The sequence below is a fragment of the Ictidomys tridecemlineatus genome, chromosome 1 (assembly GCF_052094955.1).
Source record: "Ictidomys tridecemlineatus isolate mIctTri1 chromosome 1, mIctTri1.hap1, whole genome shotgun sequence".
NCBI lineage: Eukaryota > Metazoa > Chordata > Mammalia > Rodentia > Sciuridae > Ictidomys > Ictidomys tridecemlineatus.
The window spans coordinates 149,508,994-149,653,172 of NC_135477.1; the positions used below are offsets into that span (position 1 = coordinate 149,508,994).

The 144,179-nt window shown below is 43.2% G+C and overlaps 1 protein-coding gene and 2 long non-coding RNA genes across 7 annotated transcripts; 2 read left to right on the forward strand and 1 right to left on the reverse strand.

Annotated features, from left to right (window-relative positions):
• The first annotated feature begins 7,750 nt into the window (after positions 1-7,750).
• Macroh2a1 (macroH2A.1 histone) lies at positions 7,751-78,517 on the forward strand. 5 transcript variants are annotated; one of them, XM_078048993.1, is made up of 9 exons: positions 7,751-7,965; positions 18,555-18,759; positions 41,170-41,276; positions 41,695-41,892; positions 53,649-53,759; positions 62,622-62,712; positions 67,216-67,305; positions 69,605-69,779; positions 77,755-78,517. In XM_078048993.1, the coding sequence occupies exons 2-9, from the start codon at positions 18,588-18,590 to the stop codon at positions 77,918-77,920; spliced, it is 1,110 nt and encodes a 369-aa protein (XP_077905119.1). In that variant the 5' UTR covers positions 7,751-7,965; positions 18,555-18,587; the 3' UTR covers positions 77,921-78,517. The 5 variants fall into 5 exon arrangements, with proteins under 5 accessions (XP_077905119.1, XP_077905122.1, XP_077905116.1 ...); XM_078048996.1 differs by having other exon boundaries at positions 53,652-53,759; XM_078048990.1 differs by lacking the exon at positions 62,622-62,712 and adding an exon at positions 60,785-60,884 and having other exon boundaries at positions 7,752-7,965.
• Positions 78,233-96,722, reverse strand: LOC144377561 (uncharacterized). Its single transcript, XR_013438552.1, has 2 exons — positions 87,768-96,722; positions 78,233-87,669 (listed from the first exon to the last, which is right to left on the reverse strand). It is a non-coding gene; the product is annotated as an uncharacterized LOC144377561 (long non-coding RNA).
• A 35,765-nt stretch (positions 96,723-132,487) lies between these two features.
• LOC144377568 (uncharacterized) lies at positions 132,488-140,476 on the forward strand. Its single transcript, XR_013438562.1, has 3 exons — positions 132,488-132,884; positions 137,010-137,203; positions 140,212-140,476. It is a non-coding gene; the product is annotated as an uncharacterized LOC144377568 (long non-coding RNA).
• The last annotated feature ends 3,703 nt before the right edge of the window (positions 140,477-144,179 follow it).

Consider the following 144,179-nt stretch of genomic DNA (forward strand, 5'->3'; position numbering starts at 1 on the left):
TATGAAAAGATATTTCATTGTCATGTATGCAAACGCAAACTAAAACCAAAAGACATACTACAAACCTATTAAAATAACCAAAATCTAAAACACTGACATTTGCCAGTGTCAAGAATGTGCATCAACAGGAAGTCTCATTCTTTGCTAGTAAGAATGCAAAACAGTACAGCTGCTTTAGAAGACAATTTGACAGTTTATTATAAATTAGACTTACCCTTACCATATAATCCAGCAATTCTGCTCCTTGGTATTTCCCCCAAAGAATTGAAAACTTACATCCACACAAAAACTTGCAAACAAATGTTTGCTTGTTTGTTTATTTGCAGTACTGGGGATTGAACCCAAGGACACTCTACCACTGAGCTACTTCCCCAGCCCCTTTCATATTTTATTTTTTAATTAAAAATTTTTGTAGTTATAGACGGACAGAGTGCCTTTATTTTATTTGTTTTTATATGATGCTAAGGATCCAACCCAATGCCTCACACTTGCTAGGCAAGCGTTCTGCCACTGAACTACAGTCCCAGCCTTTTTCATATTTTGAGATAGGATCACACTAAATTGCCCAGGCTGGTCTTGAAACTGCAATCTCTTGCCTCAGCTTCCTTAATTGCTGTGATTACAGGAGCCCTGATTTCTTTTAGTGGGTGATAGTTTAAAACCAAGATCAAGAGCTAGTTATATGTATTGCTACAAGTGTATTTCTCTTTTTGGCCCTTTCAGCAAACAGAGTTAAGAAACTCTACTGTGTATACACTCATGTGTGTACATTTATATGTTATGTATATGTTTGCATGTATATATAAACACATATCCACATACACACGTAGATGTTTATATATATACCTATTGTAGAAATCATGAGTCTACAATATTACCTTTAAAATTCATCTCTAGATAGTACTTGCTGGCCTTCCTCCATTCTATATTTTCAGGTCCCTTCTTCCACAGTGATAAACCTGGTTCCCAATAACAGCAATGCCCTTACTCATTTGCTGAAATCTGTAATGCATCTAAAATTATTCAAAATTGATTAATCCATACTGCTACAAAAAACCCAAATCAATAAAAATCATTTAAGATTTGTTGGTAATTCATCTCTGACCTTCATTCCTGTTACAGGTTGAAAGTACCAAATGCTGGATTGATAAATTGCTTGGATTTTTCTTCTCTCCTCTTCAATGGATTATGATATTTATTTGAAAGACAATTAGGTTCATTGGTTTTTAGTTCAGTTTTCAATTTGGGAACTTTCTCCTCACCCTGTTATAGATGCAGTTTTAGTTACTGAATATGGGAAACACGAATGTACCTCCCAATGTGAAAAGTATGCAAAAACTATACTCAGGGGTATGTCACTTTCTCTTGTGTTTTTCTGATTCTCATTCCTTCCCGGTAACTATCATCTTCAATGTTTTATGGTTTGTTCCTCTTGTATTTTAGGCAGGTGTGTGTATGTTTTCTTACCTTTCTTTCTTACACAAAACATGACACACCATATAAGCTCATTTGTTCTTTGTTCTTTTCACTTATCAATATCTCTGATGTGGGATTCACTCCACATCAATTTTTAGCAAACTCTATCATCCCCACAACACATAGTATTCATTTTGTCTATTCTTCATAGTTTATCCAACCAATTTCCTATTTTGTGTATTTAAGTAGTTGCCAATATTTTGAAAATATTTTAAAAATTCAATATTTTACAATTATGAATAATGAGACATTGAATAATCTCATGCATATGTATCTTCAGGATAAATTCTAGAAGCTTATTTACTTGATTTAGGGTAAATGCAAAGATAGTTTTATTAAATGTTGTCAAGTTTCTCTCCACAGAGTTGAAGACGTCCATATTCTTACCAATAATGTATGAAAGACAGAGAGTGCCTGTTTCTTACACATTTGCCAATAGGTGTAATTTCAAGCTTTTGAACTTTCACCATTCTGGTAACTGAGAAATGGTTTCTAGGTGTGGTTTTATTTGCAGTTCTCCTATGACTGAAGTTCAACAGCTTTTCATATTTTAAGTTCCATATCATGTCTCTTCCTGTTAATTGTTCTTGTGTTTTGTGAATCTTTCAATAACATTTTAAAATCTTTTCCTCTCAGTTTTCAAAAACCTTTTTTTACCATATGTTACAGACTTCTTTGAACTGAATTCTGTCTCCCCAAAATTAATTGTTGAAACTCTAACTCCCAATGTGATTATATTTGGAAATGGGGCCTTTATCAGGAAATTAGGTTTAAATGAAATAATGAGGGTGGGGTCCTAATAGGTAGGATTAGTGTCCTTGCAAGAATAGACAGCAGAGGGCACTCTTGCTCCCCTCACTTGCACACCGGTGGAGGACAAAGCAGCAGTTTACAAACCCAGAGGAAAGTCCAGACCAGAAACTGAATCCCGTGGGACCTGATCTTGGGCTGTCCAGCTTTCAAAACTGTGAGAAAATTAATTTCTATTGTTTCTATGCACAAGTTATGATATTTTGTTATGGTAGCCAAGGCAGAATAAAAGAGGGACATAACTTTTATCTGAGGTATATTTTGCACATATTTTTTTCTAGTTTATCATTTTGACTTTTGATTTTCCTTTTCCATGTAAAAATTTTGTTTTTGTTTTTAATGTAGTCAAGGGAGGAATATTATAATAATCTTTTCAGATAATTGGAAATATCGTTCTGATTCCATACCAAAGCCTGACAAGTGCCCAGTTCTTAAAGGTTAGCAGTTATGTAGAATCTAAAAACAGGTCATTAAATTTTCATACTCTGTGACATTAAATCCATTGGTATAGCTGGGAGTGGTTGGCACACATCTGTAATCCTAGTTACTTTAGAGGCAGATACAGGAGAATCATAAATTCAAGGCCAGCCTGGCCAACTTAGTGATACCTTGATTGAAAATAAAATAAAAGGGGTGGGGATATGGCTCAGTGGCAGAATACTTGCCTAGTATTGCTCAAGACTGTTGTGGGTTCAGTCTACAGTATCAAAAGAAGGAGGAAAAATCCATTGGTCTATCTTGCACTTTGAGTGATCTTTTACCTTTGCGTGATTTTGTGAAAACACATTCATCATATGGAAGTTATGTAGAACTTCCAAATGTTGACAGACTTAAATAACGCCAAAAATCATCTTAGATAATATCATCACCTGTCTCATCAGAAATGTGTTTAGGTATTGGGAACTAGTTAAGTTCATGGTGGAAGACACAAGCTTTAACATTTTAAAATGTTGTTTCATTAAGAGCACTCTTAATTCTTAAGTGAAGCTAAGTGTATGCATATGGAGGGGAGGGGTGGAAAAATCTTGACTGCTAATACACAGTTTGGGGACACTTCCTTGATTCTGCTAAGGTGCCAGCAGTTTACCTACTAGTGCTTTTGTATCATCAGTACAAACACCAACACAGTGAAAAAGGCAAATACTGCTTTCATATTTTTATGAAAGTGGTTTCATAATAATAAGAAAGTGCTCTGTGGACCAGTGAGTAGCACTGCTCTAAGGGTAGCCAGAGTCCTTTAACCCGAGCTCTAACCTCAGGGGGAAAAACATTTCAGTCAATCGAGGTCTTTACACGTGAATAGAGGTGACGAAGCCCCTCTCCCTCCTTCCCACCTGCACCCTGCAGGCCCCTTTGTTATTTCTCCTCAAGGCTAAGTAGTCACTTGCACTTCTTTTAAAGCAGGGCATTCAACTGCTTAACAAACATAGGAGGGGGTGGAAACTGCAGAAAATCAGTGACAGTGTCAGATGTTGCCGCCAGTTGCAGATCAAAGAAAAAGAAACTCTCTGGAGTCATCTGGGAAAGAATAGAGGGACTTGCTGCCTGAGAAGCCAAACATATCTGTTCTGTGGAATGGGGCAGTTTGTTAAGGGGACAGAGCCTGGTGAGAGAGAAATCCTAGAGGTTTGCCCGCAGCTTTTCTCCAGTGACCCTGCATTCTCCCTACACACAGGCACGCACACATGCTCGCACCTGCCTGTGTTCTCCTCTTAGTTTGATAAGCACTCATCGAAAGTTTAGCAACTCACTGGGGACTCCCTGCCTTCCACACACGAGGTCAAGAGAAACCAAGGAAATGGGTGACATCTCCAAGGTTTAACTCTCAAATCATGGAAGGTCTGAATACTCAGGGTTGGGCAGGAGTTGGTGGGGAAACCAGGAAAGTTTAGCCCTGCCCATGAGCCCAAATCATCCTGACATCATGGAGGGCCATTTGGTCCCCTGTATCAGAGCCTTTTAATGGCAATCTCTGATCCAGTAATCCTCCTAAGAACTTATCCTTAAGAGCCAGCCAGATGTGCACAGAAGGTGTCCCTGAGGATGTCTTTATAATGGATTTGAAAACAGTCTGGGAGGAGGAGAGGAGATAGGCAGGAGGAAGAGGCAATAAGAAGTTGTTTAAATAAATGGTGATCCAGCTCTGGGGATGCTGCTTGCAAACCAGGAATGGTTTCCAAAACATGGTCTGTGGACCCCCAGAGGTCACTGAAACCCCTTCCAGGGGTTTGTGAAGTCAAATTATTCTCGTAAGACCACCAAGACATTATTTGACTTTTCACCATTGGTCTTTATTTACATGAATGATGCAAAAGCAACAGAGTAAAATGCTGGTGACTTGGCACAAGTCAGCATTATCATCAGACTGTATTAATAAATAGTACTTTATTTTCAAGCACTCAGGGGAAAAACCAGTTTCAAAATGTTCTTGATGAAGCAATAAAAAGTATTAATTTAAAAAAATCTTTGACACTTCAGGACCCATTGTAAAATATTTTATGTGACCAAGTGGGAAACACTTCTACAATCCAACTAGGACAGGTGACCTGAGGAAAAGCACTGGTATCACTGAATTGTGAGCTGCCTTTCACAGAACACATTTTCTTTTCTTACTCTTCTTTTTTCTATCCAAGGGATTGAATCCAGGGGCACTTTACCACTGAGCTACATCCCCAGTCCTTTTTATTTTTAAATTTGAGACAAAATCTAGCTAAATTGATGAGGCTGGCCTCAAACTTTTGATCCTCCTGCCTCAACCTCCAGAGTTGTTGGGATTACAGGTATAACAGAACACCATTATTACCTGATACAAAGACTGACAGTAGGGCAAAACACTGCTTTTGTGAGCCCAAAAGTACTTTTGCCTTCATGGACTCCATCCTCTGTAAGAAGATGGAATATTATATTTTATGACTGTATTGGTTTAAAGACAAATATATTAATTATATATAAAATATTTTCTTCAGGGGCTGGGGATGTGGCTCAAGCGGCAGCGCACTAGCCTGGCATGTGTGCGGCCCGGGTTCGATCCTCAGCGCCACATACAAACAAAGATATGTCCGCTGAAAACTAAAAAATAAATAAATAAATATTTTTTTTTTAAAAATATTTTCTTCAGTTAAAAAGAAGTAACCTTCATTTTCTTCTAATTTTAAAAGAAATCAAGGCTTTTCCATGGTCTCATAAAATCCTATGGACCTCTGCATTATTCCTAAGGGAAAAGTTGGGCCTGGTTGACAAACTATGGTTGTTCAGACTTGAGGTGTGTCTGAACTTCAGGGCTTCATTCTCCACGAGGCACATTTTTAATATGTGATATTAATATTAGTGTATTTGTATTTATGCTAATGCAGGTTTTTTTTTTAAATAAAGGAGCCTGTGGAGGCAAAATTGCTTGCAGCCCACAAAAGTCTTCATGAAGTCCTGGGTACCTGTAAACATTTTCTTGAAAATGAATGAGTCTCTCACTTGAAGGAAAATCTCTGTGACATTGTTGCCAATAACAAATTTAAGCTTTTGAGCAAAAATTATGATTTTGGGAAGCTTGTGTCTGCCACCGAATTTGAAAACTTCCCAAGACTTAAAAACCTTCAGATGAGAGCAGCAACAATATTAATGAATGTGGCTTTCCAATCTTGTACAATGAACTGTGTTCGTGTTTGGAAGGCTCACAAAACTCAATAAACCTATATTTTCCAAATGACCTATGCATGACATTTCTAAATCATGCATAGTTAAATGGTCCATTCACGACATAAGAAAGATCAATGGATTTGAATGTAACCGAGTTTAAGAAATTCACTGATTGGTTTCACTCTCTAAATTGTGATTAACCTTTAAGAAATTATTCTTGAATTTTGATGTAGAACCTTGCAGAACTGAGGGTGATTGCCCAAGGAGTCTTGGCTCTGTCCTTTCCCTGGCACCACTTTCTTGGGGGAATCCTCACATACCCTTGATGCTTGTTTTCAAGCATCATCATTTCTCCAGCTTCATCTGTTCTTTTCTCTTCCCTCCTTCCACTCCAACCTCACACCCTCTGTGCCTTAATGATTTTGGACAAGCTCCTGCCTCGTCTTTGCGCTTGCTGTTCTAGTGCTTGGAACACTTCTTTCCAAGATAACCATGAAGGGATTGCGATTCTTTCAGGATTTTTGCTAGAATGTTATCTTCTCAGGAAAGCTGTCTCTTAAACTTAAAATCTGGCTCCTATTCCACACTCCTTATCACCCTCCCCTGCCTTGTTTTTCTCCACAGTATTGACGCCATATGACACGTCATCTCCTTTTCTATTGCCTTTCTTCTTCCGCTAGACTGCAACTTCAGGAGGGCAGGAATTTTTACCTGTTCAGTCCACTCTTTCATTTCCAGCATCCAAACTCGTGCATGGCACAAAGTATGCCCTGAGTATTTAATTGATTGCAGGAATGGTACATATTGCACACTGGTTTGCAAACTAGTAAAGCTTCAGAATGAGAGAAAGAGTTTACAACTGCTGCTATTCCAGTGAAGCCTGAGGGCTGGGTCGAGCCTTCAATTACCTCCCAAATCCCCAGAAACAGCATATTAAACTTCACAGCAACTCTTAAGATTGCTATTCTTATTTATATTTAGTTCGCCGCCAGGTAGAGAGGTGGCTTCCCTCTCCATATTTTGGAGGGAGATAAATCTACGGAAGGCCCCTATTGAAGCACCAGGCATGGGACACTAATGCTTTGAGGGGCAAAATCTAATTTAGGTATAGGTGGAAGCTCTCTGTGCGATCCCTCCTCTTTCTGCTACTCTACAGTTTTTTTTAAAAATGCGTGTGATAAAGATTCACTGTTTATATTAATGAATCCCAACTTGGAACCAATAGCCAAAGTTGGCTGAGTTGAAGTAGCTAACTCCTTCCACCCGAGTAAGTGAGCTTGACTTTGAAGAACCCCAGAGGAGCCGGGAGGCAGGTGCAGTAGTTATTTTAGGGCAGACAGACTAGGGTTTGAGGATGGCTTATATCTTAAGGCAGTGGAGGTTTGAGATCCGGGAAATTTGAATTGATTGGGGAAGAAAAAGTGATCGCTGATAACAACTGCGCCCCTCCGCCCCCGTCCCGGGTTGATGGGAAGGTTACTAGGTTGAGGCGGCTTAAGACTCGGGATGGGGGCCAGGCACATAGTAGGCGCTTACTCCAGATGCAAAGGTTGAAATATGCTCCGGAGAAGCGCCTCTCTGGGGGCCTGACCCTTTCCAAGTCCTTACAAGGGCTTAGCTCCTCGAGCTCATCGTTCGAACCTTGCGTCCTTCGTGTGGACAGGACGCCTGGGGGCCGAGTCAGCCGCCGGGACCTGGGTGCAGCAGGGGACAGACCCGCTGACGTCCAGGGAGCCGAGCTCTGGACTGGGGTCAAGGCCGGGGCGCCGGGTGGCGCGGGGAGGGGTGGCCGGACGCGCGGGGACGGGATGGGATGTGACGAGCGGCGCGCTGTGCATTGTGGGAATCCCGGGGCCGCGGCGACTGGTTCCAGTTCACTCGGCAGCGGAGCCGGGCGGAGGGGGCGAGCGCGGGGCGCGCGGGCGGGAAGCGAGGAGGCGAGCGAGCGGGCGGGCCAGCGAGGAGTGCGGAGAGAAAAGGCGCGAGCGGCCGAGAGGGCTCAGGCCGGACACCCAGCTGCTGCCGCCGCCGCCGCCGAGCCGCCCCGTAAGTGCCGCGCGGGCCCCTCGCCACGCGCCGGGTCCCCGCCGCTCGGGTCGGGAAGCCGCGCACCTTCCAGCCGGGGTGCCTAGGAGCGGCCCGGCCTGGCGCGCAGCGGGGCGGCGCTCGGCTGGGCTTGGCTGCTGGGCTCCGTGCGGCCCACGCCAGGCCTCGCGCCGCCAGTCGCCCGCCCAGGCCCTGCCCGGGCCGCGGGAGTCCAGTCCCTTTGGTTTTGTTAAGAAAGGAAACCCGGAAACCAACTTCTCCTCGAAAGGCGTCCTCTCTCTGTTCCTGGGCGCTTTTGTGGGAAGGCAGACAGTTGAGGCCCCTCCCCTGGCGACCCTGTCTGGGCTCCGCGCGGGCTGGGCCCGAGGACGCAGGAGGCCTGGTGGCGCTGGCTGGCTGGTCAGCCTGGGCCCGGGGTCCCGGGAGCTGTTGTGTGAGGAGTTGTACTTGGTCTGGCGCCCGCCGGCCCGCGAGTTGCCGGCCCAGGCACAATAAGTCGGGACCGAGCCCCAGGGGGCCTGGTGTAGCGGGCTGGCTCTGTATCTTTCCGCTTGGAGGCTGCAGCGGGGGTTGGGGGATACTCGCGGGAATGAAGCCAAGCCTGGGGCGGGGGCAGGGGGCTGTCCAGGGGTGTGTTGGAGAGGGGCCACGGGAACCCCCGCTGCTCGGAATGGACCTTTTGTTTGCTTTGGGGTCGGGAGGTTTTTTGTTTTTGTTTTAAAGGTAATTCGGGGAAGGCTGTAGACTGCCCGAGTGGAGAAGACCAGCAGGGAAGAGACTCTCTGGGGGTGGGGTGGAGAGTGAGTGCGCAAGATGCTGCTGGCTTGCTGGTGGCTGTATCACCTGACAACAGGTGTGAGAGATGGTGCGCCCCACCCCCGCTCCTACAGGGACCACGGATCACTCAAATTGCTGGTCAGGAGATGACTTGAAATGCTCTTTTAGATAAGATGTTAGGGAAGATGATGCCGAATTTGAAACCGAACGACTTCTGTACAAACAGCTGAGACAGACTTTGAATTCAACAATTACAATTACCACGGAGTCCTTGTAAGATTTTAATGATCCAATAAACAGCACAGAAGACTAGACAATTAGAAGTGCCCTCTTGCTGACTTCCCTCTTTCCTAACACCTTTGTGGTTTGAGGTTTTTTCCGTTGTGGGGAAGTGTTTTGTTCTGGGGCTCCTGGCTCCAGGGAGTAGGAGTTTTAAACAATTTTAGGTTTGAGTGGAAGACTCAAGTGGTAAATTAGGTAGAACCCACCTGTCACCTACTGTAGACCACCTTTAGGGTCCTGGTCTGCTGCCAGATTCATTATCACTTGAAATGGAAGTCTCCTGCTCCCAACTGGAATTTATAAGCTTTGTATACAGTTGACCAAAGTTGGGCAGCAGCATCTCAGTTTTGTACAAGACACTCCGATAGGGATGACTATGTTTTAAACCTTTTTTTCCCCTTAAAAATAGCAAGAAAATTCTTAAGACTTAAAATTATTGACCCTTTTAATTTTACAAGGAGAAATTAGAGCCCTCCTGGTCTCTGTCCCTTTGGGTCACTTTGTTGTTCTTGTTAGTGCTCATCCCTAAATGAGGCATAAAGGGGATGTAAGTGGAAATCATTTGAGGCAGGGCTTAATTTAGGATGAATTCTTGAATTTTGAGAATTGTCTAGGACACTTCATATGTGACATTCTAATACACAACTTGGTCACTGACTGGAGTTTTAACAAATGGACCAGGCAGAGGAAGTGGTGTAGCTCAGTCTGCCATTTCTTCTGGTCCTGGAGACAGTATGACTTCCATCCCCATCAGTAGGCTTTGGAGTACATGTGTTTTGGGACTTGCCTCTAATATTTTCAGAGCTAATCATACGCCAACTCACAGATTTATTAAAATAAATAAAAGCACAAAGTGAAAACCCCTCAATGAAAAACCCAGCAAGAAGTCTATATGGTGTTCATGAGAATTGCAACAACTCCAAGGGTTTGAAACGGGCTTTTCAGAGACCCATTCCTGGAACATGGACTGGGAAGGGGTAGGAGGACACAGGGCCCATACCTGACTTAGAGTCCTCCTCCCATTCTATAGGTTTAGAAGGATGCTGGGTCCTGCTTTGGTCCCAAAGAGTTCTATGACTTGTTTGAATGGGTCAGGACTGCCTGACAGGTATCTTGCAGTCTTTCAACAAACCCTTTTCCTGAGAATCAGTATTGATTCAGGGAATGGGGGCACAGCCATAAACAAGAAATGCCCAGGCAGGTCCTACCCTTGAGAATTGACCTTAGGTAAAGACAGGCAAGTGGCTCTTAGGAGGTCAGTGTGAGATGCTAGTGTAGCCCTCCGGAGGAACAGTTACCTAGTTAGGAATGAGCCTTTATCTGGCATGGAAAAGTCAAGTAGGAATTGACTGGGTAAAGAAGGGTAGATAGGGTCAGGTGGTTGAGGCTTGGGGAACCACATGAACAGATCTCAGAAGAAAATAAGAGAAGGGTGTAGGTAACTGCCAGAGGCTTAGTACAACTGAAGCCTTGAGTCAGGTGAGCGTAGTCATACAGGATCCTGATCAGAACAAGACTTTATTCCAAGTATCAGTAAGGAACCACTGAAGGGTTCTGAGCAGGAGAGGGATGTGATCAGGTGTTCTTTTATTCTTGCTGGGAATACTTCCTCTGTTCAGCAAATGCTGAGTGGCTTGCAGATGCTAAGTTTGACCAAGGTCCCACCCTCTGAAGCTCACATTTTAACTTTTTTCTTGATGGCCTTCCCCTGGAATGGTTGTCATCTTAGAGTTTGGCACAACCTTCAAAAGGGGAAGAGACAAGTTGCATTGTGAAGCAGGCAGAGTATAACTTGCCATTGAGTAGTGCCAGTCTCTTTGGTGCAGCTCAGAAAGTCACCATAGAGTAGGCTTGCAGAAATGAAATTTTAGTCCCCAACTGCTTCCTGCAAATTGCTTCCTCCTTGTGGTGAATGACACTTATGTTTGGGTTTTGCTTTTTCCCGCTACTGAACCTTGACACACATGCTAGAACAAAATGCATGATTTAGGATTTATTTACTATCTCAGTGTTCTGTCTCTTCTGTTTGCAATTCCTCCCATTCACTGAGAGTAGACTGTCGATTCTTTAATTGTCTGGCTCATTTTATGAGTTAGTGTTTAATGAATAAAGAGAGATGTTTTTTCCTGATTGGCTGGTATTACAAGAAAGATCTCTGTTGCAAGCCAATCAGAGTGCAGCTTGTGAACCCAGGGCTGTGAGTGATGGTTGTATAGTATGTACACATGCCTCTGGGGACATAGCAGCAGTGCCACTGTTAATCATTTGATATAGTGGGAGTAAACAAAATAGAATACTGTAAACAGGATTGGTGTCCTCCCCTTCAGAATCAAGTGACAGAGGTGTTCTTTCATGATTGGAGTTGATGGGAAATTGACAAGTGCACGTGGATACTGGAGCATTTATCCAGCTGCAGGGAATGGATGGGATAGTTCCCCCTTGAAAACAGTGATTTCAGTATAAATGACTCAGAATCTCCATACTGGGGGCTAGAGCTAGGACTCTCTGCTGCAGCTACCCAGGAGTTGCAATCAATATTTCACTAAAGATCAATATACATGTGTTCATTGCTTAAATAATAAGAAACGTCAATAATAAGAAACTTCACAATTGATCATTCCAGTAGTTTCCTGAGTGCCCTGATTATTTAAGGGCTTTCTCTGCTGCACTTTTAGCAGGAGTCAGTGTCTTACAGGTGTGAGGAAGGTAAGTATTTTCCTCTAGTTTTTGTGACTGAGCCTGTCTAGTGGCAAGAGGAGTGGTTGCTGAAGCCTTAGAATTGTCAGAATTGTAAGCCTCTGTCTGATTCATGTCCCAGCTCTCAAGGCATTGGAGTGTTCCCTTCTTGGAAATCCCTGAGGTGGTTCCACAAACTCCCTGACTTTTAAGAGTGGGCTCCCACAGTGATTTGACCAAGTTTGTGGTCCCAGAGAAGGTTCCCAACTGCTGTCCCACTGGCCACAATTCTGAATCCTTGGCCTTTGGAAATGCTGCCCTCTTTGTTAAGGGAACCTCATCTACTCTGTGCTGACTAATCAACTATAGTCCCGCCTGCACTGGAATGCTTACCAGGTAGCAGGCAGGGTGGCAGGTGCTGGACGATAGTTGTGAGCAGACTGTATTGGTTCATGTCACCAAGACTTCAATGATGATACAGTATACCTGTGCTAAGGATGGGGCCATTGGCTTGAGGATTTATATATAAAATTGGATGCAGAGTAGCAGTCAGGTTGGAAGGAAAGACTAGAAAGTACCTTTACAGAATACTTTACATAAAATGGAGAAGAAAGAATATACTAAAGACGAGGGGTAAGCAGAGAGAGATTATAAGGCATTTTAAGCTGGGCTTGGGAGCATCAGCAGATATGTCCACTGGGAAAACTGGAAGTGTTTAACCTAGGGAGCTCTGGTTGCTAAGCTACTCCAGAGCAAGCTGAATAGACTGAAGGATAGAGGTGAGAGTGAAGGTGATTTGTATGGAATAAATAGTAGGAGCATATAGTAGGACTTACATGGCATCTTCATGCTTCTCTCATACCACTCCCAGTAGTAGAGGGCTTCTTGTTCTAAAGTCCATCCTGTCCATGGAATCCTTAATTTGCCCTGTTCTATGAGGGCAGACCACATTTTCCCAGGCACATCTCAGTTGTTGAGGAGCTAGTGACCAGACTAGCTTCTTATTCAAGTCTGGCTCATCTCTCCATATAGCCCCTTTAACAGTTTATTTTCAGGTAAGCATTGAGTTTATACAAACAAGGTTTACTTTTATTGTGATTAATTCATAGTTGGAGAAATTTCAATGTATAGTAGTTTGTTTTTTGTTAGTATGACAAAATGTCTGAGGCAGGCCAATTTATAAAGAAACCAAGTTATTTTGGCTTATGTTTTTGGAGGTGTAAGGTTAAGGGCCCACATTTAGTGATAGCCTTCTTGCTGGCAGAGTCCTGGGGTAGTGTAGAGCATCACATAGCATGAGACAGGTAGTGCACCTATGTATGTGTGTCTCTTCTAATCTCTTTCCTTCTAATAAAGCTAACAGGATTCAACCATGGGGATTCTATCCTAATGATCTTACTTAATACTAGTCATTTTCCCCAAGGTTCCACCTCGAAACACTATAGTTGGATTAGGTTATCATCCTGTCACTCTTCAGAAGTGTTGGGGGGTAAATATCAACACATGAAGCCTTTGCGGGGACTCAAACCATGTCTAAACCATAGCACTGAGATCCCTTCAGGATCAGCCTCAAGATCTTCATGTCTGAGGCTGATAACAGCAAAAGGTCAGTCAAGCTAATGTACAGCAATGACTGGCCGCAGGCTATCCCTGTCTTGAAAACATTCATGGCCCTCAACAGGTTGACTGAGTAAAGTGACATTTTTGTCAGTTTGACTAAATAGTATAATTGTATTGTGAGCAATTTCGGTGCTCTGTCAAGAGGCTGAGTGCTTAGCAAGCCACTTTGTCTATCATGTAGGACTGTCTGTTCTTCAGATCAGACTGTTGCAGACATGGGTCAAATAGGGATCGGCAAGTTTGACTGATCACTTAGACCCTAGCTTCAGAGTCAGATTTCAAACTGGTTTATCATGTGACACAGAGATGAACCATCATCCCTGACCTTTTTTTTTTTTCTTTTTTTCTGAGCAAATAGTTAGAATCTATTTCCCAGTCTCTCTTGGAATTAGATGTAGCCACTGGGTATGGTGGCACATACCTATAATTCCAGCAACTCAGAGGCTAAGACAGGAGGATCCCAAGTTAAAGGCCAGTTTCAGCAATTTAGGGAGACCCTATCTCAAAAATAAAAAGGGCTTGGGATGTAGCTCAGTGGTAGTGCACCCCTAGGTTCAATCTCCACCATGTAACCAAGTTCTAGTTGATGAATGATTGTCAGTAGTGGTATGCTCCACTTTCCAACGTGGTCCTTAAAAACCTCCGTGTATTATCCTCCATGGTATTTTCCTTGGATTAGGCATTGAGATGTCAGAGTCAGAAGATGGAAGGGGTTTGGACTCACAAATCATTATGTGCAGGAGATGATGCACTAAGCAATCAAGGAAATCATTTTTTGAATTGTACTAGTTAGCATTCTGTTGCTATAATGAAAAATGTGAGCTAGTAACTTTACAAAGAAAAGAAGTTTGTTTAGCTTGGAGCTATAATTAAATAAACTTCTTTGTAAAGGTCATAGTCCTGGCATCATCATGGCAGATGGCATCACAGTGGTAGGAACACATACAAGAGGGGGAAATTATGGTGATTAAGAAGCCAGAGAGTGGTTCAGGGAAGGTGCCAGCAGTAACCTTCCACCAGGCCCCACCTCTTAAAGGTCCTACCACCTTATAACGTCATCACACTAGAGACCCAGCTTTTCATCACATTAATCTTTAGGAACAAACCACATCCCAAGGGTACCAGGATTTTTCATGAGTAAGTAATAAATTATAGGGATTTATTTGTTAAAGCAACCCTGCAATACATTTACCAGTACAAATGTCCAACACCCGTTCTTTGAGAGTGGCCTTTTTTCTTCTGATACACACTGTGTTGTTTTGTTAACTGCTGAGTACCTGCTCAGTGAGGTAGTATTAGACCCCTTTCAAACATGTTCTGGCTAATTCTCCCACTAAGGCTTTGAGGTCTTCACTATCATCATCTCTACTGGATAGATGAAAAAATTGATCTAGAGAGGTTAAGTCCCATTTTCAAGGCCCCATGGCCATTAAGTGTCAGAGCCATGACTAGAATTGGGTCAGTCTGGCTTTCACCTTCTAGTTATCAATCATGCTCAAGAGTCATTTCCCTCATAGCTATTCTGTCCTCACATTGGTATTGTGCCAGAGCAGTCCCTACCTCCAGAGACCTCTGAAGAGCAGAGTGGATCTGGCCCACTCATAAGTTGATCTGGAGACTGCACAGCTGTGGGGTGATTTTTCCAGAGGGTGTTTTACAAACCACCGCATGCTGCTGCATGTCATGAGGCTGCAGAGCTTAGTCAGAATTCTTTCATAGCTTGGAGAACTATAGTTAGAAGTGCAGAAAGAACACGGGAAAGGGGAAGAACAGAATCTCTGTAAGAATCTCGTGGGCCCGGATAAAGTTTTGATGTTGCTAATTGGACAGAAGCCTGACTCAAGATGAGATGTGAAGGTGTTCTGCTAGCAGTGTGGCACTGGAAAAACCATGATGACCTAAGAGAGTTCAGTAGAGTTAAGGAGGCAGGCACACATGTCAGGATATATGCTATGGGAACATAAATCAGGCAGTGACCATATCTAAGAAACCCCCATGGCAGATAGGGAATATGAGCAGTTTGACAAGAGGACAAAGGGTGTTCCAGGCAGGAGGACCATGTTCAGAGACACCCTTTATGTAGCATGACAATCTCAGGAAATCAAGGGGTGGCTGAACATGTGCAGGAGTGCCAGGAAGCAGTGCTGTAGCAATAGTTAAAGGGTGTTATTTATGGCAGGCTTGGAACTTAGGGTGATAGGGAGCCATCAGAGTGGGCAGAGGTGCCTCTGTTGTCTGTGGTAAAAGTCTGATGATAGGAGAATAATGAGTGGTAAGGAAGCTGAAGGAGGGCAGGGAGGGGAATGAGAGTGAGGAGGCTGAGGTTCTGCACATGGCTTGGACAGAGCTTGGCATTGCACTTGGTGGTGGCCATTGGCACTTGGGTACAATGGGGCACGCAGGAAAGGATGACTTATGCTTGAGTGGCTTGGTATATGATAATGCCACTGATGAGGCCAAAAGACACAGAGGAATTCAAGGGGTCTAGGGGACTGATAAATGGACCCTTGATATAGGCTGTCACAATGCAATTCTGGTGTCCAGCAGCCAGGTGTGCACTGGCCTGGAGACTAGGAATCACTAGCATGTTGGCATAGAGCCCCTTGGCTATAGTCAGAGGAGGGAAACACAAAGAGCATCACTCTTAAGAAGTAAGTATGAGCAGTACCTGCCAGATGTGGGGCTAATGGCTTCTCTCTGGAGAACACTGTCAACTTCCTGCAGAGGCAGCCCTAGACACACCCTACAGGTCTGCTTGAGCATAGATGAGTCTGCTCCAGTCGCAAAGGGACTAAGCTGCCAGTAATCATCCCTGACCACAGGCCTCCTCTACTGAAGGAGTGGAAGCCTCCAGATTAGCTTTTAGTCCAAAGATGTTTGGTTTTTGGTCTGTGAATGTGCTTTTTGTAGTAAAGGCAGACAGTGCCAGGAAACCAGTGACAACTCTTCCTAAAACACAGGCACATGCATACTATTCCTGCTTAAGAGGGAGCACAGGACCTGTTTGCAAGAGATGTCTTAAAACAGTGCATTACCACAGGAAATGGGATCAGAAAGGGAGAGAAAAAGGAAATTGCATGGTAATGGAGGGAGACCCTCATTGTTATACAAAATTACATATAAGAGGTTGTGAGGGGAATGGGAAAATAAACAAGGAGAGAAATGAATTATAGTAGGTGGGGTAGAGAGAGAAGATGGGAGGGGAGAGGAGGGGGGATAGTAGAGGATAGGAAAGGTAGCAGAATACAATGTTACTAATAGGGCATTATGTAAAAATGTGGATGTGTAACTGATGTGATTCTGCAATCTGTATTTGGGATAAAATTGGGAGTTCATAACCAACTTGGTTCTAATGTATGAAATATGATAGGTCAAGAGCTTTGTAATGTTTTGAACAACCAATAAAAAAATTTAAAAAAAAAGATGCACAAAACAACTACAAAAAAGAAAAAAGAAAAGAAATGGGATCAGTTAATTGTTTCAGAAAAACTTTGATCCTCTGGGTCTCTGTCTAGTATTATGATTCCTTAACATTTGTGGTGCCCTGACAAGGCACAATACAAGTCTCTCTCATCATAGGGGCCTAAGTCACCTAACCCCTGCAGAGGGGCCTGGTGATACAGCAGCCCAGAGGGTCCAGGAGTTCTTCTGTCAGATGACTTGAGATGCTCTCAGGGTCATAGAGCTGTTAGGTGTGAACCTGGTGGTCCCCAGTGTAAGGAGGAGTGTGAGAGTAACAAGGACTCCTAGTCCCGTGGCATCTAGACTGTTGGAACTGGAGGGGTTCACACACCATAGAGCCTGACCTGTTTCTCAGTACTGGAGAGACCTGTCCATTTGGTTCAGTGGGTTGAACATGATGTTCCATAGGACAGGCATCAAGGAGATTCCAGAACAAGCTGAGATTCCTCACATCCCCTTTCCCAGCACCCTGAATTGGCCCTTTGAACTACTTATGATAATCATATAAATGACTAGGGTTTCTTATTGTCTCTTTCCCCACCAGCTCAGGAGGGCAGGGATCACCTCTGCCTGGCATAGTTCCTGAAGTGCACACCAGTGAACAGAAGGCTTTGAGTTAGCATGTGCTACCCCGGAGATATAGTCAAGGAAGCCTTCCACCAGCTTGCAGCCTGATGGGAGATAGGGACATGCACACCGTTGTTGTGGCCTGAAGCCCATGGAACCTTGAGGGTAGAGTAGCCAAACCCTAGCACTCACCGAAGAACTCAGAAGTGATAGATGGAGGGCCAGGAGCAAATACAAAGGATAAAGGCAATCATGGTAAAACAGTTTCTACAAATGCAGGGGAGATGAAGAAGAAGGCAGGTGTCTGGGAGAATCCCCCTGTGGCTCACTGTGTCCAAGGTTGGAATACAAGTGGTGCAAGGTAAAGCTTGGCAGATGTGTCAGGCCTGCATGGTGGACAGAGGTCTTGATTTTATCTTGGGACTTGTGGTATCCCTGGCACACTTTGGAACTGGGACCAGGACATATTCTTATGTGTGTGCGGATTGCCTTGGCCATGGAGTAGAAGGTAGATTGGAATGAGTGGGGTAGCTCTTTGAAGGAGATGTCTGCTACCACTTGATTAACATAGTGATAAGCTGGATGCAGTCATGTTGGAGGGTTGAAGAGGGCATCTTGTAGACTGCGGAGGGGGGGCATTGGGTTGAGATAGCCCCCTTTCCTCAGTGTACCCAAAGTGCTCCAAGGGCCTTTTATCCCAACCTGGCTGTATACAATACTAAATTCTATACACTGCTTTTGCCTGTCTTGGATCAGGATAGTAATATAAAGATAATGCTTTCATCACAAAACCCAGATTTTTGGCTTTACATCTCCATTCTAGTTGCAAGTAACACTCTTCTTTTTACTACAAATTTATTAGCCCCATCTCAAGTGTTATGACGATGCAACTTTTAAAAAGTATGTAGAACATAAACAAGAAATTTCATTTTCTCTTACATCATGAGGCATAAAGCAAGGCACTTAAGAGCAGTCACTGTTAGGATAACTGTTAAATGAATGTGACCAATAAAATTGATGTGCTAAGCTGAGCCTTTCTCTTCTTGGAGATCAAACTGCTCCAGCAGAGTGTGTAAACTGGGCTTAGAGAGTTTAGCAGCTGCAGGTGGTATATGGCCAGGCCTGTGCCTGTCAGAGGACCAGAGTGTACCTGGAAGAAAGGGGCTGTGATGTGATCCTGATTGGGTGTGCTCTTACCTTCACAGTGTGCTTGCTGATCCGCTTCCAGGGCCACTGCCATGTCGAGCCGTGGTGGGAAGAAGAAGTCCACCAAGACCTCCAGGTCCGCCAAGGCAGGCGTCATCTTTCCTGTGGGGCGGATGCTGCGGTACATCAAGAAAGGCCACCCCAAGTACAGGATTGGAGTGGGGGCACCCGTGTACATGGCTGCCGTCTTGGAATACCTGACAGGTGAGTGTGCCAAGTCAACCATGGACACTTGGGCTCAGATAAGGCAGTTCTTATAAGTCTGCCAAGGACTGATAGGACTTTTTTCTGTTTCTTTTATTTTGAAGCTTTTCAAACCTACAGAAAAGTTACAAAAATAGTATGACAACCATTATCATCTAGATTTTTCAGTTGTTAATAATTTTTCCCATTTGCTTTATGTCTCCTCAAGTATGTGTGTGTGCATGCGTATGCTCACAGATGCCTCTGTTACTTATTTTTGGCTGTTACATAGTCCAATTTGAAAATACTTGGTTGCCACAATAACACCCTTTATGATTTTGTTTGTTTCCCTCTCCTGATCAGCATCCATTTCAGGATTATCCATTGCATCTGGCATTCAGGTTTGGCCAGCCTATACTAATCTTGAACAATTCTCCAGGTTTTTCCATTCTTAAAATGGAAGGTTTAAAATCTTGACATTTTTGGAGATTCCAGGCCAATTGTTTTGCAGAATGTCCTTCCATCTGGGCTGGTCTCATGATTAGAGCAGGTGTCACTCTCGAAGGAGATGAGTCCTTTCCTGTGTATCACACCTGATATGGGTTTGTGCTGTCAGTGGTGATGTTCAGCTTGCTCACCCAGCTAAGTTGCACTTCTGCACATCTCATATCACAGTTTTCACCTAGTGGCTTTAGCATTCCTTGATGATCTTCACTGAATCTGTTATTACTGCAGTAGTATGAAACAGCGACTTTTACAGTTCTTTCATTTCCGTACTTCATTAGGGTAGCATTCTTCTGTAAGTAAGAGTTTTCCCTATTCCCTTCTCTTCTTTTTATTTTTTGTGCTACCAGTGTTAGATCATCATTTAATTTAGTGGGTTATACCCCATTCATGTTACTATTCCTTTTAATGCTCTAATTATCTCAAATTTGATCAACCTGATTCTTATGTCCTTTTGCTGTATCTCCATTGGTTTCTGTACATTTCCTTGCTGTCCAACACAATAAGACGTTCAATCTCACCCTGGATTTCCTTGCCCCAGTTCTGAAATCAGCCATCTCTCCAAGGGATCCTTGGTCTTTTTTCAGATATAATCTTATTTGTGTTTTCATAAAAATTGAGGGGTGCTACCCTAGTTTTAGGAAGGTGAAAATCAGGCCTCTAAAGCATGAAAGGACTTGCCTATAACACAACATTTAAGAAGTTGAGAAGGGCCCCAGATCCTGCTGCCCTTCTGTAATGTTTTTACCACTTATTTCTCGATACATGAGCAGGTAGGTTGCACCATGCCAAGAAGCAGCAGGCTTGATTCTTTGCAGAGTCTTCTGAAAGAGGAGATTCAGTAAGACAGTTGGCTCTCCCAAAGTGGCACAGCCAGGCAGCAAATGAGCTGGATGGCTTTCTGCTTTCCCAGGTTTCAATATGGCAAGGCCAAGGGTTTCCCTGAAGCAAACTCAGTCATGAGGAAGGTAAAGTTCTTGTGTTCACCTAGGCATGAAAAGTAATGGTTGTGCTCTGTTTACAAGGTGTTTGCACATATTCTGGGACTTTTGCCTTTCTACTTGGCAGAGACTTATAGGTGGGGAACCTGATAGCGTGAGCTAGGCATGATTCTTTTCATTACATGGATGAGGAAACAGAGGCTGAGAATTTAGGTGACACACCCAGGAAAGTTTTGTATAGCATTGACAATCAGCCAGAGTCCTGAGGAGGGATCATTCTAGTTCTTGCATAGCAGTTTATATGCTATATGACAAAGGTTGAGTCACTTAACCTCTCTGGGCCCTATTTTCCTTACAACTCAGATGGAGACAACTGTCCCTACCCCCACCACTTCCAGGCTGCTGTGAGAGCCAAAGGAGCTTTGTCTGAGCACAATGGAAAAGCTTCTGTGCTATACAAACCCAGACTCTGGCTTTTGGCTTCTGAATGTCATAATGACCTTGCCTCTTGGATGTTCTCAGACACTATCTTCAGGTGAAGTACGATATCAGTTTCATTTCTTCCTCTAGCATTCTCTGTTTTCTTGGCAGAGTGTGATGGGAAAGTACTATCATTCCATCATATCTCAGACTACTTGTGCTCCTCAGAATAATCTGTATGGTTCCCATGGCTGTGCCTAGCTGGTTCTGAATCTGACCCTGCTGCTCATGAAGTCAAGGTCAGAGGATCTTTACTCCTGGGAGGCTGGAGACCTTGTCTTTTGTCCTGCTTTTGTCCCTGGCCCAGCTATCATGGTGTGTGATAGTGATCATAAAGGATAGTGGGAATAGTCAGGGCAGCCCATCACTGTGGCTGGGAAAGTAACTCAAAGTTGTTCCTTCTCTACCATCAGCCTCATCAACTCATGCATATCGAAGAGTGATATACATATTTTGCATTGTATAAAGTCCTAGCAGGGCTATAGTTGGCTGAATCTGAGCCATTTCTTCTGCCTGCACACAACATTGATTCATTGGCATGACCACTGCCCAGTGCCTGCTCCCCACATGGAGTCTGGCCCTAGTGACTTCAGAAGAATGTTCTGAGTAGTTAGTGCTGTGCTGTTACTCCTGTGGCCATTGTGTTCTCTCTGCTAATGGTATAAGAACTGACCTTTGGGGCTGTGTCTGGTGCACACACACCCAGAGCAGTGCTGTACACCATGCTAACTGCTCTTGGATGGTGACAACCCTCAGCCCATTGGGTTGGGATGTGGGAACAAAGGGGCACTTGGGAGTTCTTGGCATCTGCCTACTCTGAACTTTGGTTTGGGTGCCTGAGTGAGAAGAAGAGGTAGACCTAGGTCTCTTTCTACACTGCTCTTTGCTCTTGTTGCACTGAAGACCTTTTATCACTCATGTCCACATTTAATGAGCACCTGCTGTCTACCAGGCTCTGTGCAAAGTCCTGCATGAGAGCACAGGAATGATCAGGGCAGAGTGGGCTCTGCTTCTTCTAGTCTAGTCTGGGAGAAACCAGCCAATTCAGACAATTACATTGTCACAAGCACTATGAGGGAGGGGGTGAACATAAACAGGCCAAAGGAGGACCCAGTGATCCAGGGACCTGGAGAGGAGCTGGCCAGGGAAAGCTTCTCTGAGGGGGAGAGATCAGCTGAGTCCTGGGGAGGGATAGTCCAACCAGCCCTACAAGGGCTTGAAGAGGAGCTCTGCCATTCATTTGACACATCTCCTTTGTGTCAACTCCTTCCCAGAGTGTGAGGAAGCTACAGAAAGGGAGAGGCTGGAGGACTATCCCCTCAGCAGCTTGGGGTCTAGTCAAGGATGTGGCCCAAACTTCATGGTCTAACACAAGGCAAACAGCTGGGGGAAGTCCCACCATTCAGCAGGTTCTCACCAAAGGCTGTGATATGTCTGACATAGACAAGCACCTGATCCATCCCATACCCTCAGCGAACTTCCTGTCTGAGTCAGATCCAAGTAAGAAAAAGGCTGTAATGAGACAGAACCACTTATGCTTTGAGGCAGGAAAAGGGACTGAGTGGGGTTTGCAAATCCTAGAGGACCCTTGTTACCAGCAATGCCCTGCTTGTTGTCACCTGAAGACCCTATGAAAGTATTGTTTTCTCATCCATATGGCCAAGCCTCTTATAGGTGGTGCAAATAATTGCAGGCATGGTGATGGGGGTGGGCCACACGGATGCCCATTTGAAGTAGCTTGGCTGGCCTCCTGACTTCATAGGTCTCTAGTGCAGAGACCAGGAGGGGTCTAGGTGCTCAGGGGTTGCTAGTAGGACTGCTGAGTTGCAGGGCCCACCTTCTGAAGCACTGAGCTGACATTTCCTTGGTGACCAGCTCGGGATACTTGGGACTCTGCCAAATTCTAGAGCTGGGAAGTTAAGAAGGTAAATCTTGGTGTCAGACTTGCCATTTCTTTCTTGTGCCTTGGGCAAGCCACTTACAGCTGTGTGCTTTGGTTTGATCATCAGTAAAATGAGGATCCCTATCATTGCCTCTGAGAGTTGTTATGAGGCTGAAGAAGGAGCTGCATGTGTGGTTCTTTTTATTGCCCGTACCTGCGTGTGCTCACAAGTTGGTTAAAGTGAAGAAGAGGAGGGGATCCCCAGTAATCCTGTCTGACTATAGGGTGCCCCCTCTAAGGGGTGGTGACAGGAACTGTCACTGCTCATCAGGACCTGTTGTCCTTCCAGCTGCTCCAAACTTACCAGGCCTTCCCAGACACTGATAGATATCTTGGCAGCTTCAGGCCTGCTCCCTGAGTTATTTCAAGTAGCCACGGGATCTTCCTTCTAAAGCCTGTTATTACCCAACACCTCAAAATGCCCTATTTTGCTAGACTCTTCTGTCTGATGCAACAGGCTCCTTCTGTCCAGAGTTCCTGGCTCATTCGTGGAAACCACTAAGGATTTTCCAGGTTATCCAGGAGCTAAGCATGGTCCTATTACACAACAGCTGAGGCCAAACCAGCCAAGGAATAGTTGACTTGGTGGCCAGAGCCATGAGAACCCTGTTATAAGGACCCCTGTGAAGAGCACATTCTTCATGGAAATATTCTTCCTTATCCTTCTCAAGTATGGAGGGATATGAAGCCTTGCAACTTGAAGCTGGCTTCTGTTTCTTCTCTTGGTTGCAGAGTCCATTAATCTGCCATACTTAAAGGAAGGCAGCATTTGGAACAAACTTGAGTCTAACAACCAGACAACTCCTTCCCCAGATCTCTGTGCATCTAGCTTCAAGCCCTGCCTGACCCTTTCCAGAGCTCTTCCTGAAGATTGTGATACTGTCTCTTGGGCTCCTCAGTGTCCTGGGACTGTCTGTCCTTGCTCTGTTTTGCCCCTTGACCTAGATGACCATAGAATCACCACCTTTTGGGTGCTATGAGACCTGGCAATGCATCTGAAACATTTAACCAGCATTCATAGTGAACACTAAATAAAGGACAGATAAAAACAAGTGTGATTATGCAGGAAACTGGGGCAGTCAGGGACAGACTCTGCCCAGCCACCATCTTTGCACGCATTCTACCACTGATCTACAGCTTTTAAATTTTATTTTGAGATAGTATCATACTAAATTGCCCAGGCTCTTCTTGAACTTGAAATTCTGCCTCAATCTCCCAAGTAGCTGGGGATTATAGGTGTGTGCCATTCGCCACAGCTCTGTGGAACTTTTAGGTTAATGGTGTTTTAAGGGAACCTGACTCTACTTAAGTCCAAGAACACCTTGCAGCCTCTCCTCTGAACCTAGCACAGTGCTGGGGTGTAGGAAACATGTCAAAAAAACATGTGATATGACTTTTCCCCTCCTCCTGAATTTTCATTGATGATGGGGTGTTTAATGACATGTAAGTGGCATTTTACCAAAAAATATGGTCCTATGACTGAAATCAGGGCATGACCTAGATTCATTCTCCCTCTTTGGAGATGGATAAATGAAAAACTTTGTTGAGTTCCTTCATAAAGGAACTTGGTTTAATTTGGGACCACTGAGTAAAACAACCTTCTATACTGTAAGACTTTTCAGAGTCTCTTACATCCAGGTGTCATTGTGAATCTTCAGGAAAGGAAATGTGAGATGTAGTTGTTCCCAAGTTTTTACCACTAAAGTCTTTCAAGGAATAACAATAAAAATATTTTGCATAACAGAGTATACACTGCTTGCTGGCTAAGCCCATGAGATGGCACTATTAAGAGTGAAGAATCAAAATAAAAAGTCATCTTAAAGAAGGAGCTTAGGTCTGGTTTGTTGTGCTATTGAGGTACCAGGCTGGACTAATAGCTAGCACTATCTAGCTTCCGTTTCTATACTGAGCTCAGCACATAGCTAGTGCTGGAACATGTAAGTGAGGAAGTCACTTTGGGAAGCCATTCACTTATTATTCTGAGTTGAGTCACTCATGTGCTAGCTTGGGGACCTCTGCTAGACTCTGAGACTCAAGACAAGAGTCCTTACTCTCAGGGAGCTTGCCCTGGAAGGAAAAACCTTTTAACCAGACCACAAGAAAATGGGCCTGGTTCCTTTATAATGAAATTCTTTTTCTTGTTTGTCCAGAAACCCTTCTACATAGATGATCACACATCTTATTCTACCAACTTAACCTCCTAGTGATTTAAGCTTGTTTGTAAAAGTCAAATCCACCTGCAGAGGACTTCTGACATTTAGCAGGATGGAAAGCATTACTTCTAGCTCCCAAGACTAGTATCACTAGTATCATGCATAGACCCTCCCTAGGTGACCACTGCTTAGATCAGAGCTAAGCTCTGGTCTGTTTAAAATCTAGTATATTTTTAATTAAAGAAAATGAGACTAGAATATATGTTCTTTTCTGTCTTGCTTGGATTTAGTCTATAAAATGATGATGACATCTAAATTTACATATTCCTAATCCTCCATGTTTTAAACCTTGGTCTTTTCTCTTGTATCTCTTCTCAATGACCAGAATCTCTACATTCCTCTGACAAGTACCCAGCATCCTCTAATAGTGGATGCTACAAATGTGAAGCTACCTTAGATTCATGGCTAACTATTGTGAAGTTTCAGGGCCAGCTCCTGATCTGGAGAAGAAGCAAGGTCACAGGGGTGATGTTTTGGCCACTTTATAGGCTGAATGAGGTTTAGTCCTCAGGCCTGGTTGCATCCTGCAATAGAATCCCAAGGAAACGGGGTAGTTATTAGAAATACACCTGGCCATCTTGTTTTAGCTAACAAAATGATCATCCTCATTCCATGTTGCAACTTGTTTGATTTCTAATCTCTAACTCAGATCAGATTTGCCTGTCTTGGGTATTAGTCCTGGGAACCACACCTCTTTCCCACTCCCATCTCTCAGAAGTGAAGCAGAGAGAACCCTTTCCTGTCAGCTGCACATCCTGTTACACAGGTACTCATTTCAGCCAGGTCATCACACTTGGTACTTCTGATGTGGGAAAGAATAAACCTTATAAGCTTAGAAGATTGGGGTAGGCAGGGCCTGTAGTTGACTGAAAATCAGTCTCAAGCCTCTTTACTGCTTTGTATCTGGGATACCCAAAGTGTGTCCTGGACTTACCCAAGTAAACATAGAGCAGGAGGAAGAGGACAGTCAGGTTCAGATCTTAGTGCTCTATGGCCCCACATCCCTTGCTTATTTGCATGACTGTACCTACCTTAGACTGACACTTCAGGTAAAGACCCAGCTAGTGCTTGATGGAACCTTCTGGGGTATTGATGCTGCTCTAGGGTTCATGCTACTGTGTTAATTGTGTTCTACAGAGCCTTTTATGAGCCTCGTTTTCTTTAATTAAAAATATACACATAAACAGAAAATGAAGAAGAACTTTAAGGAGCCAGGAGGTTGCAACTAGAATAAAGCTGGAGACCCTGAAATTCAAACTTCAGGGTGCTGGATACCTTGTGTGTACAGACTGCATTTGAATGCATGGTCCCGTTTCTGGTTATGTGAGTAATTTGTGTTTGAAATTTAAGAAGCTAAAACTCACTCAATCCTACTACCCAGAGGTAGCAGCTGGCACTGCATGCCTTTTATGTGTATATGTATAAAAGTGATAGATGTTAGTCTAATTATTTGTTTTTATTAACATATATTATTGATGATTTTATTTGATAACCAATCACAGAGACTCATATATAATAATATGAGTTTCATCACAGAGACTCATATATAATCTTATAAAGCCACTTGTGAAATGATTAAGGAGGTGCTTCCACATCAGCCCTCCTTCAGTCTCCTGAGGGAAAGATGACTCCAGGGTAGACATTCAGGGAGAACTTGAAGAAGACTCAATTCCTCACTATGTGCCTTTGGTGCTTGTCACCATGTGTGTACATCATTATGTGCCTTAAGATGTGGTATCCTGTGGCCAGCACGTTAACAGACCCAAGTGGGTCAGGCCTAGAGCCTGGGAGTCACCAAGTCAGGGATGTCCCCCAGTTCTTCACTGCCTTACACAAGATGTGGATGTACAGTGTGGCTTGAGGATGTGCTTCTTCCAGGGCACATGAATCTACTGTAGAGCTCAAAAACTAAGTTTTCATGTAGTCCTTCATTTAGTCCTTCTAAAAAGTCCATGAAATTGTCCAGGAGAATACAAATGTGACCTGGGCCTACTCCATGAAATAATGGTCTCATTTTTCTCTTCTCTCCTAGGTCTAGGTGTTGGACTACAACACTTGGATTGGAGAGAGGAAAGGCCTCAGTGCTTCTTTTTTGCAGATATTTCTTCCAGTCTGTGGCTTGTCTTCTCATTCCCTTTACAGTGTTTTCACAGGGTAGAAAATTTTAATTTCAATGAAGTCCAGCCTGAAAAGTATTTCTTTCAGGAATGAGCCTTTGGTAATGATCATCACCAAACCCAACCAAGGTCATCTAAATTTTTCTCCTGTATCATTTCCAGGAGATTTACAGTCTCACACACTATATTTAGGTCTATAATTCATTTGTTAATTAATTTTCACAAGGATGTAAGGCGAAATTTATATAGATTATTTTTTCCTTTTTTTTTTTAACATGTGGATGTTCAGATGTCTAGCACCATTCTTGAAAAAAATCTCATTGCTTTTTTCTTATTTTTTTTGGTACTGGGGATTAAATCTAGGGGCACTCAAAAACTGAGCCACATCCCTAGCCCATTTTTATTGTTTTATTTTGAGATAGGGTCTTGCTAAGTTGCTCAGGTCCTTGCTAAGTCGCTGAGGCTGACTTTGAACTTGTGATCCTCTTGCCTTAGCCTCCTGAGCCATTGGGATTACAGATGTTGCCAATGTATCCTGCCCCTCATTCATATTAACTAGAAATCTTTAATGATCAAGGAGTCTCACTGTTCTCTCATGATATCCCTTTGAAGGGCAATATGCAGTTTTTATTTGTGCCATCAGGATCCACAGAGAGGTAGACAAGTTCCATGTTAAGTGTACTGTATTTGTTTGAGCCAACAGACAAGCTCACAACACCACTAAATCTGGTTCTGGTTTTAGATAATGAAAAGGTGCAACCAAAACTAAATGTGAGTTTTTTCATCTGGGATCACTGTACTTTTGATTGAGGTGTATCTCTTAGAATTTCATTTAGTAAGCATCTTTGTGGTAAATATTCTCAAGTTGTTTTTGAACATGTCTTTATCTCATCTATGAAATTTTCAGCCATTATTTATTTAACAAAATCTATTCTAATTTCTTTTTGGAACATAAATTAAGCATATATTAGTTTTTTTATCTTCCATATCTATTAATCTCGTCCATATTGTTTATTCATGTCTTTCTGGATTACTTTCTGGATAATTGTTTCTGATCTGTCTTCTAGAACTATCTTCCAGTTTGCTAATTTTCTCTTCAACTATGTCTAATTTACTGTTAATTTGGTCACTAAATTTTAATTTTCAGTAATTATATTTTAATTTCTATAATTTTATTGGATCTCTTCTGGATTTGATTGTCTTTATATAATCTTTTCACTTTGAGTTATCTTTTTTTAAAATAAAATTTTAAAATAAATTTCACATAGTTATTTTACATGCTGTTAAGAATGTAAGTCTTTATGAGTCTATTTCTGCTATATTTTGAGTCATTCTTAGGAAAGCCTGACCCTCCTCAAGGTTATAAAAGAATGTCTTTATGCTTTTGCCTAGTATTTTTAAAGGTTTCATTTGTCATATTTTTCCTTTGAACCTTTCTTAAATATGGTGTGAGATACAGATCAAGTTATTTTTATCCCATATGCTTACCTAGTTATCCCAGCACAATTAATTGAATATCCCATCTTTTCCCTGGTGATCTGAGATGCTACCTTTATCAGACACAGAATTACTAAATATAATTAGGGCTATTTCAGGACATCCTTTTCTGCCTTGTTGATCTTTCTGTCTTATTATAAAATACTTTGTTTCTCATACATACTAGGTCTTTCATGTTTTTTCTCATACATACTAGCTCTTTTGTTGATTTTATTTTCTTTAATAATTAATAATACCCATGGCAAATTTCACATGATAATAAAGGGTCTGCAATAGACTTCCATCACCCTCCTAGCTCCTTCATGTGCCCATTTCTCTTCCCAGGATTTTCTTGTATATGGTATACATCTTTTGAAGAATATTCTTTTTTTTCCTTTTTTTATTTCAAAATAAATCTTGAAAATGAAATGCCAAAAAATAGGAGGGTAATGGGTGCGTGTAGTGTGCAGAGGTTGATGACTTATTTACATTTGGACCAATGTAAATGTTGGGAGGATCTGAAAGTCTTTGATCTCACCCTAACCCCCCTCAACCTGCTCAGTTCCCCAGTCAAACTCAAGTCTCCACTTGGGTTTGGGAGACTGCACCTGCCTGCTTTCTGGGTCTGTCCAGGGCTTTCCTCTGGATGGTAGCTTTTTAGTTCATGCCACCTGTAGTGGATCCTGCTATTCTAATACATGAAAGCAGGCCAGTGCCTTGGAGAACACCCTGCACCTCCATCCCTCATCACTGCCTGACCATTGCAATGCTCAGCTCAGTCTTCAGCAGTCTATCTGGAGTGACCTACTTAGGAAAGACCTACCATTCCCTGAGCAAGGGTAGAGTGCCAAGCTGGGTGCTAGGGGTTGAAAGGAACATTGTTGACTTCCATGGATGTGTATTGAGTGCCTATATGTGCCAGTCATGTCAGAGGTCATGTCAGGGACTTGAGGGTGGAGACTGTGCTCCCTGCACCCCACCCTTGCCTTTGTTCAGCTCCCAGCACAAGGCCTGGCATTTTACAGCTGCAGGAAAAATAGTTATTTTATTGAAGGATGAGAAAACCAGTTAGCAGGAGGAGGAAATAATTAATAATGTAAGATGCAGGGAGCTGATGAGAGCTAAACTACTCCCTTGGATGTTTAAATGAAGAATAAGTAGGATTAACAGGCAAGCACAGTAGACCACATCTGTCTAAGGAGGGTCATGGGGCAGTGTAGCTATTGTTGGCAAACAGGAGGGCTTTAGAAGCATTGCAGGGACTTCTCTGTCTCTCTGTACCCTAAAGTCACCACATATGTCTCAGTTCTACTTTGAAAAGCAGAAGTGGCCAGAAGCTGAAAAGCAGCCCACCTGGTTAAAGATTACAATGTTCTGGCAAGGATGCTACCCATACCCCAGGGTGCCTCTGTACGTGGCTTCCAAAAGAACTACTTACTGAGAGAAGGAAGTGGGTCAGAATTCTGCATCTATCTTCTCTCCCAATGTCTCCCTGCTAAAATATCAGCAACTGATGGAACACATTTACAGTCCTCTTGTTTTCTTTCCCTGACTAGAGGGCTGTATGTCTAGTCAACCCAGAATAAAATAGCATGAAAGCAAAAAGCCACTCCTCAGAGCTATAAATAAGTTGTAACAAGAAGGTAAACCCAAAGGGTATTAATCACAGTCTGCCTTCTTCTGTCTGTCTGTCTCTTCCTGTCACCCCTTCCAGTTCCGTTTGCCAGAAGATGACATAAATCCTCCTTGGATTTGTTTGGCTGCCTGGTTCAGCTACTGTTCTGACCCCTGCCCCACCCCTTTCTTCCTTCTTGTCCCATCCCAGCCCCTTTTCAGGCAAGTGTATCTTTTGTTTTATGGCTGGCAAGCATGGGTTCCCTGGTATCCAGAGCTGCTTCCTTTATAGGTGGTGCCTCACAATGAGGTGTCCTCTGTGTTAGCGTTGTGTTGTGACCAAAATACCCAACAAGAACAACTTAGAGGTCAAAAAGTTAATTGTAACTCATGGTTTTAGAGATTCAGTCCATAGTTAGCTCTGGGCTGGAGGTGAGACCATCATGGTGGAAGGGCATGATGAGGGAAAGCTGCTCAGCTCATGGCAGAGGCACTAGGGACAAAATATAATTCCCAGAGCCATGCCCCTAGTGACCTGCCTACTCCTGCCATGCCCCACCTGTCTAGTTACTACCCATTAATCCATTTGATGGATTAGTCCATTAATTAAGTTACAGCTCTCATAATCTGATCATTTCACCTCTGAACATTGCTATATTGTCTCACACATGAGCTTTTGGGGGATACCTCATATCCAAACCACAACATCCTCTCATGGGTGTGCATGATACCATTCCCATTTATCTACAGAGGATCTCTCCGGGTCTTTAAAAATGTTGGTTCTCTTCATTTCAGGCCCACAGAGGTGGGGAAACGGTTTGGAAAGCTAGGGCTCTGGAAATGGCTAATTATTGACTTTTCTTGCTATCAATATCCTGATTAATGCTCCTTATAGGAATTGATAGCTGAGTCAGTCTTTGGTTAACATTTATCTATTGCCTCTTTCAATCTTGATATTGACTGCTAAGAGTCAATATCTGCTGCTCATTCAGAAAACGAAGGCATTTTCCTGGAGCAGCATCATTTTTCTTGTCCCCTTACCCCATCCCTCAGCAGTATCTATTTCAGAGGCAGAGACAGTGGCTTGTAATTGTTTTGGGGGTGAAGAGAAAGTGCTTTTGAGTTCTAGGTGATGACAGCAGTTTAAGTTCTAACATCTGCCAAATGCCGAGCACATAACCACGTGCCAGACACTGCTTTATGTTGAGCAGCTCACTGAATCCTCAAACCACCATTTTGCTTATGAGGAAACAGAGAGTTTATGGAACTTCTCTAAACTCACTCACCACAGTGCCCCATCTCCAGAAGAACAGTTTCTACAGGCTGTCTGTGTGTTAACTGCCACTATGCAGTTCATCTTAAAGCAGCCAGTGGATACCTCATGAGGACTAGTGTGTGCCTAGTCCCCCAGGCATGGCTCCTGTCCTCTATGAAGCTGCAGCCTAAGGGAATAGACTTGGAGGCAGTCATAGGCAGCTTTCAGAGCATATGGTATGTGCCTTCAAAGGCTGGAAACATTCCTGTGGCCTGATGTGAGCAGGGAGGACAGGGTCTTGTGAGATGGGGCAGGGATAAGGAAAATGAGAACATGCAGGAGGAAATGGGTATGAGCAAGGATGGGGGTTCCTTGGAGTTTTGTGTGCTGGGCTACAGAGAAGGGACAGTGAAAGTGGAAGAGGTGCTGGCAGTAAGTAACAGCTACAGAACAAGTAAGGTACCAAGGGAAAGCACTAGCCTGACCAGGGCAACACAAGGAGCCCCAGAGGCCTCAGAGAGGACTCTGCCCAAGCAGGTATGCAGAGGTTGTACTGCTCTGGTGCTGGGGAAGGACTAGAGGGCAAGAAGCTTTTTGGTCAGTGTCCTTTCACTAGAGAAGGGGATGTGTGGAGTCCTGCTGACAGAGCTTAGGCAAGTGCTTAAACAGTGCTGGCCCTTAGCCTCTGGAATCTACAGGTAGGCGGGACAGAGAGTGATCTTGTAAAGATGTACCCCAGAACTGTAATTGCTCTTGGAGTTCTTATTTCTAGGACACACTAATTGTTCTAGAAACCACTATGAAAAGCAACCTGAAAAAATTTCCTGCACTCAGAACCCTTTTTTGTGAGAAGCCAGATAAGCAGTCTGGACCTGAATGTTCAAGGCCTGTGACATTCTAGTAGCAAAGGCCAGTTGGGGCAGCACAGAGTAGAGCTGCCTGCTACTTCCCATTTACTCTGTTTTTCAGTTTTAATTTGGAAATGAAAATGCAGATGATAAACCCTAATAGTTCAAAAAAGCATAGAGCACAGTTCTCCCTCTGGCCTAGTCCCTGCTTCCATTCCCTGTTGCCATGATGCCTGGGTGAGAGCATAGACCCCTACCTCAAATGACAGTCTATGGAATGTACCCTCCCGGTCCACTCCTTGTTTTCCCCTCTTAAAAGTCCATCTGGGAAATAGTACCATGACAAGGTTCTTAAATGAATTTCCTCTTTACATTATACTCTTCCAATCATTTCATTTCAGCACCATCTCTGATTGTTCACCCCATCCTGAGATGAATTAAGAACAAATGGCTGTGGTTTTTCATATTAAAACAAACATACACATTAACCATTTCCTTGTACGTTAATTTAGAGTCCTTGAAAGCAGTGTTTGGTGGTGCAGAAGGCCCTACCCAGCTGCCAGCCAGGCCAGGGGTTAGAACAGGTTTGGGGGCCTTTCTCAGGCAGCTCCCTCCACCCCCTTCCCGCCTCAGGCCTGAACTTCTGCTGCCTCAGCAGAAGGCTCTGGTCCTTTTTCTCCTATTGGGGTCAGACAAAAGACCCAGACCCTATCCCAAGGCAGAGACTGCCTGTGGGGCCGCTCTGGGTGCTGTGTTCCATCAAGGCAGGTCTGGCAGCACTGAGGTTAATCAAGTTCAAGTGCATTTTTTAAACATATGTAAACTGTTAAGTGTAACAGCAAAGAATAAACTATCGGGGGAGGAAACACCAGGTTTTTTTGTTGCTTTTCTCCTCTTTTGCCTCTTACATACATCCCTCCATCCAGTTATTTAGGTAGAGGAAATAGGGCTAAGGGGGAAGTATTGTTTTCTTTCCCTAGTAATCAAGTCTGCTGCACTTTTTATTTTGTAATAGTATAGTTGTAGCCTCAGTAAAAATAGCTTGTATTTATCAGTTTTCAATTCAATGGTAACTCATTAAACCTCACAAGCCTGAGAGGTAACCTCAAACCCTACTTTATAGAATGGGAAACAGAGCCTTGTCTCACAGCAAAGTGCAGGAGCTGGGTCATCAACCCAGTGCTGACAGCTAACCGCAGCTCTAAGCAGTGTGCATGCTTGCTGCCTCCACTGCAGACAGGCAAGCCTGCCTGATGGGGAGCTCTTCAGGCATAGGGCTGGGTTGATGGGTTAGAGCAAGGTAATATTTGCCAGCAATCACAATATGCCCATCTTGTTAATGTGTATGGTATAAAATGTCTTTTTTGTTTATTGTTAAACATGGAAGACAGCATCCTCTAGAACTTACTTTAGAAATTCCCAAGTTAAGCTGTGTTTCTGGCTTATTGGAAAACTGTGGGAAGGTGGGAGACTGGACCAGATGCTGCCTCTGAGATCCTTGACTCTTAGACTTGACAGCAAGGAAAAAGCTTGTCAGACTCTGAACCATCTCTGGTGAAGTAGAAGAGTGGTTCATGAACAAAATACTTTGTATTTGATAAAGGAAATATTTTCTTTCATCACTGCCATAAGCTTTACTTTCTCTGTAGAATGCTTAATTCTTTTGAAGCCCCTGGGATAGGCAGATTGGGGAACTTCACTGTGGCCTAGAGTTTGGTTGATAGTTCTGCAGTGTCATTCCCTGTCACCCTGTGGAAAGGTGGGGGTGATTCTGAGCTGCAAACACTTGGGGTCAACTAGGGAATTAAAGAGGCTGTGGTGTGGTCAGGATGCAGGAAGCTCTTAACAGACGCCCTGCCATTGGGGTTGATTGGGTTAAGGTCTTCAGAAATGGTGTAAAATAGCTCTGAACCCAGTGAACTGCTGATGGAAGGATGGGAGATTTGAAAGAAATACAACAAACAGATTCCTTATCGTGTTTCTGGCTTTGTAGCAAATATCTCTTTTCACCTTGGGATTACATGAACATTGGCTTTCTTTGATTTCTGGTTGTTCTTTTCAATCTTTCCTTTGTTAGATGAGATGCTTCAAACAGGTCTGTAAAATCCCAGAATCTTTCCTGTTGCAAGGTTTGTGTTTGGAATTTGGCGAAGCTTCTGCTCATCACCTGTTAGCTGTTAGAAGTCTAATGCTATAAACCATGACTTCATCTCCCTAAAGGAAGATAGGAGAAATGCTTCCATACAACAGATATAGTTTAGTTAAAGCCTGGGGGTGCGGGGGTGGTATGTGGGAGAGAAAGACCCTAAGCTTTAAGTCTTGGGGTGAACTTGGAAAGTAGACCTGTCAAAAGTATTCATGTTAGGCAGCTGGTATATAGTTGAAAGGGCTGCCAAATCCTGCCATTATCCAGGACAATGGGAATCTTGTCAAGTTGCCTTAAACCAATCATGTTCAATGAGGCTGGGGAGCTTTGGGCCTGGGGGTGCCTCTACAGTGCTTGCTGCTCTCAGGAGAGACAACGTTGCCCTGCTGGCCCCCACCACCACAGATGGTGAGCCAGCTGCTTACTCATTGTTAGACACCGGGTCTGGCCAGGAGTGGGAGCCAGTACACCCTGGGGTGTCCTGCAAATCAGATACTACAACAAACAAAAAACACCTTAAAAGAATAACTAATGAGTTGGCCAGTATTGCTCATCATTCCACTTGTCCCTTTTGTGGCATTTATAATTGGGAAACTTCCCACACTCAGAATCCTCTCCAGAGCTGACCCAAGAATACTGGACCCCAGAGCAGTCCACTTCTGATCACTGGCAACAAAATTAAACTGTTGCTGGCCTCACAGACTTGGCTCCAGGGGCTGGAAAGCATAGTAAAGGCTTCTGCTTCTCCTTCTAATTGCTCTTTTCCAGTTCCCTGGATATTTCTGACAGATTCCATTTGTTTTGGTTACAGCCTCCAGGGCTGTGGCTCCTGAAAATCCCACCTAGGGAGGGTCCAAGGGTTGAGTTCTGGAAACTGTGGAGAAAAGGATTTTTACTTGTAGATCTGGTATTTTCCTGGTTCTCTTTCTCAGAATCATTTTTCTCTTAGATTAGCCAGAGACAAAAAATTAGAGACTCACAAAACCTTCCAAAATGTGAAATGAACTAAATGCACAAACCCCTACTATGTAGGAAGGTGAGGGTTCCATTGAGGTTGGGACAAAGAGAGCAGGTTCTGGTCTAGCCTAGAGGATGGCCCGCTTGCTAGTGGGGGCTGTGGGCCCATCCCAGGAGAATAGGGTACAGTGGCAGGAATCACCATGCAGCTCTGGGACCTTCATGACTTAGCTTTCCATGTCACATACAAAGCAGAGAATCACTAACTGGGAGGAAGACTTCATCAGGATCTCTCCTTTGGTGGCATGTGCCCTGCCCCAATTCCTTGAAAGTATATCACCCTTTCTGCCCCTCCATCCCATGAACATGTGCATACCCTGGATAGCAGATGGAAGCTATTTCATCTTGTTGAGTTGCTGGCACTTTGTATCTCTCCTTATCCTCTGCAGCAGGCAGCCCTCTCTTAGCCAGGAAAGACCTTTATGATTGCCATTTCTAAAACTGGGCTAAGGATGAAAGGGTGGCTATTACTGATACTCAGCAAGGGGTGAGTTTGTGCTGCGGGTTCCCACTTTTGTTAGCAATCAGGATGTGTCTTCCATCTTTCTTGGCCATTGTAAAAATGCCCAGGCCCTTTGCCTGCTTAGTGCAGGGGTAGGGTGGAGCGTGGAACACGCTTCTAGTAAAAGGTGTGTCTTCATCTTGTATGTCCCTTGATGCTGGTGTTACTGTGGTTACTATCCATCTGGAAAAAATGCAAGAGTAAACAGAAGATTAAGTGCCTGCTCAGCTAGCTGGGTTGTGACTCTGTGCCCCTCTCTGTTACTCTTACTGGACAGAGCTCCTGTCTCTGCTTGCAGAGCTGAGGGCTCACTCTTTGGCAGTAGGGGGCTGGGGGCTGAAACAACCATCTTGGGGTTTTGCAGGAAGGAAGAAGTCCTGGACTCCCACGCTCCTTGTAAAGGAGGTGGTGGAATGTGACCCTTGCCCTGCACTTTCCAAGGAGCTGAGATGCTCCCTGTCCCTCACTCCATATGCCCCTTCATTGCTCATTGCGACTCCCAGATGGATTTAGTTTGGTATTCGTACTCCAAACTAAAGTAGCAACATGTGAGTACAGTTCTGGACATTTCCTCAGTGGAGAATCTGAGAATATTGAACTTGTAGCCACAAAGTAAGATCCTAGGATAAAAGGCCTGTGGAGGCTGGGGAGTATGTCCTCTGGCTCCTGGGGAGTTCATCTGTGACTCCTTGGTCCTGGGGTTCCTTTTGGGTCACTCCATTGCTTGCTTTCTTTGTTTCACACATGCCTACCCCACTCAAATCCAGGGATCCCACACATACTCAGGCTCTTCCCCAGCCCCACACCATTTAGGTCTTTTGATCCATCATTTTCCTTGCACAAGAGAATGAGGGCAGCTCTGCAGAAAATGAAAAGACCACATCCCTCCCCTCCCCAACCACCAACGACCACTTGAGTCCCATCTTGCAGAGGGTCTTCCGCTAACATGCTGGGCAGGAAGTGGAAAAGGCTACTTCCACTTTCTTGAGAAGCTGCTTTCAAATGATTTTCTTGCCACAGAATCGGTCTTAGTAAAACAGGTCACTCTGGTGGTCATATTCACTCTTTCTCTCTTTTTAATGAGGGACAGGTAAGACTTTTTTTTTTTTTTTTTTTTACACATGATGGTCATCAAATTAAACTCCTGCATATTCTGGCTCTGGAATCTCATGGCCTTGTGTTTCCCTGTGGCCTCAAAAAGTAGAGGTATGCTGCGGGAGGGGAGGATGCTGTAGACACCAGGAAGCCAACAAAGTGGTTACAGCTCCATGGTGTCAGATGCCCCTCCAAGACCTTGCTGCATTGGATTCCAGCACAGGGATCACTGTGACTGGTTGTCCTTCCTGCTCTCTTACTCCTGGAGGCTGTGCTCTTATGGTGTTCAGACATCAGCTTTGGCTTCCTTTTGGGCTTTTTGCCCTTGATGGAGATGGACCTGTCTGCTGGGCATCAGGACACATTACCATGATAGATTATCAGAAAGCTTCATTTAAACTGGCAAACTCAACTGTACTAAGGCTGTAGGGGAACAGCCCTATGAGACTGACAGGTAAAGGTGGCTCCCCACCCCACCAATTATTGCATTTAAGTACTGGCCAGCTTCCCTGCCTGGCACTCATGACTCTTGCAACATGACTGAAGCCCAGGGAAGGGAGGGACCCTGTGGTACTTCTGTAGCAAGGTATATGCAGCTCTGCAAGTGATCTCCCTGTTGACCTGGGAACATTGAAAACACAGGGGCCTTGGTACCTCTGTGTCCCTCTCTTTAAGCACAAGGCTGTGTGTCTCAGTGTGGTATTTTTTAAACAAATGAATTCCTGGATTTAGCAGGGAAATGTGCTGTTCCAAGTATGACTGTTTTTTTTTCCCCTGGCCTGTAGGAAGGTGCTCATGAGTAGCCAGGTAGCTTTTCAGCTTTACACACAAGTAGCAGTGTTTCATGTGGGGTTCAGCTGCCGCCGTTAGTACCTCTTAAAAATGTATATACCATGTAATACTGTAAATTTCAAACACACGATTTTTGTGCACCTAGCATTTTGTCCCTAATTATATCATAATGATTCCAAGTACTGACTTTGCTGCAGAGATCCAGTGTTTACAACACAACTAGAACATTAGAAATTCTTACCTACAGGCAAGAGGTCAGGCTTGAGGTTGGCCCAGAGAGTACTCTGGCAGGACATCAGAGACAAGGCCTTGGCAGGGGCAGAATCACAGAAGTAGGCACTGTAAGATACATTCTGGAACAGTCTGCATACCTCATTAAGAAAATAAGGAGGTGAGGATGAGATTGACAGGTTACCAAGAGAACCATATTGCAAAGGAGAAAAAGCATTTTGTCAGAGTGCACATCCTACTTCCACCATTCTTAGTGCCATGGAAGACATGTCCCATTCTGTCAGACTCCTCCAAGGGCACCAGCTGTGGGTCAGGCTCAGAGCCTTCTAATTTTATCTTTTCCCTCATGTTTTTTATTCTAAAAATTTCAAATATACAGAATGCTGAAAGAGTATTCTTTTTTATTTTTATTTATATTATTTTAAATTGACAAATAATCATATATATTTGTAAAGTTAAATGTGCTGTTTTGATACACATACATTGTGGAATGAGTAAATCAAGCTAATTAACATATCTATCACCTCATGTGCCTATTTCTTGGTGTTAAGAACATTCACAATCTATTCTTTTAGCAACTCTGAAATATACATTATTATTAAGTCTTGTCACCATTCTGTGCTAAAACTTAATAATTTCTAACTGAAACTTTGTACCCTTTTACCAACATTTCCCCTTTCGACTTTCTTCCTCCTCCAGCCTCTGATGACCACTTTCTACACTGAGTTCAGCTTTTTTAGATTACATACATTAGAGAGATCATGCAGTATGTATCTTTCTCTACCTGGCTTGTTTCACTTAAACATTTCTCTTAGTGTCCAGTTAAGTCCAGCGTCATCATAGCTGGACATTTGTTATTTTAAATGACAGGATTTCCTTGAAAGAGGAGTGCTCTTATCAGATACTTTGATTTGACAACTGTTAACATTTTGCCACATTTGCTTTACTCTATAGACAGACATCAAGGTGCAGCAGGCCTAAATGCTTCAGTATGAATTTCTTAAGAACAAGGATATTCTCCACAGAATGGCAATACCAATCTTACCCTTAGGAAAATCAGTTCCCAGGTATCTGATATCCAGTCCATATTCAAACCTCAAGGGTGTCCAGAATGACTTTTGGAGGATCCCATCAAGGAGTGACACATTATATTTGGTTGTTATATCTCTTTAGCCTTTTCAAAATCTACAACATCCCACCATTTTTTTCATATTGCTATGACATTGACTTTGTAAAGTCCAATCATATCCTACTTTTGAATCCAAGTGTACAGGTGTTCAATTTTTAAAAATTAATTTGTTTTAATTAGGTATATATGAGAGCAGAATACATTTTAATTCATTGTACACAGTTGTAGCACAACTTTTCATTTCTCTGGTTGTACACAATGTAGTGTCAGTCTTACATGTACCTAGGGTAATGATGTTCATCTCATTCTACCATCTTTCCTGCCCCCATGCCCCCTCTCACAATCTCCTTTTCCTTTGTCCCATCAAAGCTCCTTCATTTTTCCCATGTTCCCCCCCATTATGGATCAGCCTTTGGTTTTTTGGGGATTGGCTTACTTTGCTTAGCATGATATTCTCAAACTCCATTCATTTACCTGCAAATGCCATAATTTTATTCTCTTTTAATGCGGAGTCATATTCCATTGTGTATTTATACACATAGTTTCTTTATCCATTCATCTATTGAAGGGCATCTATGTTGCTTTCACAGTTTAGCTATTGTAAATTGAGCTGCTATAACACAAGGATGTGGCTACATTACTATAGTATGCTAATTTTAAGTCCTTTGGGTACAGACCAAGGAGTGGAATAGCTGGGTCAAGTGGTGGTTTCATTTCAAGTTTTCTAAGGAATCTCTAAGATTTGGGCCTACCTTTTCCTCTATATTTGGGCCTACCTTTTCCTCTATACTGCTTTCTAGAGTGGTTGTACCAATTTGCAGTCCAACCAGCAATGTGTGAGTGTGCCTTCCCCCCCATCCTCGCCAACATTTATTGTTGTCTGTATTCTTAATAACTGCCATTCTTAGTGGTGTGAGGTGAAATCTTACAACAATTTCGATTTGCAATTCTCTAATTACTAGAAATGGTGAACATTATTTTTATACATTTGTGGATCGAATGTATATCTTCTGAGAAGTATCTGTTCAGCTCCTTAACTCATTTATTGATTAGGTTATTTATTTATTTATTTTTTGGTGTTAAGTTTTTTGAGTTCTTTATATATCCTAGAGATTAGTGTTCTATCTGATGTGTGTGTGTGTGTGTGTGGCAAAAATTTTCTCCCCAAATGTAGGTTCTCTTCACCTCATTGATTTTTTCTTTTGCTGAGTCCATCCCATTTATTAATTCTTGATTTCATTTCTTGTGCTTTAGGAGTCTTGTTAAGGAAGTCAGGGCCTAATATGATCTAGTGAAGATTTGGGCCTATCTTTTCCTCTAATAGGTACAGGGTCTTTGGTCTAATTCCTAGGTCGTTGATCCACTTTTGGGTTGAGTTTTGTGCATGGTGAGAGATCGGAGTTTATTTTCATTTGGCCGCATATGGATTTTCAGTTCTCTCAGCACCTTTTGTTGAAGAGGCTATCTTTTTTCCAATGTATGTTTTTGTTGCCTTTTTCTAGTATGAGATAACTGTATTTATGTGGGTTTGTCTATGTGACCTTAAACTATACTACAAAGCTATAGTAACCAAAACATCATTGGCACCAAAATAGACATGTAGACCAATGATACAGAATAGAAGACATGGGTATTCAATTTTTATTCAAGCAACAGAGATTTCACAAGTCCACACAGTATCAAGACTCCCCTTCCTCCTTGGTCCCTGTGTTACTAGAGACATGGGAGCTGTGAACTCTTAGGGGCTACTGTGCTGCCTCAATGGGGTTGGCTTTGCCTGTGACCTAAGTGCCCACTGCTTGCAGCCTTTTCTAGGAAATGGGAGCTAGAGCTAGGTTCAGATCCCAGCCCTACCACTCGCTCAGTGATCTGCAGCTGGTCTTTTCTTTCCTCTCAGCCTCAGTTCCTTCATTCCAAAACAAACAGAGTGGTTCCACAGGGCCTCCTAGGTCTCAGCTTGCCACTAAACATTTCCTAGACTGTACCAAAAGCATTGTCAGGAAGATCTACCTGTAGTTTCTCACCTCAGGGCAACTATTTTCCCCTGTTTCCATGCTGTGGATGGGGATGAGGACACACACAGACCTCTGATGCTCTAATATGATCACATACTCTTTTCTGCTCCTCAGCGGAGATCTTGGAACTGGCTGGCAATGCAGCAAGAGACAACAAGAAGGGACGGGTCACACCCCGGCACATCCTGCTGGCTGTGGCCAACGACGAAGAGCTAAATCAGGTATGAGGCTCTCCCTTCCACCCCAGACACTAAGCATATAGTCCAGGAGAGAGCAGTCCATCAGAGAGGCTGTAGTGGTTGGCTGGCTAGCAAAGCTGCAGATGGCATTTTAGACTGTGAGCAACTTGCCTGCTGTCTCTGGTAGTTTTTCCTCAAGGCCGTACTGGAAGTTTTGGGTAAAATAAGGTATTTGGCTCTCCCTGGAGAAAGAATATGATCTGAAGTCCATTTGATTAAGAGACTCTGAGGACTTGATCTCTGTATAGTAGGCCTGAGTTCTGTCAGTGTCCTCATAGGGGCCATGGAGGCAAGAGCTGTACCAGCCAAAAGCAAGAGGACACATGGGCAGGGCTGACTTCTTGAAGGTCAGAATCATGGCGGTCTGGCTCACCATCTGCTACTTTGGTTTTCCTGCAAGCTGCTAAAAGGAGTCACCATAGCCAGTGGCGGGGTGTTACCGAACATCCACCCTGAGTTGCTAGCAAAGAAGCGAGGATCCAAAGGAAAGTTGGAAGCCATCATCACCCCACCCCCAGCCAAAAAGGCCAAGTCTCCATCCCAGAAGAAGCCTGTGTCTAAGAAGGCAGGAGGCAAGAAAGGGGCCCGGAAATCCAAGGTATGTGATCTGACAGGTCATGTAGGATGGAGTAGGATGATGCACAGGTAAATGGGGCCCTAAGGAGGTCAACCCTTCAGGGGCTACTAAGGGAGGAACATGTAGGAGCTGTTTAGACAGGCCTAGCCAGCTCAGGTAGCCAGTCATGAGGGTCTCCCAGAGCCTGGACACAGTTGCCCTGTGGGCAAGCCGGATGGGATGGGATTTCAGGGAGTGGTCGGGGGCAGTGACAACCCTAGGCTGGAAGTACTGTATGCCTAGTGAAATGCACATGCACATGGAAAGGGGCTTCCCTGTGCTAGGAGATGGCCTGCTGCCAGTCCTGCTCAGGGACCAGACTGCCCTTGTGCCCTGATGCTCATTTGCAAGACATTCATTCTTTTGCCATAGCTATATGTCTGTCTTTGGGCATGCTCTGGCAGGGGTGGTCCGGAACTTCTCCTTTCAGGATGGGCGCTTCTATCAAGGAGGAAAAAAGATGCATTAGCCAGACACTTTCTGCCTGACCTAACTTGGGTGTGAGGTGCTCATCTTTTTGTGTTGAGGGAAACCCTATCACTAGGATGACCAGTACCATTTTGGATGGGCAAGGACCCTACATCCTAAACAGAACCCTCACATCATGGGGTGCAGTACTCTGCTCTCCTGTCTGAATGTCAGCTAGAACATGCATTCTTAAATGTTGTCACAACCTCTGGGGCCAACAAACAAGGGATCGTGCAACTCGGAGCTGACGTCCCTTGAGGTGCCTCTGAGGAATTTTCCTTCTGGCCTTCAGATGGACCAGAAGGAAGTTACCTCTGGCAGAAGGTGGCCCCTCTATCTTGTCAGACCCAGTAAGAAGTCCTGGAAGGGCCTTGTGGTATCCAAAGATATGGCATTGGGCAGTTGTTCCTCCACAAGCCCAGACCCTCTCCCCAGGGTGGAATAGTGAGGATACCTTCCAAAGATAGGCTTCAGTGGTCACCTAGTAAGTCTGCCAGCTCCTAGCCTGCAGCTTGTCCTCTTCTTGGAGCCCAGCTTTTATCCCAAAGGAGAACATCTCTAATCTTCTCCTATCTGTTTACACTATTTTGAGGCTTCCATTATTTGAGGTGGAATAGGCTGTATTCCTTGTACACCCTCCAGGTACAAAAAACATTCCTGAAAATGAAATTTACCTCTTGGCAAATCACCATTCACGCCAGGCCCAGAGTCTCTCCCTGTTCTTGCAGAGAGAAACTTAATATTGAAAACAGCCCATGCATTCCACCTGGTTCACAAGTCCTGGAGGAGGCTGGGGCGGCCAGGTAGGGACTTCACAGAATGTTCTATTACATTCCTGCTAACTATAAAATTAGCAGATCGAACTGTTCCTTTCCCCCTTACAACATTTGTAGTTGAGAGGGTGGCAGGGCAGGGAAGGTGGGGCACAGTGCTGTGCAACCTTCTTAAATGTTCAGAAAGACACAGAGGCGTCAAATCCATTATCTCTTGAAAGCAGGACCCAGGTGCCTGGATGCCCACAGCACAGGGCCCTGGCACTGGGTCTTTGAGTAGAACGGGAAAAGCCATGGCCCTGGCACTGGGTCTTAGAGTAGAACGGGAAAAGCCATGTCTTGGGCCTCGTCCTTATTGTAGCTGTGTCTTGAGCCAGTGCTCTTCTTTGAATGTAACACGCTGCTGTGAGAGTTGAGCATGTCTGTGGGACACCAGCATCTGCCAACAAACTAGGGCTGAACCTTGTTCCCTTGTGACTCTAGCCTTCTAGTAGATTTGGCCCAGTGACTTTCTGAACTTTCCAATTTACCAGGAATTCTTTCTCTTTAAGGGTGTGTATGTGAGTGTGTGTATGTGTGTGTGTGTGTGTGTGTGTGTGTGTGTGTGTGTGTGTGTGTGTCCTTAGCTGCTAGTAGCTATATTTGGAGTCAGCGTTTCTAATAACCATATGCCAATAATCACTCAAACACTCAACTTTTCCCTTGATTACAAAAGCAGGAAGTCTGTGATGGTGGTCTGTTTTTCTTCCACACAATAAAACACATTGTCTGCTTACTTACAGTATTTGGCTAACATTAAACCCTGGGGGGAGCTGAAATTGGAACCGTGAACAGCTAATTTTCAAAACATTTATTTAATGTAAATTGTGGTATCAGCTCCCAGAAACAGCAGAGAACCCTGCATTTCCAGGTTTAAGTGGATCATTCTGAAAATAACCTTTCCAGGGAAACACAGAGAAAGCCTTAGTAACATGCTAAAGCACTTGTAGTGAAAGGAGTCGGTATTTTTCAAGTGTCAACACTCAAATTCCAAATCATAATTTTCCCCCCAATTCTATGTAATTTGAAGGTTTTGAAAATCTTCAATTGTGGCAGCTGAGTCAGCTATAGTGGAACAGAGAAGGGAACAAACCCCATGGGAACTGTGAGTCCAAAACCCTGGCTGTGCCCCAGGGTCCCCCTCCTTGAGTGGCCTCAGGCAAGTCTCTTCCCCTCTTTGTGCCTCAGTTACATCTACCCTATAAAATGATAGGCTCTACTCTGTCCTTACACTTCAGTGGCTCTATGCATATTACCCAGTGTGTTTTTGCATAGGTAATATATATGCGTGTTTGGATAGTACACAAGTTTGCGGTAAAAAAAAATTGCACTGCCATCATAGTCTCTGAAGTGAGCTTTTATTTATTCATTCAGGAAGTATAAATAAATATATGCATGTGAAAGAATATAGATTTGCAAATACCTTCACATCCTACCTGTTCTTAATGGTTAAGAATTGACACGATGGAGTCAGCCACCTGGCTTTATATTTGAGTTCTGCTGAGTGATCTTGGCAAGTTACTAAACTTCCCTGTCATTCAGTTTCCTCATCTAGAGCTATAACACAGGGTGATTGTGAGGCTTAACCCATTAAGTCCCAAGTTTTTAATTCTGTGACTATTTCAAATATGTATTAAAATAGGTTGGACATCATCAGCTGAAGCTTATTATAGAATTTATTATTGATAATAATAGTAATAAAGTCATTGATAATAGTAATGAATATTTCACCTGTTAGTTTTCTTTAAAGAATAGAATTCTAAAAACAAATTTATCATAAATTTACTACAAATGGTAATGTTCAATTTAAGTTTTTATAGGTGTCCCATATATGGGACATGATGGTTTAAGAGAGAATTCACAACCAGGCATGGTGGCACCTGCCTGTAAATCCCAGTGACTTGGGAGGCTAAAGCAGTAGGATCACAAGTTCAAGGCTACCCTTAGCAAATTAGCAAGGCTCTAAGCAACTTAGTGAGACTCTTGTCTCAAAATAAAACATAAAAAGGGATAGGCATATGGCTAAGTGGTACTGGATTCAATGTCCAGTACAAAAAAATGAATTAAAAAAGAGAATTCACATAAAATACCAACAGCTGTGTCTAGCACACTGGTAGCTGCTGCTGCCCTTACCTTGGCAGTTCCTCCACATCTCTGCACATAGAGCCTTTCATAGGATACCTGTAGTTACTTCCATAATATGTGAAACCCATGTAACCAGTCCTCCAATAATGGACTTTGAGATAGTTTTTAGTATTTATTCTGACAGTGCCACAGTGACCATCACCAGAGGTGGAGCTCTGTGTTCACATGCAAGTATATCTATGAGATGAAGTAAACTTGTTAACACAGCGTGTGAGTATTTTTTTTAACCTTGATGGCTGTTATGCACTGCAGAGCATTTTAACTCCATTAAGAATTTTTAAAGCTGCCTTATTCTTTGACATTTGATATCAAGTTTCTCAAAGGAGAAAGAATTCTCGTTTGATTAGTATATTTTGCATCTATGCATGCTAGTTACTACCTCAATTGAGGAAGGGCAGCAGTGAACACAATGTTCTTGCCCTCCCCAGTACTCAGTGAGGGGAGCAGGTACAGTATAGAAGGTAGGATAGAGTAAGTGCTGTGACAGAGAGACACGATGGCATAGGCAGTGTTATATTACATAAGTGGTCGGGGGAGGCTAATCTTCTAAAGTAACACTTGAGCTGAGACCTGACAGTAAAGTATTGGATTATTCAGGTGCCTCAGAGTAGAGGGCTCCTGTGCACCCAGCATCCCATGAAGTGGGAGGGAACCTTGAAGGGAAAAGACAGGATTACTTTGCCAAGCAGACAGGCTGCAGAAGGAATGGTTGGTTTGTTCTCTGTACCACTTTACTGCTTGCTATCTTGGCCACTTGTTTAATCAGCAGTTCTCCAGCCTTAGTTCACTTGGAAAACCTGATTATTCTATGAATAGGTAAGCTATAATTTTGAGCATAATTGAAAATAATTTTTACAGATAAACAAATACTCAAATACACTCATACGTTCTTCCTTACACATACACACACACACAGACACACACAGTACACTAATTAGTGTAACAATTTCGTGAAATTAGAAGAATTTAAAACAAAAATGATGGAATGATGTTAAACACCCTTTTATAAACAGCACTAAATATATAGTTACTACTCTAAGATTAGATTAATAAAGAGGTATATAAAATAATTATTAAAGATACCTAAAATAATTCAGAAACAATCATCTAAAAGTACAAACTATAATGGGAAAACAGGGGTTAACTTAGAATTGAGAAAATGTTTCTGAGTCTCTTAGTAAGAATCTCTCAGACTCAGTGTCCTTGAATTAGAATACTTAGTACTCTTAAGATGTCAGTTCTCCCCCAAATTATCTATGGATTCAACACAATCCCATTGAAAATCCAAGCATGATTTTTTTTTTTAGAAATTAAGAAGTTGATTCTAAAATTTATATGGGAATACAAAAGACCTAGAATAACCAAATCAATTTATAAAAGGAAAACAAAGTTGGAGATTTAATAATACCTGAATTCAGGATTTATTAAAAACTATAGTGATCAAAATAATGTGGTATTAGCATGATGGTATTAACATCTCTGATGAAGAATCTCAGACTTAGGGAAGGTGGACAATTTCACAAGGTCATACAACTACCAGAGTCTGGATTCAAACGTACAACTTGAGTTTGTCCCATGCCCCGTGGGCCACTTCCTTAGCAGAAGACCCCATTCTGGTAATGGGGACTAGAAAGCCTTCCACAACAGGGCAAGTGGGGGCAACAATTTTAATCATTGCTGAAAACCACCAGGATCATGGCATTACCCTTAGAACCTGGCTTGTATCCAGGTAGGGAAAGCTTAAATGCCTCAGTTTCCACTGAGCCAGCTCCAACTGCCGTGGCCTAAAGTCCTATCTAAATTCCCATATCCTGTGGGATATGATAGCGTACCCCTGTGATCCCAGGCTAAGGCAGAGGATTGCAAGTTCAAGGCTAGCCTCAGCAACTTAACAAGACCTTGTCTTAAAAAAAAAAAAAAAAAAAGGCTGGGGATGTGGCTCTGTGGTTAAATGCCCCTGAGTTCAATCCCTGGTACCAAAAAAAAAAAAAAAAAAATTAAGAGGGAAATTCATCGCCTGGAGGTGATTCCTCAAAAAAAGAAAAAACCAACAAATAAATGAGTTCACACTTCATCTCAAAGCCCTAGAAAAGGAAGAGCAAAACAACAGCAAATGTAGCAGAAGGCAAGAAATAATTAAAATCAGAGCGGAAATCAACAAAATGGAAACAAAAGAAACTATTGAAAAAATTGACAAAACTAAAAGTTGGTTCTTCAAAAAAATAAATAAGATTGACAGACCCTTAGCCATGCTAATGAAGAGAAGAAGAGAGAGAACTCAAATTACTAACATACGGGATGAAAAAGGCAACATCACAACAGATACTACAGAAATACAGAAGATAATTAGGAATTATTTTGAAAACCTATATTCCAATAAAATAGAAGATAGTGAAGACATTGATAAATTTCTTAAGTCATATGATTTGCCCAGACTGAGTCAGGAGGATACACACAATTTGAACAGACCAGTATCAATGGATGAAATAGAAGAAGCAATCAAAAGACTACCAACCAAGAAAAGCCCAGGTCCGGATGGGTATACAGCGGAGTTTTACAAAACCTTTAAAGAAGAATTAATACCAATACTTTTCAAGTTATTTCAGGAAATAGAAAAAGAGGGAGCTCTTCCAAATTCATTCTATGAGGCCAACATCACCCTGATTCTGAAACCAAAGACACCTCAAAGAAAGAAAACTACAGACCAATATCTCTAATGAACCTAGATGCAAAAATCTTCAATAAAATTCTGGCGAATCGGATACCAAAACACATCAAAAAAATTGTGCACCATGATCAAGTAGGATTCATCCCTGGGATGCAAGGATGGTTCAATATACGGAAATCAATAAATGTTATTCACCACATCAATAGACTTAAAGATAAGAACCATATGATCATCTCGATAGACACAGAAAAAGCATTTGACAAAGTATAGCATCCCTTTATGTTCAAAACATTAGAAAAACTAGGGATAACAGGAACTTACCTAAACATTGTAAAAGCTATCTATGCTAAGCCTCAGGCTAGCATCATTCTGAATGGAGAAAAATTGAAGGCATTCCCTCTAAAATCTGGAACAAGACAGGGATGCCCTGTATCACCACTTCTATTCAATATAGTTCTCGAAACACTGGCCAGAGCAATTAGACGAAAGAAATTAAAGGCATGAAAATAGGAAAAGAAGAACTTAAATTATCACTATTTTCGGGCGACATGATTCTATACCTAGAAGACCCAAAAGGGTCTACAAAAAAACTACTAGAACTAATAAATGAATTCAGCAAAGTGGCAGGATATAAAAAACACACATATATCAAAGGCATTTCTGTATATCAGCGACAAAACTTCTGAAATGGAAATGAGGAAAAACACCCCATTCACAATATCCTCAAAAAAAATAAAATAAAATACTTGGGAATCAACCTAACAAAAGAGGTGAAAGATTTATACAATGAAAACTACAGAACCCTAAAGAGAGAAATAGAAGAAGATCTTAGAAGAGGGAAAAATATACCCTGTTCATGGATAGGCAGAACTAACATCATCAAAATGGCGATATTACCAAAAGTTCTCTATAGGTTTAATGCAATGCCAATCAAAATCTATTTCTTGTAGAAATAGATAAAGCAATCATGAAATTCATATGGAAAAATAAAAGACCCAGAATAGCAAAAGCAAGTCTAAGCAGGAAGTGTGAATCAGGTGGCATAGCGATACCAGATTTCAAACTATACTACAGAGCAATAGTAACAAAAACAGCATGGTATGGTACCAAAACAGGCAGGTGGACCAATGGTACAGAATAGAGGACACAGAGACTAATCCACAAAGTTACAACTATCTTGTATTTGATAAAGGGGCTAAAAGCATGCAATGGAGGAAGAATAGCATCTTCAACAAATGGTGCTGGGAAAACTGGAAATCCATATGCAACAAAATGAAACTGAATCCCTTTCTCTCGCCATGCACAAAAGTTAACTCAAAATGGATCAAGGAACTTGATATCAAATCAGAGATGCTGCATCTGATAGAAGAAAAAGTTGGCTCTGATCTATATATTGTGAGGTCGGGCTCCAAATTCCTTAATAGGACACCCATTGCACAAGAGTTAATAACAAGAATCAAAAAATGGGACTTACTTAAACTAAAAAGTTTTTTCTCAGCAAGAGAAACAATAAGAGAGGTAAATAGGGAGCCTACATCCTGGGAACAAATTTTTACTCCTCACACTTCAGATAGAGCCCTAATATCCAGAGTATACAAAGAACTCAAAAAATTAAACAATAAGATAACAAATAACCCAATCAACATATGGGCCAAGGACCTGAACAGACACTTCTCAGAGGAGGACATACAATCAATCAACAAGTACATGAAAAAATGCTCACCATCTCTAGCAGTCAGAGAAATGCAAATCAAAACCACCCTAAGATACCATCTCACTCCAGTAAGATTGGCAGCCATTATGAAGTCAAACAACAACAAGTGCTGGCGATGATGTGGGGAAAAGGGTACTCTTGTACATTGCTGGTGGGACTCCAAATTGGTGTGGCCAATTTGGAAAGCAGTATGGAGATTCCTGGGAAAGTTGGGAATGGAACCACCATTTGACCCAGCTATTGCCCTTCTTGGACTATTCCCTGAAGACCTTAAAAGATCGTACTATAGGGATACTGCCACATCGATGTTCATAGCAGTACAATTCACAATAGCTAGACTGTAGAACCAACCCAGATGCCCTTCAATAGATGAATGGATAAAAAAAAAGTGGCATTTATACACAATGGAGTATTACACAACACTAAAAAATGACAAAAAATGGAATTTGCAGGGAAATGGATGGCACTAGAACAGATTATGCTAAGTGAAGCTAGCCAATCCCTAAAAAACAAATGCCAAATGTCTTCTTTGATATAATGAGAGCAACTAAGAACAGAGCAGGGAGGAAGAGCAGGAGGAAAAGATTAACATTGAACAGAGATGAGGTGGGAGGGAAAGGAAGAGAAAAGGGAAATTTGCATGGAAATGGAAGGAGACTCTCATTGTTATATAAAATTACATATAAGAGGTTGTGAGGGGAATGGGAAAAAAAAACAAGGAGAGAAATGAATTACAGTAGATGGGGTAGAGAGAGAAGATGGGAGGGGAGGGGAGGGGGGATAGTAGAGGATAGGAAAGGTAGCAGAATACAACAGTTACTAATATGGCATTATGTAAAAATGTGGATGTGTAACCAATGTGATTCTGCAATCTGTATTTGGGGTAAAAATGGGAGTTCATAACCCACTTGAATCTAATGTATGAAATATGTTATGTCAAGAGCTTTGTAATGTTTTGAACAACCAATAAAACAATAAATAAATTTTTTAAAAAAGATCCCTGTAGCCTTGGGTAGAAGCACTAATTCTTATACTATCTGTTTATCCTCCAGTGGGAACATCTTTGTTCTATTCCTGTATATTTATTGAGCACCTTCTGAATGCATAGTGTTGTGCTGGGTAGAAGAGAGCAGTGGTTTTCAAGCCTTACCTACCTTCTAAAAGAATTTGAAATATCTTTTTTTAAAATTTTATTTTTATTGTTGTAGATGGACAGAATGCCTTTATCTTATTTGTTATTTTTATGTGGTGCTAAGGATCGAACCCAATGCCTCACACATGCTAGGCAAGCACTCTGCCACTGAGCTACAGCCCCAGCCCCAGAATTTGAAATATCTTTGTATCATACAAATTTATAATTTGACAGCTTTACTTTTCATAATGAATTTAAGTAGCTGTAAAGAATATCATTTTGATTTTTTAAAAATATTAATGTTTAAAAATTGTTTCATCTCTTTTTTAAATATCCAGTAGAGCTGGGCAGGATAGCACAAGCTTGTAATTCTAGCAACATGGGAGGCTGAGGCAGGGGGATCACAAGTTGAGGTCAACCTCAGCAATTTAGTGAGACACTGTCTCAGAAAAAGGAGGAGGCTTGCTGGACATGTAGCAATAAAAAAATGTGTATATATGCATGTGTGTACACACACACACAGGAATCCAGATATTCTGATTTGAAACACCATCTGTTTTAAAAGTATGCAAAGAAGCTCTTTTATAATAGTTAGAAATTTTACATTATTTCTTTTTAAACTTATTTCCCTTTCACTTAACCCTCAAAATTTCATTTTAATCTAACATACTTTGTACTTATACTATTCTGTTGATATCTGCAACAAAATGATTTTTAAAATTTATTTTGAAAAATATTTTGGCCTTTTATAAAAGCACTAAATGGTACAAATTCTACAAGATTAGATAGCTGATGCCTTTATTAATAATGTACATTTGATCAAACCAACAGTGCATTACTAATGTCAATAACTATTAGGGAAAAAATAAAATTTTATTAGAAAAGCATTATGGGATGGATGGATATAGATTTTTCTCTCCAGTTTAGTTTAAGTATCCAAAGATGAATATTACCTTTTGCTAGAATAAGACAAAGTATGGGCATCCTATTTTTGTATATTTATAGATGTAAGTGCATGGAAAATCTTGTTCAGTAAGATAAGTCAATGCGAACAGAGTTTTGTGATAGTACAGAGGACCAAGTGATGTTGCTGTTTCTGATATATGCCAACAGCCACATAGTAATCTCTTATCCATTGGTTTTAATAAACATTTTATTTTAGAATAGTTTTAGATTTACAAAAGGGTTACAAAGATAGTACAGAGTCCTTGCATGTCCCTCACTGTTAACAGCAGTTTCCCTATTGTAAATATCTTACACTACCGTGGTACACGTTGTCTTGACAAAGCAGCTGACTTTGGCACAGTACTATTAAGTAAGCTGCATCAGTCTGTTTTTCCATGGTCTCTCAGCTGTTAACTCAATTAGGTATTTCTTCTGTTTTGTTGAAAATGTGGAATTAAAAACACCTGACTTTGAAAGGGTTTGTTAGCCAGCCAGTTCCCATATTTCTGGATAAAATATTTTTTCTTCTTTATATCAAAGACTTGAAACTTCAGATTGAGTTCATTTAATTTATGGAATATAAGTCAATAACCTAATTGCCAAAGTAGTCCTTATTATTAAACACACCAGCAAAATTAGGTGTTATTTTTCAATGTAAGTGAAACTTAATATGACATTAATGAATTTGAATCCTGAACATGCAAATAGCTAGGCCACAGTGCCTCCCTTAGGTTATTGCCCATGCTCATCCTATTTCTTAGCCTTGCTTTTCTTCCTTTGTTTCCACTGGGCCATACCTTGGGAGTAAAGTACCTTTTGATAGTGATTAGGGGAAGGTTAAAGGGAAAGTATCTAAACAAAACTTGCCATTATTCCCACTATCCTTATGCTACAATATATCTGAATGCTAAAATTCCCAAATGAACCAAATATTCATTTATATCACAGGTTCATTCTTAACAGAAATATGAAAAAGCATGTGTCTTGACCTCCAGAATAGTGTGTTCTTTTGGTGGTTACTCTGGGAAGTGGGAAGAGGGTGGTTATGAAGGAACCCAGTGTGTCACCTCAGCCCCAGGTGTAGAACCTTCGTAGGGCAGATTATGTGTAAGAGAAAACACCTTAGGAAGATGATCCTCTGCAGATTGGTTTATTTAAAATTATGGAAAGCATATGCCCCTTGGAAGGCCCTCCAGAACTCCAGTGCACACATACTTCACTCTGAATGGTGCTGGGGAAGAGGCCCAGAGCATGCCAAGGCCCATGGCACTGTGAGCAGGATACCAACAGCCCCATGTGCATCCTTCTTTACAGCTGGGCTTTATGAAGGAAAGTAGAAGAGTCCTGCCTTCTTGGGTGGGAAGGTTCAAGCCTGTGGTCCTTGGGATGCTTGTTAAGGACTTTGGGGACTAGAGACCTAAAATAGTTTATTTTCTTCTTAAACTTGAATGGTGCAGATATCTAGAAAGGAAAGAAATTTGAGGAGATGTTGACTTGGTCAACATCTTAATTTTTGACAATGGTTCTCTTTATAAACTATCACAATAGAGTGAAGTTTTGCCTTTAAGTTGCTTCTTAATGGAACTCTGGGCCCTCAAAATAAGTGTGCAGTCCTCCTGTGGGAAATGCTGAGAGTTGATTGTGGTTTAGTTTCCTGTCTTCTCCAAAATGTTATGGGCAAGGCCTCTGAGCTGCATTCCCATTAAAAAAAGCCCAGACTTAGGCTGGGATTGTAGCTCAATGGCAGAGCACTTATCCAGCATGCAAGAGAGGGGAAAAAAAGAACCTGAAGAAAAATTCAGACTTGTTGGTCGTGTTCCTTTGGCTCTCATTCTGACTCTTCGTTTGTGCAAGAAGAAGCAGGGAGAAGTCAGCAAGGCAGCCAGTGCTGACAGCACGACAGAGGGCACGCCGGCCGACGGCTTCACCATCCTCTCTACCAAGAGCCTCTTCCTTGGCCAGAAGGTAGGTAGCTGCGCTTCAGCCTGCTCCAGGGCCCCAGGGAAAGGCTGGGGTGTCCCCAGGCTGCTCCAGGACCCATGGGTGGACAGAGCTTCAGGGGACTTTGGGAGTGGCCCAGGGAGGGCTGAGGACTGAGAGAGGACCACAAACCTGGGGTGGGGGACTCTGGCTGGTAGGGATGGGGAGACTGTGGTAAAGACGGTGGGAATCTGCCAGTTGGTATCAGACCCTTGGACTTAGCCTGGGGAAGGAGCTGCTTTTGTGGGATAACTGGTCACCAGACAGTTATGGGTGGTGCAAAGGGAAGGATCTGGCAGGCAGCCTCCTCATTCTCATGGATGCTGAGGGTAGATCTGATCCTGGGAGGGGACTTTTTTCAGAGGTACTAATTGGGCACTCGGGGCTTCTTCACTGAACCACCAGACGATTCTTCAAGCCAATTGTTTGTCTGTTTTAACCGTGGGCAATATATTTTCAGCTGCCCCAGTGATGCAACTTTGCAAGGACGCCATGGTTTTGTAAAAGATAATTCACTTTTATTGAAAATAAAAATGATGCAAAGGCTTTTAAGACCTGAAAATGAGAGTACATTAATATTTCTCTATTAGCACCAAAAAAAAGAGGGTGGGGAGAAAGAGAATTAAGCTTTGCTTAATTTTTTTTCATTCTTCATTCAAAAATTAAAGGACTGAATTTGACCTTCCATGTAAATTTGTTTGGTACTAAGGTGGTAACAACATGGTTCAGAAGCTGCATCATTTTTAGATCCTCACTGTCGATTTTCTTTAGCATCCCAGTGACACGGTTCTCTTGCTCACATCATTGCAAGTTCTCCCCCCAGCCCTTCCCTCTTCCTGTCACTAATTGCACTCAGTCTCTCATGATGCAATTCCTGTGGTGGACTCTGTGTTCCAGAATCTAACCATTGCTGTTTACATTTTATAACCATTATCTGTATTTCATATGCATTTTTCAAAAGAAAAAAAAAGCAGTTTTAGTTGTCATCTTAAGGTCTGAGGCTTTAAAAGTTTTTGTTTAAAATACATGTACTTTTCATTTAAAAATTTTCAACTCAGCAGTGCAGGCAACCACCTGGGTTTACTTTCACACCCTTTAACCTGTCCTTTGGGGAATGTATTGAAAGTTAATGTGACCTGTCATCCAAATTGCTTCAGTTGAAAATAACATGTGAAAACTTCCTGCTATTCAGAATTAGTGTGTTCTAGATCCCAAACATAGATGATTAGCCAGGGCTCCCAAACCTACTAAGCAGGTACCACATTATTGCCCCACCCTGTCCTTGGACTCTAGGTCCCTGGCCTCTTTCTTCCATGTTCTTGCTTCCTCCTGCTGACCAACCTCAGATCAGAGCTCAGACCCCCCTTGCTGGATGAGCTCACATAGTTCCAGAATAGTATCACAGAACAATACAAATGCCCACGTATAAACAGAGAAGCCTTTCTTGTTGTGTTGCTCTTCAGAAAAGAATGGGATCTGATCTGTGTCCGCTGCCTGGAGCCCTGCCTGGTAAAGGCTGTAGACACCTTGCTGGCTCCCATCACAGAGTTGGGCACAAGTCTGCTCCTGGCAGCTCTCCTCCCTTTTGGGTACTCTTCCTAACAGGCCTCAGGGCAAGCACCACAGCAATAAAAAAGTGCAGATCTGGCTGATACTGACTCTTAGTGCTAGGAAGAAGGACCAAAAAAATCATAGAAAAGTCTCAATACTCCGTAATTTAGACATATTGCCTAATGAGGAGAATGAAAGCACTGGGCTGGATAGTGAAACTAAAGGGCCTGTTAGATGTCTTGGCTTTTGGTGAGGTTTGGTTGAGCTGGAGCCCGCTGTAAAATGGTCACCAGTAAGAGAAGGGGCTGATGCTGACAGCCTTCTGTCGCATCTCACATGCTTTGTTCTGTTAGCTACCATGAAACTATCCTTCTGGTTAAATGTGCTTACAACATAATGAGCTAAAATTCATGCACCCAGGAAGAAGTGCCCTGAATATCCAGCAGGGCAGGCACCTGTTAGCAGGGCAAGCTGCATCTTCCCAAGTGTTGCTTCTCAGAATAAAGCAGCTTATCAAGTCAGCCTGGGCACCAGTGTTAGAAACTAAGATGCCATTGTCCTTTCTGGAAACTTATACTCTTGCAGCATGAAATGGAGTGAGATTTATATTTCAGAACATTATTTTTTTTTATTTTGGCAGGGGTGGGTACTAGGAATTGAACCCCTATGCCCATGCTAGGCATACATCCCCTATGCCCATGCTAGGCATACATCCCCAGCCTTCAGAGCATTATTCTGAAGCAGTACTCTCAGGCCCTTTATTGGCTATTACTGTCAGGTGAAAATCATTGCATGTGGTATAAAAGGGGCAAGAGTCATTAAACTAACTCATATAAAATTTTACACAAAGCACATTGCAAATGTTATTATTACAGACATGAGTTTTGATTTGGATTTTAGTAAATGTTTCAAAAGGATACTGTAGAATGATGACTGTACGGTACCCTGTGTTCTATGAATCTTATTTTTCCATCTGTGACAATGAAATCAGTGCTTTAATATTGCAAGCAAACTGAAGTGGAGAAAGGTGATATTGTGCTTGCTCCAGCCCTGTAAGTCAGAGTTGCTAAGCTACTCACAGGAGGAAATGGCCCAGGGCTTAGGAGCAGGGACCTAATTGTTGTTGTTAATGATGTATTTCACATACTGAAGACTCTGGAGTGATTGCCCTCATTAATCTATGATTTTACCCAATGTTCACACACGTTGTTGAATTGTTTTAAAAAAGAAAACGGTGCTATGCATCTGAATCCACTAAGTGTTTTTGCTTCGTGGTTCAACTGAGATTTGCAGCCTTTTTTCAGAGGTTTTAAAACCTGATGGTTTTATTGCTGAAAAACACTTCCAATGTGTCTACCTATAAATCTGTGTCAGTGGTAGTAAATGATTTAGGTTTCTTGGTAGAGTCAGTATTATTTGAAGCAGTTGGGAAGGCAGTCTAAGGAGGGTGTGTGAGTCTCCCTACCTCTCAAATGATCAGGATCATGGCTTCAGCACTGGAAGCCATTAAAGGCCAGTGATATGGGGGCCCAAGGACTTCTTCCCCTTTATCATGCCCACTTCTTCTGGTGTTGAAAAGCTGTATGGAAAGAGGGAGCTCTGAGGCAGCAGTGAGTGAGAAGGAGCCCTTCACCCTTTTCCACCACTCTGCAGATGACCAACTTGTGAGGCCTACTAGGGAACCATAGAGTGGCTCAGGGGCAGGCCTCCTAGAACCTGCTCAAGTTTTATGGTTCCTCACTCATTCCCCATCTCTGCCCCCTGCCCACCATGTGGACCCCAGGAAAAGCACAGTTCTCTTGAGAAATCTAGAAGTAATTCCATGGAAGATACCTACTTCCCATTCCCTTTAGTGGAAGTGGACATTGGGGACAAAAAAGAATTGCATTTTTTAGGGGGCTAGCACGGACACATGAGAGCAGCCAGGCTTCCTTCCTTGCCCATTATGAGGGACACCAAAATTTGACAGTTGTAGCTAGATCCAGCATGTTATTTAGCTTATCATTAACAATCACTTTTATTTCCTAAAATTGAATTTGTGACCAGATTATATTTTTTTAAAAAAGATTTTACTATTTCCTGTAACCAAATAGGTCAGGTCAATGAAGGCTGTGTGTCCTTCTACAGCTGCAGCCCACCTGCTTCTTTTCTGTCATTAGTGATAGACTGCCTCCTGGCCTGCCCTATGTAGTAGGTGCCAGCCTCCCATCCAGGTGAACCAGGTTGGCTGGGAGCCACCAAGAGCCCCATTTCATCTCAGAATTATATCTGAGGATGTTTCGTGTTCAGTGCTAATATGACTATAGCCACCCTAGGAAAAACTTGGGTACAGCAGGCATCACAGACTGGCTACAGCAGAGCCACTGAGGTTAGGATGATCAGACTTCTACCATGGGAGGGATCTTGAAGCTAATTGGGCTCAGTTTCTTTCTCCCAACTCTACAGCCAAGGGGATGCCCTTCTGTTCTGTAGTTGGCAATACCCCGTGGTTGTTCTCTCCAGTGGCCAACAATCTTCACAGCTGTTTTAAATCCCCCATGCTGTGGTTTAAAACTTAGTTTCTCATTTTTTCCAACGATAGGACAAAGTAACCACCTTATTAAAATTCTGAAATTGTTCATGATCCTCCTCCTTCTTGGCAAATGAAACTGTTCTTGGGAATTCCCACAGTTGCCCAGAAGTTTGATTTGTGACCCACAAGTACCCATCCTCTGCATGTACTTCATATGTCTACATGCTTTGACTGACAGGAGGCCTCCCATGGCTGGGGTGTCTTGGCCCCACTACGCGTATTTATGTGTAACCAGCTGGACTGTGGAGTCTTTTCCAGACTTGTGCATACATGGTCCATTTTCCCCCAGGCTTGGGGTTTTCTTCCTGTCTAGGGAAACTACTGTCTTTTTTTATGATCATCTCACTATTGGCCTCTTTCCACTGTCCAGCCTGCCCAAGCTGATTACCCATTTGTCTTTCCAAAGTGTCTGAACCAATTTGTCTTCTTCCCTTCCCATCCCAAGCACACAATTTCAAGTCCAGAGGATTTTTTAAAATTTCATATTCACATATATTTTACACCAGTAGAACTATTTTGTGGCTCAACCCCATAACCTGAAAACTTCTGCTGAGCCCTGACACAAAGTAGAGCACCGTTAGACAATCTCAGCTCTAGCCTCATCCTCAGATGTGGGTGAGAGAGCAAAACAGCACTTGGTTGGCTGGGAGTTCCCAGTGCTGAGCAGTAGTGGACCTGAGCTACCGTGGTCCATGCTTCTAGGAGCAGGCTGCTCTGGTCAGAAGAGAATGTGAGTCCAGAGAAAGCTGGGATTTCTACAGGGAACTGAGTTAGGCTTACAGCTGTTCCCTCACTTCAGCAAAGTCAGTCTGCACAGTTTCCCAGAAACTCCTTTACCCTGGACAGAGACTGATTTTTCCCTAGGACAATCAGAGGAAGGCTCCTGAGGTCCCTTGCTGGCTAGATGAATCAGAGACCATAAAAGTAGCTGCTTTTCCAATGAGGCATAGCTGAATATAAATCCAGAAGCATCTATACAAATTGAAAATGATCGTGTGAATTTTAAGGATGTGTGGTTGTTTTTTAACAAAAAGAAATCTTTCAGGTATATACTTAAAAGTCTAACCATCCATGCCGTGCCAAGTGTTTCTTTCCTTTTTTTCTCCTTTGCTTCCCTCACTCACCATCCTGTATTTTCACACAGTGTAAGATGTTTTAATTTTTAATATTTTTGGTAGGGCAGGGATTAGTTTGAGTCTTTATAAACTACATTTGCTAGGACTTAAATTCAATACTAAATAACATAGTAAAGCCTACCACCTTATTCTAAATCCTGAGGGCTCACTTGCCTTACCCTGATGCTCCAACCCTGCCACTCATACCCCTTCTCCTTGAGGGCAATGGTCAGGCCTGGCCCTATGCTAATTATCTCTTTTCTGTGCTTCTGTCTGGCACCATAGCCTTGAGCTGCTGAGATCCCCCTTAGGCCTCCTCCAGATTCAGGGATATAAGTATCCCCTAAATCAGCCTGTGGTACTGAGCACAGGAGCAACAGCCCAGAAAGTCCAATGGAGAAAATTAGTCTCTCTTCTAAGTTTTTAACTTAAAATGAGGGCCACCACCCTGTGACAGGGCATACATGGGGTCCTTCCTTAACTGTGTAACCAAATTTATTTGTACAGCTGCTTTCTTCTAAAGAATAACTTTTAGTAAGCAGTTCCCTTTTTTGAGAATCTGGCTCCTTCTAAGAATCAAATGTGGTTTTATATTTCTCATGCTTATAGCATGTCAAGTTTTTTTGTTTTCTTTTCTTTTTAACAAAATGCTTGACCCTGGAAATTGAGCAGCTCAGAGCTCAGTTACCAAGAGCCTCTTTGCCCAGAGTCTGTACAGCCTCTTATCCGAGTGAGCACCAGGACCAGAGCTCCTGCTCCACTGGGCCCCACAGGCCACAGTCCCTCTCCCAGCCTGGTTAATGGTAGGTTTGAGTACCAGCTCCTCTGTGGGCTGCTTAGGTGTTGCACTTTTTTGTAGCTGTTAGGACTTTACATCATTGAAGAAACTTTATTAAAGGACAGAGGGCAGGCACATGCAAACTTACTACAGATACTTGCATCTGAAGAAAAGGAAGGGAGGAGTAGGGCCAGGACAGCCAAATCCACAACTCACTCCTCTCTTATTCAATGGCTCAGGGTTGCCTTGGCAACAGAACAGCAGTGTAGAAGACAGTCGGGGTCTTCAGAAAGAGCCAGATGACTGGTCAGCCTCAAGGAAACTGCTCATAAGCCATAAACTAGGGACTCTAACCTGACCAACAAGGTGAAACTATTAGGACATTTGCTGCTGGAGCACTGCTGATTTCTTCCTGGGTTCCACCAGAACTTCAGCATTACATGACTAATAAAATTAAGTCATTAAACAACAGACTTCTTGTTCCTTGTCACCCCTGAGCAGGGGAGGGGAACCACAGTGATGGGACAGCCTTAAAGACCCATAGCCACTTGGAAGACAATGGCAAAGCTACTAGGGGCGTAACCAAGCCAGTTACTACTCCCTTTCACACTGCCCTAGTGCCCAGGGGCGAGGACAGTCACAGGTGCCACCTGGCACTAAGCACTCTGATTCTGGGTCCTGACAGCTGCTGTACTTTGGTCCCTAGGTCACAAGTTCCTCTAAAGAGAGCCAATCCCCCCAATACCTTGTGCTTCCCTTCTGACCTAGGCGTCACCCCACAGCTGTGAGCGCTCTGCCTAGCTTGCTTCCTTTCAGCACCCCAAGCAACATTGGAGTCTTCCGATTGAAATGGATAATGTTAGCCAGCACCTCCCTATTTCCCTCCATGCCCAGTGCACTGTGAGTGTTCACTGCTATCACCTGTGTCCAGGGCTCACTTCTCTGCGACTTGCAGGCTCTCCTGTTATTTTCCACCTCATGCTTTTCTTTTCAGCTGAACCTTATTCACAGTGAAATCAGTAATTTAGCCGGCTTTGAGGTGGAGGCCATAATCAATCCTACCAATGCTGACATTGACCTTAAAGATGACCTAGGTAATTGGGGATGGGGTTCGGCACCACCAGCTGTCAGATGAAAAGTTATGGAACCCAGAATTTAGACTTTCATCCACCCAGACTCCAGAATGGTCAAGGCAAATTTTCAAATCCTTGATTGACCTTCAAGTACAGACCTTAAATATTACTTCAAGCTGTTCCAAATGGAAATGGTCTGATGTATTTCTTTGAGTGTGATTGGCCACATTCCCCTCAATTGCAATGTTTATCATCTAAATTCTCTTCCATAATGATCAAACTGACTGCTGGTTACTTGGGGGGGATTTTTAAATACGTGGTTTTTTTTTGTTTGTTTGTTTATTTTCTTTTTTCCTTTTCTTTTTTAAACTGAACAGTCTCAGGTAACTACAAAATGATAGTTTCTCCATTTAAGCCTTGATGAGCAATGATACTCAAAGCTTGAAAAGGAAGACATGCTACATTAGTGTGCCACTGAGCTGTCTTTCATTTACAAGCAGATTGGCTTGTCCCAAATTTACCACCTACTGACACTTCTCCCACTTTTTCTATAGTGAAAATACTGAATGGCTAAATGCCCCTTAATGAATTATTTGGCCAAGACAATGATATGAAATAGAAGGGCAGCATCTCTTTGAATGTGTTCCTGTGAAGGAAACTGCCTCAGGGCCATGGTATCTCCTGCTCAGAAGGGCAGAGAGTTTAGGGCAAGCACAGAGGTACTCCTCAGGTGTCCTGTGTCTGTTTCATCTTTTCATATAAGGAATTGTCAACTTAGGGCACTAAAGCCGCTTGTCCCCTTAGGGGTAGAGAGCCTCCCCAGGCTATGCAGATATCCACGGAGACATTGTCATTCTAACACTGACTACAGTGTATTTTGTGTTCCTTTAGCTCCCAGCTGTGGCCACTTTTGTAAGATGGCAGATGCCTTGCTAGGAGAGTTGCTTATTACGCAGCCTGGGCCCACTCCACACAAACCAAACTGAAGTCATAGGCTTCAGTGGGCTGAGGATGTGGGGACTGAGACTTAAAATGTCCTTCTTGAACTGTTTTTCCAACTGCCTCACACAATACTTTAAAAAAGCCACAAGCTAAAAAATAAAAAATGCAAAGATAATATTCAAAGTACATTTCATATGAAAATATATGAAAATAAGATTTACTGGAATAAGAGACAGGCCTGTAAAAGTATTTCTACCCATTGAGGGAATGAAGGCAATCCTGAACACACATCTGTACTGTTTTCAGGTTTTTGAGAGCTTCCCCTTGAAGGCAGACAAAATGGTGAATGCCACAAGAATGAACATTAAAGCCTGCAAGTTGACTACTGCAGACTAAATGGAGAAACTTGTTGTTTTGGTTGGCCTGATGGTCCACATTTTTTTTTTTTTAAAGCAGATGCCATGTTTTAGTAGCCTTCTCAGTGGGGTGCCAGTGTTACAGGTTTTTGCGAAGTGAAATGGGGCATTTGTTGTTTTAATTTCTTTTAACCTTTGGAAATGATCTCATGTGTGTTTCTCTTTTTTTGGACTTGTCATTCAAATGTTTAATTTAAACATGTCACATTTGATATTCCTCCTCCTCCTCCTGTCCTTACCCCCATCCACATGTGCGCACACTGCGTGGACTGATTGCCCCCTGGGCTCATATGTTGGAATCGACCAGGTAGGACAGCCCTGCCATTGGGGCATTAGTAAATGTGCCTGTGCGTGGGTCTCGGTCCAACACAGTTGATCTACATTTGTTTACCTGTTATAGTTGCAAGTTGTACAGGCTGACATTGCCTCGATCGACAGTGATGCTGTCGTTCACCCGACAAACACTGACTTCTACATCGGTGGTGAAGTAGGTAATGCCTAGCCGGGTGCTGCCGAGTGTGTGTGTGCATGGTCAGTCGGCCGCCGCAGACAGCTTGATCCTTTGACAGCTATGCAGGGCTGCATTCATTTCACACTTCCAGCTGTCCTGACCTTCCCAAGGCCTCCCGTCCCTGGGTTGTGAACCAGAGAAATACAGCTAGCTGTCAGCCAGGGTGTATCATGCAGCTCACCAGTGGGCACTTCTGGTTTGTAAACTGGCTCAGCAGCATCATTTCTTCCCTTACTTCCTGAGGCACAGCTTTGTTGGAGACTGGGTTCATAGAGATCTTAGGGAGGATATGGTGAGATGGGCCGCATGCTTCTAAGACCACTTCTGTGCCCTGTAAAGAGTAGACAAGGGGTATGAAAACCACCTCACTTATGATGAGAAGTCCCTAGACAGCTATTCTAGATCCAGAAGGCACCTTCCTCTCCTCTGGCAGCTGGCAACCCAATGTAGGTTTCCTCCCTGCATGCTCACTAGCTAAGTGTGGCCAAGGCAGAGAGCACTGAGGAGGCACAACCTGTGGCACTGGATTCACAATGTGGGCATCAAGGCCCCTCTCCAATAATGCTGAAGGGCTTATGTAATGAAGCATCCGATGGTAATCCCAAAATTAATTTCTAGCTAGGAGTAACTTGAATCCTAGCCCTAACATCTTCTGGTTATTATGGGGCCCAGGAAAGCCACTTAACTCCTGGATACCTCAGTTTCCATAACTGGTAATAATAAGAATTACATGAACTGTAGGCAAAGTGCCTTTACTGGTGTCTGTCTTGTGACTGGTGCTTGCTGTATGGTCTCCCTCTGATTGCAGATGTGATTTATATATACATTTGCTGGGTCTGAGAACAGCATTCTCAGTATTCAAATACAGCTTCCAAAGAGAACAGTGACATTCCTGACAAGTGCCAAGTACAGTCATTATGACAGATGAGGAACTTAGGACTTTGCTGAGTCCTGGACACTAGATATACAATAGCACAGCACCCTGTGGCTGCCCAGTTATATTCAGTGTCACTAGCAGAGGAGCCATTCAATCTTACCCGGACCACAGGATTTAGGCTCTTTTCTGTCCTGAGCATTTTGGACTTCAGACATGGATGGAAAGACAAACTGGATGAGAAAGTCGGGATTTACCATCTGTGCCAAGGCCAAAGTGAAATCAGACTGTAGGCAATTAAAATAAACTCTGTTTTCATAAGATTTTAGAGGAATTTAATAGCTCTTAAGACAGGGAGCTTAAGAGAAAGATGCTTCTTTTCTTAACCAAATGAAAACTTGATCAGAGGGAAGTATTTATATGGAGGAAAATAAATAAATGAACAGCAAAGGGCTAGTCCTTTTTTTAGCTGGGGGGAACGAAGGCCAGGGTTCATTCTGCCATCCAGAGCATTTGATAATGAAAATTATGAAGCTCCCTGGGCAAGAGGATCTCATCCAGGCCCAAGGAGAGGAGAAAATTGGTCAACTTGCTGTGGCCCACCAAAGGCTATGTTCAGCAGGATTATTCAGGCCTGGGGGAGAGCTGGAGGCTTTGAGACAGGGTAGCACCCAGCTAGGACACAGGCCCCTAAAAAAGCCCAGTCCTTTCTGAGCTGTCAGTGGGGCTGGATTAACAATGTTGCTAATGCTTTATTTACCTCTGTCATGCTTGCCCAGCCACCAGTATCATAGGGTCAGGAAGTAACCTGGGCCCAAGGTCAAGCCCCATATTCCTCACTGACACTGTCCCAGCTAGGACAAACCTCAGAAGGAATAAACCCTGCCAGGGCTGGAACCCAGTCTTCCAAAGCCCACCTCTGTGCTTGCTGTGCCTGCCAACCCAGTCCAAACTAGAACTGACCCCAGATGTCTCGTATAATCCCAAAACAACCATCAACCAGATTCATACATGGCCTCAATTGGTTCCAGCTCCCACCTTGATGTGTGAGAGGGGAAAAGAGGAAGCTAGGGAAGCAACCACTCCACTTCTCATTTTCGGTGTGAATTCCTGAGTCCCGAGACTGCTGGAAGAAGGAATTCGAGTGCAGGAATGCTTAGCCCCAGTGATTAACTTTTACCCATCAAAAGTTCTTTCTAACAGTGAAATAGACCACAGGCTTAGCCTGACATTTGCCCAAGCCTAAATTTTCGCTTAGGCTGTTTTGAACACTGATACTTATGCCTGCTTTCTAAGCATGAAATAATGTTCTTGTTCTCATGGGAGTAACACATGTTTATGCTTGGGGGCAAATAAGCCAATTGCTTTATGATTAACCCTGAAGTTAAGCCTAAAAAGCAAGAGTCTTACATTAAGAGTGTTGACAATATGGTTGAAAATGGGCCTGTTTCTTGTTAAAAAGTACACGTGTGTCTACATGAACATGTGCATACATATGTGTGTGTAGGAGTCAAGTCCTGACTGGGTTGATTGCCTGCAATCTAGGGTTCAGTTTTTTTAAGTTCGGGAAATGCATTAAGTGTATTTTAACTTGCAATTTCACTTCTAATTAAAGCAATATTTAATTATAAGTAAAAATTTTAAAGTAAACACTCTTCCTAAGATATAACACCTTTAATTAAAAATCAGCCCATTTTCTTAGGAAATATTTTGTACTTTAGAAAGTCTTCATGAATACAGTGCTGATCTTGTTTTATTTTCCAAATTTCCCAGTTCTTACAAAAGGGTAGATATGATAGAGAATGAGAACCTTAAATAATCCAGCCTGTGGCATATTTGTCACCCATCTCCCCAAGCTTGAGAATAGGCTAAAGGGGAAAACTAGTATTGGGATCCAGCTGATTTGCACTCCTGTATTGGGGTCTCACAAGTAAGCTGGGCCCAAGGTCAAGTCCCACATCCCTCACTGACCCTGTCCCAGCTAGGACAAACCTCAGAAGGAATAAAGCCTGCCCAGGCTAGAACCCAGTCTTCCAAAGTATCTGCTTCCTGATGGGTGGAGTTTGGGCCAGGAGGCCCAGAACCTACTCCCTCAGGCACATGGCTCATTCAGCTGCTTTATTACAGACATGCAGCAGCAGGTGACAGTCTCTGGATGTGACATTGTGACACCTGCCATGTAAAGCTTCTGCCATGTAAAGCTTCTGCTGCTTTTCAGGACAAAGAGATAAGAGCAGTCTGAGCTAATGATAAGTGACACAGGATCCAAAGTTTATTCCTTTGGAAACCTAGCCCTCAGATCACCAAGAGTCTCCCACAGGCAGGGGGCTGCTAGTCATGCTCATTCTCACACCCCTGACTTCCTGCAGCAGGGCGACAACAGGTTCAGTTCCCGCCATCATCCCTGGTTCTGTCTTATTTGTGACAGTGCCCTGGCTGTTTGCTTTTCTTTCCAGACATTTCCTGGGGTTGATTCACCTTTGCAGAACAAGCCTATGGATGAGGCAGGTTTTGCTAAAATAAATAGACTTAATCCATCATTACCCAGTGAATCCAAAGAGAGCTGGGGCTGGTGCATTCTGATATACTTTGACCCTCCTTACCAGAATCACACCAGATACACCTTGAATTTTCCAAGACATATGGTGAATCTTAAGGGGAGTATATTATCCTCATGTGAGGAAAAGTACTTTAAAATGTGCAAAACTAAGGAAACAGAGCTTAAGGAAGAATCAGACCCCATTCTGGCCAAACTTTAAAGGGTGATATTGTCACTAATTTTGCTGCTTTTTAGCCCACGTGAGATGTTAACCCAAAGTTCTTATAGGTGTTGGTGACCTGGTTTGAGAACTTGACTTTCATAGATGTAAATGATCACTTAGCAAGCACCCCGATACTTAAAAGCACCATATTTTGTTGTTTCAAATTTGATCTTGAGCAGTTAGCCTTCTTTTCAAACTTTTATACAACCCAGTTCATCTTTAAGCTCTGTTTCTGATGTTACCCTCCTTTCCCTAAAATGATTCTGAATCGTTAGTGTAATTAAGAAAATACTGTCTGAGGCCTTTTTTTTTTATTCACATATTACACCAAAGCTGCAAAATAGAAACTAAGCATGCAATGTTAGTCCAAAGGAGGCCAAATATGAACACTTTTTCTGGGCCTCCTGCCAAGAAGAGAGGTGGCTGCTCGATAGGGGCATGGTCTCCTCCTTCACAGACCTCCTTATTTGGGGCTTCTCCCCAGAGACATAGAAGAAAACCTAGGGCAGGCAGCCGCCTTGGAAGTCGGTGCCAACTGGGCTCTGTGCCCATGTAAAACATGCAGAACAGGCATCTTTACACCTCTGGCAGCATCACTGAGGCAGATCCAAATAAGGGGCAGGAGAGATGTGAGTAGAGGCCGCAGTGCCAGGGTGGTAACTGGCCCATGATAAATCCCTTCTAAATTTCACTTTCCTGACTGAGTCAACGCATAGTTCCTGTTTTGCAGCCTTATGGAAATTTAGCTGGTCAGATCATTTAAAGTACATAATCACCTGACATGCTAAGTGTCTATGTGTGCTGCAGGCACAGGATGGCACTCTGATCCCACCCTGTCCTTGTCTAGGAAACACGCTGGAGAAGAAGGGTGGCAAGGAGTTTGTGGAAGCTGTTTTGGAACTTCGGAAAAAGAACGGGCCCTTGGAAGTAGCTGGAGGTGAGGTGGGGAAGCTGTTGCGCTCATTTGGGTGTGTCACATGCTATGTTGGGGAGATGACTTGGAGTTCAGAGGTGAGTGACAGTGCAAATATATCTCCCGGGGTGAGGGCCCTATAAGGTTTACCACTTAGAGATTTATCACATGCAAATTGTCAAGGAGCTTAAGGTTTGTGAAACTCACCTTTGCAATTAAAAAAAAAAGTTAATAGCTCTTATAAGCTTGGCATCAAATTTTAAGAAATTATAGAAACTGAGTTTGGCAAATCTACAAACTGGGAATTCTAGACAGTGATAATGAACCATCTGCAACAATTGCTGGTAGCAGATGCAAATTAATAATTTTCACCCAACCACCTGTGTTTTTAGTGGGAAACATAGAAATACATATTTCTAATTTGCCATTCCTGATGGGAGAGGAAATAAAATGACTTTGAGCCTGACATGGGCAAAAACATTGCTTAAATCTAGAGGCAGAGTGCTTCTCACAGCTGCACGCCTGAATTTTAGAATTTTAGGTGATCAGTCGGGCATGCAGGACAGTGGCCTCCTGAGTCCATGCACTTTGGACTCCAATTTTCTTTTCTTATTCCATGATCCCCAGGACCCATTCTATCAGTAAATCCTGCTTCTCTTTTTAAAGTGAATCTTAACTCAATATGGACATCAGTAATTACTACATGATGTCCACACAGGCTCTCTGTCAGCTGGCCAACCAGGCCTTGGCCCTCTCTCCCCAGTGACTGCACATGACCCCCATCCTGGGCTAGTCTCGAGGCCTAATCTGAGTGAAGGAGCAGCATTCCCTTTGCTGACCTGAGTCTCACCTTTGCTCTGCCATTTCTGATCTGCATATAAGAGGCATGACAGGCAGAGCAGTAACTTTAAGTTATTGTTGCACCAAAGTTCCATGTTGCACAAGGAAGTGCACACACAGCATTAGCTACCCAGCCACAAGCTGCTGGTCTTTCCCCTTCCCAGGCCCTGCCAGTATCAGCCCATAGACTTCCCCCGCCCCAGTGCTCCTGTTTGAGCCCCACTTGTGGCCCTCCACATTTGCCCCCACACACAGAGAGCCACAGCTGAGGCAAATACATTAGATTTAGCATGGTTCAAGATAATTTTACTTAATAATAATACATTTCGTTCTTGTATATAAGAGCTGTTTTAGAAAATATTATAAAAATTATAAAGAAGAAAACAAAATATACTCCTGCTCCACTGCCTGGAGATAATCTGTTAGCATGTTTCTTTCCAGCCATCCATGCATAATTTAGCAGTGACTTCAAATATGGACAAATCAGTGAGTTAAGCCTCCTAATCATAAGTTTCTGTAGGTAGCAATGCTGCCCCGTTTGTGAAACCAGTCAGCAAGCTGAACCAAGACTCACACCCAGACCCCACTTTTGTTAGTTTAGAGCTATTTCTACAGTACAGTGCAATGCTATCCACAGATCACTTCTCCTGTGTCTCCTAGTGCTACAGTCTTAACCCATATCCCTTGGACAATGCTGACAGGTATTCCTCAAAGTGAGTTTTGGACATACCAAACATATATACATATCAAACCAAGAGGTTTGGGTATTTACTGTAGCAGTGGGTTAGAGACATTAGCACACAGAACCTGTCAGACATGCTGGCTCTGGAGCCACCTTCTTTATGGAGCATGTTATGGATGGGAAAAAGGAACAGGCTCATCGCTGCTCCTGTATATGGTAGATGTGAGTCCCTAGATCTAACAAGGGAAAGGTGGATCTCTGAGGAGATGAGTACTTGGAGATGGGCTCCTCTTCCAGGCACAGAAAAAGTTGCATCTTAGCGCCCTTATTATGGTCTGCCACAAGTAGGCAGGATCAGTCATGCATGAAGGATGGCCACAGAGAGGGGATCATGTTGCTTATCACTCTCTCTTAGCAGGCTTGTCTTGAATGGTGTCTGGAAGACGTAGAGATAAATCATAGTCATTGCAAAATTCTGACACATTGGGTTGCATTAGATGGATAGGGCCCAGACATCCTGCATACTTCTTAGGCAGTGCTCACTACAGTCTGGGCTAAAACTGGAGGGCACACATCCAGTGCTAGCTTTCTAGGGGTGGGTTTTGCTTGACCACCCCCAAATGAGGAGACCAAGGGATAAGCAGTTTCCAGCTTGTGCTGATGCTAGAATTGCCACCCCACAGACAGCTGCCTTCCTCTGTGGACACAGGCCAGCAGAGGCCTGGGGAATGCATGCTTTAAGTGAGAGAGCGGGCCTGTGTTTGGCATCTTGTGATGTGCACTCTGTCTTGTCCCCTCCAGCTGCTGTCAGTGCAGGCCATGGCCTGCCTGCCAAGTTTGTGATCCACTGTAATAGTCCAGTCTGGGGTGCAGACAAGTGTGAAGAACTTCTGGAAAAAACCGTGAAAAACTGCTTGGCCCTGGCTGATGATAAGAAGCTGAAATCTATTGCATTTCCATCTATTGGCAGCGGCAGGTATGGGCACTCTTGTCATCATGTCAGTCATGGCTGTATTTCTCTGTGACACCTAATTGTGACCCTGTCATTGTGGACAAGGCCTCTTGAGGCTGCTTCAGACCTTGCCTTGGTCAAGGAGACCAGAGCATGAGCAAGGGAAGAATGCCAATGTTAATCAATAGCAAGGGCAACTGAGCAGTCACAGAGAGACAGGCCCCCAGGACACTATGAAACTTGAATTATGATAGCAAATGTCATCACAGAGGTGATTAAGGTGGAGAGGATGGGAGGTGTGGACATAGGAGTACTAAGATTGTGATCTTCTTATAATAAGTAGGTTAAAAGCAATAATTCTGCCCCCAAGCCACCACAGCCTTGGGCAAAGCCCTTTATCTCTGTTCTTTTATTCCCAAAGCCCCTTCCTCTCCTGTCCTGCTGCTCTAGGTGATGCAATGACCCGCTCTGCTCCACCTCCCAGCCTTCAAGTTATCCCCAAGTCGACTCGCCAAGGCCTATAGAAGCAGCATGATTGCTCCCGAGACAACCCAGAGGGCCACCACTGGAGGAGTTTAGTCTTTAGCAGCTAAGATGCAGATAGGCCTCAGCTGCACCCCCACAGCCTCCCTGGCCACATACCCCCAAACCAACAAGTAGCCTCTCGGTTTTCTGACAGGGCAGTGTTGCACTGTGACTTGGGGGCCAGGCCTGGAATTGGCCACTCACCAGCTGATTCACAGCATATAAATGAACCCCCACTCTGAAAACAGGTGTAATTAGTAATCACCCCCTTCCCCAACCCCACTCCATGTAACGTCTCAGGGTGTTCAGAAAGCTGAAGGAGTTTTTAGAGGGAGAGTGCTTCAAGAAACCTGCTGTGACACAGGGTCCATGGTCAGTCAGGAGAATGCCGCCTCTGAAATTGGGGCCCATGGCCCCTCATAGCTCTAGCATCTTCCCTGCCAGGGTTCTGAGACACTGGATCTGGAAGGCTCAGGATCTGAATTGGGCCCTGAAACCCAAGGAAAGTTCTTAAAGAGGCTGCAGCTGTTAGACTCTGGGTCCAGCAGGGGCCAGGCCTAGACTTCACGTCAGCAGTGGTATAGTTCAAGTGGACTACCTACCTGCCGCTGTGCCCAGGGCATCCCACCCAGGCTCCCAAGCCTTCTCGAGTTTCTGCCTTTCTATCCCTCCCAGAACCCAAGGAAGGCAGAGCCACGGGGCAGCAGCACTGACATCCCTGAACCCCGGGCTGCACTGTCCTTCCAGGCAGGCCCAGACCCAGGGCCTTTGTGTCGAAAGCTACCCTTTTCTCCGCACACACAAGGGCAAAGTGGAGTTTTCTCCTTTCCATTTGGAAAGGCCCCATAATTTTGCCAGCACTGAGGTCCAGTGCTTCAAGTGACAGAGACAACACTCACTGAATGGACTTTCTGTCACATTACTTAGACATTATACCTCAGACAGGCACTGCCACCACCACCCCAGGACTTTCTGTGGCCCAGGTAGTCACACCAGATGTCAAGACCTACCAGATGACACCGCCAAGGAGAGGACACTAGGTTATCCCTGACCCTGTTCCTCGGGAGCCTTGCACTGCACTCTCCAGCAAGGGCAGCACAGCAGGATGTGGCCTCCGAGCCACCCTCAGGCTCACCTCTCCTGCTCTGGCGCTGCAGCTCTGGGCACCGTGGGCCTGGTGCACCAGGGCTTCTTTGAGTTAGGTCCCTATGACCTCCGCTCTGCTCAAGTGCATGTCTCCTCAGGCCTCTTGGCTGAAGGAGGCTGGAGACAACAGCTCCATGGTGTGTGGATGGGGCGCCAGGAGGGTTCCTGAGCAGAAGACAAGCAAATGCACCTGCGCCCATGCATGCACACAGGCACACTCCACACCCAGCTACACCTCCAGAAGTGCTCGGTGGAGGGCTGCCGACTCCACTCGCTTTCCTACTGTTTGGACAGCCATCTTTATTTTCAGTGACTGTACATCATTCTAGTCCCTTTTTTTTTTTTTACCAAAAGCATACATGAAACATCTTTTAAAAAGTCAATACCGTGTAAATACACATTGAAATCAAAGGCTAGCAGAGTTAAAATATCTAAAAGCCCTTTTGATTGGCTCTAAGAGCACCTGGCAAAGACAAGAATCCTTCATAATTTGGTCAGCAAGCACTCAGCAGCTCAACTTTCCCTTGAGTGATGGAGCTGTATTATAGGTGCCAAGGCCAGTCCCAAAGTGGATTCAAAACCATCTTTCTTTTAAATGGTTTAAATGGTTTCTGGGTCAGAGCTTGAGTAACCATACTCCTTGCTCCTCCCACCTTCTCATTCCCCCATTTCTTACAGAAGGCTTTTTTTTTTTTTTTTTGACAGGCAGGGTAGGGGTTGCCAGCATGGTACTGTGTAACCTTTGGTAAATGAATCAACCTCTCTGTTTCTGGCCTGCCTTAACCTCAAGTCAGGCCATAGGGATTACCTTTCCTCACAGATGGTTCTGTGGCTCAGTTAATTAGTGCCTCGGATGCACTTTGATCTACCCTGATGAAAGGTGCTTCCGAAGAGCAAGGCAATAGGAGCCTTTATTGGCGGTAATAATTTCACGCTCTTTCATATGGCTATTGGGAAATTTTTAATTGAAGCATAAAAGTAATTCCCATAAAAGAGCATCTGTTATTACAAACTTATTTACATTTTTCATGGAGTAAAAAGTTTTTAAAAATAATCAATCTAAAGCTTTTAAGAGGGCGGAATGCCAAAGGCAGCACACGTGTGGGGCTCCCTGAGCCACATCTGTCAGGCAGACCTTGCTGCAGCCTGGGAGACAGCTGCCCTCCTTTTCATGAGGAAAGAATGGGATTACACCAGAGCCGGCAGTAAATCAGGGGGGTTCCAAGGGAAATAAGACGGCTCGTCTGTGGCATCCAGTGTCTCTGGAACAAAAGTCACGTTGGAACTAAAACAATAGAAATACAAACATGGTCAAGAGCCAGGGTCACTGTTTCTTGTGGAGGCCATCAGCCTCCAGCTCCTCAGCCTCAATGGAGGCAAATGTGCAACTCTGGCCTAAGCCATTTTAATCACAATACCAGTGGACAGCCCTGCATCTCAGCTGTTTGACCTTAGGAGGTAACCCTTGCTGAGCGCACGTAGGGAAGGGCCAGTTTGGGGGCTCTGATTAAACTTTCCCTAGATTTATAGCTTAAAAGGAAAGCTCCCTTTGTGTTTTTCAACCTACAATTTATGAGGATTCACAGAGCCCCTGGCACTTGGTAAAGCCTTTAGCTATAGTGTCACACAGCAGCCCCAAGAGGCGACATGTCACTATGTCCATTTAAAGGCAAAGTACCTGAAGCTTAGCTAAATAACTCCCTTGAGGTCACCCAGCTTGAGGACCATGCCGAGCCAGGTTCTGCGGGAGACCGCTGGCTCCAAGGCCTACGCCCTAGACAACCCTGGGTGCCCTGTCTGCAGGCTCTGCGTGATTCCACCTCCCCATGACCTGGCCTTCAGCCTCCTTGCCCCTCATCTTTGACTTTAATGAGAAAGGATAGAAACCAATGCCAAGCCTCTGAGCTGGCAGAAATTCCCCATCAGCTGATCTGGGAGCCCAGGTGAGAAATGGTAGAGGCCATCCTTGAGCTGCCTGAATACAGAGGACCCATCAGCCCTTCTGGACACCACTGCTGTCAGTTGATGACTCACCTGGTCTTCACCTCAGGGTTGGGGAAATTCATACAGTCAGGCCATCACTGAGTTCAGAGCTGGGAGGAAAGTAAAGACCAGAAGCAGCAGCAGCGCAGAACAGAACCTGTTCTAGCAGCAGTGATCCACACGTAGGGTGACAGCGAGGCTTCCAAGACCTCCAGCCCTTCCCATCTCCCCAGATAGCCAAGATGATCAGACTGGGTTGGCCCAGCAGGAAGACAGTCTGCCTCTGCCCTACCCAGCATCAAGGGCCAACTCCCATCTGTCCCTCCAGGACATCTGCTTGGAGCCTTTTTCCCTGGAGGTGAGATCTCAACAGGGTGCTAGCGATGCTCCACACTGGGAGAGAGCTTAACAGAGCAAGCGGAGCTTGAATCCTCCTGGGGTGCAGCCCTTATGAACCCAGCATCCCTGCACATCCAAGTAGGACAGGGGTCCTGTGTGTGCCCCAACCACTGCTGAGCAGGCTGAGCCAGGACTACACCAGACTCCGACAGCCTGGGATCCCCTGGCACCAGCCTAGGGAAACAGGGGCTAGGACTCTCAGCAAAGGCTGTTCCAGAAACAACTGGAATGATGCCAGGGGACACTCAGACATGGCTCTAGGAGCTGGGGGAGGGGTAGTCAAGGCCAAGCCCTGCGTTCTGGAAGTGCATGCCATGAGCACAGGGCAGGGCTATAGAGAGGAGCATACATACGGGTGGGACTGGTGGTGGCCCCAGCATGCTCCTCCCCATGGTGTATAACCAGTTGAGGAAACTGATGCTTAGAGAAGATCACTCCCAGCCTGAGGGCAGCTGGGTCAAACCCAGTCTGACTCTGGAGCAGAAGCCCTTCATGTTCACCTGCTCTGTGGCATCCCATCTCTTCTGAAGGGCAAACAGTCCCCAGGGCAGGTGACTGTCACAGAGGCAGTTGGCCTGAGCCGAGGAGGTAGACCTGGCCAAGCAGGAGTAGCCCTGTTTAAAAGGATATGTGACCTGCAAGGGAACCCAGCTAGCCAAGGAGCCAAAGATGAGAGAAGCTAGGAGGCAGGCTGCTCCCAGAAGGGGCTCAGTGGGGCGGCACTGCACCAGGAAGCCTGTGATGTACTGTGCTGTGACAGGCCACCAACCAGGCCCGCAGCCCTCCAAGAAGACAGGGCATTGCAGGTTGAAGGGCTTCTCTCTGGGGGCCTGAGGTCAACGTTGTTAGCACAGGGTGATTACAATGGCAAAAAGATACCCTGTCACAAGGCCTGGGGTGGAAGGCAGTTTTCCACTGGGTGAGCCTTAGAGAGGATCCCCAGAGACCACTAGCTTCTAGATGAGGACTGCACCTCCCTGGTAAGTGAACATATCAGCTTCTTCCATACTCCATGTTCTCCATTTCATGGGACAGAGACCAGGCCCCAGCACACACGGGCACTCAGATCCATGGTGGCACCAGGAACTCCTGAGCTCTTAGCTGCTTTGCTTCTCTGGCCTGGGAGGGTGGGGCTGTCAGGGCATCTGTGCATCTGAGCCATGCCCCAGCTGCCCCTGTTTTGAGGGTGCATGGCTGGGTATATAAAGCACTGAGAGCATCTGACAACTTCCAATTTGTTATAAATGCTTCTAATTGTAGAAATAGGAAACATTTGGGGTTCCTGCCTGAAAACTTCAGGAAGGCCATCTTCTTTGCCATTCCTTCCTGGCGGCCTGCATGGTTCAGAACAGCCACAGTATCATGGAGGGGCTCCTGCTTTAGGTTATAGTTTCATCAGCAAGAGTTTTCCTACAAATAAATCCTGATTCATGTTCACCCAAAATTAACCTTTAAGGACAAGGCCTGGCACATCCTGACAGAACAGCCTGCTCTCCATTAGCAGAAAGGTACTGTGAGGGCCCTGCAGGTCCAAACCTCTATTCCATACCTTTTTCCCCAGTTGTACATCCTTAACCTTTGGGCCTACTTTGTAAGCTCAGATTAAAAATTCATGCTGGCCATGTGTAGAACAGGGGTTCTCAAAGTGTGGTCCCCAGATGTGCAAGATCAGAAACTCAGCAAGCTGTTCCAGCAGGCTCTTCATGATTCTGGTGTCAGCTATAGTTTGAGAACTTTGATGTAGAAGAATAGGAAAGAACATCCCTCACTAAAAGTCACAAACCCATTTTCAGGGGTCTAACACAGAGGATTGCAGAGCCATAGAGGCTCTGTGTGAGAAATTGCTAGACCTACATGAGTGACTGGAACACTTTTTGTGCTCCATGGAGAACCATGGGCCTCCCGGTCACAGGGGCCCAGGGCCACGTTTTCTGTGTGTGCCTATATCAACCACATCTTACCCAGCTTGCGAGAGCTAAGGCTATAGCTGCAGTGGCCCAGGCAGACCAGTTGCTGGGAGGCCTTAGGGCTGCAGCAACTGGGCCACACAAGCCAGGCTGAGCAGACAGAAGGAGACGGGCCATAACTCTTGGGCCATACCTCAGACTGCCACTCCAGATAGTTATACATGCCTTCCCTCAGCCCAGTTCACCTGTGGAGGTATGAGGGGAGATAGGCAGGAAGGCACTGTTGTTGGGAGAGTGCAGAGCTTGCAGAGTACATGCAGAGAACAGCTCCTCACAGTGCTGTCAGTCCCCACACATCCAAGCTCAGCCCACTTCAAAAGCCCATATCCTTCCCTTGGCTCCAGTATAGTCTGCAGCAGGACACAGGAGCCCAGCCACAGCTGGAAGCAGCCTGCACAGCTGGGAAGATGCTCCTTGAATGAAAGGTCACATTCACCTCCCCCAGCAATTCCTAGACAGTCTAGCCTTTGTGTCTTGTTCCAAATAACCTAGCCCGTATGCTCCTTGCTGCCTGTGAAAATGGTCATGGCAGCTGTGCCTGGCTGAGCTTTCAGATCTGAGAGTGGGCATGGGTGACAGACAAGTGACCTGCCCACTCTCATCAAGGCCCTTTTCCCTCACTTCCCTAGCATGTGTAAACCCTGGGTTCAATCCCTGGTACCCCCCCCCAAAATAAAAATAAAAGAAAACCCTCTCCCTACATGTCCCTGCCACCAAGAAAAATAAAATAAAAGAAAACCCTCTCCCTACATGTCCCTGCCACCATTCAAGCTGTGGATAAAGCCATGTTTTATCAAAAGCAAGTCACAGAACAGTTTTGTGAGTGTGTAAGGCTCTGAGCACTGACAGTAGGATGTTTGTGGCTCTCCAAGGGATCACTAGATGGTTCAAAACTCACTGGCATGCAGCAAGTAAGGCTAAAAGTGCTGTAACAAATTCCTGTCTTGTGTTTGAAAACTTGCCTACCTGCTAGCAGGCAACCCTACCTGAAGGAGGCAACCAGCAGAGATAGGCTGGCCCATCGTTTCAGATGCTTGTGTGTCCATGGGCTCAGTTGTCAATCTTCCAGTGAGCAAAGAAATCCCCCTAAAGCTGGCCCCAAACTCTTGCCCTCAGTATCCTTAACCATAAAACATAGTCAGCAGAGGATTTGAATCCAGGACCTGCCTCCAAGTCCTGATTATTTCCACCAGACCAGGCCAGCTATCTGGTAACTGTCACCTTCCTCGGGGTGCCCTAGATCATGTGTACACAGTGTTAACTAGGAATAGCCTTAGATACACACAGAACAGTGAGTATCAATCTTCCCCATCCTGAGTTTATCTTAAATTCTGAGCCCCTGCCCCCCCCCATGTGACATTTACTTTAAATGGAAATGCATGGAGACTCTGGGATGAGAAGCTCATTCAGCCTAGAGCTCTTCTGTGCTCTTAGCTCCTGATGCCTGGCCTCTGGGGTGACACTGGCTGATATGTTTTGGAGGCTGGATTCTGGGACAGTGGCTCTTGCAGCCTTGGATCTAAAGGCTAGTGTAAAGAGATCATCCTGCATGTGTGGATGAGGTCAGCACCTTCCCAGAGAACCTTCAGCCTTCTTCAGGGATGGCACCCACTTTAGCTGTGTGGCTTAGGGACAGCACTAGAGATAGGGACGGTGGGAAAAAGAAGCAGGGTTTGTGCCACCCCTGGAAAGCTTAATGCACTTCACAAAACACTGTCCTGCCACTTGCTGGTTGTCTTTCAGAAGACCTGGGTGCCTGCTTCTTGGGAGGCACACAGAGTTCTGCCTGCCACCTGCCCCCAGTCTTTAGGGTACAGGGGTTTCTCATGCCCATGTACAAGCAGCCACAGGGCTCAGTGAACACTGGCACAACATGGGGCAAGATGCTCAGATGGTCTTGAGGACCTTCTGCAGGAGAAGAGCCAAGGGAGGACCACTGTGGCCACCTGGTTGCTGATTGCCTGCTTTCTGTCCTGTAGGAACGGGTTCCCGAAGCAGACGGCAGCCCAGCTGATTCTGAAGGCCATCTCCAATTACTTCGTGTCCACCATGTCCTCCTCCATCAAAACGGTGTACTTCGTGCTTTTTGACAGTGAGAGTATAGGCATCTACGTGCAGGAAATGGCCAAGCTGGATGCCAACTAGGCTGAAGAACTCCAGGACCAGCCCACAGCGTGTCCCCTGCCTCCAATTTGAAAGAAAATAAAGAAAAAAATTCCCCTTCACGCTTACTGGGAGGCAGGAACCCTTTCATTTTCAGTTTTGCTCATCTAGGGAAAATAAGGTTTTGGTTTCCAGTTTAATTGTTTTTGACCTTCTAAAATGTTTTACGTTAGCACTGATAGTTGGCATTACTGTTGTTAAGCACTGTGTTGCAGACCGTGTCTGACTTAGTGTAACCTAGGAGATTTTATAGTTTTATTTTAATGAAATTCTGATTGACGCAGAGCAGTGGGGAGAACAGTCCCTTTTACATGTCGCAGAAGCCAGGAAGCCCCATTTGTAACCGTGTGTCGTGGTGCTCTATTGTACACCCAGTGGCGTTCTTTTTACTATATTGTTCTTTTTTTTCCTCAGAAGAAAAAAATCATGAATTTGCAACAGACCTAATTTTTGTTTACTTTTTGTCTTAATGATGGATTTGAAAATGAAAGATTTAAAAGGCAGAACAGAATCTTTGTCCTTAATTATATTTGCAATTTGGAATTTGTGTGAATTGATTTAGTAAAATGTTAAACTGTTGTTGCGACTGGCATGTTTCAAGTTATTATACCTGTGAGCTGTAAGGTTGGCGGGCAGGGACCATCTGCTGGCCCCTGGTAATTTGCAGAGGATTCATGTAAAGTCTCTTCTTGGGAATGTATCTATAGCCACGTTAGGGGCAAATGGCAGGCTAGAGCTCAGGGTACCATTTGCCACTTACAATGACACGGTAAGGCAGGTCCTGTTATTTGATATGTTTTATAGCTGAGAACATTGAGACCTACCTAGTAACTTGCCTGTGACCACACTGTTATAAGTGACAAGCAGATTCAAGCGCAGATGCCAACCTGTGAGATAGGGCCCCTAATGGCACACTCTAATCAGTGCCAGGAGTCCATTTGGCCTTGGTGCTGTTTCTGACTCAGAGACAGAAACATCTCTGTCCACCATCAAACGATCTAGATGGAGCTGAGGTTTACATAGCTTCTCAGTGAATTGGATTTCCTTAACTTAAGAGAAACATCATAGGAGTAAATGCTGTATTTTTTCAAAGATCTTCCACTAGATGTCGCTCAAAGGTTTAGGAAGTACCTAGAGAAAAGGGCCTCAGGTTTCTGCTCTGATTGCACAAAAGAATAAATTGCATTTGTCAGGCTTTGCATGAATTATTTACCATAATCACCTAAATATTTCTAAACTTTGAGTAATCCAAAGTACATTGTGCCCCTGAGATGTGGGCACATAGAAGAAATTCTTTTTAATGAAACTCAGGGAAAGAAAGCCAACAAACCATCCAGTTAACTTTTAAAACTGGGACTAAAAACTGTTCTCTGATGTCAGCCTCATGTTTAAAGCAAGAAAAAGAAAGGGATCACTACTTTTAAAAACTTTATGGAACTATAAGGAATCTAATTTTATTTATTTTTTGGTTCTGGGGCTCTAACCCAGGGGTGCTTTACCACTGAGCTATATCCCCACCCCCGCTCCCTTTTTAATTTTGAGACAGGCTCTCCCTAAGTTGCTGAAGGTCTACACTAAATTGCTGAGGCTGTCCTTGAACTTGCAGACTTCCTATCTCAGCCTCCCAGGTGGCTGGGATTAGAGGCATGCACCACTGCATCTAGCTAGGAATTTCTTGAAATGCACATATGTCTCTATTCACAAGACAAGTTTCAATTAGTATAATTTGCCAAAAATGAAATTATTTGAGGGGAGAAACCCTGCAGGATCTCGAGCCTGATGTTCCCCAGCCCAGCTCTACCCTTGGCTATGAGCATCAGCTGCAAGGCAGACTTTCAGAGAGTGCTGTGGGCTGAGCACCCACCTCTACCCTGCAGCCCTGAGCCCAGGGTGGCCTCAGGGAGACCACATCCACTCCCACTTGCTTCTGAGCTTGTCAAAACTCAGCAGCTGGGTTTTGCCCTAAATAATCCAGGTTTTCCCTTTAAATGTCATCTGAAAACCAACAAGGCTCCAACTGGGACTCGGCTGACAATGGTAACTAGTGTAGGTGTCCTCTCCATACAGTATTCATTACTTCTCATAACAATGCTATGCACAACAGATAGGTAAAGCATATATTCCCTAGGTCACACAGTGGTAAATGGTGGAGCTGGAATTTGAACCCAGCTCTGATTATACAACCAGACCTCTCGCCACCCTCCCTGGAGCTAGATTCTCCTTTGGTATCTGCCCCAATATTTTGTTCTCCCTTAGGCAGGGCTTCTTGCCTATTCATTGATAAAGCCTATGTGGCCAGCCTTGGGGGCATAAAACAACCTGTAAAAGAAAAGATGAATAGGGTTGTGTATTTCAAGCAATCCAGAGGTCTAGTGGATGATGAGTGCTTACTATGAATGAGGCCTCAGACTGGGGCCTCTTCCAAAGGCAGGTCAGACAGTGCCTCTGTCCAGCAACAGGCTCAGATCAGGGAGTTCTGTTTGCTAGTTTAGAAAGTTCTGCAGTGGTTCTTGGAGCAGACAGACTAGGGCTTTACTTTGTATAAAAAGTTGGAATCTCCTAGACCAAAAGAGAAAGTAGTGAGTGGCAAGCTGGCACATAGCTACTCCTTCATGTCCCCTCTGCCGAGAACCCCAGGTCTGCATCCCTTTCCCACCCATGTCAGCCAATTCAGTCTGGTTCCACTCTGCAGCCCTGGCTCCAGCCCCAGCCCCAGCCCCATCATGTGCAGCTGTCCACGATGGCTTTGTTTGATAGAATTCCTCCCTCCCATTTGGGGTCAGGTGGCTGCTGTATTTGGTCACAGCTACAGCAAAGCCCTGTCAGACAAACTGGCATATGTTAAAGCAAAATTTTTTAAAAGACGAAAAAAAAAAAAAGCAAGCAATGGGCAATCATTTCCACAATCCTAAGCCCCAGGATTCAAGTCTGTCCACAGTCAGTCTTCCTTGGGTGGTGGAGGCCCTCACGAGGCCAGGCCAGCCTGGGTGCAGGGGAGTGTCTCGTTTCCTAATTTGTCAGTCAGGCTGCATTGTCGTCGGTGGCCCTGAGTGGTCCTGGGGGATGGCCTGGCCCATTTATTCGTTAGCAACGGTGATGTTTAATTTTTGCTGCAGGCGCCACCAGCCAATGTTATCTTGGGAGCTGGCCTTGGTGCCACCTAAGAGTGATCGGCCTCAAGGCACTGGGGTGGGGAGGGGTCCTGGGGCCCACTCCCCACTGAGAAGAAAGGGAAACGTTCAATGGCAAGGGGTGAGGCCACCTTTTCTTTGGCTTTTCTTCTATTTATAACCTGGCCTGTTGTGTTTGCTTGTGGGGGCCCCCCATATCAAAATAATATCACATGACCCTGGTGACAGGCGAGGCAATCACACTGCTCATTAATCCAGCCCCTCACCACCCTCCATGCTCCTGGCAAAGGTGTGTAAATAGACTGGCCTTTCCCTGACCCCTGGAAACCAATCCAGTCTGGGCTGCTTTGTCAAGCTTGGGGGAACGAGAAACAGCGACACCATCATCTCTGTAAGAGGCACTTTTCTGTTCCTTCCTCTCTTCACCCCACATGCACGGGTGCGTGCACACACCCACCCACACGCACTCACACACACACATATACATAAGGAGACTCCAGAGGCCTCTGTGCTGGCAGAGAGCAGAATTGAAGGACATGCAAACAGCCTTTTAACTTGAACAGAAAGCAGCCGGGATTCTGTCTCCCACAAAACATAGCTGAAATTTTTCTTTGAGAGGTCTCCTAAGTTAGGCCTGTTTTGCTCTGTAAAATGACTAGAACTTTCTATAGATTTGCCCACAGTCCCCCTCGGAATACTTAGAGCAGGGCACCCAGGACTCCCTCCAGAGTCTGGGGGATCCAGCACACAGCAGTCACGCACACCAATAGCTGGCACACATACTCTGGTGTCAGCAGGGGATGTGCCCCATGCACTCCCAGCAGATTCCCTGCCCAGAAGCCCTTTGGTGGCCCTGTTGAGCAGGGAATCTGGGAAAAATGCCCCAATGACACAGGTTAATGGTCAGCACCTTGGCTTCAGGTTTATGACTACTCTTTGAGGAAGGTGAAAAGCTTAGAGACCCAGAATGACACCATGCACATCCCGTGTCCAAAGCTCAGAAACCACAGTGATGATCGCGGTACAGAAGAAAGCATCCCGAGAACACAGGGAAACGAGGTCAAAGGCACTTTACTGGGGGAATACCTTCTGACTTTGAGTCCTCAGCAGGTGACTTTGATTCTTGATGTCACACTGTTCCCACATCCCCACACACAACCTCCCCATCCATGACCCTGACCTGTGGGGACTGAGCCCTGTTCCCTCTAACACAGGCTGATAGCATGTCCCCTGTCGACCACCACAATTCACTCAGGTCAGGCCCCAGACCCGGCCCTCTTTGCACATCTGCCTATGCAGTCCCTGCCGAGCTGCCTGGGAAACCTGATATTTCTGTACCTTGAAACGACAAGGCTTCCTAAGCTTAAGAGAATAAATTAGAGTTGAGTTCAAGTAGGCTCAGCTGCAGCGGATGGGCAAATTGATTTGCTTCCCATCTGGGAGATTAAATTCCACTGCCCCAAAATGGCAGCAGGGTAATGAGCTGTCAGTCAAACAGGGCAAGCCAGGGCTGGCGCATAATTGAAATCTAGCAGCTCCTCGTTAGGTCCCACGGAGGTCCTGGCTACGGAGTCCCACCTTGAGAAGGCTACAGCACACCAAGAGAGCATATCTGGCCTGGTGGAGCTTCCTCTAAAGGGAAATGCCACCTTAGGCAGGCATGTGGCTAATTGTAAGACTTTTGCTGAGTTCCAAGTGCTTGTGATGTCTTTGTCCACAGTCACCGACAGCTCTCCAGGATTTAATTATGGGTGAATCCAAACAACTGGGAGGATGTTGACAACTTCCATTAGGATTATGCTTAAAAGACATTGCTTCCTAGAGGGCCCTTCTCTGAACTCTCCTGTGCATTTTTATGTATGTACCCAGCCCCAGGGCTCCTCAAAACCACCACCACACCCGACTCAGGCCTCTGCTGCCTAGAGAACCATGCTGCTGGGCTCATTCTCTTCCTAGATAGTGGGGCCAGTGGCTCCAAGTTACAGATAAGGAAACCGAGGCTCTGTACGCCATGGGGCTGCTGCCTTCTAACTCCTCCAGAGGCCCTCCCCAGTCCCACCCACACTCTCCTGGCACTCCTTCCACCTCTCCTCCCTCAGGAGAGGCCACTCTGGTCCTGCAGTCAGCCCTCGATCCTCACCAGCATGTGCTTCTGTCTGCTTCTTTGTAGCCCTTTCACCCCTGCAGGTCTCAGCTCAGCCCTCCCTCCCACTTCCTCCAGGAAGCTTTCCGGTCTGGTCCAGTTGCCCTCTCTTATGCACCCTGCACGCCCACCATCCACACTACCTGCCTCGCTGTCTAGCGTCTGCGTGCCAGTCTCCCCAGCAGATGCCGAGTGGCATCCATACACATATTCCCCCAAGTCCCTGATCACCTCTTAGGGTCTGGAAAAGAGATGCTTCCCTCCATGAAGGTGGGGACCAGGGCCTGTCGCACCCTTGGTGTCACCCCAGAAGGCCTGGGGCAGGAATGGGGGCTCTTTTTTGATGGCTGCATGAATTACTGCCAGAAAGGACTCAAAGGCCAGTCAGCTGACATTGGTCTTGACTCAGAGAAGGCAGAGGGCAGGTTAGGGGACTGTGGTCTTCCTTTTTGTCCTTCCCCAAGGACATTTATGGCACTCCAACCCTGTAGAAATCAGCCTGGGGGTGGGGACAACCAGGAGTAACCCATCATGCTAGACCTCTTCTTTGTTGTGGGCACAGGGTGGCTTCAGAGTCTGATATTGGCACTAGGCCCTGACTTGGTCCCCTTCTGCCATACTGCCAGCAGGACCCTGGATCTCATGGCATCTGAAGCTTCTGCTTTGCCTTGCTCTGGAGTTGCAAGGGGAATGGATGTGGGAATTTTCTAATTAGATGCTAAATCCATGCTGTGAATAAATAGGGGAAATAATGGGAAATGTCTGCAGAAGGGACTTGCAAGTTATGGTACCAGAAAGCCCTTGCCCATGTGCCAGTGACTCGAGAATACATATTTTACAGGCCACAGGGATGTGTTCTTGTGGGCCATCAACAGCCTCTTCTGGTGACACCACACACACATTTGTGTCAGGAAGCTGCTTCTCACAGCCAGCCCTGCAACAGGAGGACTAGGTCCCAACACCAGCTCCATCCAAGACCCGACTCCTGGGACTGTGAGGCTCCTCCACCAGAAAAGAGAGTCCTGTGGTCACCATCATAGGTGATCCACAGGGCAGCCCTGGTAGATCTCCACATCCCTTAGCAGGAGGTGTGTCCCACTCTCTGCTGCCCAAATCGTTATGACACCCAGTAAAATCACCATGGCAGGAGGGCCATTGAGAGCCCACGATAAGACTCAGAGGAATCTGCCACCTCCATGCTTGGGTGGGAAAATAACAGCACAAGAGACTTTGCCATTGCACAGAAGCCGCAGTGGTTGGTGTGAATACTGTGAGGACTGAGGGGCCTGCATGTGGTATTTCAGCAAATCCTCCTAACTACCCTATAAAGAGAACCTTAGATCCCTGCTTTTTAAGTCAGAGTTTTGATCAGGGAGGTGAAGTGACTTGCCCAGGCCACACTGCAAGAACATGGCCAAACCACATTCAAAGCCAGATAATGACTGACTCTGAAATCAGTTCTTGTTCATTCTGGTACGCTGCCTCCCACTGGCCTCAATAACTGTAGGTTCCCATTTTACAGATCAGGAAAAGTGAGAAGATTGAACCAGCACCTGTCCCACGGCAGTCACGGAGCCAGGGAGTGGTCTGCCTTCCGGGGGACCCTGTGCTCCCTCCTGGACAGAGCGCTCCTCCTCCTCACACTGGGGTCCCGGCCGGGGCCTTCCAGTAATTAGCGGGCTCCTGTTAAGACCCCGTCGCGCCGTCCTCGGGCCAGGCCTTGTTTTTGTTCCCATGCCGAGGCCCTCGCAGGAAGGCCAGGCGCACGTGCGCAGCCCCATAAATCCAGCCGGCGTCGCTCATTACAACGTTCCGCTTCAGGACTCGCCGCCCCAGCCCGCGCGGGCCTCGCCAGCCGCCGGCCTCCCTGCAGCCGGGCCGGGCGCTCGAGCCGCCCGCCGCTCAGACATGAGCTCATCCAGCGCGCGGCGTGTGAGGAAGTGGCCGGGCGGCGCTCTCGGCGGCAGCGAGGGGACAATGTGCCTATTAAGGGCTGTCAAGCCCCCGCTCCACGGGGCAGGACCACCCCACTCTGGGCCCTGCCCAGCCTCCCAGGGCCGCACTTCTTGAAGCCAGCTCCTGGGGATGTGCCACGGGGCGTGGCCAGTGCGCTCAGCAAGGGGCCACAGGAAGTGGTCGCAAGGCAGGGAGGGGTGAGGTGGGAGAAGGAGGCCCAGGGACAGAAGGCCTGCGGTCTCCTGGGGGACTGGCCTGCTCCCTGGGGGATCTCTGGTTAAAGTCTCCATTCCCAGGGCTGTAAAATGCAAAGCTACCTGCTGCCCTGGCCACCCCCAGTCAGAGCACTGCATCAAATGACAGGGTGGAGGACAGAGGTGTCAATACTGGGGAGCCCTATAGAGGTGAGCACATGGAGAGGCTCTCTAGGTAAGGAAAGCACTGCTCTGCAGCCCATGACCCTGAGCCTCTGGCTGTCCTTCAGTAGGAAGCCTGGCTGGGCCTTTATTTGTGGTCTGAGAAACAGGGAGGAGCTTCGGTGTGGTGAGTCACTTGACCTCCTCAGGGCACCTTGTCCTCTTCTGCAGAGTTGACAGCACAGTGCCACCCATATACGCCTAATTAATGGGAATGACTTCTAGGGCTTCCATTCCAGTTGGAAGCCATCTACTTGCCATGGCTAAAATCCAGATGCTGTTTATGGCCTGTGTTGACAGCACCCAGCTCAACTTCCTCGCCCCATGGTTATCAGTGCCATTGGCCTCTAGGACCCACCTTTACTCTGTGTAGCCAAGGGTGCTAGAGGCAGCTGAAGCCCCTCTCCACATGGTGCTTCGGCTTAGAAAGAAACCAGGCAATGTCCAGTTTGCAAGGAACATTCTAGAACATTTCAATACAATAGATGCTAGCCTATTTAGGTGTCTAAGTTTAAACTAATTAAAATTAAATGAAGTATTCCGTTCTTCCCTCACACTAGTCACATTTCTAGAACAAGGTGGCCACATGTGGCTAGTGGCTACCATGGTGGACAGTGCTGATGACAGAACTCCAGGATGGAAGAAAGCTGTATTACACAGTTCTGTCCTAGAACACCACAGAGGCTTTCAGAGCGACCACCTGAGCGTCTATGCCACTTGCCTGAGTCAGTACAATTCCATGAGCAAATGGTTCCATGCTATTAATAGTGATAATGACTGATAATTATGACAATGAAAGAGTAATACCCACGTACCAAACATCTCTATGTTCCAGGCATGGAGCTGGGTGCCTGACATTGATTATGATTTAACTCCCACATATAGTGACATGGCTCCATCTTCTAGACTTAGAGAGGCGAGGACAGGTGGCATGGAATAGCTCTGACCGCAAAGCTGGCCTGCTCTGAGGGCAGAACTGTCTAACCTCCTGTGCTGACTAGATCTGCATGCAAAGGGATGACTGTCTTTTCCAAAAGATGTCTCTGTTCCCCTGCCTGCCTGCCATTCAGCTTGAGCACTCTTTCTCTCAAAACAGCTCAGATTTATTGGAACCTGGTTGAGGGTCCCCAAGCCCTTGATGTGGTCTTTCCTTAGAGTGGCCTGGGAGAGTTCACTCCAGGCCAGTGGGGCTGCTGTGTTCCCACGAAGCACTCCCAGATCTGAGAGGGACCTCCTCACCGCCTTGCTCCACCCCACCCCAGGGGCCATGGGGTGGGGGAGATGAGCTAAGGTCCCAGCTGTGCTGCAAACCCCTTTAGGGCTGTGGCATCCTGCAAGGGTCAGATCAGCAGAGCTAGAAGGGACAGATGTCAGGGGGACACCCAATTTATGACAGAAGCAACCTGTATTTTCCTGCTCAAAGCCACAGCCAGAGCATATACCAAGGCAGAGAAAAGGGCAGGGTGACTGTGGCCAGACTCTCAGAGTGAGCCCCAGCACCTCTATTAACTTAGCAATTCGCTGTTTGTTGGGCAAATAGGTGTTAGGCGCTAGACTCAACACCAGGTCACTTGGTAGCCCTGCCATAGCCTTCTACAGACCAGGTCCTCTGGACAGAATGTACCATCCCACCAGCCCCAAACCCCTCTCTCATTGCATCCCTGTGGAGTCCTCATGAGGTTGGCTGGCAGAGCAGGGAGCGCCCTCCAAGCTGACAGATGAGGGAATGGAGGTATAAGGAGCACAGGCATATTCTTAAAGATCCCATGGCCCCCACTCCACTTGCTCAGGTCCCTCATCACCTGGCTGCTCCATGTCCTTGAAGGGAATGTTTTTCAGGGACAAGGCATCTTAATGCTTCTCAGCCTTTGGCTAAGATCAAGTTCAGGGACAAGGCATCTGGTGGTCTCTATGGCTCCAAAGACCAAACAGGACACCAGAGATCCAACTTGAGACGGCCTCATCCCTGTCTCAGGCCTCGCACCCTCTCCCTCACCCCTGCAAGCTGCCCCAGAACCCACGTCACCAGGCAGCATTATTGTTGCACTCACTTGTCAATGAGGATGTTTCCTGTGCCGCAGAAACCTGTTTGTTCAGAAATGCAGAAAGACAGACCTTCAGCAGGTCTTCCTGGTCCAGGGAAGCCTCTCCCCCCACATCCCAGAAGACCACCAGGGACTCACCAGAAACAGCTTGCCAGCCTCAGGGCTGATCCGCAGCTGGATTCTTCTGCCCACTGGTGTGAGCCTGCTGCAGTGGACATGGCCAGGCCATGGTGCCAGGGCTCCAAGCTGAAGCAAGATGTTGAATCGACGCACAGCTCCGTGCTGAAGGTGGAGAGGAGCACTGTGCCCTCCCCAAGGCCTGATCCTACATTTGTCTCGCTCAAGCCCTAGGACTCCGGTTTAAGAGCCTTTTTATAGACTCCTATAAAGGAGAAAGTGAACTTTTAACGTGTTTGCACTCCACTAAGTCAATACGCATAAAAGGGACAACAGCTGAGCTTCCTCTGCCCATGTGCAGTCCAGCAGGACTGGAGGACAGTCGGTGCCATCTGGTCCTGGAGAGCATCCCATGGCTGCTCCTCCCTACCCATGGGCCTGGAGCATCACCCCCCATTTTGCAGGCTCTCTGTCCACCAGGACTCTAGGCGGGCACTAATGAAGCCGGAAGCCCCCACCCACCCCAGCTGGGCTCAGGGTGGCTCCTGCCCTCACTCAGCCGAGACGGCCCCCCAGATGCACGACTTTCATGGGAAGATGGAGAGGAGGGGAAATGCGGAAGCTATAAAGTTTTACTAGAAATTCTCCACCATCCTCCTTTGGCCCCAACACTCACGCTGCCCTTCAATTTAAAGAGAGCTTCCTTTTTGCTTTGAACTTACCCCTTAAATCTAAGCAACCCCTTGCCCGCCTCCAGGATCTAGGATCCGGACTCCAACTCAGGGATGTCTGCCTGGCTGCCCAGAAGAAAGCGGAAGAGGCAGCTCAGGGAATGTCACAGGGCCACTCTCCTGCCCAGTCTTGCCCTGGAATCATCCCCAAGAATGCCACCTGCCTGCCTGCCACCCCATTAAGGTCAAGGGAATCAGAGTTTTCTGCCTGAGACCCAACACATTCCTTGGGGCTGGGTTTGCACACACAGATGCCTCGCTCTCTGCTCATTCAGTTTTACTGAGCAAGGCACAGGTAAGGGACAGGCCTTCGGGCCCTATGGTGGGCATCATCTCAGATGGTTAAAAACACAGACCTTTTTCTGGTTCTTGGTTTGGGTCCCAGCTCTGCCACTTACTAAATGATCTTAGGTGAGTCACATAGGTTCTCTGAGTCTATAACTTACCTACAAAATAAGAACAATAGTCACTCCCACACTCAGACACACACAACTATGGTGAACTTGTTGTGAAGATTAAATACCCAGCATATGTGCCCATCCTATAATAAGTCCTCAATAAATGGTAGCTTGGCGCTCTAACAACTCTGTAAGGAATTGCTATAGCTTGGGTCTTGAGAGTCCCCCTAGGGCCCTTGTGTTAAGGGCTTGGTCCCCAGCTTAGTGCTGTTTGGAGATGGTGGAAACTTTAAAAGTTAGGGTCTAGTGAATCATTGTGGGGTGTGCCCTGAAAGGGGATTGTGGGACTCTAGTCTCTTCTCTCTCTTGCTTCCTGGCCACAAAGTAAGTGGTTTTGTTCCACCATGATGTGCAGCCTTGCCACAGGCCCAAGAGCAGTGAGCCCAACCATCTGTGGACTGAAACTTGCAAAATTCTGAGTCAAAATAACCTTTTTCTCTTTATAAATTGGTTATCTCAAGTATTTGTTACAGTAACAACAGAAAGCTGACTAGCACAGGAAGATACCATTATCTCCTTTTTGAGAATGAGGGAATTGAAGCTCAGGAGGTGAATTGGCTTACCCAAGGTGACATAGGGAGAAAGAGACAAACTCCAAAGCCCACACAGCTTTAAGGGTTAAGGTGCAAAACACTCCAGGCTTAAAGGCAAACCAGGTTTCTACATAAGTGATAAAAGTTTAGGGAGAAAAGTTATGTTTTAGTTAGAGGAGAAAAAGTTTGCTTGGTTCACAATTTCAGAGGTCTCAGTCCATAGATGGCCAACTCCATAGCTCTGGACCCCAGTGAGGCAGAACATCATGGCAGAGGGTATGGAGGAGAAAAGCTACTCAGGATATTGCCATCAGGTAGCAGGGAAAGTGTTCTGCTCACCAGGGACTAAATATATACCCCCAAATGCATGACCTATTCCCTCCAGCCACACCATGCCAGTCTAAGTTCCTGCCCAGTTAATCTCTATCGGTGAATTAATGCACGGATTAGGCTCTCAAAACCCGATCACTTCACCTCTGAACTTTCTTGCATTGTCTCATACATGAGATTTTGGGGGACACTTCACATCCAAACCATAACAAGGCATGGCTTTAATTTTGGCATCACGGCTTTGAATCATTTCTTATATTGAGTTGGCGACGGTGGGGAGGCAGGGATGGTATTGTTTTTAGTGCTTAGGAGGGTCTGCCTAGTGATTGGACCATTTTTACAGCTGCTGCAGATTAAACCCTCCCTCCATGGCTGGTTAGCCACAGGAGGGTCCCGAGAGGCCAGGGCTCCTGCAGTCCTATGACTGGATGAGGTGGAGAGGCCTCACAGATAGGAGCCAAGGCCACCCAGCATCTCCTGTATAAAGCTGCCATCTCTCTGCCCCATTCTGGCCTAGAATTCTCTGGAAAATTGATATCTCTTTGAAAATCCTAAGGATCATCTGCTAACCATCTTTGTGAAATTCTTACATTGTAGGACAAATGGGGGAGGGGGAATCACTTGTGAAATGGTTTCTTCTTGTTTTAAATGGATCGAGAATTCCTCAGAAGAAAGTTATATAAAAATAAGCCAGGATGGTATGCCAGCCAGGAATCCACCAGCTGCGCCAGTCGACAGGATGAACCTCGCAGGTCATCTGGAGGCAGCAGGTAGGAAAATGAGGCATAAGGGCAGAGGGACCCACTCAGCAGCCAGCCACCAGACTTTTGTCACTGTTAGGGAGGCAGGTGTGATTGTCTCAATCTGTCTGCTTTACTGTGTTGCCTAACCCTCCTTTAGAACGCCTTGAAATGTCCAAATCCCACAGAAATTGTCTACTAAACTCCCCTTTGGACAAAGAGTTGGTTTGTTTTTCTAAGTTGTTAAAAGGTCTGGGAATGTGACCATCAATCTGATTCTGGGAGAAAGGCTGGCCTGTGTAGGGAAGATCTGTCCCCACCATCCCACCTCTTGTGTGTCCCCAGAGTCTGACAGTTCCTGAAAAGGCCAGAAATTGGTTAAGAAATTCAGTGGGATAGAGTAAAATCATTGTCACAATTGGGATTGCTAAGAAATGAAGTCTCACTGTCCTATGTCAGTGACACAAAGGTTGCCCCTCACCCTGATCCAACATCCCTCTGTTCGCCCCTATTCTGCTATCAGGTGCATCTCTGAAAGGAAAACATAGGAGGGTGGAGGACAGATGTGGCCATGGATCTGTCACTGTGTTTGAGAACAGTGGCCTGGCGCCCTTCCCAGGGTGATGATCAGAATGGAGGCAAAGCTCTGTTCAGTAGCTCAGGTCTAACTTCAGGTCTGAGTGTGTGTATTAGTTTCCTGTTGCTGCTGTGACAAATTATTGGCTTAAAATAACACTCATGGTTCTGGAGGTTTGAGTCCCAAAATGGGTCTCACTCTAAAAATCAAAGTGTCTCCTGAACTGTGTTCCTTATGTTGCTTTGTCTTTTTCAGCTTCTAGAAGTTGTAAGCATTCCTTGGCTCATGGCCCTTCCTCCATCTGCAAAGCCAGCTACACAGCATCTTCCTCTTCCTTCTCCTCCTTCCTTCTTCTCTCTCCTTCTCCTCTCCTTTTCTCTTTCTCCTCTGTTCCTGGCCTTCTCTGAGTAATAGTCCTGCCTCCCACTTTATAAGAACATTGGGCCTAGCTGGCTAGTCCAAAATAATCCCTTCATTTCAAAATCCTTAATTAATCACATCTGCAAAATCTCTTTTGCCATGTAAGGAAGCATATACATAAGTTCCAGAGTTTTAGGATATGGAACATCTTTGAGCACTATTCTACCTATTATAGTGACCTCACAGACCCTGGGGGCACACGTGCTCCTTACACCACCAGAAAGAGAAATAACCAATTACTAAGAAAGAGTTATTGAGCTCTATGTGCTCTGTTCACCAAGGGCAGGAAGTCCAGTAGATGACTGGACTTTCCTCACAAGGCACCCATTCCCCCAGTGTCACTCACCCTCTGATACAGCCCAGGATGAATGAGGCTGTGGGGGCACCTGCTGGCCCAAGAAGCACAGAGCCCCTGTCCTGTGCCTGGGCAGACTCGGGACCAGGGCGGCCCCTCCCCATTGAAGGGATCAGGACCCAGGCCTTCCTCAGCTCCCCAATCAAACCTGTCACAGCACCCACCTGAAGAACACAAATGTGGCCTCCTGTCTTGTTCTCAAACTCATGCTGGGGTGGAAGACAGGAGATGAAGAGTCACAGGTGACACAGGGAATAGACTCTGGGCTCTCACCTGCAGCAGAGAGGACAGGCTCCTACATGGATGTTGGACACTGCAGAGCCCCATGGGAGACACAAGGGCACTTGACCACCAGCTGGTTAACAACAGGTCTCTGGAGCCCATGAGTCTGGGTGTGACTCCTCCTTCTATTGCTGTTGGGCACCCAGACTTGAATTCTCTGAGTTAGTGCCAGGGGAGAGATGAAATGCAACTTTTTCAATGAAAGAGGGGTAGGAAAATGTCACTGGTAAGCTGCTGTGATTCTTAAGAATGAATCCTGATTCAAAACCAAACCCCCTACTAAACCTGAAGAACTGGGGGTCACTGGACCTTGTTGGCAACAGTTTTGGGAGCAACTCAGCAAGATGGCAGTTAGAACGTCTGCAGAAGTTCTGAGAACAGCCTCACAGTTGAGCCCTACCACACACACCTGTCTTGCAACAGGCTTCAACCACCTACAGCTGCAGATTCCAACCCTAAAGACAGTAAAGCCCTAACCCTGCACACGGCCCTCTGCCCACATGTACGAACCCTGGCGGCCCCACCATAAAAGATTGACTTAATGTATCATTTGAAGGTCTATAACCATCACGAAAAGGAAAGAGGGCAAAATTCCTTTAAAATCTGCCCTGCATGGATGCCACCACCAGCCTGCACACACCCATGCTCAGAAATGAAGCAGGTCAGAGCTGTGTGTTCATGGGCCCCTGGTCCATGCTGCCTCCCACTCAGCCTCCCCAGCCACTCACATCCATCAGTACAGATGGACTCCAGAGCCAGGCAGCCGGGGCTTCTCAACTGAGGTGCACCTTTGGCTACGTTACTTGCCACTCCTGAGACTCAGTTTTCTCCTTTGTAAACACATGTCAAAAGTTGTTGTGAGGATTAAATAAGATTATGTGGAAAAAAAATATATATATATATGCTTTTATGTATACACAAAGAGTCGAAGGGACACCATTGCAGCATCTTTCACACTGTAGGTTCTCAAATGTGTGTTCTCAATTGTAGATTCTCTCCTTGTGTCTTCACATCCTGCCCTCTCTGGGACAAGCTCCTCTTCTTCCTCCAGATGGCCCTGAGCTCACTCTGGGGCTGGGACCCTGAGGCTTGCTGAGACCCCTACTGAGTGCCAGGGATGAATAGGATTTGGGGACTAGGGAGAAGTGATGTGCTCCTGGTAGCACCAGAGGCCACCCTCCCACCGACATCAGAAACATTGTATAAGACACGATCATCCGCCCCGTGAAGTTAAGGGTCAGCTAAAATGAGAAACAAAAACCGGAACAGGTTGGGGAAACCACAGGGCCAAAAGCTCTAGCTGAGGCTGAGCCGTGGGACCACCATGGCCTGCCAAGTCCATCACCTGCCAAGGCCAACTCCGCTGCCAAAAGCCACACCCACAATTCTTTGGAGATAGCCATCTCTTTCTCTCTCTTCTGTCTTAATTATAGGCATGTTGAATTCATTAAGCTTCCATGGGAGTCATTTTGTCCTGTTAAAACGATCTACCAGTTATGACCTTCATCTAATCAAAGGTTCTGAGGTTTGGGGAGATGATGGCGTGATGGCCTCCTTTGTTGTTTGATGTTTGTTTTAAAACAGTGTCTCAATGGCTATGCATTAATCTGGTTTTTTTGGGGTGGAAGTTTAAGTCCAAATGTGTGTGACAAAAACCACTGTGGCCCTCAGGAGGGAGTCCTGATTTCAAACCAAACCAAACCTGAGGAGCCCAGGAGCCACACCCTTAATGTGGCCAGGAAACATTCCATCTGGCAGCTCTGAAAGTTCAAGGACCTCAGAACTCTGAATTCTGTTTGCAAATGGGCCAGTTCTTTCCTGAGCTTCCTTGCAGGTCCTTATGGAGTCTGGTTCATGATAACCGGCTCACACAAGGAAGCCCTGGACCTCTGCTCTCTACCTGCAGGCAGGAGGCAGAGAAAGCTACTCATCCCTCAAAGGAGGGAATATTTCCTGATATTTTCTTAGGAAGAAGGAAAGGAAGAAGGTGGAAAGGGAGGAACTCACTGAGAGGGAAACCAAGAGCCACGGAGAACAATGGATCTCGGAGCTGCTCCCAAAGAACAGAGCTGGGACCTAATCAAGAAAGAGTCCCTGACCCTAGGGTAGGCAGTTCTCGCAGTGTTTCACCAGAAGGAAGCCCTGCTATGGAACTGTGCTTTGTGCCTCCCATTTCAAATAGGAAAGGTAGTATGGTTAATGTGTCTCAGTTCTGGATTGTATATTGTGGTTTTGGGAGGTTGAGGTGGGGACAGTCTTGATTCTTTATAGTAAGATAGTAAGTATATTTTGCTGATATTCATTTCCCTCCCTCAAGGGAGATTGTGTTTACGTTCAGCAAAAAAAAAAAAAAAAAAAAAAAAAACCTCACCTTTCCCAACCCCCTCTGGTCAGGTAGACTTCCTACTCCACTGATTTTGGGCTTTGCCACGTGACTTCTTTTGGCCAATGGAATGTGAGTGACCATGAAGTGTGCAGAGGCTAATGTACCTAAGGATTGTCTCGGCCTCCAGTGCAAGACAGTTCATCCCCAGCTCCTGCTGTCTCAGACCTGAACCACATGGCCCGCCCCCCTGCAATCTGTGAGCAAAAAGTAATCGTTTTTGTCGTGAGTACCTCTTTCAAACATTTAATAGAAGATAGGCTGAGAAAGTTGATTTGGTAATCTCATGAGTTTTTCTGGACATAACAGAATGGGGGAGAGATTTTTAAAGAGATAATGGGAGATGTTTTTCCAGGACGGGTGGAAGATATTAACCCTCGGATTTAGAAACCCCAACAAATCCCAGATAGGATAAATAAAAAGTTCACACCTGGACCTGTTGCAGGGAAACGGTCCAAAACTGTGAAGACAAAAAGAAGATCTTAAAAGTTTCCAGGGAGATTGGAGTCTGCATGAGCTCCCCGCCTAGGGGCTGCGTAGGGGGACAGCTATGACCTTTCTTGAGTACAGTTGCCAGGCAAGTGGCTTTGTGGGTATTATGCTGCCTAGAGGACATCTTGGAGGTCTTCTATTCTGGCCCCCTAAATGATGGTGAAGACCCAGAGTTCCAGAGGGAGAGGGGAAACATCTGCAGGCATTGTCTTATGCCCTGGCGGACATGAGGCTTGAGGCCAGATCACCCCCCTCCTAATTCTGTCACCTGTGGCTTTTACCACAGATGACAGAATTATCCCAGGGCCTGCTGCAGTTGGGCACACAGAAAACAGGTGCTGCTCAAGGAAAGAAGAATGTAAGGAGAGTCCCCAAAGCTCCTGACACCTGGGTCACACAAGCAGCCACTTCCTTGGCTCCTGATGGCGGTGCTTTGGAAGAAACCAACTTCTACCTGACACAAGCTGTCTTCTGGGCCTCTCCTGGCACTGCACACCGTGCTACCATTCCCAAGAGAATGCCCAGCCCAAACCCAGACCAGGCCCTGCCAAGAACGGGCATGACTGACTATCAAAACTCCCCTCCAGCCACTTGTCCTCTTGGAATGACCTTTTCAAAGTGGGCATAGCGTGATCTCTCTCTTCTTCCCTGACTAGCCAAGGTTGTTCTGAGGAGAGTGGCCAACGTAAATAGTACATGAAAATGAATCCAGAAACCAAATTTCCCATTCCTGGATGATGAACATCTATTTGTGGGTGGCAGACCAAACTTCCTGGAACAGTTTCCCAGAGCCCAGGGCCGTCTGTCCTATCTCAGTGCCCCTGAGCCCAGAGGTACCACTGGCAATGTGGTCTCCGGAGACAACCGTTGTCTCAGGGCTCTGTCCCGCCCAACACACCTTCTTCCCAGGTCCTGGGAGGCAAGGACAGGCACAGCGGCAGGTCTTACAATGACCCAGCCAACATGCAAATGAAGAGTCTCTTGGAGCGTATGGACTGGCAAGTGAAGAAATAGCATTTGTCTCTGCGCTGAGCAGCTGGGCCTGGAAGTACTGCTGCGGCCATTACTCAGCTCATTAACAGCCATGGGTTTGCTTATTTTCATTTAAAGAATCATCTGTCTGGCATTTCCCTGGGTGGCACCCCTGGAATCCCCTCACAAGTGACTGCCTACAATTTGTCCTGCAGATGGCCTTGGCCAACCCATTAGCACTTGGCAACTTCTGGGCTCCCCTGTGGGCTGGAGAGTGCACATTCTTACACAACCTGTTGACTACAGTGCAGAAGAAACCGCTCTAGGAAAAGAAACTGGATGTTCGTGGTCACCACCTGTAGCGTGGGATCCAGGCTTCTCTGTGCAGAATGTTTTCAAAGCCAAGAAACAGGCCACAAGGTCTCAATAGCCAAGAGTTGTCATGACGTCCATGCACAGAAAGCTCATTCCGCCTCCTCAGAGCCAGGGATGCTGCCCTGACAAGCTTCTCCTGTGGCATCCGAGTCCGTCCACACAGGAGCAGTGGAGTGGACGATGAGACAGGACTGCCCAACGGCATGACAGTGGCAACAGCAAAAAAGGACAGCTAACTAGAGAAAGACACACAACCAAACAAGAACACAGACAGAAACTTTAAAAATGTACCCTGCAATCATTAAGGGTAGGGACAACCTAGTGAATATTTGAGTAGGTTCTGAATTATAGCAGAGAATGGAGCCATAGCATGCCCAATATAATATATATATATATATTATATCTAACATGTCATATGTGTTGTAGTATGTACATACAACACACATATATGTAAAATATATATACTTTTAAATGTGAAAAAAATTTAATTAATTTTGCCTAAATTATTATTATACTGGTATTGATCAGTTGGAATTCTAGCATGAGAAGAAGTTTTTTTCTTCTTCCACACCTATTTATTTGTACCAATGTGGGCTTAGGAGAGCTGTATAATGGCTTTTTTTTTTTTTTTTTTTTTTTGAGGCTGAGTTTTACTAAGTTGCTTAGGGCCTTGCTAAGTTTCTGAGGCTGGCTTCGAATTGGTGATCCTCCTGCCTCAGCCTCTCCAGCCTCTCCCAGGTGTGCGCCACTGCATCCAGCTGATGATTTTGAATCCATTACATTCATTCTATATTTTGATACTCAACCGTCCCATGTTGGGCCAGTGGGAGCCGTTTCCCTGTCTTATTGACATCTCCCCAGCCTTCTTTATGCCCTTCCTTACTTTCTGGCATAATGAGATGCTCCTGGCTCATCTTGTGCTTTTCTTGCCCCGACCCAGGAATCAGTCATTTCTCCAAGGAATAGGCTAACTTTTGTCTGCTTTGCTCTATTGAAGACGCTAGAAAGTTGCATAATTAATTGTAAAACCCAGAGTGTGTGTTCTTAGAAATGCAAGCAGTTGTCTTATTTGACATATTTTCCATGTCACTCTTAACTGTCAGAAACTGAAATGTAACTAACAGAGTTTTCCAAATCATCTCTTGTCAGTGTTATCCACCCAGAGACACACAATTCTGTATAAGATGTTATATTTCTTAACATACAGTTTCATGCAGTCTTCAAATCAGCCCAGTGGATAGACAGAATAAGAATTATCCCATTTGGTAGAGAAAGAAAACTGAGTCCCAGTGCTGTCAAGGGGTCCATTTGGCTCTACAGAGAGGGCGTGATGGAGCAGCTGCCATCTCTTCTTTTCCAATGACCGTCTCTGCTTCCCACCCATGGTCCCCACCTTGGTTTTCCTGACATTGTTCACTCACTGACGGCTGAAAAGATTAGGGTTCATCAAATCCAGAGATGCTAATAACACCGTCAACATCCATGAGCACATGCTGATTTCATTATTATTCTGCTCATCTTGCTGGGAGCAGCCATGCATGGCTCGGTGGAGATTCAAGGCTCTCCATTACAGAGGGGAAGCCAGACTCAGGCTAAACTGGCATTTGCTCTGAGCCCAGTGGCATTTTTAATGCATTTGAAAATCTAGACATGAGTGGAGGCACCCAAGGCCTAGTATACAGGTTAAGTCACCCCACCGAGCCTGCAACAGAGGCCCTGCCAGTGGATTTGCAAGCCCTGCCAACAACTCCCACACTCAGCCTTGCCAGGAAAACCCTTCTGGAAGCTTGCCCTCCTCACCCAGCCCTATCAGGCCCACAGAACACAGTGGCCTCACAACCTAAGTCCTGTCACTTTTCCTGTTTCCCAGATGAGAAAGCAGAGAGACTCAGAGAGGTTGACTGACTTGCCTAAGCCACACAGCTAGCAGAGTTTGGATTATCCAGGCCTCTAACTTGGATAACTGAGAGTCAAAACTATGTACCTTGCCATAGTGATTCCTCCTCCCTGCTAGTTTCTACTGTGTCCTCTGTGACTTGAATGGCACAATGCACAGGCTGGACACCTGTTTCCTATAGGAGAAAGTGTGCAGAACCACGCACTCTCTCTGCCCTCACATACAAGGTCAAGTTCTGATTCTAGACCCTCCAGACAAAGCCGACTTGAAGGTAGAAGCCATTTCTACAGAAAAGCAATAGCTTAGGGACTTGCCCACCTTGTAGTAGCAGTAGAAGTAGCAGTTGTTACTGTTTGGGGTTCTGTTAACAGGATTTGGTTTTGCTACTCTGGGGAATGCTAATTCATTAAAGGAGCAATATTTTATGGGGCCAAACCTCTAACTTGGTCAGAGAGCAGAGGGGAAAAATGTAGAGAAGGAGAAATGTGAAATTGTATCAGACCCTGTTTCAAACTCAAGATAGATGAGTCAACAAAATGAAGAGCTGTGTCTATCTCTGTGTTCCTAGAGCTCTCGGACATGCACACATGTACATGGCCAAGGTTTCATCCCAGTCCCCCCACCCCCTTCAATGTCTATTCAAAGTCCCTCCCTGGACTGTCGCAAAAGCCTGGGGAAGACAGGCCCTGCATACAGGCCCCTCCCACCCTCACGGTCTCCCTGACCCAGCAGTATCAGAGGGGAAAGTCATACCTACATGTCTCCAGGCCACCAGCGAGGGCCAGTTCTCTAGCTCTTCTCCCAGTAACACTGGATGGAGGGACAGCTCCTGCAGCTCCATCTCCTTGAGACCCCTGCAGGCACCTGGTCTGCAGGGTGGCTCCCCTACACCTTAAGTTTTTGGGGAGTTAGGGAGGTTGAGAGGATAGCAGACAAGACTCACCAACCCCGTTTTAGAAGGAGGGTTGTTCTCATTCATTCATTCCCGGCCAACTCTGTGGCGGACGGCATTCTAGGAACTGGTCACTAGGTTTGGCACAGCACTTCACAGTTTCCAAAACCATTTCAATCATGTTCTCTCCAGCAACTCTCCCCACACCCCTCCGCCAGACAGGGTGGACACCATGCCTGTCTTACAGAGAATGCTGATGACCAGGAGCGACTTGCCCAGGTCATAGAGCAAGGGAGTAGCCAAGCCAGGCTAGAACCCAGAACGGAGGCACCTAGGCAGGCCACTCGGCCCATCTTCTTGGCTTTCTGGGTCCTCTTATGACAGGTAAGCTGTGCCAAAGAGCAGTGTATCAGGAACATTTCACACACACACACACACACACACACACACACACGCACACAGGCCAGAGATGGGAGCTGGCAAATGTCCCCTCAGCACTAGGACAACTCTCCCCACCATGTTCCCAGGGTAGCCCCAATGACAGGCCTCCATTCAAGTCTCATTTTCACCATTTCACATCTGTGGGGCTGCACCTTCCTATCCTCATCTGTAAAATGGGCGCAGCAAGTTTGGCTGCCTCCTGAGAGCCTTCCAGGGACATAACAGGATAACACGTGCCCCTCTTCCCTGCACCCTGCACAGAATTCACATTCTGCAGATACTTGAACTCTGTAGTCACTTGAATTCTGATGGTTCCTTGGTCCCCAACCTGGGCAGGCTATGGGGGCTCAGAACCTGGGGGCTCAGGACCCTCTCCCAGATGGACCATGGCCCCCAGATTGACAGGCTGGTTTCTTCCCTGCCCTGGCCCCCCAGGAAGAGAGAAGGAAGATGGATGGGAGGGAATGGATGGGGGAGGAGGCTTCCGAGGGCTAGGCATTCCCATTTGTCGCCTTTGTCTGCACCCCTGTAACTGAGAGGCCTGTCTAGACTGAGCGGCTACTAGAAGTAATCCCAGGAAAATCTCCCTGAAACCTGATCTCTCCCCTTATCGAGGGGCAGGCAGATTAGCCTGATTGATTGAACAATGGACGCAGCAGCCTCTCCAGATCTCCATGTGTCTCCTGTGCAGAGAAGGTCCTGGGCAGGCAGTCACAGCGCCCACCTAGTGGAAGAACCTGTGCTTTGGGGTCAGCGCCTATTGGCCTCCCAGGCTGCCTCAGAAAGAGGGCTGGAAGGACCCAGTTCCACCAGGGCATTAATAATACCGTGACAACTACTGTCACCACACAGAGTGGCTTTCCATGGCCCAGGGTCCCTGCTGAGGCTCCCGTGGACCACACTGTGCGTGCCTATCATGGACATCATCACTGACCCTATTATACACGGACAGGCACTGGGCCTCAGCAACATTCTCAAGGTCACACAAGGTAGTGGAGCCTGGAGCCAGCTCTGGTCTGTTGGACCTTGAGGCCTGCCAGCTCATCCCTGCTCCCTTCTTGCCCTTGGCATTCACACCCTGCGATCAGCCAGTCACAGTCCCTGGTCCACGATCCAGATGACTTTATAATGTCCACCAGCCAAGGCCATCTTCAGGACCACCCGAGACGGGGAAGGGCTCCAGGAGCCACCCACATCTGCCCACCAGTGTGACTAAAGGGTATCGTTCTCCGTTTTTATTTGAACCACCAAATGTGGGAACTCCTGTGTAGACAAGGCAAGGCTGCCCCTCACTGCCTCAACCAAGAGCCCTCCTGACAGAGGGTGAGCCCAAAGAGGGCAGAGCCACTTGTGGGGACCTCTATTCAGGGATAGAAGGGCCATCCTGGCCACAGTCTGTCAGTCCCCATAAGAGCTAGGCATGGGGGGACACAGCAATGCATTCCATATTCCACAGGCTCTGGGAAGACCAGGGGAAGGGTGGTGAGCTCGCCCATGCCACGTGGCTGCAGTCAGGAAGAAGATGCTGGTAGATAGCATCAGGGCAGGACAGTCGGGTTCTGGTCCTTGGAGTGCATTGGTGAGATGATCCAACAACGGTCATGTCCAAGGAGCCCCTTCATCACTGCCTACGCCATAGGGCTGGGGGAGTGTCTCTACCCTGGATACCACCAGCTGCGTGGCACTCTGACGCCACCTGAAAGCAGGTTGCTGCCACAGGGCCTCGAGCCACAGATGAGGAAACTGAGGCTCTGGAAGAGCCCATCAAGGAAATGAGAAAGATATCCACTTAGGACTCAGCCAAAGGGGTTCCCATGGAAGCGGTGTCAGCTCATTAACTAGAGTGGGTAACCGTGATCCCCCTGTAATACTGCTTTGAGATTTTTTTTGCAACCTGAGTACCCAACTGGGGTCCTAATTCATTTCAGCAAGTGGCACCCAATCCACTTGTGTCTCTCTGATGTCAAATTGGATAATCTCTGGCCTGCTGGTTTCCTGATGGCCAGGTAACACCTGTGCTGCCCAGCAGCCCTCCCCTGCTCTTACAGGGCCCCAGGTGGGTGTGAAGTCCCTCGGTAGACTTCCCATATGTCAACCCAGCATCTCCTGTGTCATTCCAGGACCAACCAGAACCTCAGTCCAGGACCTGGCTCCTGCTACCTTCTGAGCTGTGGCTCTTGGGTTCTTTCCTGCCACCTGCCCCAGCCCACCAGCCTACCCAGCTTAGAAGAGGCCTGCCCACTTGGCTAGAGGGCAAGGCCTTCAAATTAGACCACTGGCCAATTTCTCCCCATGACTTGATTATCAGACAGGGAACAGTCATTAACCCAGGCCCTCCCTTGGGGGAGAGGGTCTAGCATAGTCCCCAACACTGCAGGGCATGATACTCTCAGAGAATGGCCATGAGATACCTTGGGCACCATGGATGAAGGGTCAAAAAGGTTGGTGTTACCATGAAAGTCAGTACACCCAGCTGCCGTGTGGGCAGTGAGGGTGGAGAGACACACAACCATGCTATCCGAGACCCAGCCACTAGGCTGGGCATGCTGGGGCCAGAAGGCATTGGCAGTTGTGATTTGATTCTCTTTCTCCCCCAAAGCAGAGGACTGAATCTGAGGAGAGTTCTCTGAGTTCTGCTTTGAGAGACAGGCAGGAGAGCTGGGGCACAGGTATTCCAGGGCAGGTTGAAAGTGAGGGAGGGACAACCGGGTGGAAAGGACAGGGCTCAGTGGGACTACCAAGGGAAGGAGATGCCGGATTCAGATGGCCTTCACCACATGAGCTTTGCACCTTGGGAAGGTGAGGAGCTACTGAAGATGCAGAGAAGAGCTGAGTTCTTGGGAGACCATTCTGATATAGGGGGAGCAGGTGGATAGGGGGGGTGCCGGGCAGAAAGAAGAGAGCAGCAATAGGGCTGTTGCAATGGTCCAGGTGAAAAGGGGCTCCTGCACCCACTCTCTTTGCCATTTGTAAGCTGTGTGGCCTTATATGGATTACTTAGCCTTTCTGAGCTTTAGCCTCCTCCTGGGTTGAAAAGAGACTAACAGCAGGGCTGTCATGAGGATTAAATCTAATAATGCATGAAAAGCATTTGGCACTGTGCCTGGCACACAGTAAATGCTCAATAAATGTTTGCTTAGAAAAACAAAAAGGCAAAGGTTGACTTCTAGAGCCCCTTCCTCCCCCAGTCCCCCCAATCAATAAAAGCAACCCTTTTATCTAAATCCCCGGGACCAAAGGGAAGCCAAACACAGCAGCTGCAGCTCTGCCGCCCAAGACCTGCGCCCCGCCTGCCCAGGCTTCTCGGGTTGGGGGCCCACCGCTGCTGCTGTGGCCAAGGAAAGAATGCTGGCGCAGTGACCTGGCCGTGAACCTTCCCCCAGCCTCCAAGCACACACAAAAGCATTTCTTCTGCCTCAGCCTGCAGGCACCACCCAGCCCAGCACACCCTGTTCTTTTGGGGCACCCATGGAACCGGGCTGATCCGTGCAGAATCACACACCTGCCTGGGTTTGGCTGTCTGTGTCCTACACTGGGGCACAGGAGAAAGAGGAAGAAAAAAATGTGTTCTTCATATTCATAACTCTGGTGGTATTTTTGTGCTCAGTGCTGAGTTCCTGCATAAAGCAGGGAAATTCAATCCAGTGTAAAATGTGCTTGGTAGAAGAGCGGGTAACACAAGCTCTTGAAACCCTGAGAACTTTTTGTTGGTCTTTTCACAGGAAAATTGCGGGATCTTTCAGGTGGGCTGAGAAGTTGGGAGGCACAGAGCTGCAAAACTGGGCAGTGGGCTAGGGACAGACAAGACCAGCCCCTCAGGAACTTCAGAGAAAAATCCCTCTGACTGCTTATTGGATGGAGATGTATTGGCCTGTCCCCTGGTATGGTCCTCAGCTGTTCATATGCCAGGGGAACATGTGGGCAAGATGCCATGTCAGATCTGATAAAAAGTGGGACTGTTTTCTTGGTCATCTTTGAAGTATAATTTATTTCCTGTAGTGAGATGGAGCAGAAGCACCATGATGTGGGGGGTCAGACAGATCACAGGCTTGAATCCTCTTTCACAATTTAAAAGCCACATGGCTTAAAGTCTGACCCAGAACTACAGGAGAAACATGGAGATGATGGAGTTGCTCAGGAGGACCTGTGAGAGTAAACTGAAATATGATGGTGCTCATAAAGTCCTGAGCCCTGTGCCTGGTACATCACCGGTCCTCCTCAACATCTGTCCCCTTCCTTTAACAAGTGTCCATTTCAGAATACGGCACATCTATCCCACCCCTGCCCTCAAACTGGGCCAGTGGATCGATTATCCAGATAAAGCAAAATAATTTTTTTAAAATGGCTATCACTAGATAATTGAAATAACAGGGATTTTTCCCCATAGAAATTATCGAAATAAGCTTCAAGTTTCTTGAGGGTGCAACACACAGGCTGTTAAACAAGGGACCTACTGGCCCTGAATGAAAAACTAAGCCCCTGGTCATATTTCCAGAAGATGGAAGGACACATTATCTTTGCCGAAAGGGGAATCAAAATGCAATTCCCTGTCTCCCAATAATTGTTCGGTACAGAGAACCAAGTTGAAGAGAATTCCCTAAAATGTATCTTAAAATGGTGGAAATTAAAAGTTCTCATGAATGTGACATTATCTTTTGACTTTAAAAAATTCTTTTGTAGTTGTAGATGGACAGTGTGCCTTTATTTTATTTATTTATGTATTTATTTATGTAGCTGTTTATTTATTTTTATGCAGTGCTAAAGATCGAACCCAGTGCCTCACATACACTAGGCAAGCACTCTGCCACTGAATTACAGTCTCAGCCCCTCAAAAATACTTTTAAGATTGATTTATGTTTCAGTTTTCAACTCAAAGCATCTAAAATCAGATGGGAGATACAAAATAGGACACTAAATTATGCTCTGATTCTAATAAACTAGTGAAGCTTTCTGTTGATAGAAGGTCTTGATTGGCATCTTTTTTTTCTTTGAAATGTAAAGTAAAATGCATCCTTTTTGAGTATATAGGTTGTTGAATTTGGACAAATATATACATGCAGGAAACCCATCGTGGTCAGGAGCTAGAATATTTCTAACTCCCCGTAAAGCTGTCTGGTGCCCCTGTATAGTCAAATCCCTACCCAGAACTGCAGCCTAGCTTGTGTCATGGTTCCATGGGGTCACACAGGATGCATTCTTTTTCATTCAGCATGTTTTTGAGATTCCCCCAAGATGCTGTGTACATCAGTAGTTTGTTGTTTTTTGGTTTGGAGGGGTTTTTTTTATTGCCAAATAGTATTGCATAGTATAAATGTACCACAATTTTTCCATTCACTTACTGAAGAACATTTGGGTTGTTTCTAGTTTGGAACCTTATGAATGAAGCTGCTATTAATATTCATATAAAAGTCTTTTGGAGGACATATGGTTCCATTTCTCTTGAATAAATACCTAGGAATGGAATAAGTGTGTGTTTAACTTTGAAAGAAACTGCCAACTCATTTCCCAGAGGGGCTGCCCAATTGCACACTTGAGCCAACAATAGACAACAGTTCCAGTTACTCTAGATCCATACCACCACTTGGAATTGTCAGTTTTTTATTCTGTTTGATTTTTTTTTTTACATTTGGAATATATTCTTATTTCACCAATTTATTGAGGTAGAAATTTCAGGCAATAACACTTACCTATTTTAAGGACATGATTTGATTAACTTTGGTAATTGTATATAGTTTTGTAGCCATAACCATCATGGAGATATAATGCCCGGCTTGGTGGCGCACACCTGTAATCCCAGGGGCTTGGGAGGCTGAGGCAGGAGGATCATGAGTTCAAAGCCAGCTTCAGCAACAGCAAGACACTAAGCAACTCATTGAGACCCTGTCTCTAAATAAAATACAAAATAGGGCTGGGGATGTGGCTCAGTGGTTGAGTTCCCCTGAGTTCAATCCCTGGTAACCCCCCCAAAAAAAGATATAAATATATATAATTAACATTTATGTCACCTAAAATATTTCCCTTGTGCCCTCCCCGTATCCTGACCCTTGGCCAGCACTGATGTGCATTTTGCAGCTGTAGTTCTGTCTTTTCTAGAATTTCATGTGAATGGAATCATGCAGCATGTAGTCTCTTTCAGTTAATGTTTTCTGAGATTCACTGTATTATCTACAAATACTTTGATCCTTTTTATTGTCAGTTAGTGTTTTGTATATTACATAGTATAGATATACTACAATTTGTTTATCTATTCATCAGTTGATGGTCATTGGATTGTTTCCAGATTGGGGCTGTTATGAATAATGCTCCTACGATTGTTTATGCACAAGTTTTTTTATAGCCACATTTTTCATTATTCTTGGGTAAATAACAAGGAGCTTAATGGCTGGATAAATTGGAAGCATGTTTTAACTTTATAAAAACACCACCGACAAAAATAAAATTTAAAAAGCAACACACACTCTTTTGCAAAGTGGTTCTGTGATTTTGTATTTTGACACGACGTACATGCACGCTGGTGTGGAGTGGGCATTAACAGCTGTCCCATGACTTTCTCAATCTTGGCATTTTCAATTATAAAACTTTTAGCTATATATGTTACCTCATTGCAATTCTTTGCTATCTAAAGATGTTAAACACAGAGTGGCTTGCTTACCATTCATTCTTATAAGTTCTTATATTATGTGTCTATCCAAATATCTTGCCTACTTCAATACTGGAATACCCCCTTTTTGTGTCTTATAGAGTTGTATGAATTCTTTTCATATTTGGGCTAAAAAATCATCAGATATATGTCACATGATTTTTTTCTAATCTTCCATTTTTATTTCCTATTTCCCTTTTATTAGTTGTATCTTCTGATGAGCAATACATTTGTTTCAATTTTTATTAAACCCACTTCATATATTTTTAAGATTAGTGATTTAAGTCCAAAGAAATCTTTGTCTATCCTGATGTTGCAAAGTTTTTTCCCCTACATATTCTTCTAGAATGTTTCAATTTTACTCCATGCTCCTTTTTTTTTTTTTTTTAAGACTTAGGTTTTATTTTATTTATTTATTTATTTGGAATCTGATTGCTCTTTTTTTCCATGATCCTTTTTCAAAAAATTGTTTTAGTTGTATGTGGACATATTCATATTTTTTTATGTAGTGCTGAGACTCAAACCCAGTGTCTCACATGTGCTAGGCAAGCGCTCTACCACTGTGCTACAACTCCAGCCCCCCACCCCCAGCCGTGATCCTTTTTGAGTTAATTTTTGTGGATGGTTTAAAGTAGTAGGTCCAGGTGCTGTTCCTCTTCCACATAGACAGTCAGTTGCTGCAGTAACAATTGTTGGAGAAAATATTCATTCTCTTGTAATCTTTGTTGATAATCCATCAACAGGACTCTGTCCTGTTCTTTTAATTTATGTGTCTGTTAGTACATCAACATCACATGAGAGATTGCTGCACATTATGGTAAGTTTTGAAATCAGAAAGTTCTCCAACTTTGTTCTTCTATTTTAAGATGGCTTTGGATTTGTGGTTTTCAGTGTTTAGATCTTACACATATTCTGTTAAACTTATCCCTTATGAAGTTTGTCATTTTTTATGCTATTAAAAGTAGAATGGTCTATTTAATTTTATTTTCTAAATCTTTGCTACTAGAAGTATAGACAAGAATTGATTTTTGTACATTAACCACATATTCTCTGAATATGCGCTCTCTTATTAATTCTATGCTTTTCCATAGATTCCTTAGGGTATATTTTTTGCATACATGATCATAGTCCATGAAAGAAGACAGTTTTGATTTTTCCATTCCTGTCTGTGAACACCTCACTTTTTACTTTGATTTACTGCACTGGCTGGGATCTCTACTTCAATAATGAATAGAAGTGATGACAACCTTATCTTACTCTAATTTAGGGAAAGTGTTTAATATTTCACCATTAGGTATGAAGTAAACCATAAGTTTCCTGTAGATTCCCTTTATCAGGTTGAGGAAGTCCCTCTGTTCCTAATTTGCTGATGATGGGTGTCAAATTTTGGCAAATGTTTTTCTGTCTTTGAAATAATCATATTTTTCTCTTATTATTCTGCTAACATGAATTACATTGATTTTCAAACATTAAACCAATTTTGCATTCCTTGAATCAACACAATCAGGATATATTTTCTTTTTTCTCTATTACTAGATTTGATTTGGTAAAGTTATATTAAAGATTTTTGTGTCTATGTTTATAAGAGATACTTGTATATATATAGTTTTCTTATATCTTTGACAGGTTTTTGGCATCAAGATAATACTGTCTTCATAAATAACTTGAGAAGTATTGTTTCTATATTTTCTGAATAAGTTAAAGAGTCCTATTACTTATTCATTAAATGCTTGACAGAATTTACCAGCAAAAGCCCCTCTGGGCCTGGATTTTTCTTTGTGTAGAGGTTTGGGATAACATATTCAATTGCAGAGGGTGTTCAACTTACAATGGTTTGAATTACCGATTTTCAACTTCACAATTATGTTAGTTAATTTCTTATTAGTATAACAAATACCCAAGATAAATCAACTTAAAAAGGTTTAGTTTGTGTTGGCAAGGCTGTAGTGGAAAAGGTACACTCATACATTGCTGGTGGGACTGCAAATTGGTGCAACCACTCTGGATAGCAGTATGGAGATTCCTCAGAAAATTTGGAATGGAACAACCATTTAACCCAGCTATCCCTCTCCTCAGTTTATACCCAAAAGACTTAACACCAGCAGTTATGTGCCGCAGCCACATCAATGTTTATAGCAGCTCAATTCACAATAGCTAAGCTATGGAACCAACCTAGGTGCCCTTCAACAGATGAGTAGATAAAGAAAATGTGGTACATACACACAATGGAATATTATTTAGTTATACAGAAGAATGAAATTATGGCATTTGCTGGAAAATGGATGGAACTGGAGACTATTGTGCTAAGAAAATAAGCCAATCCCAAAAAACCAAAGTCCAAATCTTCTCTCTGATATGCAAATGCTAACACACAATAAGGGGTCAAGGGAAGAATAGAAATTCATTGGATTAGACAAAGGGGAATGAAGGGAAGGGAGGGATGGGAATGGGAAAGACAGTGGAATGAATTGGACATAACTTTCCCGTGTTCATATATGAATACACAACCAGTGTAACTCTATGTCACGTACAACCACAAGAATGGGAAGTTATACTCCATGTATGGATGATATGTCAAAATACATTGTACTGTCACATATATTAAAAGGAACAAATAAAAACCATATAAATAGCTTCATAATAATAATAAAGATTTATTTTGGCTCACAGTTTCAGAGGTTTCAGTCTATGGTTGCTCAGTACCACTACCTCTGGGCTTGTGAGAGGGAGTACATGTGAAGGAAACTGCTCACCTCATAGCAATCAAGAAGCAAAGAGAGAAAGACAGAAGAAGGCACCACTATCCCCAAACTCCCTTTAAGGACACACCTCCAATGACCTAACACCCTCCAACTAGGCTCACCACTTAAAAGTTCCACCACCCACTAGTGCCACAGGCTGGGGACGGAAACCTCAACACATGGGCTTTTGTAGGACATACAGCAATAATAGTACAAAAGCAATAGGCACTCAATAGAAATGGTACTTACAATTTTGATGTTTTCCAGTCTAAAAATAATCAGTACCATGTTCTCATGATTCTGAGAAGTGGCAGAGAGCTGCAGCTCCCAGGCAGTCACCTAATAATGAGGATAAACAATCCACACTCTGCATTGTACTGTGTTACAGGCATTTTTCAGATACAGGTATTCAATAAGTTACATGAGATATCCAACATTTCATTATAAAATAGGCTTTGTGTTAGGTGATTTTGCCCACCTGTAGACTAATGTGTTTCGAACACATTTAAGGTAAATTAGTGTAAGCTATGACAATAGGTAGATTAGATGCATTAAATAAATCTCCAGCTTATGATATTTTTCACATACAATGGATTTATCAGGACACAATCCCATTGTAATTCAAAGAGCATCTATATTTTGATAGGTATGAGACTATTCAATTCAGGTCTGGCAACTAGTTCTTAGATGTAATACTGAAAGCATAATCCATGAAAGAAAAATTCAATAAGTTGAACTTCATAAAAAAAAACCTATGCAAAAAAAATGATACTGCTAACAGAATGAAAAAAAAACAAGCCACAGACTTGGAGAAAGTATAATATTCACCTCTAAACCATAGGGGATATGTTCTAAGACCCTCAATGGATGCTGAAACCATGGGTAACACCAAAACCATGTAACTATGTTTTTTTTTTCCTATACATACCTATCTATGATAAAGTTTAATCAATTAGCCACCCAAGAGATTAACAACAATAATAGCTTAGAATAATAAAATATATTGTTATTAAATTAATCTCCCCTCTCAAAATATCTTATACTATAGATCTTAGCATACTCACCATATTTTTTTCTTTCTTTTTTTTAGAACTTTCACATTTTCAACTAAAGAAAGTATTTTATATTTTCTCTTTGACATATCTACATTACCAGCAACTACTCTTGCACTTTGGGGCCACCATAAAGTAAAATAAGGGTTATTATGCATTGTATACTACAACAGTAGATCTTATAATAATATGGCTTCTAAGTAACAAACAGGTGGGTAGCATATACATCATGGATACATTGGACAAGGGATGATTCACAACCTGGAAGAGACAGAATGAAATAGCACAATATTTCATTAAACTCTTCAGAATAATATGCAATTCAAAATTATGAATTTTTTTCTGGAACTCTCTAATGTTTTTGGATCACAGTGGACCAAGGGCAACTGAAACTATAAAAAGTAAAACCATAGATAAAAGAACAAATATATGATGAAGGATTCATACCAAAAACATACAAAGAACACTTGAAATTCAATAAGAAAACAACCCAATTTTAAAAACGAGTAAGAGATCTGGATAAACACCTCACCAAAGAAGATATAAAGGGGGCAAATAAGCATTTGAAAAAGTTCTCAATATCATATGTCATTACAAATATAGTTTAACACACATTTCAATACATTCATATGTACAAGCACAATACAAAACTTTTTAAAATGCGTCTTACTAATGTTACACACTGGAGTATTATCTTTTTGGTAATATTCATAAAAACAGAAAAGCATATGGTGTTATTTGTTCTAGAAATGTCTTCTGTTTTATATTTGGTTGCCCAAGAAAGTAAACTTGGGTTATTTTGATAATTCACGTCAGTGAAACATCCCATTCCCTGACATGAAATTGCTGTTGTTTATCATCATGGTGATAATCCTAATGATATTAATAAAAATAAATGCCTAATATATGCATAATTCTCATTACTTTTTTATGATTCATTTGATTTGGGGTGGGTACTGGGGATTGAACCCAGAGGCAATTTACCACTGAGCCACATTTTTACTGGTGCATTATAGTTGTACATAATGGTGGGATTGATTGTTATATATCCACATATGCACACAATAGGACAATATAATTTGGCCAATATCATGCCCCCGTATTTCCCTGTTCCCTTTTCTCCTCCTTGTACTAGTCCCTTTCCTCTATCTACTCCACTGATCTCCTTTTGATTTTCATGAGACCCCTTTCATCTTTCTTTTCCTTTTTCCTTTCTAACTTCTATATATGAGAAAAAAATGTGACCTTTGACCTTCTGAGTCTGGTTTATCTTACCTAACTTAAAGGTTTCAAGTTCCATTCATTTTCCTGCACTGACATAATTTCAGTCTTCTTTATGACTGATTGAAACTCTACTATGTATACACACAACATTTTTTTTCAACCATTCACTTGTTGATGGACACCTAGGCTGGTATCTACATTTTCTTCTAGGAGTTGCATAGTTTCTGGTCTAATTCCTAAGTCTGATCCATTTTGAGTTGATTTTTATGCAGGGTGAGAGATACGGGTCTAGCTTCATTTCTCTACATTTAGTCTCATTCCCAGCATCATTAGTCAAAAAGCCTGTCTTTATTCCAGAGTTTGTTTTTGGCATGTTAGTCAAGAATCAGATGACTGTATTTGTGTGAGTTTTTCTCTGGGTCTTCTATTCTGGACCATTGGATTATGTATCTATTTTTGTATTAATACTGTGCAGTTTTTGTTACTATATCTCTACAGCATGATTTGTAGTCAGGTATTGTGAAGCCTCTAACATTGCTTTTTGGCTTAGAATTGCTTTGGCAATTCTGGGTCATTTATTCTTCCAAATGAATTTCAGGACTGAAAACCCTACTTTAAATATACAGACTCATAAGATAAAGGTAAAAGAATGATAAAAATAAATTATTCAAACACCAATCAAAAGAAATCTACACAGTCTGGAGAGTCCTCAGAAAACTTGAAATGGAACCACCATGTGATCCACTCCTCTGTTTATATGCAAAGAACTTAAAATTGCCACATCAATGTTCATAGAAGCACAATTCATAATAGCTAAAAAATGGAATCAACCTAGATGCCCTTCAACAGATGAATGAATAAAGAAGATGTGGTTTATATACACCATGGGATATTACTCAGCCATAAAGATGAATGAAATTACGGCATTTCCTGGTAAATACATGGAGCTAGAGAATATTAGGTTAAGCCATATAAGCCAATCCAAAAGAACTAAAAGCCAAATGTTTTCTCTAATATGCGGATGCTAATTCACAATAAGGGGGCTGGGATAGGGAAGAATAGAAGTGCTTTGGATTAGACAGAGGGGAGTGAAGGGAGAAGAAGGAGTACATGGGTAAGAAGGACAGTAGAATGAATTGGACATTATTACTTTTTGTGCATATGACTACATAACTGGTGTAACTCTACATCATGTGCAACCAGAAGAATGAGAAGTTACACTCTTTTTATGCATGATGTATCAAAATGCATTCTACTGTCATGAATAACTAATTAGAACAAATTAAAAATATATAAGAAAGAGAATTGTACTAATGATGTTCAATAACATTAGAGGATGTGACATGTATAGGGAAATTCTCTGTACAAATTTTACAACTTTCTTGGAAGTCTAAGTTATCTCAAGTTTTGTAACTTTCTTGAAAAGAGATTGACAATTGAGACATGTATGATAATGACATACATAGAAATAAAATGCAATTTAAAAATAACAAGGGAGGCTGGGGGTATGACTCAGTGGTAGAGAGCACATAGAACTGAAATTTGTCTAATAAAATTGTGCTTACAGAAATTTATAGCTTCAAATGTTTATATTAGAGAAGAAAAATTATATAAAACATTGAGGGCTTTTCCTTAGGAAGTAAGAAAAATAAGAGCAAAGTAAATCCAAATAATTGAAAGGAAGAAATTAATAAAGAGAGGGCATGAAATAGAAAATGAATCAATAAGAGGAAAGTGAATGAAACTAAAAATGAATAATCATAAAATATCAATATAGACTTGTTTGATCTTCTATTTCTTCAAAATAAAAAAGATACCCCAAAAGGAAAAAAATAAGAAATGAAGAAGTTCCTTAAAGACACTACTTACCAGAAGAGATTAAAAGAGAAATAGAAAATCCAAAACACCTTATCTTTTCTAATTTTGTTTCAAGTTGACATACAATAAAATTGGCTTTTTGGTGTATAGTTCCTTTTATCCTTTAAGAACAATTAAATCATAATTTAAAATATTCCCAGCATTTTAGGTCAAATGGCTTTACTGATGAATTCCAATGAATACTAAAGTAAAACAATAAAATCCATCCTACTCTAGCATCTCATAAAAACAGGGAGGAGGAAATAATTTTTAATTAATTTTTTAAAGTCATTTCCTTGGGTACAAAAAAAACCCAAGAAGAATACAATATAAGAAATCTAGAAATTAAAAAACATTTCTGAAAGTAATTAAAACTAAATAGAAAGACATTACATGTTCATGAATGGGAAGACTTAATATTGCTAAGGTGGCAATACTCCCCAAAGGGATATACAGATTCAACACAGTCCCTGTCAAACTTCCAGCTTTCTTTTTGCAGACATTGATAACTAATCCTAAAATTCATCTGAACATGAGGAACTGAGAGTAGTCAAATGGTCTTGAAAAAGAATAATAAAGCTGTAATGCATATATAATTTCAAGACTTTAAATATAAGGTGTCCCCCAAAACTCATGTGTCAGACAGTGCAAGAAAGTTTAGAGGTGAAACAATTGGATTATGAGACCTTTAATCTAATTAGTGCATTAATCCCCTGATAGGGATTAACTGGGTGGGAACTGTAAGTAGTAGGATGTGGCTGGAGGAGGTGGTCCCTGGGGGCATGTCTTGGGGTACATATTCTGTCCTTGCTGAACCAAGCACTCTCTCTGCTTCCTGGAGCCACGTTTCCAGCTGCTTTCCTCCACCACATTCTTCTGCCATGATGTTCTGCTTCACTTAGAGCCCTGAAGAATGAGCCAGCTGTCTATAGACTGAGACCTCTGAAACAATGAGTCCAAAATAAACTTTTCCCCCTCTAAAATTGTTCTTGTCAGGGCATTTGGTCAAAGCAGTGAAAACGCTAACTAAAACATGCAATTGATCAATTGTTGAGTTAACCCTAAGATGAATATTTTCTACAATAATCAAGAAACTGTGATACAGACAAGGACAGACATATAGACCAAAGGAATAGAATTGATAGTCTATAAAAACAACAACAACAAAAAATTTATGACTGCCATGATTAAGACACTATTTTGTGGACCAAACTTTTAACACATTTAGCTTCATGTGTTTAAAGTTTAGTCCACAAAATAGTAATGTGGGAGGTGATAGAGCTGTATGAGGTGGAGCCTAGTGGGAGATCCTTAGGTTAATTGGAAAAGTGCCCTCAGAAGGGATTGTGGGACCTCAGTTTCCCTCTGGCTTCCTATTTCAATATGTGATCTATTCCTCAGACATGTTTCCACTATGATGTGATGCAGGCAAGAGGGCTCCTATTGAGGCTAAGCCAAAGCCAGTGCCATGCCCTTGAACCTCCAGAACTGTGAGTTAGCCTCTTATATTTATAAAATTAGCTTTCTTCCAGTATTTCATTATAGTAATGAAAAGGGGACTAAATAATATCCAGTTGATAACAATGGTGTCAAGATAATTGAATGGAAGAGAGCATGCTATTTTCAGCAAATGGTACTGATACAAAAATTAACTCAAAATAGATCAAAGACCTATGTGCAAAAGTAAAAACTGGAAAGCCCTTAGAAGAAACTTTAGGCATAGATCGCCATGATCTTTAATTAGGTGATGATTATTTGGATATAAATCCAGCATATGCAAAAGAAAAAATAAACACATTATCAAATTTTAAAAATGTATGCTTCAAAAGACATCATGGAGAAAGTAAAAAAAAATAACACACACACAGATTAAGAGGAAATTTTTGCAAGTCATATATCTTATAAAGGACCTAATCTAGAATATACAAAATAACAGTTACAACTCAATAATAAAATAATAAATAGCCCATTTTTAAAAAAAATGAGTAAAGGATCTAAATAGATAGTTTTCCAGAGAATTTTTAATATTTCATATTCAAACGGTCAACATGTACATGAAAAGATGTTCAACATAAGTAGCTATCAGAGAAATGTGACTCAAAGCCACAAAAGACCACCTCTTAATATATATTGGGATAGCTATAATAAAAGAGACAAATAATAACAAGTACTGGAGATGATGTAAAGAAATTGCAAACCTAGCGTATCTGTGGTAGAATGAAAATGGTGCAGGTACTATGAAAACAATTTACCAGTCCCTCCAAGATTTAAACATAGACTTATCATATGATCTAATAGTTCTACTCATAGTATTGTCCCCAGGAGAAGTGAAAATATATGTCCACATAAAAATTTGTTTATAGGAGTATTATTCATAAAAACCCAAATAAGGAAACAATCCAAAGACCCACAGCCAATTAACAGATAGGCAAAATGTGCTATATTCATATCATGGGATATTATTGAGCTATAAAAATAAATTAAATATTATTACATATTTAATATTTTCATTCCATGCTTTCATCATGGGCGAATCTTAAGAGTGGTATGTTAAATGAAAGAAACCAAATACAAAAGACCACAATATGATTCCACGTATATGAAATGTTCAGAATAAGAAAACTCATACACATAGTGTAGACTAGCAGTTGCCAATGTCTTGAAGAAGCAAAGAATGGGAAATGACTGCAAATGGGTATGGGGTTTCTTTTTGAAGTACTGAAAATTTCTGGAATTAGTAATGATGGGTTGATTTTGCATATTACTTTAAGAATGGCAAATTTTATGATATGTGGATTTTATCTCAATAACAAAGTGAAAACCACAAACCAATACATCATAAAACACATGCAAAAATTCTTTTAAAATATTAGCAAGTTTAATCCAACAAAATATATAAAAAAAGATAATATGGCATGTGGGGCTTTTTTAAAAATCAATGTAATTCACCACATTAATAGAAAAAAGGATAAAAATATAACACAGACACAAATTGACAAAATTCAATGCCAATCATGATGAAAATTCTCAGCACACTGATCATGAAAAGGAACAACAAATATTTATTATCTCACTTTCCCAGGTCAGGAATCTGGGTATGGCTCAAATGGGCATCTGATGCAAGGTCTCCCTGACCCTGTAGTAGTTCTGTTAGTTGGAGCTGCAGTCAATCTCCTTTGAAGATTCAACTGGCAAAGGATATACATCCAACTCATCCAAATGACTGTTGGCAGGATTTGGTTCCATACAAGTTACTGTACTGAGGACTTCCGTTGTACCCCATCTATTGGCAGAAGACCTTCCTCAGTTCTTTACTATGTGGACAGCTTACAATCAAGCTTTCCTCAGAGCAAGCTAGCAAGAAAGGCTGAGCCTCTAGATGAAGCAGTGGTCATTAGTTAATCTAAACTTTAATATAATGTCCCATCATTTCTGCTGTATTCTGTTCACTGAAGAAAGTCAGCAAATCCAACCAACACTCAAGGAAAGAGCTTACATAAAATGTAAACAACAGGAAGCTAAGACAGCCATCAATGAAAGGACATGCACTCTCACTAACTCTACTCAACACTGTACTAAAGGACCTTTTCAGTGCAATAAAACTAGAGAAACAAACAAATAGGACGCACAGAGCAGTAGGAAAAGAAAAGAAAGAAAGAATTGCCTCTATCCTGATGATGATTGTAAATTGTGAAGAATATTGCCCCTTCCTCCTAAAGTGTCACACTACTAGAACAAAGAAGGGAATTTTTCAAGGTCACAAATTGAAAATCAAAATGTAAAAATCAGTTGTATTGCTACATGCTAGAATCAAACAATTAAGAATAATACTTAAAACACAATGATATATGTTATATGTATTTTACCACTGGAAAAACAGATAATATCATTTACAAACACACTGGAAAACACTAAATACTAGGCATAAACTGAATAAAAGATGTGCAAAACTTCTACACTGAAAATTTCAACATATTGATGATAAAAATTAAAGGAGTATTAAATAAATGGAGAGCTATACCAGGTTAATGGATTGGAAGACCCAATAGTGTTATCATGTCCTTTCTCTTCAAGTTGATCTAGAGATTTAAGACCACCCAATCAAAATACCAGCAAGTCCTTTTGTGCAAATTACAAAAGAGATAATAAAGGTATGCAGAAATTCAAAGGACCAAAACTAGACAAAACAATCTTAACAGAAAAAATACACACACACACATACATATGCACCATTATATATATATATATATATATATACATATATATATGTACATCAAACAGACATACATGGAACATTCCCTCCAACTTTAGTAGAATACATATTCTTCTCAAGTGTACACAGAATATTCACAAAATATATCACATTCTAGAACGCTAAACAAGTTTCAAAAAATTTAAGATGATTTCAATAGCAGTTGGATATTTTGGCACGTGCCTGTAGTCCCAGTTTCTCCAGAGGCTGGTGGGGAGGATTGTGAGTTGAAGGCCAGCCTGAGACACACGGTGAAAACACATCTTTAAAAATGCAAGCAAGAGGGAACGAATGAGAAGAGAAGGGAAAAGAAAGGACAAAATAAAATCCTATCAATTTTTTTTCTGATAACAAACATGTAAAACTAGAAATCAATAACAGGAGGAATCTTGAAAAATTGTAAGAAATTAGACAGCATGCTACAGAACAACCCAAGTCAAAGAAGAAATCAAAAGAAAAATTAAGAATTATTTTTAAATGTATGGCAACGAAAACATGACAGGCCAAAACCTATAGTATGCAGGATAAATAGTTCTAAGGGGGAAGTTTATAGCAATAAAAATCTATATTAAAAAAGAAAAAGATCTCAAGTAGTCTGACATTATGCCTCAAGGAACTAGAGAGAAAAACAAACTAAACCCAACATTAATAGAAGGAAGGAAGTAATAAATATCAAAACAAACATAAACTAAATAGACAGAAGAAAAACTATAGAAAAAATCAACAAAACTAAGATTTTTTAAAAAAATAAAATAAAATAAAATCAACAAACCCTTAGCTGGACTAAGGAGTAAAAAGAGATTCAAGACTCAAATAAATAAAAATGGTGATATTACAATGAACACCCCAGAAATAAAAGGATAACAAGGGACTATTATGAGCAATTATGTCAACAAATTGTATAACCTAGAAGAAATGGATAAATTCCTAGAGAAATATAAACTATGAAGAGCGAATCATGAAGAAATAGAAAGCCTGAACAGACTGTAAACAACAACAACAACAAAAGAGACTAATGGGGTAATTAAAAATCTCTCAACAATAACAACATAAAAAGCCCAGGATCACAGGACTTCACAGCTGAATTCTGGCAAATGTTCAAAAATTAATTAAGACCAATCTTTCTTAAACTCTTCCAAAACAAAGAATTAGAGGAAATGCTTCTGAACACATTTTATGAGGCCAGTAATACCTTGATACACAAGCCCAACAAAAACATCCAAGAAAGGAAAACTACAGTCAATATCTTTGCTGAACATAGATGTGAAAATTCTCAATGAACTACTACCAAAGCAATTCAACAACACATCAAAAAGATTGTTCATCACCACCAAGTGGGATTTATCCCTGACCTGTAAGGCTGATTTAACATATGTGAACCAACCAATATGATACATCACATTAATAGAATTAAAGAAAAAACAATCATCACAATTGATGTAGAAAAAGCATTTGACGAAGTTCAACATCGTTTCTTTTTTTTATTATTTGTTCTTTTTAGCTATACATGATGGCAGATCAACATCCTTTCTTGATGGAAACAACTTAGGTACAGAAGGAAATTTCCTCAACATAATAAAATTCCTTTCTTAAAAGCCCACAGCTAACATAATCAATGGTGAAAAACTGAAATCTCTTACTCTAAGATCTGGTAAAAGAAAATGATGACCACTCACGCCTCTTCTATTCAACACATAACTATACTGGAAGTACTAGCAGTAGCAATCAGACAAGGAAAAGACATAAAAGACATGCAAATTAGAATGGTAGAAGTAAAATCATCCCAATCTATCAACAACAAGAGAACTCCAAAGACTCTTCTCCCCCCAAAAATATTACAACTACTAAATTAATTGTTTCATGATAAAAGATCAACAGCCAGGCAGATTGGCACATGCCTGTAATCCCAGCAATTCAGGAGGTCAAGACAGGGGGCCACCCTCAGCAACTTAGCAAGACCCCTGTCTCAAAAAAAAAAAAGGGGGGGGGGGTTGGGAATGTAGCTCAGAGGTAAAGCACTCCTGAATTCAATCCCCAGTAGAAAATACAAAAACCAACATGCAAAAATCCTTTGCATTTCCTTATACCAATAACAACCTATCAAAAAAAGTTAAAAATATCATTGATGATAACCTTTGTCATGGTTTGGTTGTAAAGTGTCCCCCAGAAGCTACTATGTTGATGCAAGAGGTAAAATAATTAGATTTTGAGAGCTGTAACCTAGTGGGTGGATTATTCCGCTTGATGGGTTAATAATTTGAATGAGGACTAGGTGACACTACAGGCAGGTGGGGCATGGCTTGAGGAAGTGGTTCACTGGCAGCATGGCCTTGGGGATTGTACCTTGACTCCCGGATTCCACTTTCTCATAAATTGTCTTTCTTTCTTTCATTGACATTCTTTCCATAAAAATAGAAAGAAACAATTCTAAGATTTTCATGGAACCATAAAATACCCTGAATAGTTAAAGCAATTTTGAGAAACAAAAAAGAAAATTAGAAGCTTCATACTTCCTGATTTCAAATCAATTACATCACAAAGATTGTAATAAAAACAGGATGACATTGGCATAAAACAGACACATAGACCAATGCAATAGAATAGAGTCCAGAAAACGCACACACACACACACACACACATATATGTTCAACTAATTTTTGACAAAGACACTACTATGGTTTGGCATGAGGTGTCCCCCAAAAGTTCCTGTGTTAATGCAGGAATGTTCAGAGGTGGGATGATTGGATTGTCAGAGTTGTAACCTAAGCAGTCCATTCTATTTGAATGGGCTGACTGGGAAGTCGCTGTATGCAGGTGGGGTGTGGCTGAAAGAGGTGGGTCAGTGAGGGGCGCCCTGGAAGGGTTCACTTTCCCTGAAGTCTTCCCCACCTCCTCTTTCTCTTTCACCCCCTTCCCAGACGGCCATCAGGAGGGGAGCAGCTTCCCTCTACCATGCCTTCCCCCATGATGTTCTGCCTAACCTTGGCTCAGAGCAATGGGGTCAGCCATATATGGACTGAGATCTTTGAAACCATGAGTAAACTTTTCCTCTTCTATGTTGTTCTTGTCAGATATTTTAGTCACAAAGACAACAATAACAACAAGCAAGCAAGCAAACAAACACAATAACACCTGACTGAAACAAGCACCAAGAAGACACGATAGGGAAACCCTTGTCTTTTTAATAAATAGTGTTGGGAATATGAGATGTCCACATGTGAAAGGATGAAGGTGATGGCTAGGGATGTTGAACAGCTTTTCATATTTTGTTGGCCATTTGTCTTTATTCTTTTAAGAATATCTGTTTAGTTCTTTTGTTCATTTATTAATTGGGTTATTGGTTTTGCTTTGGTGTGAAGTTTCTTGGGTTCTTCATAGATTCTGGATATTAATTCTCGGTCACATTTCCCATTCTGTGAACTCTCTTCATGTTCTTGTCCATTTTCTTTGCTGTGAAGAAGCTTTTTAATTCGATGCTGTCCCCCTTAATCATTCTTGGTTTAATTTCTTGCACTTTAGGTGTCTTGTTAAGGAAGTCAGTACCTGCACCAATAAGTTAGAGCACTGAGCCTGTTTTCTTCTAGCACTTGTAAAGTTGATGATCTAATTCCTGTGTCTTTGATCCACTTTGAGTTGACTTTTGTGCAGGGTGATTGATAGGGATGTAGTTTCATTCTTCTACATTTGATTATTCTGTTTTTCCTGGATCGTTTGTTAGAAAAGATTATCTTTTTTCCAGTGTATGTTTTTGGCACCTTTGTCAAGTATCAGATGAATTTATATAGGTGGATTTGATTCTGTGTCTTCTATCCTAGTCCATTGGTCTTCAGGTCTGTTTTGATGCCAATACCATGCTGTTTTTGTTACTAAAGCTCCACAGTATTTGAGATCTGGTATTGTGATGTCTCCCACCAACAAATATATGGGGAAAAAATGTTCAACATCCCTAGCAATTAGAGAAATGCAAATCAAAACTACATTAATATTTCATCTCATTCCAGTTTGAATGGTAATCATCAAGAATACAAATAATGATAATAAACGCTGGCAAGGAGGTGGGGGAAATGGTATACTCATACTTTGTCAGTGAGGACTGAAAATTTGTACAACCACTCTGGAAGGTAGTATGGAGATTCCTCAAAAACTAGGAATTGAACCACCATATGACCCAGGTATCCCACTTCTTGTTATTTATCCTAAAGAACGAAAATCAGCATATAATAGTGCACAGGCACATCCATATTTATTGCAGTGCAATTCACAATAACCAAGATATGGAACCAGCCCAGGTGGTTCATGGACAGATGAATGAATAAAGAAAGTGTGATGTATATACACAATGGAGTTCTACTCAGCCCTTAAGAAGAATGAAATAATGGCATTTTCTGGTAAATGGGTGGAACTTGAGAACATCTACTAAGTGAAATAAGCCAGACTCAGAAAGTCAAGGGTTGAATGTTTTCTTTCATATGTGGAAGCCAGACCAAAATAAAGGGGGAAAACGTGTGTGTGTGTGTGTGTGTGTGTGTGTGTGTGTGTGTAAGAGAGAGAGAGAGAGAGAAAGAGAGAAAGAGAGAGAGAGAACGAGTGCACAGGGGAATCCCACAAAAATAGAAAAGAGATCACTGGAGCAGAGGAAAGGGGATTGAGGGGGAGGGAGGAGGGAGGGTAAAAGTTGAGGTACAGTAGAATGAAATTGACCAAATTATGCTGTGTACATACATGGATATACCACAGTGAATTTAACCTTCATGTAGATTTATAAAGCACTAATTTTTTGAAACTATAAATAAATAGAAGACCAGGAAAGCAGAGGAAGGGAATAGGGGGAGACAGGAGGGAAGAGAAAGAGAAAGAGAGAGTAATGGGGGGCTGAAGTGGAGCAATTTATATTCTCTGCTTTTATAATTAAGTCAGAATGAACCTAAATAAATACTATAATGCACTAATAAAAACTAAAAGAAGGATAAAACTGGAATCTTATTGTACATCTACACAAAAAAATCTATTCAAAATACATAAAGTATTTAAACATAAGACCTGAAACCACAAAATTTCTTTTTCAAAAAAAAATTTTTAGTTTTAAGCAGACACAATATCTTTATTTTACATTTATGTGGTGTTGTGGATCGAACTGAGTGCCTCAAGCATGCTAGGCCAGCACTCTACCACTGAGCTACCCCAGCCCCAGCTACAACATTTCTAGAATAAAATATAGGGGAAAACCTCCTTGACAGTGACATTGGTGATCAAAAACTCAGGCAACAAAAACAAAATTAAATAAATGGCTCTATATCAAATTTAAAAGCATCTTCATAGCAAGGAACCAATCAACAAAATTAAAGGCAGCCTCCATATTAAGAGGAAATGTTTGTAAACCATATATCTGATAAAGGATTAATATCCAAAAAGTATAAGGATCTCAAACCATTCAGAAGGAAAACAACCCAATTAAAAATAGGCACTGACCTGAATACATATTTCTCCAAAGGAAACATGACAATGGCCAACAAGTATAAGAAAAATTCAACATCACTAATCATCATGGAAACGCAAATCAAAACCACAATGAGATATCACCTCGCACCTGCTAGGACAGCTACTATTAAAAAATAAAAAATAAAAAAAAACATTAACAAATGTTGACAAAGGTATGGAGAAAAGGGATCCCTTGTATGCTGTGGGTGAGGATGAAGGTTAGTGCAACCATTATGGAAAACAGTATGGAGCTTCCTAAAGAAAATTAATATAGCACTACCATGTGACCCAGCAATCCCTTGTCTAGCCATATACCTGAAGGAAATGAAATCACCTTGAAATTACCTTGAAAAAATATGTGTGCTCCTGTGTTCATGGAAGTGATTATTCATAACGGATGAGATATGGAAACAACCTAAGTGTCCATCAAGAGATGAATGGATAAAGAAATTGAGATATATGTATATAATGAAATAGTACTCAACTTTAAAAAAGGAGATCCTGACATCTGTCTCTATTTGAATGAAACTGGAGGACATTGTGCTAAGTGAAATAAGGCAGACACAGAAAGAAAAAACTGCACCACCTCATTTCTTTATCATGCACAAAAATATGCTATGATTTCATGTGAGATAATGGATATGTTAACTTGACTATAATAGCCATTTCTCTTTGTATAAGCGTATCAACACATCAGGTGGCATACCTTAAGTCTACTGCAACAAAAAAATGCAAATTTAGGAACAAAATTGGAGAATTTACACTATCTGAATTTAGGATTCATTTTAAATAAATAACAACTAGTACAATATGGCATCAGTGTAGAAATAATCAAATATATCAGTGGAATAAGGCAGACAACCCAGAAACAACTTGCACGTATAAAGTTTTTGGCAAAAATGTGAAAGCAATTCAATTGGTAGAAGAAAATATTATTTAAATAAATAATGCTAGATATTTTTTTTTAAATGGCACTAAAACAAATGGATATTGATATTGTGAGTGAGGAATGAGTATTGAAGCCAAAAAAATCTATAATAATTGAAATAAAAATAATTGCCAATTAATATGGATGGGGGTAGACTGGAAGAGGACACAAGGGAACTCTGTGGTAATGAACATGTTCTAGGTTTGGCTGTGGTTTTATCATGGGTGCATATTTATCAAAATTCACCGTTTCCTCACTTAATTTCATGGTAGGTAAAGTTTACCTCAAAATTTTAAAAAAGGGAAAGAAAAAAAATCTGGTGGCTTTTGTGTAGATAATAAATATAAGAGTACTGCTAGAAAGGAGCGGAGGGGACAGCTAGCAAGCTATGTAGTTATCCAGGCTAGAGATGGCAGTGACATGGCCTGCCACGGCAGCTGTGGACGGATTTGTAATAACAGGCTTCTCTAGAACATCTCTTAGGATGACAGTCCTCATAAATCTCCTCTCACTTCTTACAGTATGTACCACTGACCCCATTACGTTAATTCCATGAACATAACTGAATACCTCCTCCATGCCACAGACCTAATCATTTTCCTGTTTTTCAGAGGTTGATTTTTATATGTTGGAATCCTGCAGACCTTCTATACCAACCTCTACCACTTATTAGTTTTGCAATCTTGGTCACGTTTAATAACTTTCAAAGCCTCAGTATCCTTTTTTTGTAAATGGTAATAATAATTATTTTGAACCTAGACTTCTTAGGAAGATTTAATAGAGATAAAATCATATTTATTCTTAGGTTTAAACATAACAATAATGGCAAAATGGCTATCCAAGTACCTGAGAGGCATCAAGTAGTAAAGAAATGATAGCTCCCTAATGAGGCTGGGAGATCCCCAAGGGCAGGGGCCATATTTACTTGAACTCTTATCTTTCCAATGGCTCAGTGGACTACAATGATGGGTGTGCTGCAGATACTTCCAACTGTTTGATTCCTTTTGGATCAAAAATACTGGCAAATGATATTGATCAAGTTATATTTCTATATTTGCTATATATGTGCTTGTTGAACAAATATATAACAACAAATCCCACCATTGTGTACAACTATAATGCACTATTATGGTTGGGATGTAATGTGTCCCCCTTCCTGAGACAATGTAGGAAGGTTTAGAGGAGAAATGATTGGGTTATGAGAGCCTTAACTCAAGCAGTAAATTAATCCCCTGATAGGGATTAATTGAGTGGTAACGGAAGGAGGGTAGGTGTGGCTGGAGGAGGTGGGTCTTTGGGTGCATAGCTATGGGGTATATAGTTTGTATCTGGTGGATGGAGTCTCTCTCTCTCCACTTCCTGATCCTCTTGTGAGCTTCTTCCCTTCACCATGCTCTGCCACCATGATGTTCAGCCTCACCGGGAGGCCCAAGGAATGGAGCCAACTGTCTTTGGAACAAGACCTCTGAAACCATGAACCTCCAAATAAATTTTTTCTCCTCTAAAATTGTTTTTGTCAGGTCTTTTAGTCACAGCAAATAAAAAACTGACTAAATCATGCACTAGTGAAAAAATATGGAAATTAATTAATTTTAAAATACCATGAAGGGCTGAGGTTGTAGCTCAGTGGTACAGCCTCACATGCATGGGACAACGGGTTCGATCCTCAGCACCACAGAAATAAATAAAATAAAGGTCTATGTCCATCTACAACTAAAAATGTCAGTAATAATCACTAAATTAGAAAAGCTATTATATGCATGAAACTACAACAAGATGCTATTTTTTCAAAGAACATTTAATTGGAGAATTTAGCCATTTATGGTTCCAGATTCCTATTGAAAGGTACAAGCCTATGCCTGTCATTTGGTTGGCTTTCATCTAGCTGTTTTGAATATTCTTTGTTCTTTTCCTCCTCTCTTGTTCATCTTTGTGGTTTGGTAGTTTATTGATAATGTTATATTCTCTCTGTGTGTGTTTGTGTATGTGTATTCTTCTAGTGAAGCTCACCAATGAACTAGGAAAGATAATTCAAAATTTATATATAAGCACAAAAGACCTTGAATAGCCAAAGCAGTCTTGAGCAAAAAAGAGTAAATAAAGCTGGAAGTATCACAATGCCTGATTTTAAGACTATACTACAGAGCCATAGTAACCAACACACAGGGTGTTGCTTAAAAATAGACACATGGACCAGTGGAATAGAATGAAGAACCCAGAAATAAACCCACACATTTATAGACAACTGATTCACAACAAAGGTGCCAAAAACATACACTGGAGAAAGGACAGCCTCTTCAACAAATAGTGCCAGGAAAACTGGCTATCCACATGCAGAAGATTGAAACTTGACCCCTATCTTTCACCCTGTATAAAAATCAACTCAAAATGGATGAAGGACATAAACATAAGACCTGAAACTCTTTAAACTTCTCTGTTTCTTAAACTACTATAAGAAAACACAGGAGAAACACTTTAAGATATCAAGGCTGGTAATGATTTTTTGGATAGGACCCCAAAAGCACAGGAGATAAAAGCAAAAAAAAAAAAATTGACAAAAGAGGTAATAGCCAATTAAAAGACTTCTGCACAGCAAAGGAAACAATCAACAAAGTGAAGAAATAACTTATAGAATGGGAGGAAATATTTGCCAGCTGACTAGAGGATTAACATCCAAAACACAAAAAGAACTCAAAAAACTTAATGAAAACCAAGTAACCCAATTTTAAAATGGGCATATGATAGACAAAAGGGGAAATATGAATAATCAATAAATTTATTAACAAATGTTCAATATCCTAAGTCATCAAGAAAAGGCAAATCAAAACTACAATGAAATACCCTCTCACCCCAGTTAGAAGGGCTATTTTGAAAAAGAAAAAAAAAAACTAACAAATGCTGGCAAGAATGTGGATAAAACGAAACTCTGTGTGTGTGTGTGTGTGTGTATGTATGTGTGTGTGTGATTGCAGATTAAACCCAGGGCCACGTGCATCTAGTCAAATGCTATACCACTATGCTACTACCCAACATTTTTTATACAAATTTTTTTCTTTCCCTTATTTTAATTCCCTCCCTCCCTCCCTCCTTCCTTCCTTCCTTTCTTTCTTTTAGACACTATCTCCCTTCATTGCCAAGGCTGGCCTTGAATTTGTGATCCTCCTGCGTCAGCCACCCAAGTAGCTGGGTTTATAGATATTTGCCACCACTACCACCAAGAAAAAGAAACTCTTATGCACTGTTGATGGGAGCACAAATTAGTACAGCCACCATGAAAAACTGTGAAGATTACTCAAAAATTAAAAATAGAAAAATACCATATATTGTGGTTAGTCAGTTTTCCCTCACAGTGACAATCACTACCTAAAAACAAAATCATCTTAAAGAAGGAAAGATTTATTTTGGATCACAGATACAGAAGTTTCTGTCCATGAGTATCTGGCTCCATTGTTTTGGCAGGGATGTGGCTCAGTGGCTGAGTGCCCCTGAGTTCAATCCCATAGCCCACTGAAAACAAAAACAAAAGAGATATTTTGGGGGGTCTGAGATGAAACAGAATAACATAGCAGGATGGTGTGGTGGAAGAAACTGTGAGGAAATAGAGAGAGAAAGAGACCAAGGATAAAACAGAGCTCCCAAGGTCATGTACCCAAGGACCCTCTTCCTTCAGGTAGGTCCTACTTCCTACAGTTTCTATCACCTCCTAATAATGCCACCAAATTACGAATTCATCAATGGATTAATCCACTGATGAGGCTACAGCCCTCATGATCCAATCATTTCCCCAAAGCCCCACCTCTGAACATTACTACATAAAGATCAAGACTTCAACACAGGAGCCTTTGGAGGACATTCAGGTCCAAAACATAACATCTATGATCTATCTATGCCCCTTCCTGGATATATATCCAAAGGAAATGAAGTTGGCATACAAAGGAGATACACGGGGCTGGGGATATAGCTCAGTGATAAACAGTGACAGAGCACTTGTCTAGCAGGTACAAGGTCATGTGTGGGTTTCATCTCCAGCGAGCGATAGAGAGAGAGAGAGAGAGAGAGAGAGAGAGAGAGAGAGAAAAGAGAGAGATGCCTACATTCCCAAATTTGTTGGAGTACTAGTCATAATAACTGAGATATGGAATAAGCTTAGGTACCAATCAACAGATGAATAAATAAAGAAAAATGTGATCAATATACACAATAGAGTATTATTCAGTCATACAGAAAAATGAAATCCGGTTATTTATGGCAAAATAGATGGAACTAAAGGACATTATATACAAGTCAGACACAGAAAGACAAGTACCACATGTTCTCTCTTATAGGTGGAAACTTAAACAAAACTAAACAAAAGGTCTACCTGAAAGTAGAAGTGATTACTAAGGAAAGGGAAGAGTTCAGGGGTGAGGGAAAAGAGAAAGAAGGGTGGTTGGATATGATCAATGCATACTGTACACATGTATGGAAATACCATAGTAAGTTCCATTAGTATGTACAGTTAGTAGGTGTTACTGAAAAAAAAGAAATATTTTAAAATGGAAAATAATTTTTAGAAAACTTTTAAAAATAAATGACAAAACAAATACAATAAAAGTTTCAAGTTCAAATGAAAGAAGTGGCTTAGAAAATGGAAGACAAAAGGATAGAAAACAGGCCAGAAATACAAATACGGGAGAAATAGTTCAGCAGATTCAACATCCAAATAATGGGAGTTTAGGGGGAGGAGAGAGAGGCAGAACATAAGAAAAAAATGAGAGAAGAAGTATTCAAGGAAATAAATATTCAGAAGTAATACGTAGAACTGAAGGGTATGGGTTTCCGGATTGAAGAGATCTTTTAAGTACCCTGTACACCATGCAAAAATATATCCATATTAAGGAAGTTTATCATGAAGTTTCAAAATAACAAGGACAATGAAAAGTTCCCTGAGTAGAAGGGCACAGAGAGAAACCAATTCCACATAATAGCTTTCTTCTGCAACGCGGGGAGCTAGAAAACAGTGGTACGAGTCCACCAATGTTCCAAGGGAAAGTTGTCTCTAACCTAGAATTCTATACCTGGCCAAACCATCAGTGAGCATGAGTAGAGCAAATACATTTTCACACAGGTAGTCACAAAAGTGCTTACCTCTTCAAAAGTTAATGGGGAGGGAGCGGCGTGGTCTGCCAAAATGGGGAAGTAAGTCAAGGAAGAGATAGACATGGAACTCAGGAAACCAGATCTAGCACAAGAGAACCAGGAGAATTAATGAAGCATGATCTCAAACAACAACGTCGTACAGATGTCAGATCTGGGAAGCACCCAGCCAATTCAGAAGGCTCCAGGAGAGATTTCTTCAAGAGGAAAAGTTGACAGAACAAGGATTCATAATATGAGTTTTATTCAACTGAGGGAGAGTTTGGTGTTGATTTAGTGATGATAAAAGCTTAACCTCAGAGAGGAAATATTGATCAGGAAAGTGCAAATCATCACAGCTCAGTTGTGAGTAGTGTTTTCAGCATCAAAATAATGTAATTGCTGAATAGTGATTTAATAAAATTATGCTATAACTGCTTTTTAAAAGATGAGAGATGGAAGTGTGGGTGTTGACAGGTGGTGAGGCAAAACAGACAACTCCTAACTCCAGCCTCCCTCATGAGGAGCCATTTTTTAAGGAAAGTCTTAGTGGAATTTTGAGAAAAACAAGATATTAGTCCAAATACACCCACAAAATTTGGAGCATCACTCTGTCTCTTAACTGCAAATGTGTAGCTTCCATTAGTTTGAGTTTTTTCTTTTTTTAAAACTATTAAAGTAATTCATGCATATAATAAAAATCCTGACTTTATGCAAAGATAGGTTCAACAATAAGTGTCCCTGCCTGGGCTCCCAGAACCTCTGTCGAGAATCACATGAGTAGTGAGTAGTCTCCCATGCATCCCTTTAGATATATTCCCTCTACATGTAAACGTATATATGGGCATCGACATTTAATTTGCATGCAAATAAGAGTACTCTTTCTCTTCTGTACTTAACGTATCTTAGCAATATGTAAAGACTTCCAAGATACATTACAGACCTACCAAGCTTTTTATAATGGTTGCCAGATCTTCCATTTACAAATGTACCTTCATTTAATCAGTCCTTTATTGGTGGACATTGGTAGTTATTTCCATTTCTTTTTTCTATAACAAGTGGTGATATGATGAAGGTTCTTAAAACTTCATGTTACTAGCTACATTTATTTATATGTATTTATTTATATATCCACAAGAAGAAGTCCTATGTATGGTACAACTAAGTCAAAAGTGGTGCATTTTTATAGAATTGGCCACCTTTCTTCCAAAAGTTTGCTCAATTTGCACTCCCTGCCCATGTCTATGCTATTTCTCTACACCTTTTCCAATAAAATATATCATCAATGATCACTGAAAATTTAATTCAGTGGCCTGCAAAGTAAAAAACTATCTTGCTGTATTGTTATAAAAAATATAATAAGATTGAACTGTTTTTATTTGCTTACCAGCTCTGCATTTGCTTATAAGTATTTCTTTTTTTGGTGAATTTCTTTTTTTTTAGAGAGAGAATTTTTTAATATTTTATTTTTTTAGTTTTCAGTGGACACAACATCTTTGTTGGTATGTGGTACTGAGGATCGAACCCAGGACACACGCATGCCAGGCGAGCGCACTACCGCTTGAGCCATATCCCCAGCCCCATGAATTTCTTGTTCAAATCTCCACCCAGCTGTTCATTGGATCATCTGCTTTTTTTCTAAGTTACATATAAATTCAGAAAACTGATCAACTTTGAACCAGAATCACCTAATTCACCTAACTTTTCTAATGATTCCATGGATATTAAATCCTAAAACAAATGGCGGGATGGGGGGGTGACTCCTCATATCTTAGGTGTGCACCCAAAAAAGCCTAGTGTCAATGAGAAGATATTTGTTCATTTCTTCATGTGCTCAATATCAAGTACCAAGCACCTACTGTGTGCCAGGGACCTTCCCAGGCACTGACAGGAGGTCAGCTCCTGCCTTTGGGTCCCACCAGCTAGGCTGGCAGTTTGCATTTCCCGGGTAGCATCAAGATGCATTTAGTTTGGAAAATGAAAAAAGAGCAATAACAACAGTGGTACTAATAGGTGCACATTTAATAACTGCTCCCAGCACACTAATAAGTGCACATTTATTAACTACTCCCATACATCATTGGTTTAGCTCTTACCATGATCCTATGAGGAAGGTAAAATTATTTCATAGACAAACAATAGGTTTAGAGAGGTAAAGTAACTTGTCCCACAGCCTGTAAACAACAGAGCTGGGATATAAACCTAACTTGTGTGATTCCAGGGACCCCGCTATTAACCATTCTGTTATACTGTCTACTGGTTTGATTCCCAGTGCCTGGAGAGGAGTAGGGAGAGAAGGTGAGATGGTTGTTCCAAACTAAATGCATCTTGATGCTACCCTGGAAATGCAAACTGCCAGCCTAGCCAGTGGGACCCAAGGGCAGGAGCTGACCTCCTGTCAGTGCCTGGGAAGGTCCCTGGCACACAGTAGGTGCTCAGTACTTGGTATTGAGCACATGAAGAAATGAATAAATATCTTCTCATTGACACTAGGCTCTTCAAGGGCAAGGAGCACATGACTGATTTAGCCCAAACAGACCCCTGTTTCCCTGGACTTTCTGCCCAACCTCATGTTCTTTAAGCAGGATAGACCCTCCAAATCCTGCTCAAATATAGCCCCCTCCTTTCTCCCCAGACAAAAGCCCCAGATCACAGAAATTTTCCCCTCTTCCAGGGCCTTTGGGGTCTCTCTGCAGGGCCTGTCTTTGCTCCTTCTCTGTGAGCCATGACAGGAAGGTGCTGGCCTTATTATTCATCTTCTGGAGACATGAGCACAGACTCCCCTTGACTTCAAGGTGTCCTGAGTTCTGGCTGTGGCACTATGCACCCATCCCAGACCCTTCTCCTGCAGTTCTCTAACCTGTGTGGAAAAGCTTGGGTTAGGAAGCCAAACATGGCTTCACATACCTGTCCTATCTGTGTGATATTAGACAAGTTACTTAAGTTTTCTGAGCCTGAGGTTTCTCTGCTGTGTAAGACAGGAATAGCAAGTATCCTCCTCACATTGCAGGCATTTGAGAGCACGAGGTTAGTCAGTAGGACCCCTTATTTTCCTCTGAACCCATGCTGCAGTCAGGCACTGGGCATGCCTCATAATTGCTCAGTCATGGTGATGGTGCTCCAAGAGCCCCAGGGAGCCCTCTCTCCAGGGCACAGCACCTGCTCTCTGCTTGCTCATTCCAAAACCCTGAGACCTCATGAGATGCATCCTAGCCAAGCCCAGAGCCCTTGGGATGCCCAAGTACCCCAGCCCCATCCTCCACTGCTCCATGGCCCTGTGACCATTGAGAAAGGGAGCCCAGGAAGCACATGGGCAAGAAAGCCCTCCTGCCAAGATCTTCCTCACCATGTGTCTTGTCTGTCCCAGTGGGCACGCATTCATCAGGAGCAGCAACAGCTCCTTCTCCCCAGATGCTCTGGACATCCCTCACCCACCCTCTCTCCCTCCTCTCTTCCGGGAGCTCGGCTGAGCTCGCTCTTAATGAGCCTGACAAAACTCAGTCATCAGGGGAAGTCCTTGAAGTTGGGGATTTCAACAAAGCTAAACCACTAAATCCCGGGGCCGCCAGCCTGTCTTCACAGCTTTTCCTCGTTGCCAGAAATCACGGGTTTACTCCCATGCAGAAACCACAAACCTGGCAGCATCAGTGTCTCCCCCTCCCCCCTCGAAGGCCACCTTATCAAGGCAGGCCCAGCCCTTCCTTTTTATCTGCCTGCCATCTCTAAGTGCCTCCATCCTCTTCTAGGCCCCATAAAAGCTGGTAAAAGACAAGGCTGCCTGGCTTTTGACATCACTGACTTCAAAGGCCTTGAATTAGGTGGGGCTGATCTGGACGCCTTGCTGGGTTCAGAGCAATGCTCCCCTGGGATGACCCCACTGGCCTGGGGATCACTGTGGGAGCCCTCGAGCTTACCAATAAACACACAGAAGTGGTTACAAGATCCAAGGCCCAGTCTGCCACTTGGTAACCGGGTAAGTTCCATTATCCCTGTTGGCCTCAATATTTTCATCTGCCCAATGGAGACGATGAGATTTGCCTGCTTGTCTGACCTTCCAGATGTGGTGAAGTGGGCTCCCATCCAGGGTGATGGCTGCTTCCTGGGGCCTCTGCAGTAGCAGAGAGGACTGACTCTCTTCAGTGGCTTCAGGAAAGAGGGAGGACAAAAGGGCCTGGACCATGTGGTATCCACAACCTTAACTCCCAACTCCCAGACAGGCTCCAGGCCCATCAGAGTTCAGCCTCCATCTCCCCCAACCTGCAGTGGCAAAATCTGACCCCAGGGGACAGGAAAGCTACTGTTTAGTGGACATGGGGTTTCAGATGGGGTGGATGAACAGAGTTCTGGAGATGGATGGTAGTGACAGCTGCCCGACTATATGAATATTCTCATAATTGTGTTTCATATCACTGTACTTAACGTAGTTAAGGTGGTATGTTTTATGTTATAAATATGTGATCACAATTTTTTTTTAAAAAGTCTGACTCCACCTTTATAGAGGAGAAAGTCAAGCCTAATGGAAACAAGGTGCTTTTAGCTCTTCCAAGGGCTCTAGACACTTAAGGAAAAGATTGGTGATGGAAATGAAGCCCAAACCAAGAGCTGGTCACCTCCTGCTGGCCCCAAGCCTATGCAATGACTCATCTGTCCATGCGGGGCACAAACAGAGAAGGCTCAGAAGGCATCTGCCGTGCTCCCTGCCGCACCTCTCAGAGTTCTGCCTGGCTCACACCCATGAACAGTGGCTGCTGGGACCCCTGCTCCAGGTCCCCAACCCAAAGACCTAAGTGCAGAAAGAGAGAGAGGAAGAGGGAATTAAGTCATCCTCAGCTTTTCTCCCAGGTTTCACTGAGAATAATCAAGATGCTTTTTTGGGCCCATTGCCCAGAGACAGAATAGGAGATGAAAATATTTATTTGTTTCTAAGGCTTTTGCAATCCTAGGATGAAAAGCCCACCTTGGTTGTAACTTACCGCAGGTCCTGCTGGTTCCAAGGCAGGACCTCCCCAGGGCAGCCTCCCACTCGCCCAGGTCCTGAGCAAGAGGTTCCAAGGCCCCCTGGGGAAGACAGTGGGAACCCTGTCCCCACCGAAACTGAATCTCTTAAATAAGAATGATCCCCTATTGACATCAGGGAGCCATAAATATAGCCCCGCAGCCCCAGTTGAATCACCAGAGCTCGCACTGTGTCAGCGATTCTATCTAAACCAGGGTTTGCTGGGGGATTAGCTCACAGCCATAAAAAATTTGCTCCAGGCTGAAACTTGGCCTAAAGAAAATCTTAGCCAGGGAGTAGATGCTGAAAAGAAAGCCAGCCAGACACCGCCCCCAAGCCTCCTGAGGACAAGGGTACCTGTGACCAGGATCTCTTACACCAGGACTCTGCAGTCACCGGCACTGAGAAGTCAGTGATTTAAGATGATTGTCATAATTCAAAATCTGGTTGTTTTTACTTTTTTTTTTTTTAAGCTAAAAGGAGGGATATTTGTTGCTTTGAGAACTTGGAATAGGCCTGACTTTGAGAGTACATAATCTAAACCCTCCCCTTCCCCCATTGACAGCTAGGCATCAAGCAAAAAAGACAGTGCTCTTGTTCATACCTTGTGCATCTTTGGAACAGTGGGCATGGTCTTCTGCCCCAAAGATGGAGTTTTGAAAGCAAAACTAGGAAACCTAATATATCATAAGGGTAGGGTAACTCCATACATGATGCAGGGGAAGTGAGTGGGGAAAGGATGTTTTGTTTTTGTCCTCTATGGATAGTCAGTCCAACGCCATCTATTAACTAAGGCTACACCCTTCTGCATACCATATATAGAGATAACTTCCCAGTAAAGACTGATCCAAAATTTTAGAAGGAAATTCAAGAGAATGTGTATGTAAACCCAGAGTAGAGAGGGCTTCTTGAATCCAAAAAGAGTCATAAAAAATGAGAAATGTTTAATATTTTTAAAATTTCATTAATCTTAAATGTTTAGGAAGCCAGATTTATCAGACACAAAATTAAAACAATAGATGAGAGAAAAATATTTGCAACCCATAAGGTAAAGAGTTTGTGTGCTGTCATAATAAAGGAATTACATAAATTAATATGGAAATGGAAAAATATCAGGAAATAGAAAAAAGACATAAAAAATTTAAATAAGAGGAAATATAAGTTGTTAACAAATAATGAAAAGACTTGCGTCTTCACCGGTGGTGAGGTAAATGTAAATTAAAACAACAAATTTGAAATATCAGATTGACAAAATAGATAAATAAAGCCCAGTTCCAGTAAGGATATGGGGAATTAGGGGCCCTGTTTTATCACTAAGGTGTGATTATTTGCCACAACATTTAGGAAAGATGTCTAGCAGCATCTATTAAAATTTACAATACCTACAGTCACACTTTTAGGAATATGTCCTATGAGCAATACTTGACAAGAACACTTACTGCAGCATTGTTACTAGGGCAAAAACTAAAATTAAATGGATATTCCTCAGTTACAGGGTAGAATACATTATGTGATGTCTGTAACACTGAATATAATTATTAGAAAAAGAACAAATGATAATTTATATTTACTAATGTAAAAAAGGACATGATAGATTTTTTCCATATTTGATTACTTGTATATTACAATCCATTCTCCCTTAATATCTATTGTTTCATTGATGAGTATCTTTTCCTTTATTATTCTTTTATACCAATTAATACTTTTAAAGTTAGTCATATTGGTCAGAAGGCTTGAATGGACTCACATTCCTGATAGGGAAGACATTTTTCAACAAGTTTACCAGCTCCTATAATACCATGATGTGGTATTATTTAAAATGCGACTGTCAAGATGTGGAGTAATATGTTTAGCATAAGTCAAGCAATTAAAAGAAAAGAGGAAAAGGACATGCATGTGTGTATATGATTTAAGTTCTAGCATGGAGAAAGATATAGATGGAATCACCCTGAACTGTTAACATTGGTAACCTCAGGAGGATCCACAAACTTGGTATTGACTTTTTCTTTATGTACCTCTATGTTGTTTATTTGTTTACAGTAAACACATATTAGTCTTATAATATTTTTAAATAGAAAAGTCTTTAATCACTTCAAAAATACAAAGTTTAAATAGTAAAGTGGATGTGGAAGCACTTTAATCAGCATCAGGACGTGCTCATAAGTACCATGGAGTAAGCTAATCAGAAACCAGTACAGCCCCATCCGCCTGTAAGCTCAGAGACAGATGGAAGAGCAGAACATATGTGACTCTCTTTGAAACCAGCTAGGAAAGCCACAGGATAAGTAAGAGATAAGTTAAAATCTGAGTGTTCCGGGAGAGCTTCCTGGTGGAGGCTTCCCAGGCTTTGAGACCAGAAGGATGGATATGAATGGAGGATCAGAAGAGATAGCAATCAGTAAACCAAAGGGCACCATCACAAGAGACTATGGGCCTAGCGTATAGAAAGTGCAAAATAATGCCCCCTGAGCTCTGCCTGACAAACGTCCTACCCTTCAGAAGGTGGCACAGGTAAAAAGAGGCTGAACCATCAGTCTAGATCTGCCTCGGCAAAGGACTGGTCTTGCTCTCCTTTCGCGGGATGGTTCTCTAGGGAATGGCCTACAGTGGACTGCTCTCTACCCCAGAACGCTGAGCCGCAGGCAGGATCTCTGAAAATAAGGATTCTCATGAGGGCAGCAGGCCTGCAAGGCCCACCCCTGGGATCACAGAGGCAGCATTCATATTGGGGCCCAGCCAAGGTCAGGTCCCATAGCCATCCCCACTTCCAGGTCCCCCACACTCCAAAACACGCAGTCAGATCCTGTCTTCCAGCTAGTATCTAATCTCCTGGAGGGAAGTGACCACATCGGTCAGGTTCACTGTTCCATGTCTGGTGCATCCAGAGTGAGTTCTCAGTGGATTCATGTTGAATCAATATTTGTTGAGAGAGTTGGTGGCAGAAGACTGGCTTTCCACTTAGGTCTGTGGCAGAGAATCACTACCGCCTGGGCTTGGGAGGCAAGGCGTGCAATATGGGGGTTAAAAGACTGATAAACGTTTTGTTGTTATTGTGTTTCTGTTTTTTGTGGTTTTTTTTTTTGTTGTTGTTGTTGTTTTAAGAGATCAAGAGAATACAGTGACCCATACCATTCAAACTAAGGAAGAAGACTGTGCGGGCATTATTTCCCATGGGAGGAAGAAGAAGAGGGCTTGCAAATTACTTTCACTGGAGGCAGAGGCAAGAAGTCTGTTTCACATGTGATTTCTACAGAAGGCATGAAGGAGGGGGTTCCCCCACAGGCTTATCAGAAAAGGTAATGCTCTATTTGTTTCGGGCTCAGGAATGTCTTACACTCGTAGACTGCTCAGGTACCGCAAAGCCGGCTTTGAAGAGAGACACACCCCTTCCTGCCAGTCCTTTCTGTGCCCTCAGATTGCTTGGTCCTATCCAGGAAGAGGGCAGGCCTGCTCACCGCAGCTCATGCAGATTCTTAGGAGAATCATGTCCCAGGGACCTTTCCCATTTCCAGTCTACCACTGGAAGGGCTCACTTCATCCTCATCCTACACTAATTCACTGTCCTAAAGGAGTATGGGAAAGACAGACATCATCTTCCAGGCACACAGCAGAGAGCTCCTCCAACCCAATCCCTCATTCATTCATTCTGCTCCATACCTAGCTATGGAGCCTCCACTCAGCCCTAGGCCCCCACAAAACAGGTATGGGACCTGTTCTCATGGACCCAGGGATGGCATCCCCCAATCCAGGACTCATGGCTTCTCTCCCAGAACCCACGGAGAGGACACCACTTTCCTCCTCTGGGGTCATCACTGCTTTTCTCACAACCCAAAGGGGCTGGCTCCCTGCTTTAATTTCAGAATCTGTTTTTGTTTTTTTTAAAAAAAGATCTTTTCTTTCTGCTTGGAGGAGTGCATTTTCTTCACTGTTCCAACATTCAGCCAAGGATTCCAATGAGCCAGGGTGGGATCTAGATTGTTTTAGCCAACTTTTCCATTGCTACAACTGAAAGACCTAACAAGAATGATTTTAGGAGGAAAAGTTTATTTGGGGGCTCACAGTTTCAGAAGACTGTCTATAGACAGCTGATTCCATTGCTTTGTGCCCAAACTGAGGCAGAATATCATGGTGGAAGAGTGTAGAGGAGGAAAACAGGTGGGGACATGCTCCAGGAAGCAGAGGGAGAGATACTACAGATCAGGATCAAAATATATATACCCCAAAGGCACATGCCCAATGACCCACATCCTCCAGATGCACCTTACCTGCCTGCAATTACCACCCGGTTAATCCCTAACAGGGATTAACCGGGTGGTAATTGCACCGATTAGGTTAAGGCTGTCATATAACCCAACCACTTCACCTCTAAACCTTCCTGCATCATCTCCCACAGGAGCTTTGGAGGAACACTAAGCCATATCTAAGCCATAGCATAGATACTGAGGATACAGCAGTGGAAAATACACAAAGATCCTTCCCTTTATGGGGCTTCATTTTTAACAGGGGTGGTGGAAGGAAAACCTAATTAATGAATATGCCATTTTAGTGCTGTGTGGTAAAGCAGGGCTGCAGTGGGCCAGGGTAGGGAGGGAATCAGGGGATGGTGTGTTAGGGTGGTTCCTGAGGTTCCGTCCCAGCTCCTGCTGCTCAGCCTCTACCTTCCCGGTGGGGATGGTTTTATTATGGTTCCCAAATGTTTGAGACTCCAGTGAAGAGTTCATCTGTAATGGGATTATTTCTCGCCCTGTTTGCTTTCATTATAGTTCCATTTTCTCTGAGCATGAGAATCTAACCTTACCGAAAGCATATTTTGGTAATCTGATATAAACTAAATTTAAACTTTGACCTCCAACAATAAAAACGCTACTTTCCCTCTCAGAAGACCTGAAATTCAGATTAAGGGCCTGCCAGCTTCACTTTCCGGGTTTCTAACTGACTTCTAATTAGATTCTAAGAAAAAGGGGCTGGGGATAAGGCCCAGCCCACAGAGGGGCAGCTGGCCGACGGGCCTGGTTCTTCCTCATTCCCATGAGAAGTCAGACACTTCTAGCGTTCTTGGACTCCAGTTCCTATTTGGTGATATCAGGGCAAGTACCAAGTTAGTACTGAAAATGCAAAATAAAATTGCTGCCTTAAACTATGTTGCAAATTTATTCTGATTCCCGTTTTGCACGAACCGCTTTAATCCTGCTGTGGGTAAAGGTTAAGTGTGAGCTTACTCCAATCTGCCCCCACGTCATGTTCTAATTCCTATAGGTTATCTTACTTAGAAATTAAGGCAACTGCAAATCCACCTGGGGGCTGTCCGCAGCTAACACCGCTCCCTCCCAACTCTGCCTGCCTGCAGCTCAGCTACCAGGTTCTGTTTTTCACAGCTTGGCACTCATATGTGGCTCAGGTTTGCTTTACGCAATATTAAAGCCTTATTCTTACTTTTTGTTTTTAAAGAGAGAAATTAAATAAATGTCATGGTCTAAACCAGAAGAAAACAACTGAACATTCAAATTCAGGGATGTCCTACATTAATAACTGTTCACAGAGGAAGCATTTCCTGTTTATACACTGAGCTAATGAGAATCCATCATGCCTGTCAAATACACTGAACACCAAATTCAAATGTCAAACCAAATGTAAGAGGTCACACATTTCCTTTGCTAACTAAAAGTGTAATTCATAAATATTATTGCTACCAAACTCTCCATCTACAACATTTGTTTAGAAATATGCACATGTAATATAAATCGTGATTAAGTTAAATGGGTATATTATTTCCTGTTTTAAGGGCTAACAGCAGCATGAATTATGCTTTACTGCAAAGAAGGCTCAAGTCACAAGCAGTTCGGCCTGAGCACAGCCTCACATTTTACACCCCCAAATTCGTTTTTGCACATTCATTCATAAATACTTTACATTACCCAGCCTTGCTGATAACTTTCACTTCGGCTGCCTTATAAAATAGCTCTTACTATCGAAAAGGTCAGTTAAATGAACACAGACTGTGAAACTAGCCACGTTTAAAAATAAAAGTGAAAAAATGAAATAGATTTACGAAGCCAGTTACGTCTGTGAACACAGCACCAGAATCCAAATTAGAGTGAAGCTTCGCATCTGTGGGTGATTTAGTAAGACGGGAACGGTGAGCCCTGAGCCCAGGGACCAGCCACGCAGATCTGTGACTTCCAAAATGGGGGTTGGGGGGGGGGCAGGGAGCAACCTTTCATTTTGTTTTCATCCACAGATATTTTTGGCTAATGTTCTTCGTTTTATAACACAGGTACACACGTTAATATTTATATTCTTTTAGAAAAAACAAAATACATCCTAGTGAAGAACCCAAGGGGAGCAGAATAAACAGAAAGAGATTCTCACCTAAGAACCTGAGAGGGACATATCTTCGTGACATAAAAGGATGGGGAAGACCAGAATCAAAGCCGACCCTTACTGGTTACGCTCTGTCAGTTCACAAAAGGAGTACAGTTGAACTCCCCAGTCAGATAAAAATTGCTACCAGTGACCAAATAAACAAGAAAATAAATAAAAACAAGTGAATAAATCCTGCCTCCTCCAAAGCCTGGTTGAGAGATTGGTTCCTACAGGGCTGCAGAGCCGAGCCCAGTAAGCCCCAGGTCCACACAAGAGAGGCCTCGGGCCTTGTTCCTTCAGAGCCAGGTCCCCCTGGGCCAAACTAGGTGGAGGAACGAGGGTGGGTCGTGCCTCTCAGAGTAATTCTGACTCACCACTGTTTCCAAACCCTTCCAAAGGGGAGGCAGTCTGATGCCATTGCGGGAAACGATTTTGCAATGAAAATGAGTCTTTGATGTCACAGATTGGGGGGAAAGGGATCAGCCGGCTCCTGGAAGAGATAACTGAGATGAGGCCCAGCTTTTGAAGTCTAGTGAACGGCTTTCATAGACTCCAGATTCAAAAAAGAGGTAGTTAACAAATGCCATTGAGGCTCATATCTGTGGACATCACAGCCAAGAGGGACACCTTGCCCACGGACCATAAGGCAGCAAAGGCCCACTCCTCACTTGCCCCTGGCTTGCCCAAAAGTGTATGTTAAACGGGCAGATTTGAGTTCAAGAACAGATTTAAAGCATGTAGTTCTCATTGCTTTAAATTTTGTTTCCAGTAGTGGTGTTGTTTTTGGTACGGGTGACTGAACCCAGCCTCTACCACTGAGCTATATCCCCAGCCTTCTTTTCCTTTTTTTTTTTTTTTGAGACAGGATCTTGCTAAGTTGCTGAGGGTTTCACTAAAAAGTTGAGGCTGGCCTTGAACTTGCAATTATCCTGCCTCAGCCTCCTGAGTCACTGGGATTACAGGCGTGTGTCACTGCCTGTCTCTCTGCATCTGGGCTCTAATAGTTTTATTCATAGCATTTTTTCCAGTATAATATAATCATCACATCCTGTGATACGTTAAAAGTAGTACCTTCAAATTTATTAATTATGATTTGAAGCCCAGTGAAAGAAAATGATTTCCTACCTAAATTAAGGTGATTTACATCAAGCAAATGCTCAGGTCTTAAGTGTTCTGTTCATTATTTTGATGAATACATATGAAGACACAGGATGCTTCTCTCACCCAGGAAGTTCCTCACACTTCTCAATCTTTCACCCCCAGAATCAACCACTGATTTGATTTCTATCACCATACATTACTTTTTCCTATTTCAGCCTCTCTTATACGTGGATCCCGCAGCACGCACACTTTCATATCTGCTTCCTTCCTTCATCATATGTTTGAGATTCTTTCATGATATTGCTTGTATTAGATGTTTGTTCTGTTATCTGGCTTGGTGTTTCACTGTATGACCACACCACCGTGTGTTTATCCCTTCTTCTCTGATGGATACATGGGCTATTTCCCAGTTTTATGAATGAGGCTGCTTTGAACACTCTTCCACAGGGATTTCTGTGGAACATAATTTCATTTCTCTCAGGTAAAAACCTAGCAGTAGAATTGCTGGGTCACAGGATAAACATATATTTCACTTTCAAAGAAAGTGTTTTGTTTTGTTTTGTTTTGTTTTTATCACAGTTTTCCCAAAGTGATTAGACCATTTCACCCTCCCACCAGCAATTTGTGAGAGTTCCAGTCTGCCCCCACCACCCTTGGCCATATTTAGTGTCAACACCTAGTGGTGACTCCTTGTAAGTTTCATTTGCATATGATGCCTAATGAGGTTGGACACTTCTTCACGTGCTGCTATGGTTTGGATATGGTTTGAGTTTGCCCTCCAAAAGTTCATGTGTTGGACGTTTTGTCTTCAGTGTGGTAGTGTGAGAAGTGGTGGGATTTGAAAAAGGTGGGACCTCATGGGAAGTGGTTAGATAACTCGGGGCATTGCCCTCAGATGAGTTTGACGTTAGTCTCATTGCATGCATTTGTTTTTCTCTGGAGATTAAGTTTTTTTAAAAAAAAGAAAAAGTCTGACCCCTACATCCACCAGTAGCTTCCTGTCCACCATAATGCAGTATAGCCTAAGGATTCTCACCAGAGACTGATTCCATGGGCTTGCTTGATCTTGTACTTTCAGCCTCCCAAACTGTGAGCCACATTAATCTCTTTCTTCATATGTATTCAGCTTTAGGTATTTTGTTATAGGAATAGAAACCTGACAAATGCATATGCTTATTGGCCATTTGTATGTCTTCTTTAGTGAAGTTTCTATTTAAGTCATTTGGCCATTTTTAATTGGATTACTTGCCTTTTATTGTTGAGTACAGAAGTTCTTCATATATTCAAAACAAAAGTTTTTGCCAGACATATATGTTGACAAATTTGTGGCCTAGCTATTTATGTTTTAAATAGTGTCTAATGAGCAGGAATTTCTAATTTGGATGAAACCAAATTTATCAAGCTTTTTTTTTTAACGTTCTGTGCTTTCTATGACCTAAGAAATCTTTGCCTATTCAAATTTGCAAAAAATTCTGTTTTCGTCTAGCAATTTTATTGTTTTAGCTTTTAAGTCCCGTAATGAATCACAGTGGCCCATAGTGAACTAATTTTACATATAAATAAAAAAGAAACAGTGTTCTTTTTATTTTTTTCAAATATATATTCAGTTGTCTCTGTATCATTTATTGAAGAAATTCTCTTGCTACTGAATTTCCTTAGCATTCTTGTCAAAAGTCCCTTGACCTGGTATCTAGGAGTTTATGTATAGACTCTGTTTTGTTCCTTGACCTTATTAATGTATCCTTTGATAAATACTATACTATTTTGATTAGCTATGTAGTCAGTCTTATAAAACCAATGAAGGTAGGTTTTCCAAGTTTGTTCTCCTTTTTTAAAAATGTTCTTGCTTTGACTATTTCAGGTACTTTTCCTTACCACATAAATTTAAAAGTCATTTTATTGAAGAAAAAGAAGCTTGGAATTTCATTTGGGATAGACTAGTGTAGTAGAATTGACATATTAATAATACTGAGCTTCCCATTCCATGACCATGGTATAGGTAGCCCTTCATTAATTTACGTCTTAATTTCTCTCAGCAATATTTTATAGCTTCTAGACATGTATCTTTCATTAAGTTTATTCCTAAGTATTTGAATTTTATGCTAAAATAAATATTATTTTTCAATTTTTATTGTTAATTGTTCATTGCTAATATATGGAACTATACCTTTGTTATATCCTACAACATTGTAACATAAATCACTAGCTCTTTTTACTTTTTAAAATCCATTAAACAAAGTCATTTCACTAGTAAGAAAAGACTGTTTTACTTCTTCCTTTCCAAAGCATGTATCTTTTATTTATTTTTCTTATAGCACATCTTTGTCTAAGACTTCTAGTAAAATGTTAATAAAAGTTGTAAGAAAGATATCTTTGCCTTGTTTCCATTCTCTGTGGAAAACATTCAATCATCAATAAGCACTTCAGCTGTAGGTTTTTTATTAATGGTTATTTGTCAGGTGGAGAAAAATCTCTTCTATGCTTAGTTTGCTGAGAGTTTTTATCTTGAATTGATTGGAATTTTTCCATTGCTTTTACTATATCTATGAAAATAATCACATGTGATTTTTATCCTTTTTTTTTTTTTTTTTTTTTTTTTTTTGGTGGTGGTGCTGGGGATTGAACCCAGGGACTTGTGCATGGAAGGCAAGCACTCTACCAACTGAGCTATATCCCTAATGTTGTGCATTTAATGGTTAGTTTTTAAAATACTACACCAACTTTACATTTCTAAAATAAACCCCATTCTATATATCCAAGTATCTATATCTATTTATCTACACACACACTATATATCTATATTTTTTT

Excerpts from the sequence above, each read along its gene's own strand:
- Macroh2a1 (XM_078048990.1), top strand. The coding sequence starts at position 18,588 with ATGTCGAGCCGTGGTGGGAAGAAGAAGTCCACCAAGACCTCCAGGTCC. Across the intron at positions 18,760-41,169 it reads CGTCTTGGAATACCTGACAG|CGGAGATCTTGGAACTGGCT; the intron begins GTGAGTGTGCCA and ends TCTGCTCCTCAG. Across the intron at positions 60,885-67,215 it reads TGACCTTAAAGATGACCTAG|GAAACACGCTGGAGAAGAAG; the intron begins GTAATTGGGGAT and ends GTCCTTGTCTAG.